This window comes from Haliotis rubra, unplaced genomic scaffold (assembly GCF_003918875.1).
Source record: "Haliotis rubra isolate DU_JTF1 unplaced genomic scaffold, ASM391887v1 Scf484, whole genome shotgun sequence".
Classification (NCBI taxonomy): domain Eukaryota; kingdom Metazoa; phylum Mollusca; class Gastropoda; order Lepetellida; family Haliotidae; genus Haliotis; species Haliotis rubra.
This window is the reverse complement of record NW_025767173.1, coordinates 1,209-145,387: the sequence shown is the minus strand read 5'-3', so window position 1 is coordinate 145,387 and position 144,179 is coordinate 1,209. Positions and strand designations below refer to the sequence as shown.

General features: G+C 39.6%; 9 protein-coding genes across 11 annotated transcripts; 7 read left to right on the top strand and 2 right to left on the bottom strand.

Annotated features, from left to right (window-relative positions):
- The first annotated feature begins 7,077 nt into the window (after positions 1-7,077).
- On the top strand, positions 7,078-28,171 carry LOC124291176. The gene is made up of 5 exons (XM_046728109.1): positions 7,078-7,206; positions 7,596-7,629; positions 26,636-26,752; positions 27,784-28,059; positions 28,146-28,171. The coding sequence occupies exons 1-5, from the start codon at positions 7,150-7,152 to the stop codon at positions 28,169-28,171; spliced, it is 510 nt and encodes a 169-aa protein (XP_046584065.1). The 5' UTR covers positions 7,078-7,149.
- Positions 28,096-29,879, top strand: LOC124291167 (GTPase IMAP family member 4-like). Its single transcript, XM_046728103.1, has 3 exons — positions 28,096-28,501; positions 28,768-28,943; positions 29,122-29,879. The coding sequence occupies exons 1-3, from the start codon at positions 28,182-28,184 to the stop codon at positions 29,790-29,792; spliced, it is 1,167 nt and encodes a 388-aa protein (XP_046584059.1). The 5' UTR covers positions 28,096-28,181; the 3' UTR covers positions 29,793-29,879.
- A 15,961-nt stretch (positions 29,880-45,840) lies between these two features.
- LOC124291163 (heparanase-like) lies at positions 45,841-54,795 on the top strand. Its single transcript, XM_046728096.1, has 10 exons — positions 45,841-46,139; positions 49,820-49,950; positions 50,339-50,512; positions 50,884-51,043; positions 51,451-51,501; positions 52,003-52,200; positions 52,632-52,743; positions 53,375-53,484; positions 53,981-54,124; positions 54,579-54,795. Exons 1-10 carry the CDS (start codon positions 45,955-45,957, stop codon positions 54,757-54,759), a joined length of 1,446 nt encoding a protein of 481 aa, XP_046584052.1. The 5' UTR covers positions 45,841-45,954; the 3' UTR covers positions 54,760-54,795.
- Positions 54,796-57,541: 2,746 nt separating this feature from the next.
- Positions 57,542-110,608, top strand: LOC124291175 (heparanase-like). The gene is made up of 10 exons (XM_046728108.1): positions 57,542-57,729; positions 105,612-105,742; positions 106,152-106,325; positions 106,691-106,850; positions 107,258-107,308; positions 107,826-108,023; positions 108,455-108,566; positions 109,184-109,293; positions 109,776-109,919; positions 110,390-110,608. Exons 1-10 carry the CDS (start codon positions 57,542-57,544, stop codon positions 110,568-110,570), a joined length of 1,449 nt encoding a protein of 482 aa, XP_046584064.1. The 3' UTR covers positions 110,571-110,608.
- On the top strand, positions 58,772-63,096 carry LOC124291169 (hyaluronoglucuronidase-like). The gene is made up of 7 exons (XM_046728106.1): positions 58,772-58,864; positions 59,548-59,598; positions 59,798-59,995; positions 60,337-60,448; positions 60,703-60,812; positions 62,382-62,525; positions 62,864-63,096. The coding sequence occupies exons 3-7, from the start codon at positions 59,853-59,855 to the stop codon at positions 63,042-63,044; spliced, it is 690 nt and encodes a 229-aa protein (XP_046584062.1). The 5' UTR covers positions 58,772-58,864; positions 59,548-59,598; positions 59,798-59,852; the 3' UTR covers positions 63,045-63,096.
- Positions 70,041-141,890, bottom strand: LOC124291165 (toll-like receptor 4). Of its 3 annotated transcripts, XM_046728099.1 has the most exons (3): positions 141,847-141,890; positions 77,848-78,078; positions 70,041-71,355 (listed from the first exon to the last, which is right to left on the bottom strand). In XM_046728099.1, exon 3 carries the CDS (start codon positions 71,348-71,350, stop codon positions 70,097-70,099), a length of 1,254 nt encoding a protein of 417 aa, XP_046584055.1. In that variant the 5' UTR covers positions 71,351-71,355; positions 77,848-78,078; positions 141,847-141,890; the 3' UTR covers positions 70,041-70,096. The 3 variants fall into 3 exon arrangements, with proteins under 3 accessions (XP_046584055.1, XP_046584056.1, XP_046584057.1); XM_046728100.1 differs by lacking the exons at positions 77,848-78,078; positions 141,847-141,890 and adding an exon at positions 133,234-133,372; XM_046728101.1 differs by lacking the exons at positions 77,848-78,078; positions 141,847-141,890 and adding an exon at positions 129,811-129,875.
- LOC124291168 (GTPase IMAP family member 9-like) lies at positions 83,016-84,220 on the top strand. Its single transcript, XM_046728104.1, has 2 exons — positions 83,016-83,173; positions 83,375-84,220. Exons 1-2 carry the CDS (start codon positions 83,080-83,082, stop codon positions 84,004-84,006), a joined length of 726 nt encoding a protein of 241 aa, XP_046584060.1. The 5' UTR covers positions 83,016-83,079; the 3' UTR covers positions 84,007-84,220.
- On the top strand, positions 113,627-118,688 carry LOC124291166 (heparanase-like). Its single transcript, XM_046728102.1, has 9 exons — positions 113,627-113,686; positions 114,105-114,278; positions 114,628-114,787; positions 114,955-115,005; positions 115,205-115,402; positions 115,768-115,879; positions 116,130-116,239; positions 117,974-118,117; positions 118,456-118,688. Exons 1-9 carry the CDS (start codon positions 113,632-113,634, stop codon positions 118,634-118,636), a joined length of 1,185 nt encoding a protein of 394 aa, XP_046584058.1. The 5' UTR covers positions 113,627-113,631; the 3' UTR covers positions 118,637-118,688.
- On the bottom strand, positions 122,431-125,326 carry LOC124291185 (toll-like receptor 4). Its single transcript, XM_046728119.1, is given in 3 exon segments — positions 122,431-123,259; positions 123,261-123,333; positions 124,648-125,326. Coding segments are annotated over 3 exon segments (1,317 nt in total). The 3' UTR covers positions 122,431-122,694.
- Positions 141,891-144,179: the final 2,289 nt, after the last annotated feature.

Genomic DNA, 144,179 nt, shown 5'->3' with positions numbered 1-144,179 from the left:
TAGGTTTGTTTTACGTGCATCGATTTAATAGCATCCTCTGCCAGTACAGTACAAAAGATGCAATATTCAACACAAAAACGATATTAGTACACTTTTATGACAAATGAAACTGGAAGAAGGCCGCAAACTGCATGACTGTTAGTTCGTCATGAGCAGAGGTGACGCATGATAGTTTGTTTTTCACCTGTCTTGACATATTTTCTCCTCTTGGAAGAGTGTTTCTTGCCACCTGCATATTGTTGTGGTCTTGTTTCAGTTGACATCTGGATACATTTGACGAACGTCATAGTCTCACGTTTGAATGAGTTTTTATATTATCCTGTTGAGGCAACTATAGTACTCCTCAAGGTCTTATCGACCCGGTGGTCTGGTGGTGATGGCTCCACTGGACGGTGGACGTCATAATGTTTGTTGCACAAAGTTGTTACAGGGTATTGTCAATGGCGTAGATGAATCTCCTGTCTTCAGTCCCATCATCTTTCAGCAGGACTGATGTTCAACCTCTAGGCCGGGTGGGACAACTTAGGAATGGCCAGCGAGTCCTAACTTGACACACAGAAAGAAGCGAGCTACAAAGACATAATTTATATCATTGGAACGATCTCGAGGAGATGAACCCAAAAAGTTCATGTGCCAGTGCGCTCACGTGTTCATAAGCTCACAAATTGGCCCTGAAAATGCATTTCTGCAGAAATTTCTGGCAGAATTTTTTTTTACCGCAGAAATTCTTTTCCAGCAGAAATTTCTGGCAGAATTTTTTATTTCACTACCAGAATTGTCTTAATTGAAAAAGATTAGACACCATCTTTGCATAATTCAATATGGACTTTCTTCAAATGAAGTTGTTTTCTCCTGTAAACAACTTCAAGTTGGAGAGGAAATGGTTCCCAGAAGTAGATCGCCGCACAAATCTTACAAGGCATATTTTAACATCTTATCAAGACGAAATGAAAATAAATATAATTTGGTGATTTCTTTATACATCGTTTATTCACACTCTGACATGAGTGTCATTGGGCTAAGTTGCAGTCATTTCATCTCTGACATGAGTCCCGTTGTCCCTTTGGTATGGTTTATGTATCTCTATTGTTTGTATGGTCACTCGAACTGTACAATGGAACACTGAATTGTATATGGCAGATGTGTTCTCTTGAAACTACAATGAAGCTATTTTTCAAAAATAATCGAATCAGGATTAGGTGTCTTCCCCTTAAGACGACATTTGGTATTACAGTGAAAATCCTTTGATGTTTCGCCAAGGTAGACTCATGTTGTTTTAATGGATTAGTGAGGTGGGTTATACTATAAACTGAACTTCATTTTCATGATATCAACTCACATTGTAATATGAACATGATATCAACTCACTGGTTGTTGATTTCCAATGATTGACATTGATTGATTTCAACTCACTACTAACTGATTGCCTTTGACACTGATTTTAATTCACTAATTATTTGTTGATATTTACTCACTAATTATTATGGGTATATATCCTGCTTATCCGCAATGCAATGCATCACTTTCGAAATGGCAAATCAGCAGTTAGAGTACAAGTTCATTTCAACTTCACGTGGAGGAAGGTATCTCTGTATAGATGGATACATGTTTAGGGTGAGTCGCAAACGCAATGCTGCATCGCAGATATCATGGATGTGCCTAGATAGGAACTGCACTTAAACTATTTCTACAGTTGAATGATGACATTCAAATGTATATACATAAATTATTTGTTATCGATAAACTGGTCACGGATAAAAATGGGTTCTGATTACAATATTATAATGTTGTGAACTGATACAGGGATGCATGTATATACGTATTGTATAAAACTTGAAATGTTTCACTTCTTCAAATCCTGCATTATTTTGTGAAACGTTTGTGTAATAAGGTAATGCGGGTAAACAACATGTGTTCTAGACAGTAGTAATAAAACGATCCCGACATTTACCATCCTGTGTAAATAAACACAGGAAGTCCGCTTGGCCAATAAACCCTGAATAAACATTCCGTTGATTGGTTTGTGTATTTATTTACTTAGCAGGAAGTCCGCTTGGCCAAGACCGCGTCATCTAGCAGTGAACGCTTATTTACCTTTGATGCGACTAACACCAATCGTAAAGTATAATTGAGCCGATCATGTCAACTCAGTGTCAATGTCACTATGAAAGAAGCGATTTTATTGGATACAGATTGGTTTCTAATGACGCTTTTTCGCCACCGTCTGCTATAAGGGTCGTGATTGGTCAAAATCAGACACGTGACCTAAGGCAGCCAATCATATTACGGCAATGGATACCGTCCTCGTAAACAAAAACTTTTAGATTTAGACAAAAGTTTTGGGTAAAATAATGCTATTCTGAACATATTAAGTAAGAAATCGCTACCTATACGTAAATTATGGAACTTATTCGACTTATCGTGCTAGGCTATGACCTGTGACAAAAATGCTTCATGTATATATTTTCGCATTAAACATCGTGTCCGAGCGTGAAGATTGAGGCGGCGAGCGAGAGCCGAGATGTGTCACTTGCTAGTGACTTGACTTACATTACATGATCGCACAAAAAGATGGAAATAGTAATTTTATATGTACGTTTGACAACTTTTATGAATGTTGTTGTTGATTTTTTTCATTAGTTTATTCAATTTGGATGAAACGGCTGGTTTGTGCACATAGATAGTGCTAAACATAATGTACCATTGCACAAATGAAATGCATAAAGTCAGTATTTTGAAGTCAGTGGTCCAACAAACTATAATGTCTACGTTCTATCGAAAAGGTATCAAAATTTTCTTAGATGAAAATGGTGAATGAAACTTGATGAATACGTTTGGAAAGAGCTACGATATATACCTGCAAAACGCAGAGGTTGTTCGAGATTTTTATACAGTATTGTGGTGTCGATGATAAAGTGAAATTCTTCTCATCCATTGCAGCGACGTTGCAGCTCATCAGATGAGCTGCTGTTCAGTTATCAAGTACTCACAGTAACATGCATCTGTGATTTGCCGACTTAACGAATAGAGATATTTTCGTCTGCCTGAACGGACTTACAGGGTGAACAACGCGTTCTTCTTGGCTAATCTGCACATTACACCATACACACACCATTTTTGAACACCTTTTTTGATGTTCTGTATTTGAAATCGTTTAAATATATTATTAGTCCATTGCGTAAGTGTCCTCGATGGATTTTTTGTGACAACATATATTTGCTTGGACACTGAGCCGATGCCGACCTTTTCCTGTACCACATAAAATCTGCATGGTATGCCGGTTGATATTGTTATTTTAAATCGGCAGACAATGCACACCTGTTGTTGCTGCAGGACAATGAATATTTCCGATACGACATTGTAAGTACTTGGGGTGCATAATATCATATCTGCTTAATATCATATCTGTGTAATACCACAATATAGATGGATAAACTATCAAACTATAGATCGTTTAGAAAAAAAAGTATTTTGATTACATGAAAGAGAATATTTATAAAGTTATAACTTTAAAGATATGAAACTTTATGTGAGGGCCCAATGTATGTTTCATTACAAAGTTCTCTGTTAATGCCTTCCTCAAAATATCATCATCTGGTGAGCTGAGGTGAAATTGGGTTTTACGTCGTGCTTGAAAATATTTCGCTCAAATGACGACGTGCATGCGTGTGTATGTGTATGTGCGGCTTTTTGTACTAGCCCAGACTGAAGCTGGTTTTATAGTGCTAGCCCACTGAGATACTATGCCGCAGTGAAGCTTGAATACCCCACTCAGACACGTTATACTGACTCCGAACCAACCAGTCCTTGTTGTACCCATTAATGCCGAGCGCCAGGCAGGGACCAACAAGTACCATATTTTAACGTCTTTTGGTATGACGCGGTCGGGGATCGAACCCGCGACCTTCCGCTCTCCGGGCGGATGCTCTAACCACTACACCACGGAGGCGGTCAGAGAGAGAGAGAGAGAGAGTGAGAGAGAGGGTAGTTGTGTGATACTGTACAGAGAGAGGTCGGAATTGTCAGTAATCAATGGTCAAACTCATCATCAGTATATATACTGAGTCAAAAATGTTATTTGAAAAATAATGAATAATTTTTCACTGATGATACATGTACGTATCCGAAATGGGATCCCTATCTTTCGACTCTAGAAAAACGTTAGCAAAACCCACTCAAACCCATCAATTCCTCGTTAGTGCCAAATCAGGTTTTGCACGTGCAGTCGATCACGTGATCTTCGCATCGAAGTTTTCTGCAATATGCACGTGTTTGCATTGGCCTCAAGAATTGAAAAAAACACTTTTAAACCACAGTTCTAACGGTACTTGAAATGCCACGATTGTCAAATGTGCAACGTGAACGTGCCGTTGGCGTGTTGCAAGCGGGAAGATCAGTTATTGACGTCGCAAGAGCAATTGGAAGCAGCCGTCGTACTGTGTATGACTTGCGAGGTCGTCTACAACAAACTGGCACCACTTCTGATCGCCCAAGGTCGGGTCGTCCACGTGTGACGTCACGAGCAGAAGACCGTCAAATCGTCCTACGTCATCTACGTGACAGATTTCTGCCGGCTACACGAACCAGGGCTGAGATGTTTAGAGGTCGACTGTCCTTACAGACCATTCGAAATCGGTTGCGGGCTGCCAATCTCCGTTCTCGACGTCCATATCGTGGGCCAATATTGACGCCGTTTCATCAACGTCAACGTCTGCTGTGGGCCCAACGTCACCTCCGATGGACCCAGAGAGATTGGAATCGAGTGGTCTTTAGCGATGAATCCAAGTTTACCCTCGCGGACGGCAGGCATAGAGTCTCGAGACGACGTCGTGAACGGTTTGCCCAATGTTGTGTACAGGAAGTCGACAGATTCGGGGGCGGAAGTTGCATGGTGTGGGGTGCTTTCTGTGGGAACAACCGTTCCGACTTCTGGTCATCCGTGGAAACCTCACAGCTGCTGCTTACCGCGACCAGGTGCTCACCCCTGAACTCGTTCCTTTCATGGCGGATCATGGCCCAGGTCTGCAGTTCCAGCATGATAATGCTCGGCCGCATACCGCGATGTTGACACGAAATTTCCTTCAAAACGCTGGAATCAACGTCATGGACTGGCCATCGAGGTCCCCTGACCTTAATCCAATAGAGCACGTTTGGGATGCACTTGGGGGAAGGCGTCGTGGTCTTAGGAACCAACCTCAGATTTTGCAGGAACCTGGCGCTGCCTTGCAAGAGCAATGGCGCTGAATCCCCAACCAAGTGTTCACAAGCATCAGGCAGTCGATGAGGAGACGGTGTTTGGCAGTGGTGAATGCGCGGGGCGGCCATACACGATATTGAACTGAGAAATTTTGCATTTGTATTCTTGTGACTTGACATTCTGTATACCCATGTTTTGGAACGGCGGTGTAGCCTAATGGAACTGATTATGGCACTGTCAGTGTATCGAGTACATCACACAGATCTCAGCAATGAAATAATAACAATTTAACCATCTTACCATCTCTTGTTCTTTTATAGTGCCCTGAAGAAAGAATGTGAAGTCTCTTTCTTGACTCAGTATATATTCTCCGTCTAATCAGGATAAGTTGAAGGTCCAATTTCAAATTATGGTTATGTAACACTTTTCATTTAGTAGTCTTAATAGTGATTAGTTATTGTATTGTTTTCCAGCTTTGTTCAGATCCTTCCTTTACTGGTAGTATTTAAACTCGTGGTCGAAGATAGTACTGCCGTCTGAACAGTAAATGTTCTGGACGATTTCGCCGTGTCATACCTTCTATTGCAGACAGTAGTTCTTGAACCGTGTCCTCTTTTTCTGAGTTTGAAGATTCATTGTCCAGAAACACACACGGACATTTACTTGCTGTGTTTCTCATGGAGGCTGGCAACTTTTGAATGAATTGATCATGTGACATACCGAATGCAGACAATTCATTTGACCTGGTAAATACAAAAACCAAATAGTTCTCAATATTGACCCCAAACTCCTTGATCATATCAATTACCATATCTGCTGTTGTTTCATCTGTTTGTCCAACTTGTGTTACAAGGAGTATGGCATGAGGAGCATAACTCAAGTGTTCATCCACAGTTTCATCAACAGTTTGTCCTCTCCCGAAAATGTGTGGTGTGTCCAAAACCTCTATGACCTTGTCGTAACGAACACGTGTTCCTTTTTGAAAGTTTCTGGTCACACTGATAGCCCTCGCAGCGGATTCAAACGCTGGTCTTCCAAGTATGGTATTCCCAGTTGAACTTTTGCCGCTTCCAGTTTTACCCACCAGTACAATCCGAACTGTACCTTGCATTTTAGTCTAAAATACAAGACGACACATATCAGATGAGATGCAATTTTACTCGATTCTTGGGAAACATCAAAGATAAACAAAACGTGAAAAACAGATGAAAAAGTCATAATGAATGGTATATGCTTTCACTTATCAGCTTACCAATTACAATTACTAGTTATAATGTATGAACACAGATTAGCACCGTATATTAGATATTTCTAAAGCTAGTAAGTTAATGTTCTTTAAGCATAGCTTGTGATCGTCATATTGAAATAGACGAACCAAAATGAATTTTCCCATAACGGTTTATTACTGGTCCAAGGTATTAGTAATTTGATGACTAGCCTTTGAATTGCTTCCCATGCTACTATAAATCACACAATGTGAAATGTACGTGTTTTCTTTGAAAATAACATAGCGTTCCCGTACCAAATTAATTTTTTTCAACAGATCTGATCTTTTACATGTAGTGAATTACTATAACCCTTTATAAATACAAATTGAAGATGATGATCACTTCGGGCGTTAATTAACTATGTTTGAGTAGTATATCAATGTCTTCCAAGATCAGTTTGGTACCAAATAATATAACATGTACACAAATAAGTATGTCACTGACCCTTGATAGTGTGTGTGAAGTCCCGTGTGAGTTAACAAAATTCTGTCTTCTCAGAGCGCGACTGACTGTAGTTGAGCCTTCTGCTGAGTTTCTATTTATATAAAGCATGATAATGATTGAAGCACAGTCCCCACTCGTTGGTCCGTGTATGCCCATTTAACGTCGTTCAAATTAGAGTAAAGGTATAAACCTGTGACGCTACCTTAGCCACCTAGACTGTTGTTGTACACACACACAGTGATGATGTCAGGGCGAAAACGCACAGGAGCGAGACAGACAAAGTCAACACCCAAACGTGTAAGTTTGAATGGATGGATGAATTTTATGTCAATTGATGTATAAAGTCATGCAATGTTATTACGTTACATGAGCCTACATGAATTGTGTGATACTGTACAGAGAGAGGTCGGAATTGTCAGTAATCAATGGTCAAACTCATCATCAGTATATATACTTAGTCAAAAATGTTATTTGAAAAATAATGAATAATTTTTAATGGCACCGAGCTATGTCACAACCGTAGATTCATCACTAGCAGTGTCTTCATGTATCAGAGTGGTGTCACGCTGTCAGGTGATATGTATTAAGAATGATTCAAAATGTATAAGAGATCAATTGTCATAATACGATTCGTTCACAGAATACGTTTTCATGATTACTAAAATGAGTTCTTTTTTCCCATATAGGCCAAGAAATCTGTTCCAAAAGATCATTTTGCAGGTTGGTGGAATATGCTTTAAACTTTATGTACGATACGAAATGATATTTATACATTGTAATATTATCTCGTGTGACTACACGAACTTTTATAACTTTGTCAATTCATTCAAACGCTAATCTAAAACTTACCACACTGACACAAAGGCAGTCTTTTTGGGTCTTCTGTGAGACTAAAAGCCGGATTTTACTCAACTTACTATACCACACCTCGACTTTGTCAAGATATTTGCTGTTGTTATTCTGCAAATACTTTGACATTGATCAATGTATGGGATACCTCTCATTTTAGGGCAATAGAAGATGTAAAAACAGAATGTGGAAGTAGTCCTTAAGAGTGGCGAACATGTTATTAACCACTTGAAGGTGGGCAATACGGGAGATTACCGCTAAACTATTTATATATATATATATATATATATATATATATATGCATATATGCATGCTCACCAGACCTCAACCCAATCGAGCATGCATGGGATGAACTCAGTCGATTTGTGTACACACGTCACCCAGCACCAGTGGATCTCCCAGGACTCTGCAGAGCTCTAGTAGAGGAATGGAATACGATTCCGCAAGTTTTCATTGTGAACTTGATAAGGAGCATGAGAACAAGAAGCACCTGTGTCTTGGAGGGTACACAAGATATTGAATGTCCGAGCGCTTCATGTTTGTCATTTTCATTTTGGAGGGTTGATCTATACAAGTGACGATTGTTAGTGCTGTTTGAACTTTTTGTCTGTATGTCACGATGTTTCACGTTTGTCAACACATTAAACATTATCATGACGCTTTTAGTTCTATTATTTCTGAGAAACCTTTCTTTAGGTGTGTTATATATAACTTGACCCTTTATTAATAACGCTTAGTGTGTGTGTATGTTGTGATAGTGATAAGTAAACATATGTATAGTATATAATGTATGTTTCTAAACTGTTTTATACATGTTACCACATGGTTTGTTTGCAGAACCATGTGATAACTGTAGACACCATTTGGGGCAAAGTCAGAGTTCTCCTAACGTGAGATGTCTGCATCTCCAGGAGCATAACAAATACAAAGACCATCTTAAAGAACTTTTTTTGAGGCTTATATAATCATGGATCTCTATCGGTAATCCTTAACTTTGAAGGAAAAAAATCTATCCCAGATGTTGATGATGTAATCAGAACTACGAAAACGGTTCTCAAGAAGCATCAATATGAAGTTCAGGGAAAAGAGCTAACTCCCTCATATATAATGTTGATAGATACATCGTGTCCTTTGTGCGCCAAATGCGTCTCAGAAGTCAGAAAAGGTGCTACGGGACAAGTGCTGAGTATGCACATGGACATAGCAGCTGTCAACAGTAAATCACCAAAACAGAAAAAAAGAGAATCCTGAGCTCTATGATGAACGGAGAGCAGTTATGAATCACTTCATGCGAAATGTTTGTGCTCTACAAAACATTTCTGGTGGCGGGAGTATTATTGTACATTTTGTTGGTAAGGACGAGGCCGATCCTGGAACATACATTGGAGGGTTTGATGAGATGGTTAATACAAAACTGAATGGACTTTTACCCCCTGGTGAACTATTTTTTAATAACTTCAAACGGAAACGTTTGGATGTTCATGACTATGTGATACAGTTTGACGTTGCTTCAAGCAACACATTATCCACTGTGGACATGAAGACGAAACTGCCTTTGGATGACTGTTTTCTTGAGCTTGATCTGGCAAGTCTTGGAACTTTCATGAGAGACCTGCCATCAAGAAGTCAGCAGGATAGGAACAAGCCACAACTTCCAACAGGACATACCACGTGTGATGGTCTCCATGAAAGTAGACATGTACAGCTGAAGAAATTTCCTGACGACATTAAAGTTGTCACTGACACAAGCATAGCAGACATAATCTGGGACAAGCTGAAGTTAGGTGAAACCATCAGTGCTTTTGCCAAATTGGAAGAGGGTGGGACCTACTACTGTGGGATAAGTGAAACAGTTAGAGACCTAACACGATACCAGACGAAATTTTCTGATGTATCAGGCATTCCTGTCGCAAATAGACAAGAAAGCAACTTGAAGACCATTCTGAAGGAGAAAATTGAGGGGGAAATGGTTGCAGTGACTGAAAACTTTGATGTTGATGAAGAGAAATTATCAGTCGGCATCGACACAAAAGATCACAAGCAAAAGAGGATTCTTGTTGTAAATGTTCCTGCTTATCCAGGACTTGTATTTTTTGATAAACGTGGACCAGTCTCATATAAATATGATGAGCATGTTGACATTGTGAGACGACTTGAGTTAGTTGAGTGGTGTAAAGCAATAAAAAATATCAAAACATAAAGAATAGTTTTAAACCTCAGATGAAATTTAAATCAGTGGAAACAACACACACATATAGGCACATGGTTGGTAAAGATGAATGTCATGTTTGTCAGCTGTTCAACGAACAGGCTCATCTATAGTAACATCCAATCGTCTTTTGTAGTAAATTATCAATATTGTAAGAATATTTGCATCAGCATGGTTGCAGATTGTCTCCTGTGTCGTGGACTCTAAGGATGGTATTACCACTATACAGAAGGCGAATTAAGACGGATCCTATCAACTATAGGAGCATTTCTCTTTTGAACATATCAGTGACGGTTTCTACGTCTAATTTAGAAAACACACGACTTGGGATCTTGTTTCCTATTCTAAATCGATCATTTGTTTACGCTACAGGCATTGTGCTCAGCAAGCCAAATGTGTCGATGACATTTCACTTTTCTCGTATACGGCTACCTGTTTTAAATAAATATTCTTCGACATGGGGATTGAATGTGATCTTGATCAATGAAATGGAGTTATCGGCCTTGCTGTAGGCAAGACGTGTGTGCAGGAGCTCCCGACCGAAAGCTCGAAAATAGGCATTTTCGCCTAATACCTAAAGTCGACACCAGTCGAACATATAGGTAGCGAATTCGGAACGCGGACGTTTTGAGCGTTATGGGGGTGTCTCTAGGACAATGGAGGATGAAAATTTGACTTTTTCGTCAACCACGAGGCACAAGGCAAGTCGGCCATGTTGCGTCATGTACCCCATTCTCGAAATGGTCTCATAATGTGGATGTAGGCTATCGGCTTATGGCAACATTGTTGGTACTAGGCAGCATATCAGTGCTAACACGTAATATAATGTGCATTAACTTTCTTATCCTATCCGGAGATATTGAAACCAACCCCGGTCCTCTTTTGAAAAACTCTGACGATGGCGAGCTGGCGACCCTTAAAGATGACATTCTACGCGAGCTTCGCTCACTGAAAAGTGACCCGTCCCGCGACATAAGAGATGTAAAAGCCGATACGAGGAAACTTAACATAACTGTTAAAGAAATACAGGAGAACATTGAGGACATAAAATCTCAGCAAAATATTCTGCGTTTGGATTTGGACGCGGTCGCTGAAAGATTGTATAGTGTGGAACGGAGCAGTGACCAGTCAACCTTCGATAAACTCGGAGGGGACATGGACGAAATTCAGGATAGCCTGGAAAGAATGGCACAGTTCAACAGGAAAAACAATATTCTCATTCAAGGGGTGAGTGAATTGCCAGATGAAGCTAATCTTGACTGTAGAAATATTGTCTGTGATATTCTCACCCGCCATGCCACCAGTGATATGCCATTTCATATCCATGACATCATCGATGCTCATCGACTAGGTGCTACTTCTAACAGAAATAATCGCACTAGACCTATATTAGCCAAGTTTTCATCTACTCGGTGTAAAGAGCGTGCCTTACAGTGTCGTGACAAGCTAAAAGCTAATGGGCATGGAATCTCCTGTGACCTCACAATCAAACAGAGGAAAACGTTAGCTGCATTGAAACAACAAAATAAATATGGTTTCTTCAAAAATGGTAAACTAGTGGTGATGGACAGGCGACCTCGTGACTCTCAACCCCGAGAAACATCTGACTCTGTTACTATAGATGAGACAGATAACAGCAACACAAGCAACAGCAGATAAGGGTATGGCCAACCCCAGACACAACGCCTGGATTCTAGGAGCCTCGGTTTACTCAACTGTCTATTCTGGAATATTGCAGGGTTCTGTAATATAATAAAGCTGATGATGTGAACTTTATAACATTTCTCAAGTCTTATGATATCATGGGACTTACGGAAACATGGACATCCGGTTATGATTTTTCGGCGTTATTCACTGACTATAAGTGTTATTGTGTTGATGCAGTTAAAACATCTTGTACAGGACGACTCTCTGGCGGTATAGTGCTTTTTGTTAGGAAATGTTTTTTCTGATCCTTATGTGAATTCTGTGAAAATAATTGACAATGCTATCTTTGTTGTGTTTGACAAGACTGTGTTTAATCTTGACCGGGATATTATCCTCGCTGTTGCTTACATCAATCCTGCTGGTTCTCCGTGGTATAAGACCAAACAGTTTACATGTGGTTTATCTTCTTTTTTTTAATCGCTGTTAAATATTATATGTGACATGTGTGATCCCATTGTCATTATCGGTGGGGACTTTAACGCTAGAACCGGCGAGGAAGCAGTCAACATTGACAACACCATTGCAGATATCTTGGGAGATGACGACATTGACACTTTCTTTCATACAATAAATACAAAAAGACACTCATGCAACAAAATGATTAACCATGCTGGGAGAAAGCTACTTAATTGCTGTGCTTCTCTAAATGTTTCTATACTAAATGGCCGCTGTAGTAGGACGCTGACAATGGAGACTTTACCTTTATAAGCCACTCGGGTAAAAGTGTGATTGATTATGTCATTGGATCACCTGCTGTCTTTTCAATTTGTAAACAATTCGACATTGTATCTAGGTCAGACTGCGACCATCTACCGTTATCGTGTCAGTTTCAGTCACGTGACTGCCACGTTAAGCCCGTGCAGTATCCCGATGCTCATTTGCGGGCCGAGTACCGGTTTGTTTGGGATGAAACCAAAGCTGAAATATTTAGAGAAAGGTTATTGTCCAAGGATAGTATAAACATGTTTGATAATTTTCTTGATGCTGTGTCTGAAAACATTAATGAAGCTGTTGATTTATTGGTAAATGTAATATGTACACCTGCTAATTGTATGAAACGAAGTAATTCTGTAGTCAATACCCAAGACCAACCGTGGTTCGATAGGGAATGTAGTTATTATCGAGCTGAGAGGGAGAGGTTATTAAAAGTATTTAGAAAGAGTAGACTTGATGAGGATTTAAAGAGATTTTTGACGGCTAGAAATAAATTTTCTTCTGTCGTGAGAGAAAAAAACCCCGTTTGTATCAGGACAAGACAGTGAGATTGTTAACAGACAACTTGTTTAATAGTAAAGCGTTTTGGAAGGGTTGTAGTCAAAAGGGCCGAAAGACAAAAGGGCCGAAAAAAAGAGTCAAAAGGGCCGAGGCTAAAAGTCAAATAGGCCAAAATGAAAAGTCAAAAAGGCCGAAAAAAGGGCCGAAAATAAAATAAAATTTAATAAATGATAATTTAATAAATTACGTAGTAAAATAGTATGAATAGTGTTTAGTTTGTTGTTTTTGTATATTTTCAATGGAATTTGAATATGAGACTCAGTGTCATGACTAAGCCGTGTGGGATGTTTGTTTTTGTTGTTGTTGTCGACTCAGTGTCTTAACTAATGAACTCACTTCAATTGACAATATGGTATATAACCTGCCTCCCAGCATACAACATCTCATCTCATCCCATTCGGATCTCATCTCATCCCATTCGAATTGATCTGCGCTTGGGAGCTGGACACGTCTAACGCCCCGCACCGATCGCCATCTCAAACACAGACCACAAAGCTGGCTTCGCCCTATCTATCCTCCTCCTCTCTACCGACAACAGCCAACTGACCACAAATCAATCCAACACATCCTGCCGGTCGCCGCACCGTGTCCCCCGGGGCCTGGAAAACACGCAAGTGTTACTTGTGATACCCTGGCTATCATTGACTTCTAAAAAACATTCGAACTGTAGCTCGCTACTAGATCATACCTTTTTCTTTCATCTCATTTGTATATATGCTTTCTTCTGTTAATTTGTTTGTATTTTCATTTGTATATTGTATATTCTAGTCTCAACCCACAAGCAACACAACCAAATCCAATAAACGCCCGCACAACTCTCCCTCTGAAAGCTCACAATCTAACAAAAAACCATGCGACCAAGCCACCCCACCCAAAGCCCAAGAAACCAAGCTCATACTACTAGCCTTCGCCACCAACACACACACGCCGCTCAATCAGACATACTCCATTAACAAATTCGCCCTTTGCCTCCAACAACACAAAATTCAATACAAATACATAAATAATTGCGGACGAGGCTTTAAAATCACATTCACTGACCAACAATCATTAAAACACACCCTCAAACACACTCTCATAGACGGCAAACAGATTAATTGGCAATATCCACGCTGGCAGACATCTATCCAAGGAGTTATATACATTGACACAAGAGAAACTGAATCAGACATCAAACATTACATTGACATCGCTAACACCATCCCCAACCAACCTAAAATTACAAACTTCAGAGCCATCAATAACAGACAACCCACCACCTACAACCCTAACACACAAACAACCTTTCTCACGTTCGACACCACTACTCTCCCAACCCACATTACATTCGGCGCTCTCACCTACAAAGTACACCCAACACGAAAAAAACCACAACAATGTAAATACTGCTTCTCATATTCACACATATCCGACGCATGCAAACTCCCCATGTTATGTCCCAAATGCGGGTCGGACACACATACAATAGATGAATGTCGCCAACAAAAATATTGCATTCACTGCAACACACCTGGCCACACCGCTACACAAAAACACATGTCCCATTAAACAAAAGCACATACTCAGGCTCAACAAACACATTAAAAACACCGACCTGCCCAAACCAGCACGCCCACTACTCGCATACCACTCCCTCCTCTCAGCTACCTCATCTTCGCCCTACACTTCCTCTACCCCCACTCATCACTCTACTCACCCCCACCTTCACCTAAACCCAGCAAACACTGCCCCTCAACCAACCACCAAACCTACACGCCCTGCCAACCCACCCAAACCACGCCCATCCCAATCCCGCCACAAACCCTCCACCCAAACAACTCCTCCTCCCCACACCCATCCCAACTGCCCCACCCAAACAAACACGCCCCAAAACTGCACCCCCCATCCAAACCCACCAACCCTCCCCACCCCAAACACCTCCCAACTCAAGCCACCAACCCCCTACCCACAAACAAAACTCAAGCCCCCACACTTAATAAAAACCCACCACCAGCCCAAAACCCACACTAACACTCACACCACAAAAACGCAACCAAAACCTAAACAAAATAGTGGAATTTGTCATTATGGCCGCACTAATGGATAAACCCACAGCAAAAAAATTACACACTCTCGCACACAAATCTAAACTGTACCGCAAAAGTCTAGCCAGTCTTCTCATTGCCATCAAAAACCCCTTTTAAACACCAACCACTAAACTACTAAAGCACCAAAACTACCTTCTTCCAAATTCATGCCCCACGCCATGGCATTTATTAATCTCCTATTCCAAATTACACTAACCATGGCACATATACAGTGGAACTGCAACAGTCTCCGAGCGCATGGGCATGAGCTCAAGGCACTCATCGCCCATAACCAAATTGCCCCCGACATTATAGCTCTGCAAGAAACCAGACTATCACCCAAAAACGCCTTCAAAATACCAGGCTACAATTTCATTCGGAAAGATAGACCTCGGCCACATAATTACCCAGGCCCCCCTGGCGGGGATTGGGGGTTGGCATTTACATTGCAGAGAAGTTAAATTATACCATTGTGCAAATTCCCGCAACCAATCTAGAAGTCCTGGCTATCAACACTAAACTAAATAACAAAGAAATCCCAATTATTAACGTTTACAGAAGTCCTACTATCAAAATCACCCCCCAAGATTTGGCAATACTGTCTAAATTCATAGCTCCCAGCACCATTTTACTCGGAGACTTTAACGCACATCACCCACTGTGGGGCACAAGACCCTACACTGATATTAACGGAACCCGCCTCGCCGACTGGCTAGACCAACATAACCTAACTTCCTTAAATGACAATCAACCCACCCGTTACCCCCCTCTCCCACCTCCAAACACCCACAGCCATAGACATCACATTCACTACCCCCAACCTAACACAAGCTTGTATCTGGGAGGTACACACCGACACCTGGGGCAGCGACCACTGCCCCATCAAAATCACCATTACCTCACACATTCCCACCCATGCAACCACCACTCCCACATCCACAGAACCAGATACAACATAAACAAAGCAGACTGGAAAAAATTCACAACATTATGCAAGCAAGTAAATACCTCAGTCATTTACAGCCCCGACATAAACACATTTAACAGCAATCTTACAAACATAATTCTAAATATCACAGACAAATGCATCCCTACTTTTCGGCCCAACCCCGCACAAAAAACAGTCCCGTGGTGGAGCCATGAAATTATAAATGCCAGAAAGGCTAGAAAAAAGGCCCTAAACCAATCAAAAAAGGGACCGTTAAAAATTACATTTAGCTAAACAACTACGTAACAAAACTAAACAAATTATCAAGGCAGCAAAAATCACCCATTGGAGAAATTTCTGTTCTACCCTCAGGCAATCTCATCGAAATCCCCTGACCTTGTGGAATAAATTTAAAGCCATAAAGGGCATTTCCAAAAAAACCATTTCACTTAACTTTCCGGACCAAACCACAAACAAAGACAAAGCAAATGCATTTGCTGCCCACTTCTCGGCTACAAGCAGCTCCACCAACTACCCACCCACCTTCCAAAACACTATTAAAAACAACTCCCCTTACACCCCACAACCTCCCCACACAGACAAACCCATAAATAAAATAATCAACATACATGAACTCAAATCTGCACTCAAAAACAAACAATCAGCCTCAGCCCCAGGTCCAGATACCATCACATACACAATACTAAATAAATTACCTCCCAACATGCTTAACCTCACACTTACCCTCTTCAACAATATCTGGACCACAGGAACTATCCCCAACAGCTGGAAAACAGCCAGAGTGGTACCAATCCTCAAACCAGGGAAACCCAATAACGAGCCTGATTCATACCGCCCCATCTCCCTTACCTCCCACCTCTGTAAAACCCTTGAAACAATTATAAACAACAGGCTCAAACACCTTATTTTAACCAACAACTTACTTAAGGAGGACCAGAGCGGCTTTATTCCAAACGTCAAACTTTAGACCACATTCTACATTTAGAACAAGATGTCAAAGTAGCACAAGCACAGAAACAATACACTATGGCCATTTTTATTGATTTCAGCAAGGCATTCGACATGGTTTGGCATAACGGCCTACTACAAAAACTTCAAAAACATGCCATTCACGGTCGAATACTAAATTTCATTCACTCTTTTCTAAACGAGAGACAAATAACAATCAAATATCACAACACCATCTCGGACCCATACCCCCTAGAAAATGGAACCCCCCAGGGGAGCATATTATCCCCAACTTTATTCAACTTTATGATTAATGACATTTTTCCAGATAAATGGCCAGAAATCACTACAGCCAAATTCGCAGACGATATTTCATTTTGGACTTCCTCCACCTCAGTTAAACAGGCATCACTCAAAATTAAAAAAATGCTAAATTCCATTCAAAATTGGGCCCCAAAATGGGGGTTCCACATCAACGTTAAAAAAACCGTGGGCATATTATTCAAAACACAGCATATGCAAAATTATACCCCCAAACTACACTTAAACAACCAAGAAATTGAATTAAAAAAAGAAGCGAAATTTCTATGAGTAACTTTCGACCACCACATGACATGGACACCCCACATTAATAACTTGGTCAATTCATGTCAAAAAGATCTTAACTTAATGCGAGCCATCAGCGGCACAAACTGGGGTGCCGACAAACATACCCTCATTAATATATATAAAACTCTCATATTATCGAGATTGGACTACGCCGCCCCGGTTCTCCACAACCTCCCCTCCCATAATCTTCAAAAACTTAATTCCATCCAATTTAAAGCCCTTAAACTAGCCCTCTGCGCGAGGAGTGGTACCTCTCTCAACACACTACTTCTACTCACAGGCACCTCTTCAATCACACAAAGAATAAACCAAACCACACTCACTTACTGGGCTGGGGCCCAACACAACCCCATATTTAAATTAATCACAAACAAATATAAAAACATTAAAAAATCTACACTTAAAAAATTCAAATCAAACCCACTTAAAGCATCATGCCTTACCCACTTATACAGTCTGCTACATGCACAACAGCTAAACACCATACAACACACACCTCCCATTACTAGCTACATTCACGACAAACCCCCTCCCATCACAGACATATCCCTTGACACAATCCTTAAACAACTACCTAAAAACACCCGTCAAACCACCATAGCTAATATCACAAACAACTACTTAAATACAAACTACCCCAAACACACACACACATATATACAGATGCATCAGTCAGCACTAACAAACCCACAGGCCTAGGCATACATGTTCAACAAACCCCTCCCATCACAACAAATTTTCACTATACCAACTACACCACAATAAACACTGCCGAACTCACTGCACTACACCTAATACCCTCCCTTCCCCAAACAAACTTCCTCATCCTAACCGACTCACTCAATTCATCAAACAACTTCACAACATGCATTCTAAATCTCGCCCAGACCTCATACACAATATAATGATCCAAACAGACTCACTCACTAGCTCAAACAAAAATATCACATTCACATGGATACCCAGCCACTCAAACATCACAGGAAATGACACCGCCGATACAGCAGCCAAACTCGCCACACCCCATATGTCACCAAACCTCAACTTCCACACATCCAAATCAGAAATAAAAAAACTCATTAAAACAAACATATCAAATACCAACTTTCAACACAACATCAACACAAACAAATCAACCTGGGTCACATCCATTATAAAATCCCCAATAAGAAAAATTCCCACATATTCAAATATCAAAAACATTGACACGGCAATTACCAGACTAATCACAGGCATCACTAACTTAAACTACACACTCTATAAACAAAACAGACATCCAGACGGATTATGCACACACTGCAACACACAGGAAGACATAAACCACATATTCACACACTGCCAGCTGCAACAAACACACATTAGGCAATTACACAACAACATTCCCACGAAATACCACAATAACATACACCTCCTTCTCAACCCGCCCAATATATTCCATGCCATAGCCACCTTCCTTCAAAACTCTAACTTACTCCAAAAAATTTAGAACCTCCCAAACAAACCCTCTCATTACCACTCACTTCTAGCTTATATATTTAGATCAGGCGTCAAAATTCCACTTACCCATACTATCACTCTATCACCAGCACATGCCTACACATTTAGACCTGGGAGTCAATTTCATTCCTCTATAGTGCTCTAAATCCGCTGCGAGGTCCGCGCCCATCCCCTAGCCAATCACAGTCCACTAAAACGTAAACAAAGCAGCCCAACCCCTCTAACGCAAGGTCAATGCCATCCACCCAAGCCAGCTTACCTGCAATCTTCACCGACAGCCACGGCCCCTTACCCACAGCCTACTTCGCTCCCTTACCCCCAACCCCCACCCCCCACCAACTTAACCCATTTTTCTTTCCTTATTAAATCCCCTTATACTAATTATGCAGCCTACCTGCATTCCTATACATGCCCCACTATGCTATACTTCCTTATAATCTCCTTTTCCCCACCCCCACCCCCACCCCCAACATAGGCCCAACATTTTCACCATTACTATCTAGTTATAACTCTATCTCTTAGCACTAATAAATTCAAGTGTATTGCTTTTTCTTTTTCTCTCCCTTTCCCTTCATAATATTGGCTTTTTATTTATTTTTTCTCATGTTTTTAAAGTTTTTCACTTCAAAATCCCACTTAGGTTAATGCCCCATCATTTATATTTTTTTGGGTACGGTGGTTTACTCCTTATTTTAAACCTATTTATTATTATCTTACCTCCCACCTACCCCGTCGGCGACATTGGCTACAGCTAAAAGCCGACGTTAAACCCCAAATCATCATCATCACAACATTCACAACACTAACCATGGCTGTCCATTGTGCGCAGTGCTCTAAGACTATAAGAAGAAATCAGCATGCCTAAGAGTGTGATCAATGTCAGCCATGGACACACAGGATTTGTGGGACAGGGATGACTCGTGTCGGCTACCTAGACTTATGCAGAAGTGGAGAAGAATTTAATTTCTTGTGTCATTTATGCAAGACATCTATTCCTAACTCACTCACTCACTCACTCCAGTTGGATTCTTCAATAGATGCTCCATCCGTTGCTTTCGATGATATTCTTGAAGTTTAGGAAGTGTAAGTATATTTAACGTCATAATGTATAACATATAACTTAATGCCATCAAACAATTATATATATTATATATTTTCAAGTTTATGTATTTTATTAACACAAGTTTCTATTGACATAACAGATCAATGGAGGAGGATATTCTTGCGGAGGAGCGGGAGGTGGAAGATCCTCCATACACGTTGGTATCGGACGGCTCACAGAAATCAAAACCCAAGCTGGTAGGCAGGAATGGATTCACCTACGTAATAAAGGTATTGCTACATCTTAATCCTATTATATCAACCATACTATACCTGGATATGTCTTTATTTTATGTTATTGTTTTTGACGTTATATTAACGTTGTTTTATTACATCTTTCAGGAGGTCACTCAGAATAAGATTTACTACAGATGTAGCAAACGTCCCTGTAAGGCAACTGTTGCCGAGACCAATTCAACAGGAGACAGAGTGCCAGGCAAACATAACCACAGCCACACAGCAGAGGCAGGCAAAACTGTTTCAGTCCAAGTAAGAGCTAAGGTGAGTAGTACTTTCTATTGATTGATTCCTAATTAGGATTAGTTAAATTGTCAATTGAACATCCTTAATTGTTAATTGGTAGATGTTAACGAATTGAATTGATTCTTTATTGGATCAATCAACCTTGTTGTTATAGATGAAGTGACTGCAACGCAAGACCTGTTTAATGTCACCAGCGATATGGAAGATCCAATACTGCCATCCGGGAGCAGAGACAACCCTGAATATTTAGCTCGTATCGCCAACAGGTGTAGAGAAAAACTTCGGCCAAAGAATCCGAAAGATTTGGAATTGGAAGTTGAAAGTCATACGAAGATGCTGGATTTCGAAGCTGCCACATGGAAGGTATTTGATCGACTCCTCCCCGATGTCAAGCTACGCGGCTGTGTTTTCCATCTTACACAAGCCATCTGGCGACATTGCCAGGAACACATTCATTCATTCGTAAAAGCATCATATTCATATAGCCACATTTTTCAAAGTCATCTTCTGATCCTATTCTTGTCTTGAGAGCGTCGTCACAGAAGCTGGTTGATCTCTGTGACTACATGGGAGCGGCAGTGGATGAGTCACTCCATCTTCACAGTGGTCAGTTGGTGTGTATTCAACCAGTCAGTCCGCATTGTGTAAATTATGAATGAATGAACTTGTGTAAATTATGAATGAATGAACTCGTGTAAATTGCCATAATGTTAGTTTTGTTAATTATGTGAACTTGTGTTGATTAAATATATGTATTGTCATTACATGAAAACTTGGCTACATGCTTTATTAATGTTATGCTGATATTATGCTATATGTGTCAATAAATAATGTAAAACCTTTCCAAACTTTTTTTCTGTTCGGCCCATTTGACTTTCACCTCGGCCCATTTGACTTTTGTCATGGCCCTTTTGACTTTCACCTCGGCCCTTATGACTTTTCAAATCGGCCCTTTTGACTAGGCACTTCTCGCCCCTTTTGTCTTTCGGCCCTTTTGACTAGTTCCCTTTTGGAACATATTCAAAAGGTTTTCGGGGACAACCGTAGTTCATCCCAATATATCTTTACAAGAGTGGTTTGACTATTTCTGTAATATGTACATGAACGCTGCTGGGTCGATAGATGGTAATGCAACTTACAATAGCGAATATCAGCACACGGATATTAATGTTACAACAATTCTGGACTCGCCCATTACAGTAGAGGAGGTTACCAAAGCAATAAATACCCTCAAGTACTCTAAATCTGCGGGCGATGATAAGTTAATTGCTGAATTTTTCAAGTTTTCTTCTGATATTCTTGTTCCGTATTAAACAGTTCTATTCAACATGATCTTTGATAATGGTGTGTTTCCTGCTCAGTGGTCGGTTGGTCTTATTGTTCCTATTCATAAAAAGGGAGATCGAGATTCAGTTTCAAATTATAGAGGAATTACTATTCTCATTGTATTTAGCAAAGTTTATATTGCAGTGATTAACGACAGACGAAAAATTTTGGAGTGAAGCTTATGCTAAAATATCCGAGGCACAGGCAGGGTTTAGAACAGGATACTCAACCGTCGACAACATCTTTATTCTTCATTCTATTACACAGAGAATTCTATCAAAAAAAGGGTAAGTTGTATGCTTTCTTCATCGACTTTTCGAAAGCATTTGATTTGGTAAATAGATCGAAATTATCGTTAGTTTTGCAACAGAAAGGATTAACACCCAAGATGTTAACTTGCATCAATCCATCTATAGTTGTGTTAAATCTTGCCTTAAAGTCAATAATTCTTTTTCACAGTTGTTCGACTGTAATATTGGAGTTCGTCAAAGATGTGTCTTGAGTCCCTTCTTGTTCTCCTTTTTTATAAACGATTTAGCTGATCGTATTGAATCGTTGTGTTATCCGGGCATACAGTTACATCCAGAATTAACTCAGTTGTTTCTCCTTCTATTTGCTGATGATGTCACTCTATTCTCTGACGCCATCTATGGGCTACAAAAAACGTATTATGTCCTTGAACAGCATTGCAAGGAATACAAGCTATATGTCAACTTAGATAAATCTAAAATTGTTGTGTTTAGAAATGGTAGCATCCTTACTAAGCACGAAAAATGGTATCTAGGAGGTAAATTAATTGAGTGCGTTTCTTCATATAGATATTTGGGAATAGTATTTTCACAAACATTGTCATGGCATAAACATTTTGAGATATTCTCAATTTAAATATATTTTTGGTGTTGAGCCATATCTCCATTGCATAACTATCAAGAAATTTCGTATTGCCTTAGCGAGGTTCAGGTGTAGTTCACACCAACTGAATATAGGAACTGGTAGATATATAAAGAAACCAAAAAACTCAAGATTGTGTGAAATGTGTTCCTGTAATTTTGTAGAAAATGAGTACCACTTTTTACTGATTTGTACTGTCTATGATGATCTACGTAAACGTTTTATCCCTGTCGATGTTTTCACCCATCCAACCTTGTGTAAATTTAATCGACTGATGAGTAATGCTACTCCTCTTGTTTTAAGAAATCTTGCCATGTTTATCTTTTATGCTAACAATCGTCGTCGCTACAGCTTGAAGGCTGCCAATGTATAACGTTGTACCATGGGCCGATGGCCTACATTTACACGAATAAAGAATTGAAGTAAGCTAGTTTGAAATGGGTGGATAAGATCTCAGTACGAATCACGTACACTGGGTAATGTGAGGGAAAAGACGGAAAATCCCTTTAACATTATATTGGAATTCAATTCCAATCCAATTCCAATCACGGTTAAAAAAGATTTAATCGGAAACTCTTGCCATGCAAGGCAGTAATGAGATCTTTATTGCCTGTGGAATATGTTGGAAGTGCTCCAAAGTTGATGTATGGTTCGGAAGTATGGCGTATGAAATATCAACATGAAATTAGGTACGAGCATGCAATTTGAAACATGTTCTTAGTTTGAATTCTGGACGTCAGCGTATAGATACTCAAATAAGGGTAATTAGGTACTGAACTAAATGTTTGCGAAAGCAATGAATCAGTGAAGCCGATATCATTCCCAGGGTCATGTTATCCTTAAAGTGTTAGGTGAAAATGGTAAAGATAATTAATTGATCGTCTGTGCGAGACACATGCTACTTAATGCTGGTGTTGTGTAAGTGTGATAATACCGAGAGCCTGGTGATAAGAACATGTTTTGTCGGCTTTTAGAAGACATAATTTTAAGATATATATACTGAACCACTAACGAAACGTCGCCTTTCAAAACGAGTTCTTACAAAATGGTGATTATATTTATGACTGTATCGTTTTGTTGACATGTTTTTCATTCCAAATTGACAGTTATTACCAACATCAGCGTGTTTGTTGATAAACAAACATATCGACCGAACGCACCTAAAAGGCAGACGTGGTTAAAGTTTCCCTATGACATTCGTGAAAATGAAAATGTACGTGCATATCGTGACAACGAACCCTTCCAATGAAAGCGAGTCCCAAACTCGCCTGAAATCATTCTTGTTTTGACAAAATCGCCATGGCACGACTTAAGAGAGATCAGCGGAACCAAGTCTTGGGAGGACTGCAAGTTGGCCAGACTGCATCGAGGGTAGCCAATGATTTTAATGTTCATGTTAGGACAATCTACCGACTGCAGGAGTGGTATCAGGTGACTAACAGCATCCAAAACCGTCGAAGCAGTGGGCGACCTTCAGTAACATCAGTAACAAGAACGACAGATTGTGCGTCACCCTCTGCAGGATCGCTTCCCTAGAGCGAGGTACACAGCACGCCAGACAATTGGGGCTCACAACAGACCCATCAGTGCCGATACAGTGTGTAGACGTTTGCACGGAGGAAACTGCTGTTGTCACAGATCATATCGTAGTCGTGTCCTCACCGCTCACACCGGCAAAACCGACTTCAATGGTCAACTCAGCATCGAAATTGGCATTATCGACAATGGAGAACTGTGCTTTTCTCTCATGAAAGCCGGTATTGTGTTTCGACTGTCGATGACGGAGTGAGAGTATGTTGGAGGCGTAGGGAACTGTTTTCCAATGAGTGTATTGTTGAAATAGACTCGTGGTGTGGTCCAAGCATCATAGTGTGGGGTGCAGTCGGTCTGAACCAGATAACTGGCACCGAGTTGTTCCTGAATCTCGGTCCAGGATGAGGAAGTGACGTGACAGCTGCTCGCTATGCTGAACAAGTCATAAGACCCCACGTTGTACCACATTTTGGACGTTCCAGCAAGACAACGCTCGTGCCCACACTGCCAGAGTAACATTGGACTTCCCAAGACAACATGGCATCCAAACCCTACAATAGCCTGCACTAAGTCCGGATTTGAGCCCAGTAGAACACTATTGGGACGAGAATCAAAGAAGACTGAATGACCTCCACCCAAGGCCGACAACTGCTGCGGGACTCGAGCAGGCATTTCACAGAGTATGGACCCAAGTGCCTATGGCTTTCATCAATCAGCTAATTCACTACCCTTTCATCGTTGCCCATACCAGCCACACATAATACTGACTTTGGGGTATCTTAATGGTACCATTTTTGGTGATTTTGTTTGTGTGAACTCTAAATGTGATTCCCGAAAGTGTGTTAACCCGTAATTTGTCACATTTGAACTCAATCCTCCGTTTTGATTGTCAATTAGACTGAATTAAAGTGTGCTTTAAGGAACCGCCATCGGTGCGACATTTCTTTTGTGGTTCAGTATATTTCCCAAAGTGTTGCCACTGTTTGGAGTTGTCTGCATTTTAGTGCATTATTTTGACATAACATGTGTCGTCTGCAGCCCGAATTATGTACTCATGGACAAGCAGTTAGTTAGAGCAACCTATGAATTCAGAATGGAATACCATATGGAATACCAGATTGTTTTTGTATATAAGAAAGATATTCAAAATAGTTTTCTTACCTTATTATAGAAACATTATTGGTAGAGTTAGCAAATGTATTTATCTCCTGTGATATTAATGTACTGCGCTTGATAGCTTTATATCTCTGTACATTATTTAGAATGAGATTGACAAATATGTAACACTCTGACACGTGACCCATATGTTATATCTTACAACTGTACCATGGGCCATGTGGCCTGAATTACAAAGTAAACTTGTAAAGTAAAGTGAAGAGTTAAAGTAAAGTTGTTACATGTTATTCTTCATTTATGACGTCTAGATGTACGCCATTTAGACAAAAAGCCACTCCATTTGGCACCAGTTGAACTCCTGTTTTTGCGAAACTGTTCCTTTATTCACAAGGAAGAGGTTACTTGTGGAGGCGGAAAACACTTCCAAGGGAACAAAATAAAATCAACGTCGATTACCCACGCGCATCATGAGCATGTGTTTATGAATCATTGCAGAAATTACGATGATACCGAGTGCTTGCGGAGAGTTGTCCGTCTCTTGCTTTATCGGTTTGTCAGTTTGTCAAAACCATAAAGAACTGCTACTCTTCAGTTGAGTCAAACAGGATATTTGGTTCCTACGTTTCCCTGGACCCACGACTCCCCATTAGAAAAAAGACAAATTTTTGTATAACACGTATACCTCAAGCCTCGGAACTTCGTTTCCTAAGCGGACCGTGTCCCTGGTGTAGTGGTTAGAGCGTCCGCCCGGAAAGCGGAAGGTCGCGGGTTCGATCCCCGACCGCGTCATACCAAAAGACATTAAAATATGGTACTTGTTGGTCCCTGCCTGGCGCTCGGCATTAATGGGTAGAACAAGGACTGGTCGGCTCGGAGTCAATATAATGTGTCTGAGTGGGGTATTCATGCTTCTCTGCGGCATGGTATCTCAGTGGGCTAGTACTATAAAACCACCTTTGAGTGGGGTATTCATGCTTCACTGCGGCATGGTATCTCAGTGGGCTAGCACTATAAAACCAGCTTAAGTCTGGGCTAGTATAAGCAGCCGCACATACACATACACACGCATGCACGTCGTCATATGAGCCATATATTCTCAAGTACGACGTTAAACCCAATTTCACCTCACCTCACCTCGTTTCCTAAGCATGTTCATGTCAATTTCAGGGTCAGATACAGACAGAGAAAAACGCCAGCTGACATTACCATGCAGTGATCCATTTCCGCCAACTACCTACTACTATGGTGACAGCTTCGATGCTGCTCATGCATATTTTTCACAAGGTATAGAATAACCGACTCCTTACGCATATTCACCGACGCTCTATATCTAATGAAAAAATAATACACTTAAATGATTCATGCATGCATAATCAGTAATTCCAAGATTTAGAAGGGACAGTTAGGTTTAACCAGTTGAAAGTCCCAGAGAAACTGACACATGACAATTCAGGCTAACAAAGGGACCCCTGATGACAAAGGCTATCGCTTTGGATGACGTAATGTTGTACATATCTACATAATGTACCGAAATTGTCACAGTACAAAAGTCTAAGAGTTCAACAACCGCACCCTTGTTTATGATGATTGTAAGGGGAGGTCACCCATTTTGTTCTAGGGAGTGAGTGAGTGAGTGAGTTTAGTTTTACGCCGCACTCAGCAATATTCCAGCTATATGGCGGCGGTCTATATATACTCGAGTCTGGACCAGACAATCCAGTGATCAATAGCATGAGCATCTCACTGCGCAAATGGGACCGATTTCACGTGTCAACCAAGCCAGTGAGCCTGACCACCCGATCCCGTTAGTCGCCTCTTACGACAAGCATGGGTTACTGAAGGTTCATTTTAACCCGGACCTTCACGGGTACTGTTCTAGGGAGGGGTGTGTGGTGGGGTGTCATCAATTTTGTACATGGCATGCAGGGGTCTCTTTTTTCATAAATTTTAGGGTGGTGGGAGTGGTGAGGTCACTCACATTGTACATGCCTCTCCATAATAATCATCATCATCAACACCCCCACACTCCACACCTAAACCATAAGTTATGAACGACCCCTAATGCCACCTTCAGTTCGCGTTATAATTGTTGTCATGCTCTATAACCTCAGGGCCAATGTGTTGAAATACCTACACTAGGGTAGTTTGCAAAATGGTCGTGCTGGAGTTATAGATGATGGAGTGTTGATAGTCTAATCCATATCGACAAATTTAAAGACTGTATGGAAACTGTCAAGGCAGTATAGCACCTGATAATACTTGACTGACATGTATGTGTCTAATACTCTTAACTGCATACTTCTTTACTAACGCAGATCAGGCAATGTTACCACTGAACTTTGTTGGGACTCTCAAGAAGGAACATCCGCATGTGGTGAAACGAGTTGCTGAACTGTTAGCACACAATGGAGGGGGATTTGCTGTATTTGGTCGGTCGCTTGCAACAACCTTAAATTTGCCAAGTAGCAAACCTCCTGATATGTTGCAATGTGACGTAATAATCATTACACGAAAGTGCCTTCCTATTTTTATATCTTTCGCATCTGAGGCATTTGGTTGCATTGAACAGTATAATGCTGAATTGGCTCGCCGCATGAGGGTAATTCTTGGAAAATACCCAGCAGAAAAGTTCAATCTTATCTTTTTGGCCACCGAGGAAAAACTATATCTCAAAAAGAAAAACTTTCACAATACCGTTCATAAGAGAAAGTCTATGGTAATTGAATCGTGCTTTCCTAATCAAAAGTACATGAACGATTCGAAATTTGAAAGACTGAAGACTGCTTTAACAGCCACAGTTGCAAGAACAAGGATCCCAATGCCACCTAAAGGAAAGGAAGTCGGAGCGTTCTGGGTTTTGAAGAAAGAACAGTTGTCAATGTTACTTGACAATATTGATCTGCACCAACCATTAGACGTGCCTGATTCACAACCTGGGAAAGCTGTGTTCATGTTCGAAGCTGCCCAACGACTGGAACGCAGGGGGAAAACACTACTCATCTGTGACAGCATGGAGGAAAAGACCAAACGAAAGTAGGTTTGTATACTAGAGGTAATTTGGTCCATCAGAGCAAATGAATTATTGTAAAGGGCATGAAATATTGAGCTGGTTGTTTTATATATTCTTCAAGAATGGGTTGACTGGGGCTAAGTGATCATACATGATAGGTACTTTGTATATTCAGCAGGTTTAGTGGCTTAGCCTAGTGTTGGGTCTTATGGCTAACGAACATTCTAACACGCAATCTCTGTGTGATGGCATGGTCAGAGATAAGGAGTGTGAATATGCCTACTTTCAGCCATGCCCCAGATGAAGTGACAATCGAGACTATAGAATCTTTCCGCCAGTCTCGTCAGGACTTGACACAGTTTAAACACATCATGGTATCCGCAACACCTCACAAACTGGAGGCAATTCAGGACAAGCTGAAGGCAATTCCTACTCCGATTTGGAGGATCTACGAACGCGATGAAGGTTAGTATCACTGATTATGTCATAACGCGTATTGTAAATTATCGGCTTATGCCTTTTTCATTTCAGTGTTGTGAGTTTATAGCTAAAATATGATCAATTGCATGTTGCCTTCTTCAAAGACAAAATGCAGCTCGCTGATGACTACTCACTGAAATAAATGTTCGCATTTGTGTTTCAGTTCCCACAGAAACCGTGCGTGTTGTGCTCCTGGGCTACGCTAAGACAGGGAAAAGTCTCCTTGCCAATACAATTGCAGGCGAGAAACTGTTCGAAGCTGGATTACTCAAACCTACAACAGTATGTCAAGAGAGACGGGCAAGCGTGGATAACAGGACATTTCAGATAATGGACACACCAGGTTTCTCCTTGCACAACAGACAGAATATTCAGACTACTGTTGAGGAGTTGGTGAGCAGGGCAAGTTCCACTGATGCTGTCTTGCTTGTTGTAAAGGCATCGCCAATGACATATGAAGAGGAACTGCTCTTCAAACATGCCAGCGCAATTGCTAGGAAGCCAATATCACACAAAATAGTGCTTGTGTTCACAACACTAGATGACGATATCACTTTGAAGGGATATCTCAAGAACATTCCCAGTTTCCTGAAAGAATTTCTCCAGTTCTGCTACAACCCTCCCGTGCTTGTCAACATTGGGACACAATCAAAGATGGCGAATGATCAAATACATGACATGCTCAGGGCAATAGGCAAAATACAAAGTACGCATGTGCAAGAGCAACAGATGAGAAGAATACCTCACAAACTGACTGCAGCCATCCGTGAACTAGAGAAACGTTACAGGGACAACTTGACACGGCAAATTCAACAGATGCAAATAATCCTCTGATCGCGTTGTGGGCGTGAATATACAGTCGTTAGACACCAAGTTCCGGGAAATGAAACTTTACACACATTTAGGGGACGCACACTTTTCCGGACCCAGGATATCCGGAAACCTCCCGATCCGACGATTTCTACTTGAAGTGTCGTAGTTTTTTTCCGTAGTTTTTATTTCCATAATGCATGTGTGGCCATAGGCCCAAATACATAATACAATAATAATAATAATATGGGTGATATTATAAACAATCATTTTCGCTTCTTAAAAGCAACATGAATGAATGCCATTAATTTTCTAAGCACAGAGTGTGAAGTTGTTGACATAAGTTTTGAGAACATGTGTACTGATGGGTTCCTGATCACATAACTTGGTAGAATAGCTTTTCTGATGGTGTCAAGGGAAGGGCATATCAAAGTAAAATGATAAAGATCTTCGATTTCATATCGATCACAGTGTGGGCAGATACGTTGCTCACGGGGAATATTTGATATCCGGCCTCTGTCAATCTGTAGACTTGTATGTCCAACTCTTGCAAGAGCAAACTGGCGCGCAAAAGTTCGTAGTGAAGAGTCTAATAAATATTCTTCAGCATCAAGAGTTGTTTTGTATGTTGAGAATGTGTCATATCTTGAGCTGCTGGTTAAAACGTCATGCCACTGTTGAGAACTGATATCTTTTAAACGCTGTTTAAAGTCCTTAACAAAATATTCCGTAACACCAACATCTTGTGAAGCCCAAGCATATCACATTCCAACATTTTGTAGTAGGGTTCTAACGTCGGAACACCATGTATGTCGACCTACATTGTCCAGATTATACAACATGTCATATGCCTTACGTGGTAGTCGATGGGACGGGAGATGAAGGAGTCTGATCCAGTACTTGATGCATTTGACGGCACTATCCACATACAGAGGATGACGTCCACACTCTCCAAGGGCCATAGCATTTGGTGTGTTTGTACCGGTTCCAATGTAGCGTTTACAAGCAAGATATTGAACTCTCTCAATTGCCTCTACTCGTGTGTGTCCCCATATTTCACTTCCGTATAACAGGATGGGCTTTATTTTGGTGTCGAATATTTTGAAATAGGTCTTGAATGGTAACTTTCCATATGCCCACATTATACGTAAGATGTTCACTAAGGAACGTTTGCCGTTAGTTGCAAGGTGAAGGGCGGATTGGCGCAGAGACAAGGATGGTGTTAGCATGATCCCTAGATATTTGTAGCTTGTCACAGGCTCGATCTCTTTGCCGTTGTAAAACCATTTTTCACAACGTCTAAGGATTCCCCCTCTTCTAAAGACGACAACCTTTGTCTTCTGTAGGTTAACTGACAGGCCCCATGTGTCACAGAATGTAGACAGGATGTTGAGCTGTTGCTGGAGACCGTTGACCTTGCCAGACATTAGGATTACGTCGTCAGCAAACAGCAGTAGAAATAGTTCGTATAGATCTGGGTATAGCTGTACTCCGCCTTTGCACTCCTGTAATATCATATCAGCGAGTCCATTTATGAACAGAGAGAAAAGGACCGGACTAAGAACACATCCTTGTTTGAGACCAACTGGACAATCAAAGACTTGCGTGTACGATCCTCCACTACATCTAACAGAAGCTGACACTCGTGAATACATAGATTAAATAATGCGCAGCAATTTCCCACTCAGGTTGATGTTTCGAAGTACGCCCATCAGTTTTGTTCTATTGATAGAATCAAATGCTTTCCTAAAGTCAATTAGAGCAACATATAAGCGACCTTTTCTTTTACTGAGATATTTCTGTACACAGGCAGTTAGTGTGAAGATGTTGTCCGTCGTAGAGTAGCCCTGACGAAATCCTGCTTGTTCTTCACACATCTTGTGATTAATTTCAGTCCACGTCGATAGGCGCTTGTTAAGGATAGATATGAAAACCCTTCCAATTACACTGTTTAAGGTAATTCCCCGGTAGTTATTCGGGTCTTTGAGACAGACGCTTTTATGTATAGGAACAATAATGCCACTTCCCCAGCCGTTGGGGAAAACACCTATATCAAGGATTTTGTTGAAGAGTTTTACTAAGTAAGGCAATATATACTTGAGTGATGATTTTAGTAATTCTGGTATTATATAATCTGGACCAGATGACTTTCCACTCTTTTATTTATTCACAGATTCCATGATTTCTTTAGCTGTAATGGGGACATCAGCAGTATCAACATGGTTACTGTCTATATCACGAATCCCTGCAGTAGTCCTTTCCTGGGTATCACCTGCTGAGAAAAGTTCTTTGAAATGGTCAAACCATTCCTGAGGTGGAATGGGATAATCTGGTCTCACAGTACCATTCATTTTCTTGACCTGCTTCCAAAACGCTTTGCTATCGCATAGAGTTTCTTCCAATAATGATGTCTGTTGAAGTTGGAAAGTTCTGTGCTTGGTTCTGACAGTGGTCTTATATCTGTTACGCAAAACTCTGTATGTATCGAAATGAGACTGGATCTTCGTAGTCCTGTATTTTCGCAATGCTTTTCTGGCCTCAACTTTGTTACGGTGACATTCTCTATCATACCAAGTGTTCTTAAGCCTCTTACAGAAAGGTTTGACTTTCTTCTTAAACATTGATGCATGTTCAAGTATATTTTCTGTGAATAAACCAACAGATTGGTTAATGTTCTTGTCAATTAGATCTGTAGCTTTATCTAGAGCAAATAGAAAATCTTGAGACATAAGGGCTACTTCAAATTGCTCACGTAAGCATTCCTTCCACACATATCTGTAACTGGGTGTATCCTCTGCGCTGGCTGTGTTAGTGTTCGTTGGCAAACCAGACGGTAATGTCACTTTAATTGCTTGGTGTTGCGACTCGACTCTTGACACAACTTCGAAGGACTTGTATATCGAGAACAGGTATGTAGATATCAGACATATCAGACTAGATCCATTGTGGCACAGGTATGTACACACACCGGTACTGGAGTCACTGCCACACCTGCCGTTCATCATGTGGATGTCCAGCGATATACATAAGTTAATCAAACTTCTTCCAAATGGATTAACTGTATGGTCTTCTGACACACGTGGTATATCAAACGGATCTTCATTCTCTCCTGTCATATCATCATCAGTAAAATCGTGCAGATTTCCGGTCCGAGCATTGAGATCGCCACCAAGTATGACCACTGGCTGGGAGGTGCAGTCCTGTAGGACGTCCAGAATATCACTTTCTAATATGGTTATTCCGTTTTTGTCATCACATTTTGCGTAGAAAGTAGAACCTGCTGGGGGTACATAAACACAGCAATATAAAACATCTCTATCAAATGCAAAAAGATCACTTTTAAACAAAATGTGTATACCCAGTTGCGTGTAAAATACACTGGTAATATAAGTACTAAGGCATTTTCGTATCAATAAAAGGATGCCACCGGAGTTACGACCAACACTTGCTGATCGTTTGGCTTTCAAAACCATAGCATCAAAATCTGGAAAATACTGATGGAAATCAGCAGTGTTCATAGTTGACCATGTTTCTATCATACCAAAAATGTCCTGGCTTTTCACAAAGTTAATAAAGTCCTCATCATGAAGTTTATTTTGAATACCGTCTATATTCCAGAACACAAAAGATAGGCATTCTGATTGGGCCTGGCTTGTTTGCTATAAGACAGGCGACTCTCCGTTGCCTGCCTCGCTCGGTATGTAACTGGTCTGTTCTTGACTGACAATCGGGCGTACGTCGCTTCCCTGTTGTACGTGCGGTCTACCGTTACACGTAACGGGAGCAGCACGTGATCGAGTGCGCCGGGCTGGCGGCACGCTGGACACATACAGTTTACCGTTCTTGAAGTAACCTCTCTTGTTTTCGGCCTTCAGCTCCTGCAGCGCACTTCTCTGGTTCACTGTCAGGTCGTTGGACACGCCGATGCCTACACTTTTAAACTGACTTCTGTTTTTGATGATAGCTAGTTTGTCAACCTCATGTAGAAAACGTAAGAGCAGCGGCCTACAACGTCCACTGGATTTTCGTCCAAGTCTGTATGACTTATCTATATCACGAACGTTCCATTCCCTGTCGGGTACAGTATTGCGTAATGTGTCGACAATAAGACTTTTTCTATCACTGTATGATTCATTTTCATTTTCTGCTATGTCGTAGAAAATAACGTTATTTTTTCTTGTATATATATCCATCTTGTCGAGTTCATTTTTAACAGTGCCATTGTTTTTGTTTATTCTGGCTTCAAGATTTGCTTCGATGTCATTAATATGGGTGTCTAGAGCAGTAACGTCCAGTCGTAGCACCTCCTGGTTGCATTTCAGATCTTCGACGTCATTTCCAATATTATTTACAGTTTTGCTTAAAGATTGACATTCACTGCGGATACTTACAACTTCATCTTTTACTTCCTGAATGTCTTTCTTAAATTCACATTTCATATCCTTCATCTCTTGAATCAAACGTGTAATGTCATTACCAATGCTGTCTAAGGTTGCTCGTGGGCCTGGGTTCACTTCCACGTCCCCTGAGAGAAGCAAGAGAGCGTTGATGTTGACGTTTGGAAAGTAGGTCACTGGGTCTGACATGGCTAGTCCGTGTCGGGTGCATGGGCTTGTGGTGAAGGGCCAGGGGTTAAATGCGATGCGGTGTGTAATTTGCACATTTCTGGTGTATGCATATCTCACCTTTACCACACTGTCTGTATGAAGAATGAAGTTTATTGACCACATTACCGTCAGTGTACCGAGGATGCACCGAGGAAGTGAAATACATACTACATAGAATGCTTCATTTATCAGAAAATTTAGTGAATTGTAATTGCCACAACAGTGTAGTTTCTCAGGAACTACAAGTTCCTGTACAGAGTTGTTGCCCTTAGGTTTGTATGTATGATGTTTGGTATTCAAACTATGTGGCTCTAGTCTGTAAACAGGCATTCCAGTGATCGACACCCGTGAAGGTCCGGGTTAGAATGAACCTTCAGCTGGTCGTAAGAGGCGACTAACGGGATCGGGTGGTCAGACTCGCTGGCTTGGTTAACACATGTCATCGGTTCCCAATTGCGCAGATCGGTGCTCATGCTGTTGATCACCGGATTGTCTCGTCCAGACTCGATTATTTACAGACCACCCCCATATCGCTGGAATAGTGCTAAGTGCAGCGTAAAGCTAAACTCACTCACTCACTCCAGTGATCGACATCATGAGCATCGATCTAAAAATATTTGGAAACGATGACGTGTCAAGAAAGACAGCGAGTCTGACCAATCAATCTCGACATGTATGAGTGGCTAAAGACCAATTCTAACCAGGATGTTCAAGGGTGTTATGATCAGGCGTGCGAGAAAACTATTATCGTAGGTTCGAGTCCCGGTTGTCCTGACCCTTGGGTTTCACTGTAAGACCTGCATTATCTGCTATCTCCCCCCACGTCAAGCTGACACGGCGTAATACAACTGGAAATATATTTTAAAGTTTTTAAAAGATAAAAGACAGGCAGACATGAGTCTGATAAACAGTCGTTTTGGCGGTCCTCATACGTCATTATTATTTGTATTACTAATACAAACACTGACCTCAAATGAGCTTTGTATTTCAAAATCAGCATACAGCGACGTATAAATTAACATGGGGAACGGCGATTAAGTTTTATTCGTAGCTATTATGGCAGCTATTATTCACTGAAAACAGACCAAATATGAGGAGTAGGAGAGACTGGCACACATATAACGGTACACTGGTATACACAAAGGGTTATTTTCCTGTAACACATATTAGATTTGTGCTCACATTGATCATAACTGTAATAATGCAAACTTTTGAACTTACGTTGTCATTTCACTTAAGATAGTGTAATGCATGGGGCTCTGGGTTCCGATCTACAAAGCGTTCGTAGCGTTAATTATTAATCATTTCATTCAAGCCAACCACCTACTGCAGTACAATGAAATAAACATACTGTACATTCAGTTTCTCTTTGGAGCCAATGGCGACCAGTTGTATGGTTAAGGAAGGATAACAATGTATGGATGTTCAACTTCTTTATTACAGCGACTTTTCTGTTCTAACGCCGTTATCAAGCAAGTGATGATCAGAATAAGGATGGAAAGGCATATGTACAAGTGTTAAGCATCAACTCATCAACATTCAGTCTCAATCCATTGTCTATACTACAGGCTTCACGGATTATAATCTGATCTTAATTATAATGTAGTTAACTAGCTTCCCGACGCTATTGTAGCCCTAGTTCCCGCTGTAGCATGACTCCCTCACTCTATGTACGACGTATATATTGTTGTCCTTCGTTAGTGCTCCAGCTTCTTAAAGCCTTTGTTCTCTGGCTGGAAGCAGCTTCCCTTGAAAACAAATCCGTCCGGAATCTCTTCTCCTCAACAGTTCACACAACCAATTCAACAATCGGCCAAATCCAAAAACAAAGTTAGGGAATTCTGAAATATAAACAAGAACAGGCCATCAAACACATTTCCGTAAATATGATTATTTTAGTGAGTGTTAATTGATCATATAAAGAATGTTGGTATTATTTGATGCCCTGTCTGATGTCCCGTATTTATGACATTAGGATGAAAACAGCTCACACAGAATTAGTATGATGTTTTTGATTACGATAATATTCTTACAGTAAGGAATGGCACCTAACACTAAAACTACGAAACCGGGAAGAATGTGCATACACGTATACGCACACCGCTGTATGAAATCAGGATGAACGTGCATACACGTATACACACACCTCTGTATGAAACCAATATGAATGTGAATGCACGTATGAACACGCTCCTGTATGAAACCGATATGAATGTGGATGCTCGTACAGACACACTCCTGTATGAAACCCGGAAGAATGTGCATGAGTGTGTACGTTCACCGCTGTATGATATCAAAATGAATGTGCATGCAAGTATACACACACCTCTGTATGAAACCAATATAAAAATACATGCACGTATACACACACTACTGTATGAAACCAATATGAATGTGCATGCACGGATGCACACACTACTATATGAGCCATTATGAATGTGCATTCACGTATACACACACTCCTGTATGAAACCAAAATGAATGTGCATGCACATATACACAGACTCCTGTACGAACCAGGATGAATGTGCATTCACATATACACAGACTCCTGTATGAAACCAAAATGAATGTGCATGCACATATACACAAACTCCTGTACGAACCAGGATGAATGTGCATGCACGCATACACAAACTCCTGCTTAAAACCAGGATGAATATGTATACACATATACACACACTCCTGTATGAAACCGATATGAATGTGCATGCACATATACGCACACTCTTGCATGAAACCAGGATGAATGTGCATGCACGTATACACACAATCTTGTACGTATCCAATATAAATGTGCATGCATGCATACAGCCCCCCCTGTATGAAACCAGGATGAATGTACATGCACATATACACACACTACTGTATGAAACCAATATGAATGTGCATGCACGAAAACACACACCCCTGTATGAAAGCAGGATGAATGTGCATGCAGGTATTCACACACTCATGTATGAAACCAATACGAATGTGAATGCACGTATACGCACACTCCTGCATGGAACCAGCATGAATGTGCATGCACGTATACACACACCCCTCCACGACATAAATATGAATGTGCATGCAGGTATACGCACACTCATGTATAAAAACCAGGATGAATGTGCATGCACATATACACACACAGCTGTAAGAAATCTGTATGAATGTGCATGCACTTATACACACACCTCTGTATGAAACCAGGATGAATGTGCATTCACGTATACACACAGTCCTGTATAAAACCAATATGAATGTGCATGCACGTAAACACACGCTCCTGTATGAAGCCAATATGAATGTGGATGCTTGTAGAGACACACTCCTGTATGAAACCAGGATGAATGTGCATGCACATATACACACACAGCTGTAAGAAATCTGTATGAATGTGCATGCACTTATACACACACCTCTGTATGAAACCAGGATGAATGTGCATTCACGTATACACACAGTCCTGTATAAAACCAATATGAATGTGCATGCACGTAAACACACGCTCCTGTATGAAGCCAATATGAATGTGGATGCTTGTAGAGACACACTCCTGTATGAAACCAGGATGAATGTGCATGCACGTATACACATACACATACTGGTGTACGAAACCAGGATGAATGTGCATGCACATATACTCACTCCTGTATGAAACCAGGATGAATGTGCATGTACGTATACACACACCACTGTATGAAACAAGGATGAATGTGCATGCACGTATACACACACTCCTGCATGAAACCAATATGAATGTACATGCACGTATACACACACTGCTGTATGAAACAAGGATGAATGTGCATGCACGTATACTCACACATCCGTCTGAAACTAGGATGAAGTGAGGTGAGGTGAAATTGGGATTAACGTCGTGCTTAAGAATATTCCGCTCATATGACGATGTGCATGCATGTGTATGTGTATGTGAGGCTGCTTGTACTAGTCCAGACTTAAACTGGTTTTATAGTGCTAGCCCACTGAGATACCATACCGCAGTGAAGCATGAATACCCCACTAGACACATTATAGTGACTCCGAGCCGACCAGTCCTTGTTGTACCCATTAATGCCGAGCGCCAGGCAGGGACCAACAAGTACCATATTTTAACGTCTTTTGGTATGACGCGGTCGGGGATCGAACCCGCGACCTTCCAGTCTCCGGGCGGAGGCTCTTACCACTACACCACGGAGGCGGCCGAAACCAGGATGAATGTGCATGAACGTATACGTGCACCTCTGTATGAAACCAGGAGGAATGTACATGCACGTATACACACACAGCTGTATGAAACCAGGATGACTGTGCATGCACGTATACACACACTCCTGTATGAAACCAGGATGAATGTGCATGCACATGTACACACAGTCCTGTATGAAGCCAATATGAATGTGCATGCAAGTATACACATAATCCTGTATGAAACCAGGATGAATGTGGATGCACGTACACTTACACCTCTGTATGAATCCAATATGAATGTGCATGCACGTACACGCACACCACTGTATGAAACCAGGAGGAATGTGCATGCACGTATACGCATATTGCTTTATGAAACCAGGATGAATGTGCATGCACGTATACACACACTCCTGTATGAAACTAGGAGGAATGTACATGCACGTATCCCCATACCGCTGTATGAAACCAGGATGAACGTGCGTCCACATATACACTCTGCTTGTGAAACCAGGAGGAATGTGCATGCACGCATACACACACTCCTGTATTAAACCAGGATGAATGTGCATGCACGTATACACAGTCTCCTTTATGAAACCAGGGTGAACGTGCATGCATGTATACGCACACCACTGTATGAAATCAGGATGAATGTGCATGCATGTATACGTACACTGCTATATGATACCAGGAGGAATGTGCAAGCACGAATACGCACACCACTCTCTCTCTCTCTCTCTCTCTGTGTGTATATATATATACATACTTGTGTATATAGTATGACCAGAAATTATTGAGAATTTTAGGAATATGTTTAATTGGATTTCTAGTATAAACAACCTTGACCAGCTATCAAGTGCTTGGTTTCATTCAAGAGAGACAACTACGTTAATCCTTTTTCATTAGTTTGTGAAGCGTTTTCCCCCTTTGTTTACTTGCTAGCAGACGACATTTTCAGTGATCCTCAGTATGGATGATTTAGAGAAGAGGAAGTTGATTTTAGAGTATTATAACAAGGACATCAGATCAGCTAAAGTGATTTCAAGTAGAACAGGCATCCGTGTGTCCACTGTTTATTGTGTTTTGAAAACTATTGCAAATGGATATGGCATTGGATATGGCACAAGGGAGGCGCAGGTAGGCCGGGAAAATTGACTGTCGGTGACAGGAGGCGGCTTGGTATTCTTGTTTCTAAAAACAAACGAAGGAGTTTAGAAAACTTAAGGCTGGATATGATTGATTGAGGAACCGTGGCTGTCTGTAAGGAGACAATTAGAACTGAGCTGCATGTAATGGGTTGGCCGAAAAGTCGAGGTATTCCATCACCTATCATGAAACCTGAACAAAAGGAGCGAAGGTTGAACTGGTGCTTACAGCATAGAAATTTTAACTGGGACAATGTGATTTTCTCAGATGAAAGTTCTGTGTGGCTGTTTCCTAATACACTTGAAATTCTGGACCAAACAAACTGAGAAACCTTTGTGTCAGCGCCCAAAGTACAGTCCTAAATTTGAAGTGTGGGGTGGCATATCTGTGTTAGGGGCAACGCCCCTCTGTGTATTTGAAGGGAATATGAACAGTGAGCGGAAAATTTACTTCCATCTGCTCATGTGTTCTATGGAAAGTTTTGGATTTTCCAGCAGAACAACGATCCAAACCATCGTTCAAAGCATTCACAGGCCTGGTTTCGGACCCAAAATATGACATTATTAGATTGGACAAGCTATAGCCCTGACCTAAATCCAATAGAAAATGTTTGGGGACTTATGAAGGAAAATGTCAATAAGAAAAATCTGACAAATATTGCTGAAATGAAAGAAGAGGTGGTCCGATATTGGGACAGCAAGGACCACGACTTTCTAACTTCTTTGATCAGTAGTATGCCCCGCCGCATTGAGCCTGCATTGCTGCCCATGGTGACTTGACAAAATACTAACTGTTCACCTGTCTTTGAATCTGGAGTTATGTTCTGCTAATATTCACATTTAATACGAGAGTAATGAGTGATAAAAAATACAATCTTTAAATTCTCAATAATTTCTGGTTGTGCTGTATATATATATATATATATATATATATATATATTATATATGCATATGCGTGTGTCTGTATACATATATATATTGCGGAAAATTCCAAGAATGGCAAAGAACTTGCCTTACAAGAAATGTTTCAAAATTGTTTAAAATGGTTTAGGTACAGCCTTGATAATTTGCAAGCAAGCGAAGCGTAGTTAAACTTAATTATAACATGCTAAAGAATATTACAAAGGAATGCACGTGCTAAGTAAAAATATGCTGAAGTTGCAAATGACAAGATGGTTTTCGATGGTCTTGAGTGAGTGAGTTTAGTTTTACACCTCTTTTAGCAATGTTTCAGCAATATCACGAGGGGGACACCAGTAATGGGCTTCACACATTGTACCCATGCGGGGAATGGAACCAGGACCTTCGGCGTGTCGAGCGAACGCTTTAACCGGTAGGCTACCCCACGGCCTCCCGAAGTGCTTCAACCGTGTTGTAAACCTTCTTAGTTGTTGTATGTGGCACATCCGAACATTGTAACAGTAATAAGCATATGTGACGTCTTTGTTTAAACGTGCTATGATTATGTAAGGAATGGACAGTTGGTTGTGATTTATTCATTGTCGTTTTACCAGGATATCGATCGACTTACACATCCATTAGATGAGACTATTTTCTGTTCTGATACTCGACTGAAATGACTTAAATGTTAATGTGTCGCCAGTAGGTCTAGAACCAATATCGTGTCATTTGAAGGCGTGTACTTGCTTATCAGGGATTAGAATTACGAATCACCATACTTGTTGTATTTGGTGGTGTGGCAATAAACGAGCTCTAAAGTTTCATTAAACCAATGAGCACTTGCATCCTATGCCAGTTTCTTCGGCTATATGCCGTGCTTAGTAGTAATAGCCCACAAGGTACGTGCATATACAACTACATCATTCTTGAGCAAAACATATTATGATCTGTATATAAAATATTGCAATAAGGCTTATCCCAAATATTTTAAATGTCTATAAGATTAACCATAATTATTAGAACAGATGAATGAAAGTAGTTATTAATTTCGCTTACCTTTTACTTCTTTTACTGCTGTATATAATGCACGCCGTCCCCTGGCACGTGACGGAATCTCCACACATGTGATCACTGCAATGCAACACAGAATCACCACACAGTTGACAGGATTCATACTGAAGGTAAGTTTTCGATCAGTCTGCCCTCAGCGACGTCGGGTACTACTTTTATTACCAGACATGCAAACATGTGTAAATATACATTGAGAGTTTCCAAAGCAGAGAGTTTTAATCTATACAGCTACACAAAAAGCCGGATGGCGAGAGACACCTGGGTATTGTCAGTGCTCAATGAATTTTGAATATATTGAATTTGTCCCCCACTGGGTGTGGATTATTCGGCTGTTCGACCGTGAGTAATACGGGCGTTTTGACATACGTAGAAGTAGAAAGGGAACGAAGCTGGTTCGTTCATATAACGAGACTGTTCATGTCTTTAACGACTAGAGACTGATTTTGTAAAATGTTCCTTCAGCTCTTTTTTTATGAACCGGCTCTCAGGTTATTTTGATATCACGCTTTCTCTCACACTGGGGATACCATGCACCTCCACGTCATAGAGATAAACTGTGTGTCAGAGGTAGTTGTGTTCATATGTGTCTGAGCGTAAAGCCGTATCTATAGGAATCATACACCAAGTCTATATTGTTCCAAACCGGAAACGTTTACAGCATATCTATGCGATACGGATAAGTATGTTCGAGGTAGCTGTGTATACATTTGTACGTGTGTACACATGTACCACCGTTATACATCTGTAGTGAGTGAGTGAGTTAATTACTTTTATGCCACAAGGCAATATTCCAGCTATATGATGGCGGCCTGTTAATAATTGAGTCTGGACCAGACAATCCAGTGATCAACAGCATGAGCATCGATCGACGCAATTGGGATACGATGACATGTGTCAACCAAGCCAGCGAGTCTGACCACCCGATCCCGTTAGTCGCCCCTTACTCTACAACTGTATATGTTAAGCATTAACTATACCAGCTATTTAAACGTAACCAAGCAAGGATGTTCTCTACAGCAATGCCTATCTTCCACTGCAAAATTTTACCAATCCTTCTTTATGGCTCCGAGATATGGGGAAGACTATACAATGAAGCAATTGAAAAGGTCCATACCGCATTCCTTAAACGATTCATATCTGTTGGGAAATTTGCATCAAACAAAGCAATATTGGGTGAAACAGGTCGCTGCAGTGTGTTTGTGTATACCAGCATGAGAGTAGTCAAATACTGGTTGAAACTACTACGACTGGACTCCTTTAGATAACCAAGGCAGAGCTATCTTCTTCTTAAATCTTTAGACGATAATGGAAGACATAACTGGGTGTCGGAGGTTAGATCTCTGCTCTTTTCAACAGGTTTCGCATGGACTTGGTTATCACAACAGGTTGGTGACGAGAAGCTATTTCTCAGCACTTTCAAACAAAGGTTACAGGATATCATTATCCAGGATTTGCATTTGTCTGTTTCTACCTCAAGTTATCTGTCATTATACTCTGGATTTAAAACTGATTTTAACACAGAAACATATATTACCTGTCTCGAAGACAAGTCTTTGGTACGTGCATTCTGTGAATTCAGAATAGCATTGAACAATCTGAAGGTAAATGCATACAGGAAGGAGAAACAACAGTACGACTATAACATCTGCTGTGAACATTGCATGGATCCCGACATCGAAGATGAAGTTCACATATTATTTTCCTGTCCAAAATATTCTGCACTCCGAATGAAATATTTACCTTGGTTAACTTCTGTTGTGCCAAACAATTGTAACTTCATCAAACTTATTTCTTCACAAAATCTCCAACATCAAATTACTATCATTATATTTGAAGCATCTATTTAATGCACGCCGTTCTTAATTATAAGTTTTGTTTAATATATCACATCCACGTGACAAAATAATATGTTCTGGTGTAATTGCACCTTAGGTCATAGGGCCTGTAGTATTGAATAAACGAGTCTGAGTCTGAATCTGTATATGTTAAAGTCAGTTGTGTCCATATGTGTCGGGGTCTACACGTCAACGTGTGCCAGTTTCATACATCTGCGTATGTCAAAAGTACTTGTATACACATGCATCTGTGTATGTGTCGCCTTGACAGCATATATAGGACGAAAAGGCGTGTGATTATAACTCCTTCGTTCGGAACGCATACATAACTGTTTGCATGGATCTTTACGTCAACATAGCTAAGTGGCAGGAAGGTTGCTATTCATCTCTATGAATGTTATTTATAACGCCATTGTGATATATGCGTCAGTATTAAACCAGGAAGTTCGACAACGCCGGGTAATGCATTGACCAATCTGAATAGAGATTATGGGACATCTGAGTTTGTATGTGTGAGTGAACGATAGGATACCTTAATACTGTCACAGTAATCTTCGGGCGTATATTCTGGGCTGAACTTGTGTGTAACATTACATACAGTACAGGCCCTTTAAGAATAGGTTGACGTTCATTGAGCAGTTTGGAATACAGACAGCTTTCAGCAAAAGAACATTTTTCTGGCATAATAAATCACACATTTCATTTACACATGAACTAGCATGATGGATTTCTCAGCTCATGAGCATGGACTTACATACGCCTACATTGCAGTTTCCAGCAATGTACTAACAAAACCTTTAAACAAATACTAGGTCTAATCAGTTTTTGGGGAACATAAAACACAAGTTCGAATTACACATGCTGATATTGACAAATTCCATGGATGTAAATGACAGTAAAGCAATGTCCAGGCAAAAGTTAAAGCAGAAAGTAAATCTCTAATCTGTGGGACCTTTGTTTTATTTTACCATGTTATGTAATGGGTGTGTTGATAACATTAATATCTCAATATTCCGATACCTTCATGGGTAATTGCTGGATGTCTTGTTCAAAGCTGGGAGTAGAATACCTAGACAAGTAGGCAGTATCCCCATGGGTACTATTTGTGTCCTGTTTCGCATATGAATATGATTAAATTGTTTACTCCGTTTTGTTAATCAAAGAAAAGACACGTTGCCAAAAGGTTAAAAACTGAGATGTCCATATGACCTCATTTATTTTGATAAACAATGTCAATATTAAGAAAACCCTTCGATTAATCCGTCAGGTTGGACATCTGAGAAACAACAAGAAAAACATATCAAGTGTCAAATCCTCATTTAATTTATGCATAGACATAGTTATTCCAATCATGGCGTTCCCCTCATATCGAACAACACGCCGTCCATATTTCTCAGTTGCTCTGAAACTTAAAGAACATTACATGTTGTTGAAATTGCATGAAATGCAAACAATGGCATTGTCATCGGACGGCGTGGATCAGTCTTCATTACATCAGTCACTGGCTTTTGCACTGGGTTTTAAATCCACCATCTACGGATAGTGGAGTACGCTTTATGGTCTGCACACATGTAGGTTAATGGTCCTTTATTTTATAGACACATATACATTGATATCTCACACATAGTTACAATATGTACAGCTGGACAGGGTCTCATAATAAATTACACCATGCACTCATTCACAGATACCTCAAAAGTGTCTGGATAGGTACATTTCTAATAGACTGTCATATCCCATATATCGTCAAGGTGCGGAACACATATGATATTATTCTGCAGATCCATGTGTAATAGTTTGTCATGTTACACAGAGGAAAACAGTCACTTCAGGGACATGGACAGGAAACATATCTACGTGAACACTGTCTCTTTTTGAAACATACCATCTTTCCATGTGTCTTTATGGCCAACCCTTAAGACAGATCTGACCATGTCCAGGACAGTTATTTTTGCAAGTGCCATTTTCACTAACCGACCATTGTATTACCTCCCAACTTATTACCTGTATAGGAATTGAAAGGGTCTTGTAGCTTTCATTTCTATTATTCACAAATTTGTCTTGATGTTATCTGTTTAAAGTGCTTGTTTATTCCAATATACAACATGCTATCAGGCTGTATTTTGAAATAAAATCCAAAGGTGCATGGCATGTGTTTAGAAAATAGGTTTCCATTTTAAAGATGACATGGTAATACAAGCAGGAAGTCAAACTTAGCATTAATAAAGCCGATCCTTGAAACTAAGAAACATGATATCTAGGTGGTAGTTAGATAGCAAATAAAACACTAGAAGGCATTGAAATACATATATGCATTAGAATTCATGGAAGTTGTGAAACACACGCATCTGGACTGCCTTATCTATTGCCAAGGCTTGGTAGCACCTGCTATCTTTCGGCACCACAGAAGAAGGGCACTTTACCCTCCTACAACAGGGAAACAGTTAACATGACCATGGATATGTTCTTGTGTTTATTTGGACTGGCTTGGATACAGCCGTTTACTGTGTCCCTGCACACCGAACATATCAGAGTAAAAACTAACCACGTGTTGCATGTGATAGATGACATGTTTGTCGGGGTTAACATTGACAGCGGACGGCTGAGGTACAATCTGAAGTTTCACAATGTAAGGTAGGCATAACATCTGTGCAAACATGTCTGTTCATTCTGTTACATAGATTACGTTACTTGATAGATGGGGTTGTGGGCAGGTCCTGTTGATGGGTGGAAATGATTGAACATATATTTTAGGGTCAATAGAATCCATATTAACAAAATGCGACAAAATGCGATGACTAACATAATTTTTGTCAGTTATATGTGAACTTTAGTGACCTTCTCTACACGCCTACCCTAAAACTTTTGGCGGTCTTTGAAAGAGACTGCTCTACTGAACACTAAAGTTGTGAAATTTAGACACCAAAGGTTAGAACTGATAAAATGTTGCTAGACAAAAAGCGAAAAACCGAAGTCATCATTCTGGTTATAGATCCACATCAATAGGTTATGGATCCACATCGATAGGTTATGGATCCACATTGATAGGTTATGGATCCACATAGATAGGTTATGGATCCATATAGATAGGTTATAGATCCACATAGATAGGTTATGGATCTACATCGATAGGTTATGGATCCACATGGATAGGTTATGGATCCATATAGATAGGTTATGGACCCACATACATAGGTTATAGATCCACATAGATAGATTATGGATCCACATAGATAGGTTATAGATCCACATAGATAGGTTATGGATCTACATAGATAGGTTATGGATCCACATAAATAGGTTATGGATCTACATAGATAGGTTATGGATCCATATAGATAGGTTATAGATCCATATAGATAGTTTATTTATCCACATAGATAGGTTATAGATCAACATAGATAGGTTATGGATCCACATCGATAGGTTATGGATCCACATTGATAGGTTATGGATCCACATAGATAGGTTATGGATCCACATAGATAGGTTATGGATCCACATAGATAGGTTATGGATCCACATAGATAGGTTATGGATCTACATCGATAGGTTATGGATCCACATGGATAGGTTATGGATCCATATAGATAGGTTATGGACCCACATACATAGGTTATAGATCCACATAGATAGATTATGGATCCACATAGATAGGTTATAGATCCACATAGATAGGTTATGGATCTACATAGATAGGTTATGGATCCACATGGATAGGTTATGGATCCATATAGATAGGTTATGGACCCACATACATAGGTTATAGATCCACATAGATAGGTTATAGATCCTCATAGATAGGTTATGGATCTACATCGATAGGTTATGGATCCACATGGATAGGTTATGGATCCATATAGATAGGTTATGGACCCACATACATAGGTTATAGATCCACATAGATAGATTATGGATCCACATAGATAGGTTATAGATCCACATAGATAGGTTATGGATCTACATAGATAGGTTATGGATCCAAATGGATAGGTTATGGATCCATATAGATAGGTTATGGACCCACACACATAGGTTATAGATCCACATAGATAGGTTATAGATCTATATTGATAGGCTATGGATCCATAGAGATACGTTATGGATCGCATAAGGTTATGGATCCATATAGATAGGTTATGGGTCCACATAGATAAGTTATGGATCCATATAGATAGGTTATGGATCCACATAGATAGGTTATGGATCCACATAGATTATGGATCACACAGATAGATTATGGATCCACATACATAGGTTATAGATCCATATAGATAAGTTATTGATCCATATAGATAGGTTATAGATCAACATAGATAGGTTATGGATCCACATAGATAGGTTATGGATTACATAGATAGGTTATGGATCCACATAGATAGGTTATGGATCCACATAGATAGGTTATGGATCCATATAGATAGGTTATAGATCCATATAGATAGGTTATGGATCACATAGATAGATTATGGATCCACATACATAGGTTATAGATCCATATAGATAAGTTATTTATCCATACAGATAGGTTATAGATCAACATAGATAGGTTATGGATCCACATAGATAGGTTATGGATCACATAGACAGGTTATGGATCCACATAGATAGGTTATGGATCCACATAGATAGGTTATGGATCCACATAGATAGGTTATGGATCCACATAGCTAGGTTATGGATCCACATAGATAGGTTATGGATCCAGATAAATAGCTTATAGGTCCAAATAGATAGATTATGGATCTACATCGATAGGTTATGGATCCACATGGATAAGTTATGGATCCATATAGATAGTTTATGGATCTACATACATAGGTTATAGATCCACATAGATAGGTTACAGATCTATATTGATAGGCTATGGATCCATAGAGATACGTTATGGATCACATAAGGTTATGGATCCATATAGATAGGTTATGGATCCACATAGATAGGTTATGGTCCACATAGATAGGTTATGGATCCATATAAATAGGTTATGGATCCACATAGATAGGTTATAGATCCACATAGATAGATTATGGATCACATAGATAGATTATGGATCCACATACATACGTTATAGATCCATATAGATAAGTTATTGATCCACATAGATAGGTTATAGATCAACATAGATAGGTTATGGATCCACATAGATAGGTTATGGATCACATAGATAGGTTATGGATCCACATAGATAGGTTATGGATCCACATAAATAGGTTATGGATCTACATAGATAGGTTATGGATCCATATAGATAGGTTATAGATCCATATAGATAGTTTATTTATCCACATAGATAGGTTATAGATCAACATAGATAGGTTATGGATCCACATAGATAGGTTATGGATCACATAGATAGGTTATGGATTAGGTTATGGATCCACATAGATAGGTTATGGATCCATATAGATACGTTATGGATCCACATAGCTAGGTTATGAATCCACATAGATAGGTTATGGATCCAGATAAATAGCTTATAGGTCCAAATAGATAGGTTATGAATCACATAGATAGGTTATAGATCCAGATAATTAGGTTATAGATCCAAATAGATCGGTTACATATCCACAACAACACAAATACACAAGAATCACTTTCTTTACATAGCTTGAGTTTTCTTTAGAGTGTTTTGTCACAATGAATCTTATGCAAAGATCTAAAAGTGATAGAGATGAGGATGTCCAACTGGTCTCCTCGATTTCTAGTTCACTTTGGTAAATCAGTGGTAAATCCGTGGGAGCCGTGCCAATTAACACTTATCAGAGGGGTACACAAAGGCCGCAGCCTAGACTACCAGTTGTCCAACTTCCATTTTTGTGGAAGTCGCGTTAGCTGAGCGGGTTAGGCGGTTGATTTACGTGGTAAATTACGTGGTAAATTACGAGGAGAATTTCGATTCATGTGTATAATGAAACAGATCAGCCACAAGGGAAAAACACTAAGTACACTGCTTACTAACGAATTCCACTTCCAAATTCAATATAGATATTATGAACAAGGGAACCAGTCATTTCAAATATTGGGTTTTAATTCATGACGTTTGCTTTCATTTTTGGGTCTAGGTTTCCTGAATAGCTAAAACAAATGAAATGTACACAATATTTAAGTGAAGTCATGCTTTTTCTCATTGATTGCCTTTCTGTCCAGCTTTATCATTGACCGCTCAATGATCAAATAGCAAGTTTCACCCCCTCGTTGCTCCAAAACGCTGCAAGTAATTGCTATGTGGGTGTAAACTCCAAATCACTTGAGGACAGTAATTTGACTACCAGTGCATTTTGTTGAGCCTAAAAATATGTTTTTATCAACAGCTCTCCCAAACTGCTGGCCCTTGGAAAAGCTTTAGCACCCGGGTATCTGAGAGTCGGGGGCACATCAGGGGACTACATGGTGTTCGACCCGACTCACGACATTGCTACTGGACAGCAGTTCCAGCTCCGAGGTGATAGCTGGATAGGATAGTTATATCTTCCAAAATGAACAACAATAAACAAATATATACAACTTTAATTCAATCCACTACCGACTACTGTGCTGATACAAACAAGTCCAGATCGGACAATAGTTTGGAATACATGTAGCATCATTCCATAAAACTGGGCCAACGTCTGGAAACCCCGTCTTCCGACCATTACTAGTGAGGACTGTCATATGTCTAGATAGGAACATGACTACGTTCCCAAAATTCAACAATCCTGACATTTGTCGACGGATTTCTTGATTCAAATCCGCCACGCTTCAAAATGCATTGTTTGGTTGGCCTCATTGTTTTAACATATATGAAACCATATAGTTTTAGACAGATGCAAATCCGAAACATATATTTTCAGCAACGACCTGGGATGATCTCAACATGTTTGTTCAAAAGATTGGACTCAAACTGGTGATTGGTCTTAACCTAATGCTCCGTGACGGAACAAAGTGGAACCCATCAAATGCTAAGCTGTTGCTCAAATATTCCTCTGACAAAGGGTATCCTTTTGCCGGGATTGAACTGGGAAATGGTAGGTTTGAAGCCATATATATGTCACATCTATCACAGATAATTTAAAAAAATTGAAATATAGTTGTTTGGAATCCGCACAGAACAGGTCCACAACAAGAAAAAGATACGTAATCAGGCTGGATAATTTCGTTCATACGTGCCACGTATCCTATTTGGGCGTTAAACAATAGACGGTCACATCGTATTATTACTGAATTATCTGCGTCTTTTCACACTAACATTGAATGCAACACCCTTAAAACATTAAGAATGATATGAATATAATTTGTATATTAGTTCCCTTCTCCTTGATGTACCATACTCTGTGTGTAGACAGGATCCCTTGTTATTCGTAATGCATAATTACCGTCGTATGTTTTGTCCATGAAGCACCAAACTTTTATTACCGACAATGGAATACAACTGTCAGTGAAGCGCAACTGGCCAGTGACTTCAAAGAGTTAAAACAAGTCCTCCAAGGAACGGCCTATAAGTCTAGTCTAATCCTCGGACCTGACGTGGCCAGTTATGAAGACAAGTTTTTAAACAAGTATGCATTAAATACACATTTCATACGCTACACTTGGGAGTATGGTGCTGATAGCCCCAGTGCTAGAATGTTGTTTTACAAACTGAACCACCTCTGTGCTTACTATGGTATGTTAGTCTCACCCTTTGTGTCAAATCTAAAGCATTCATTCAATAACTGACATGGGAGCACGAGTGTGTCAATCCCTTGAGTTGCATCCTTGAGGTTTGGATTTACCTTGCCCCAGCTTAAACGCCTGAAACCTGTGTCCCATCTGTCGTTCCTCATTATTCCAAGCGGCGTTAAACCATTCGGTAGCTTTTATCTTTTCACACATCAGATAAACGGTTTCCACAAACACGAATGTGGTAAATGCAAGTGATACCTTCCTCGATACCCTCTTGTCAAATGTGATCATGCAATTCCAGCTTCCTGACCGATGGCGGAGCCAGTGCCGTAGACGTCCTGACCGTCCATCAGTGAGTATCGTCCTTGGGTGGCAGGGTATCAGGGACGTGGACGTCAATGAATCATTCATGTCATTATGGATGATCCAGTAGCATCGGGTCTTGGGGTAGCCAAATTAAAGCATCCGTTCGTCCCGCTGAAGACCCGGGTTTGATTCCCTACTTGGTATAATGTGTGAAGCCCATTTCTAGTGTCCCTCTCTGCGATATTGCTGGAATATTGCTAAAAGCGGCGCAAAACCATACTCACTCCAGCAGCAACCGTGGATTACAGCGAAGACATATTTGCCGAATAATGGATATATAGTAGCAGCGGGATGGTAACTGATGCTTATAGTGGACGCCGAACAGAAATGAGTAGATCACCAATCACTTTGTGTAACACACTTCAATAACAGGAATATATACAAAATAATAAGAGGAACAAAAATAGAAAGGAACGATTGTTTGGCTGGTTGTTGCGTGTACCTTAATACGGTTAGGACGTTTTGTGTTAGATTTTATTCTTTTCAGTTACTACTTTAATGGAAACACAGCGAAACTCGAAGACTTTTCTGACCACTCTATAATGGACCGTCTTATATCCGAAGTTCAAACAGTGGTGGGTATGGTGCGAAGCTATCATGGCCTGGTGGCGTGGCTAGGGGAAACTTCTTCTGGCTATGGAGGCGGCACTCCTGGCATTGGCAATAGATATGTGGCAGGCAATCTGTGAGTATTTTAGCTATTCAAAGGGTGTTTGTTTAACGTTTTCTTTTCAAACAGTTTCATGCTCAGAGTAGATTTGTTTATAAGAAGAGCCTGTAATCAGAAGTAGAAAGCAACGTGGGAACGTCAAGTAGAACGCCTTGAATGAAGGGCCAGCATATGTTGATTTAGAATTCGATTGCTAATAAATATTTCTTAGATGGTGATTACTGATGCGTTCAGTTCTGCAGAAACACCAGGACTATTTTGAAAATATTGGGATTCAACTTTAAGACATTGTTCTGTAAAAGTTTACGCGGGTAGGATATACCATTGATGATGACGTCTTCGGTGTCTGTGCCACAATTATCGTCCAACTGTTTTCTTCTTTTCTATACATGGTTTGTTAAGAAAGGATTATTAATCTAATACTGTGAATTTGTTCAAATTCTTAGGTGGCTTGATAAACTGGGAGTGTCAGCAAAATATGGTATAAAAAGGGTCATGCGTCAGTCATTCTTCGGAGGGCATCACTCACTTCTTGATGACAACAGCGACCCTACTCCCGTGCGTGAACGCATGTTACGTTAATATATTATCATGTCATATTAACAGCTACAAAATGTCATTATGTCGGAGGGGCGTTTAGGTAGCCTAGTGGTTAAAGCGTTCGCTCGTCACGCCGAAGACTCGGGTTCGATTCCCCACATACATACAATGTGTGAATCCCATTTCTGGTCTTCCCCACCGTGATATTGCTGGAATATTGCTAAAAGCGGCGTAAAACCATATTCACTCACTCACTTACTCATTATGACGGAATTCCATATCATGATAGGTGAACAGTACCTTGTGCTTATAGGCCGTATGTAGTGACCAAGGCCTTCGAGGTAGTCTCTCATGGATCATCCTGTTTCGACCATCGCGACATCAACTACATTCGTTTTGTTTGTTTGTGCTGTATGTTGTTGCTACACCCAGCGATATACCAGCTGTATGAAATGTAGTAAATTACCGAATCTGGACCAGACTATCCAGTGACTGACATGATGAACATCGATCAGCACTATTGGACTACGATAACATGTGTCAGCCATGTCAGCGAGGCTGACCACCCGATCTAATGATTTGCCTCTTACGACAAGCATGGGTTGCACTAAACAATATCGTGTAATGACACCATGATTTCATTTACCAGGACTATTGGTTGACGCTTCTTTACAAGAGACTTGTTGGCAACAAAGTATTTGATGTTCCATCCTCATCGGACAACATCCGACTATATGCCCATTGTACGAAGCTTAACAAGTGAGTTCACAATATAAACTGTATTCACAACCTGGTCAACATTTCCCAACAATGCACACTGCACAACAGTTTGGTCATAGATTACCATTAATCACCTTGAGAAAGCATTTTATCAAAGTCCAAATATACACACAGTCATTGCAATTTGAATCATTTTAGAGCTATGCCAGGTACTGGCAGAACAACAGCTGAGTGTCCGTGATTTTCAGGAAGGAATGTTTTGGTCTGATTGGTACGTATCATAAATATCGAATTCGACTTAAGACGTTACAGAGATGTAATGCCTATATGTGAGATTCCCGTGGGTGGCATCTGGATCTTTGCATAGCTAGCAACTATGTGACGTCATCAAAACAAATGACGTCACTTAAATCATTATGACATCATGCCCTTACAAGTCATTCATATGATATTTTCAAAAATGAATGAATTGACTAGGTTTCAAGGAAAGTAATACTAATAATCCTACATATTGACATCACTTTTCATGTTTCAGCGTATATAACTACAAGCCTGGAAGCATCACAGTGTATGCCCTCAACTTGAATAAAGACCCCGTACTCCTGACTATATCGGATCTGAACATCAATAGCATGGACAGATTCTGGCTGACTCCGGAGGGAGGAAACCTTACGTCAACGTTTGTATATCATATGTTTTCTTTCAACTCTAGAGCTTATGGACTGTGTCCGTGTTGCAAAGCCATCAACAACCGGTTTAAATAATGAGGATAAAGTTGAGAGGCATTTGCCTCAAAAGCAACTCTTGACGCAAGAATCTGTAAAATGACCTACGACAAACTTTCTTCTTTGATGGACATTTTAGAAGTTGAGTTGATAAAGAATGATGACAATTGTTATAGATATACAACTTTTTTATTCTGTGAAGGGTGAAGTTTCGACATAGATGCCGTTGTCAAGCAAGTGATGACAACGACAACGCCTTTCACAGAATAAAAGAAGTTGTATATCCATAACAATTGTCATCATTCTACGACAAACTTGTTCACACATGCTATAGTTGCAGGACATCTGTTGGATCCACAGATGATCAAGAAGAATAAGCAGACCAACCAGGTTTTATATTCTTTCCAGAAAAGTCCAACTCAATGGCAACACTCTGGAACTTGTCAATAACCAAATACCACACATGATGCCAAGATCTGTTGGAAGTGGGACAATGAAAGTACCCGGAAACTCATTCGGCTTCATCGTCATCCCTGACGCCAACATCGCGGCATGTCAATCACAAGGCCACGGTACCATTGTCGGATAGCCATCTGAAAATTGTAATAAAATGTTTACAAACTGCCATGATGGTTGTCTTTTGGAATGTAGACGCGTTAGGTGGCCTTTGAAATATCTTAATTTTGATAACATCCTCTATTACTAACTTCTATTTACAAGTTTCAGTTAATCTACATGTTTCCCCGAGTGGAATTAGACAGGAAACACAACACAGGGTTATTTAATTATACAGTTATATTCATCCCTGAAACGACTTCACACTGTGCAAATACAACAGTATGTGTTTGAATAAATGGTTGGAAGGTTTAGAAGGTTCTTAAGTTCATATAATATGGAATAAACTGCTCCAAAAGGAGGCTTTCTTATGCTCTCACACTGTAGCATGGTACGAACCGATCTTAGGGTTACACGTTTTAAGTTTAAAATCACCTCTTTACAAGATATGTGGAATAGAGTTACTTTTGCATCCTTAGACCAGGAAGATCATGGCTATGCGACAGTTAAGCTGTTGCCTAAATGATTCTTCAACTCAACCCCCTGCACCAACGCGTCTTATCACCAGTAAAGCTCCACATCGTCAACACATATTTAACATTTGTTTATACATTGAACGCCTTGTTCGAATTCACTCCCAACGAAGGCAAGGGCTGACGTTTGAAAGTATATTACCACGTACTTTTACTTCGCTACCGTGTGTTCGGTGCTCATTGAATACATGGCTAAAGTGTGGTGATTAAGTGATCTTCAGGTAACATTTGTAGATCATTCAGTTGGACAAAAAAACAACAACAATAAAAAACACAAAAAGAACCCTGACTGATGGACAGCGTTGCAACACGAACATATTTAGATCTCCAGATTTGTTACAGACTGCCATCTCATGACGGTACTGCTGGGATGGGTCAGGCAAGAAAGACTTTCATTCGACGCAGATGGTCTGAGTGAGGGACAGAAACTACATGCTTCCTTTTTGGGGCGAACACCTGGTGTCATTACGGATTTTCAGTGATCCGTTCCTATATGTTCACCTTGATTTTGCATTATAGGCATACTTGTTTCGGAGAATAATCGAGACTTTGCATGTTGTAATCATCAATTTAGGCCAGCTAGACTGACATGAAGACAGGAGACGGTTATACATATCATTAGTGAATTGCCGCTTCTCCAAACATCTTTGGAAATGTGTGTTATTTATTGATGTACAATGAACAAATCTTAATACATCAATCCCGTCCTGAGAAACAGCACACACAATAACAAATCAGTTTGAAATGCTTGGATAAGTTGCATGCTCATTGAATACATGGCTAAAGTGTGGTGATTAAGTGATCTTCAGGTAACATTTGTAGATCATTCAGTTGGACAAAAAAACAACAACAATAAAAAACACAAAAAGAACCCTGACTGATGGACAGCGTTGCAACACGAACATATTTAGATCTCCAGATTTGTTACAGACTGCCATCTCATGACGGTACTGCTGGGATGGGTCAGGCAAGAAAGACTTTCATTCGACGCAGATGGTCTGAGTGAGGGACAGAAACTACATGCTTCCTTTTTGGGGCGAACACCTGGTGTCATTACGGATTTTCAGTGATCCGTTCCTATATGTTCACCTTGATTTTGCATTATAGGCATACTTGTTTCGGAGAATAATCGAGACTTTGCATGTTGTAATCATCAATTTAGGCCAGCTAGACTGACATGAAGACAGGAGACGGTTATACATATCATTAGTGAATTGCCGCTTCTCCAAACATCTTTGGAAATGTGTGTTATTTATTGATGTACAATGAACAAATCTTAATACATCAATCCCGTCCTGAGAAACAGCACACACAATAACAAATCAGTTTGAAATGCTTGGATAAGTTGCATGCTTACTGCACTCGCAGAATGAGAATTTGGTACTACAGTGTGTACAATATTGACGATACATCCCATACATCCGATACATCCCCTTTGGTGTCATGTAGGGTTACTTTGACTAAAAGTAGAAGTACGATTTACTGCATAACGATTTACGAATAATACTTGTCTGGCGTTTGCATGTGTCGTCAGTATGTAGTCAAATTAATTACAAACTAGCCTGCAAACAGCATGTAGCTATGGAAGAGGGAGCAATATGGTTCTTACAGCATTTACAGTCTACTGTTGTAGCAAGGACTTGCATCTAGAACACACAAGCTTATTAATGTTACTTTTACAAAATTAAGTGAGACAACAGAACACAAACACGCAAAAGGAATGTGCAAACTAACTGGTTAAAAGCTGTGACGAAATATTTGGTAGGCGTTTAAATAGTGCTAAAGGAGAATCCACTAGTGGTCGATTGTGACCCAGTGCAAGCTGAGTTCATGTGTTCTGTATATTCGACAATGGGCTTTGTCGACTCGACACAAGCTTGCATGGGAGAATATTTTCGATCGTCCAGGAAAGTTTTATTTGCAGATTTTGCACTGTTAGACTCAGCGTCATCACTTTTCAAAGTGTTTAAACTCACCTACAACATAAATGTAAAGTGTATCTTTGTCATATTAAGGATAGGTCGTGTGTCTACATATTTCCAAATGTTATCGGGACTTGATTTTTCTCAGTTTCACATTTACGTAATAAAACTAAGATAAGATACCAAAACAGATACACACAAGCCCAGTTCTTGACCAAAAGTCTAGGCATAATCTTAATCATCTCAATCATACATGTGGCTCCATCTTCTTATCAATTGTCAGGTCTTGGTGGCACCTGCTGTTTGCCCAAACCGAAGTGAACATAGGAGGTATATATCTCAAAATGAAGTAACGGTGAAAATGTTCGCGGATATCATGATCTTGTGTTTATTTGGACTGGCTTTGATACAGCCGTTTACTGTGTCCCTACACACCGAACATATCAGGGTGAAAACTAACCACGTGTTGCAGGTGATAGATGACATGTTTGTTGGCGTCACCATCGCCGGCAGTCAACTGAGGTCTAATCTGAAGTATCACAATGTCAGGTAATAAAACATCGGGGCAAATATGTCTGATTGGTTTGTTACTTGGTTGACGGATTTGTTTGCAAATCGAGGTTCCGGATGAAAATATACATTTATATCCACAAATAAATGCCATGAACACTTTCCACAGTAGAAGTCTGGATTGTATCATGAACATTATGAAATAGAGATGATACCAGGTCGGGTGCATTCTGGTCCATCAGCGGCACTTGTCAAAAAACGGTGCGAAGTAAAGTCAGTTATTCGTCTGTGAACATATGGTGCAAGTATAAATAGGGAATACCATAAGACGTTTAGACAGCTTTACCGGGGCCTTTTAACCTGGACAAAACACATTGTGAATAAAACGTCTTGTGACGTTCTTTGTAATCTTGGTAAGAATAGCCTGTAGGGACTACATTCATCCAGGGAATATAGCTTGATTATTACCATGGTTCAAGAAGCACACAAAACGTGTTTGTTTTAACAGTTCTCCCAAACTGCTGACTCTGGGAAAAGCTGTAGCTCCAGGGCATCTGAGAATCGGTGGCTCGTCACTGGACTACATGGTGTTTGACCCGACCCACAACATTGCTACTGGAGACCAGTTCCAGCTCCCAGGTGAAAGCTATAAAACATTGTTCCATCCTTCTAGCAAACACCTTCACCAATGAGTCCCCTTTTGAAAGACAGATTTCATGTTTCTGTGTTCACATAATCTTGTTTAAAGTGTTTTATATTCAAGATATACAACTGTAAGAATGTATTATTTGATGTCAGATCGTGACAGCAAAATAACATTGTTGCATCTTTCTAGAACAAACCTTCCCCAGAAAGACCTTGAATCTACATGTACGTTTTGAATGATGAATTTCCATATTTCTGAGTTCACGAAATCCAAGTGTGATTTGTCTCTACATTCAAGATATACAACTGAAAGAATGTATTATCTGATGCCTGATCTAGAAACACTTATTTTCAGCAAACACCTGGGATGATCTTAACATGTTTGTTCACAAGATTGGCTTCAAACTGGTGATTGGTCTCAACCTGGTACTCCGCAACGTAACGAGGTGGAATCCATCAAATGCAAAGCTGCTGCTCAAATATTCCTCTGACAAAGGATATCCTTTTGCAGGGATTGAACTGGGAAATGGTAGGTTTCAGGGGCATTTACAACACATAAAAAGTTATTCTTGCTGGGGATGTCCTGAGGAGGAGGTCCCGAACAACCTTAACTTGTATGAGGTGACTGAATGGATCGGTAGTCAGGTTGGTTAATTTTCCGTTTTTAAAGGACCACTGGAATCCAACCGCCTGGAGATTGTGAATACTTTCATCCCGCATGCACACAGGGTGATCTTTTCACATTATCGTGAAGAACGAGAGCAGATTTTCATCACTAATATTACATTTTGAACTTCGCATTGTTATTTATTCCATGATAAATTGATACCGTTACCAGATATTTATATCGTGCTTGCTGAATTTATTTTAATTGTACCTATTTTTCATGAAGAACCAAACTTGTATTTCCGACATCGGAACATTACAATCAGTGATGCTCAGGTGGCAAGTGACTTCAAGGACCTAAAACAAGTCCTCCAAAGAACGGCCTATAAGTCTAGTCTCATCCTTGGACCTGACATAGCCGGTTATAAAGACAAGTTCATTAAAAAGTATGTACAAAATAGAAATTGCATCAATTCACATCAAAAGTGTGAAAAGTACAAAATCATATTAAAACCACTTAAAAGCGTAAAAGTTTCATACACAAGAGAATCCATTTCCACAAACGTTTCGTCCCTACTACCTGTGAAAAGTGACCGTTCCTTCCAGCTTCCTGTCCTTGGGTGGAGCCAGTGTCATAGACGTCTTGACCATCCATCAGTGAGTACCTTCCTTCAGGGTGGGGAAGTATCAGGGCCTACAATGAGTATGTCAGTAGCAATACTCCAGTAATATCACGGAGGGGAACACCAGAAATAGGTTTTAAACATCGTATCCGTGTGGTGACTTGAACCCGGTTCTCCATTTGTTTAAGTGATTGTTGTGTATACAGTAACACAGTTAAAAATTCCTGTTTCAGTTACTACTTTGATGGACACACCGCCAAACTCCAAGATTTTTCTGACTATACAATAATGGACCGTATTATACCTGAACTACAGTCAGTGATGAATACAGTCCGAAGCTATCATGGTCTGGTGGCGTGGCTAGGGGAGACTTCTTCTGGCTATGGGGGCGGCACTCCTGGTATAGACGATAGATATGTGGCAGGCAATCTGTGAGTATTATAGTTATCCAAAGGATTTTGGTTTGAAGTTTTCTATAAGAAGGGTCAGTGAGAAACATTGAATACAGCAGAATAACGTCAACCAGAGCACTTCCGAGGGAGCGCCAGTATACGTTGATGTTGATGACAATTGACAAAACATGCTTGCTAGATGATAATAGGGGGTACATTTGGGAAAACTGGAATCACTTGTATGTTCAAGCATACATGTTTATGGTGTACCATTGCTGATGTCTTAGTATCTGTGCAGCAAAATAATATTCCAGTTTCCTATGTGTCTTAAGAAAGGATGTGTACATGTACGGATATATGATGATGATTCTTATTTTTAGGTGGCTTGATAAACTAGGTGTATCAGCAAAATATGGTTTTAAAAGGGTCCTCCGCCAGTCACTCTTCGGAGGGCATTACTCGCTTACTGACAGCAACAACGACCCTACTCCTGTATGTATTCTTAAGTAATGTCAAAATGTACTATGTCATATTAACGATTAACAATGTAGTTTTGGCCGACTGCAAAGTCTCTTGACAAGGATCGTTGAAGACCTTTAAAAAACTTATTATTATGGAATATTTCGACAATCACTACTTTAACAGCTATTTTCAATGTCCTGTTAGAACAGCTTGAATTGGCACAGAACAACACAGAAGTCAATCCTGTTTTTCTTATAGAGGAACACAATAATTTCTTCTCACAGGACTATTGGTTGACGCTTCTTTACAAGAGACTTGTTGGCAACAAAGTATTTGATGTTCCATCTTCATCTACCAGCATCCGACTGTATGCCCACTGTACGAAGCTTAACAAGTGAGTTGTTAAACCATATACTTTTACAAAACTTGTAAAGCGTATACTCGAAAACATTCACCTTTATCATACTTAAACATATCTTTTAGAATGAAAAGAACGACGTCCACAATGGGCATGAATGGAACGTTGTTTGGCTTCTCGAAAAAAACTCAACTCACAAAACATTTAATTTAAATCCAAATACAATTCGGTTTTCCAGCAAGAAACGATGAAACAATAAATAGGATTATCATTCTCTATCGTATCCATACATGTTTCGAACGAAGACACCCAACATTCCAAAATATTGCAGGTAGAGTTCTGGTCATCTAGACATTTCATCTAATTGTGTGAATGTTGCATATGCTATACATATATGAATTACCAACATTGTAAGAACATTATATCAAAGTCATAATATGCACACACTGAATTTGAAAAATAATGTTTGCCATAATTAAACCCAATACTGTAGCCGAAGTAAAGAACATCATCTCAGGGTGCAGGGTGTTTTCTGAGCCGAATGCTTTGCTCTGTACGTTTCACAGCGGTTTTTCCCTTTACACCAAACGGAATTTGTTGCCGAGGATAGTTAAGACTGCATTTTTCTTTCGCACTGACGTCCTATATTTAATTCAACTGAAGTTCCCGAGAATATTGGGGATAAATAGCATATTTTAGTATGCAGAGTCAACTACAAAACATTAAACGTGCCCCCTTAATGTGTTGCAAAGCAAATCTGTTCCGAAACACTTTTCTTTACTGACATTCATTCGAATCTCTGTACTTCTACATAGGAGTCGCAATTCAAACTTATCTAACTGTATTTTGCGTTTCATCAACAACTTGATTATCTGGTCTGTTTACATGCCTCTGTTGCATGGCTGGAGTACTGTTGTGCCGCGTCAGGCAGAACATATATATATTAGACAAAAATAGTTAGGGATATATTTAAATTTTGAAATTATAAAATATGATCCGTTTATTTATTGACACACCGATAAAATATCAATCATAAAAATACCAATATCCCTAACTTATTTTGTCCAGTATACTTCCATTTTCAGGCGAACACCCGGTGTCCCTACTGTTTTTTCATTGATCCATTCCTATTATTTTCACAGCTGTCTTTCCATTTACACATGAAAATGTTGATTAGTTTTTCCTTCTGCACTAATCTTCTGTAGCTGCCGTATTGGCATATGTCATGAATATATCATCGCGGTTCAAAGGGTCACAAAGATGAATTACAATGTAATGTTTCATGTAGCAGTCTCGTGGCTGCCATCTGAATAAGCATAGTAGCTATACACACGTGACATTAATCCAACATTATGACGCCATTGTGTCCTCACAGGTCGGTCAAAGCAATTCGAGGATATTTTCACAAACAATAAATTTTCACGACATCTGTTTTGACATAACTGGTTCATTTTGGTTTGTTTTACTAAAAACAAATGATATCACTTGACATCATGTCCTCACAAGTCAATTGTATGATATTTAAAAAAAATGAAATGACTCTAGTAGGTTTAGTAATAATCCTACATATTGACATATGTTATGACATCACTTTTGATGTTTCAGCGTATATAACTACAAGCCTGGAAGCATCACAGTGTATGCCCTCAACTTGAATAAAGACCCCGTACTCCTGACTATATCGGATCTGAACATCAATAGCATGGACAGATTCTGGCTGACTCCGGAGGGAGGAGACCTTACGTCAACGTTTGTATAACATGATATGTTTTCTGTCAACTCTTTAGTGAGTGAGTGAGTGAGTATGGTTTAACGCCGCATTTAGCAATATTCCAGCAATACCACTGCGGGGTACACCAGAAATGGGCTTCACACATCGTGTCCATGTGGGGATTCGAACCCGGGTCTTCGGCGTGACGAGCGGACGCCTTAACCACTAGGCTACCCCACTGCCCCGTCAACTCTTGAGCTTAAGGACTGTGTCCGTGTTTCAGTTATCACTGTGTCGTAAGTCGGTTCATAAATAATTGGTTCAAATTATGAGGATAACTTTGAGAGACATTTGCCAGTTTTCATTTTCTTTCCAGAAAAGTCCAACTCAATGGCAAAACACTGGAACTTGTCAATAACCAAATACCACACATGATGCCAAGATCTTTGGGAAGTGGGACGATGAAAGTACCCGGAAACTCCTTCGGCTTCATCGTCATCCCTGACGCCAACATCGCGGCATGCCAATCACAAGGCCACGGTACCATTATCGGATAACTGAACCAGCATTATTTCCCTATTACGTTTAAATAAATTATTTACAAAGGCTCTTTAACGTTTGTGTTTTGGGACTTAGTCTTGTTACTCATCCTTGATATGAAGTTCCCACAAGCAAGTCACCCAGAGGGTTTGTACAAGTAATGATGGTTAGATCTTCAGGAAGAGTAATGATTAGAGTGTTTCCTGGGTGAACAGTATCAAACGTTATGGACATTGCTGTTTCATGTCATTGTCGAACTGATTTTACGTCTCAGGCTGTGGGATCCGTATTTATTAAGATACGTCTGGTGGCCGCACACTAACATGACACTCGGAATTGATTGTTTGTTTTTGTATTGTGCTTGCCCTCCCCCTTACTAACGTCGGTTTGATGATAACAGCCCAGCCAGATACCAGGTCGCAGTTTAACGTGAATACTCCACTCAGATATATACTGAGTCAAAAAAGAAACTTCACATTCTTTCTTCAGGGCACTATAAAAGAAAACAAGAGATGGTAAGATGGTTAAATTGTTATTATTAAATTGCTGAGATCTGTGTGATGTACTCGATACACTGACAGTGCCATAATCAGTTCCATTAGGCTACACCGCCGTTCCAAAACATGGGTGTGCAGAATGTCAAGTCATAAGAATAAAAACGCGAAATTTATCAGTTCAATATCGTGTATGGCCGCCCCGCGCATTCACCTCTGCCAAACACCGTCTCCTCATCGACTGCCTGATGCTTGTGAACAGGTGGTTTGGGATTCTGCACCATTGCTCTTGCAAGGCAGCGCCAAGTTCCTGCAAATTCTGAGGTTGGTTCCTAAGACCACGAAGCCTTCTCCCAAGTGCATCCCAAACGTGCTCTATTGGATTAAGGTCAGGGGACCTCGATGGCCAATCCATGACGTTGATTCCAGCGTTTTGAAGGAAATTTCGTGTCAACATCGCGGTATGCGGCCAAGCATTATCATGCTGGAAATGTAGACCTGGGCCATGAGCCGCCATGAAAGGAACGAGTTCAGGGGTGAGCACCTGGTCGCGGTAAGCAGCAGCTGTGAGGTTTCCACGGATGACCAGAAGTCGGGAACGGTTGTTCCCACAGAAAGCACCCCACACCATGCAACTTCCGCCCCCGAATCTGTCGACTTCCTGTACACAAAATTGGGCATACCGTTCACGACGTCGTCTCCGTCCGCGAAGCTGAGGGTAAACCAGGATTCATCGCTACAGAAGACTCGATTCCAGTCTCTCTGGGTCCATCGGAGGTGACGTTGGGCCCACAGCAGACGTTGACGTTGATGAAATGTCGTCAATATTGGCCCACGATATGGACGTCGAGAATGGAGATTGGGAGTCCGCAACCGATTTCGAATGGTCTGTGAGGACAGTCGACCTCTAAACATCTCAGCCCTGGTTCGTGTAGCCGGCAGAAATCTATCACGTAGGTGGCGTAGGACGATTTGACGGTCTTCTGCTCGAGACGTCACACGTGGACGACCCGACCTTGGGCGATCAGAAGTGATGCCAGTTTGTTGTAGACGACCTTGCAAGTCATTCACAGTACGACGGCTGCATCCCATTGCTCTGGCGACGTCAATAACTGATCTTCCCGCTTGCCACATGCCAACGGCACGTTCACGTTGCACATTTGACAATCGTGGCATTTCAAGTACCGTTAGAACTGTGGTTTAAAAGTGTTTTTTTCAGTTCTTGAGGCCAATGCAAACACGAAATGACGAAAACTTCGATGCGAAGATCACGTGATCGACTGCACGTGCAAAACCTGATTTGGCACTAACATCATAGCACGACGAATGGATGGGTTTGATTGAGGTTTGCTAACGTTTTTCTAGAGTCGAAAGATAGGGATCCCATTTCTGATACATAGATGTATCATCAGAAATAAATGATTCATTATTTTTCAAATTACATTTTGTGAAGTTTCTTTTTTGACTCAGTATAGTATGGTCTCCCAGCCAACAGGTCCTCATCCCGTCATGCCGAATGGTAGGCGAGGGGAAGCAACAAGTAACATTTGTGAGCGTCATTGATGTGGTGTGGCGAGGAACGGAACCGCACACATTCTAGTTTGCAGCTGAAGTACAACTTGGTTTAACGTCGTCTCCATAAGTTAGCATGTTTGATTGTGTGCGTGCGTGCGTGCGTGCGTGCGTGTGCCCGCGTGAGTGCGTGCGTGCTCGATCAGTAAATGTTTCTATTTTTCTTATAGCCGAGCACCTGGAAGAATAGCAACAAGTACCACCTGTATCTATTATAACAATTGGTGTCCTTTTAACATGATGCATATTTTTGTTGATCAAATTATTTACTTACATGATGTAGATATTATTAGGTATTTGGTTCTTAGGGGTTGCCCATATAAATAAAAACATGAACGTTGATTATCGAGGTCAGTCCGGTTACTATAAATACATCACAATATATTGTCACCTACTTTGAGAGTCTACTCCCTGAGTCAGACAATGGAAGTGTACATTGATGCAACGTATCAAAAGTTCCTTGCCCAGTAAATCTCATATACATAATTGTCAAGCAAAGCAATGCAACCATGAGTTGAAAAGTTTATTAAATAAAAACGCCCGTATAAACCGTATATACGGTGAACTACAGAAGAAAGAGTCAAACACTGAATAGTGACAGTATAAGAGCATACTATGCACTGTTGATGATAACAGTAAGCTACAGAAATATATGGAAGGTATTATGAAACTACAAAACTAAATCTTGGCATAAAGTGGTTATAACTGTGGCAGTATTATCAGAATGTTTGCAGTTAGTGATATTATCATTCTAAATGCATGAACACAGGAGACTGGGTGAGCAATAGTGATGGAGGTGATGTTTTAAGAAGTGGACATTTCTTTCCTTTTGGAAGAGTTGATGGAAGAAGGGGAGATGGTTATGAGAAAAAAGGTTCATAGAGTGTCAAAGTGTAATATACAAAAGATCAAATTTTGAAACAGACATGTTGAAACAGTAACAATGACTTGCATCATGAAGCGAAATGTGAATTTGAATGTTACTATGCAGCATTAGGTAATATGTACGAAAAGGCCTAAAGTTTAAAGAGGTTCACTGTTCAAGGATAACCACTTCTTGCTTATTATCTACAGTGCAGTCTGTCAAACTCGGACCCTGTCTTTCTCGGATTGCTGTATAAACAGGACTAAACTCACGGTCCCGACGTAATCCTTCTTTGTTGTCATAATAAAAATGTTTTGTATCTCGGACTCTCATTATGTCGGATTTCGGACCAAAGTGTCGGCCCGATAAGGTAGTTACACGTAAAAACATTGCTATATAATTTGGACTGAGCAGGAAGTCCGCTTGGCCAATAAACCAAGCGTAGTATGGTTTCGCCGTACTCATTTCCGGGGTTGTTTAGCTGGCGTGAATACAACCAGCCAACAATATCAACGTAGTGATAGAAGTAAGAGACATGATTCAGCATCATTGATCATCGGAAATTCATAAAAACTAATCCAACAAAATAATAGGCAAGTTTGCAAAGGAATTGCTTTTTGTATTAACTCCGACTGTTTTCGTCCATTGATTCATACGTTTGTTTACAAAGGTAATCGAGAACGATGCATTTTGCTCACATAATACAAGCCACACATAATTAGTTACAGGTTTCACATAATATTGTATGTCCTTGTAATAGATAGATTTTGAGCATTTTGTTTCATCTTCTGCAAATGATGGCCAAATAAAGGATATAAATCATTCGTCAAAACCCATATGTACACAATCAATGTAACCGAATACTGTTCGTAGAAGCTTATCGTAACTGTATGTATATTCCCATGGTGATGATCTGGAAACTCTTATCAGTGATAAATGGGGGCATGGGTATTTCACTGCAGCTAAAACTATGACAATATTACCAACAGCTTTTATAATCTTTCAATGCAAGTTTTCGACAAACCAAAATGGTACTACCTATTAGTGATACTAAAAGGAACCAAATACTTCCCCGCCATCAGTCACGTTGTAGGGTTAATCAGGTGATACCACATAAACAGGAAACATAACAAAAAGTCACGAAACACGAGTGTCTAACACTTGACTGATATGCAGCCGTTGTCCTTCCTGGTATTACTTTCGAATGCTTCCTTTCATTGATTCCTACGTTTATTTACAAAATTAATCAAGATTATTTTATGACTTAGTTACATTCATTGACACAAAATTATTCACATAGTACAAGCAATACATAATCAGTTACCAGTTTCTCATAATATTGAATGTCCTTGTTGTAGATAGATTTACACAAAATTTTGTCGGCATCTTGTGCAAAGGGATGGCCATATAATGGATATAAATCATTCGTTAGAAAACCCATATATACAAATCAATTTAGACGGATACTGTTCGGAGAAGCTATCGCAACTGAATGTTATTCCTCTTGCTATAATATGGAAAGCATTATGAATGAAAAAGGATAATTCACAAATATTATCACAACTTTATAAATCTTCAAATACTTAAGTAACTTGAATTTGCACATTATCCTCAGTGCCATGAACTAGTCCGAAATAAAAAATTGTAGCTGACCAGTTACTTACATATGTGTTCATTTGATAGATTTAACTAAAATACAAATACACAATGCATGACTGTTTCTGTTTTACATACACTTGTTAACTAACACAATAATATAAAGCATGCAGTGACATTACAATTCGAACTATATAACATGTTACATGGGATAGGTGTTGACATGAACTGTAAGGACTTGCTACCCTATCCCTGTTCATTCACTGAAGTCACGATGTGGCTGAAATATTGCCAAAGTGACTTTATATTTTAACTCACTCACTCACTCATTCACTGAAAACAACGAGCATGAAAAGAGATTATCTAAAGAGGATCTGGGATATATTTTCATTCGTGAAAAGCATATATGTACAAAGGTGAGCTAGATTGACAGTTGAAATACCTATGGAACAATTTTGTCAGTTTTGTAAGAAATCCAGTCAGGTAGATGGACTGAACTAGCTAACTAAACATTTGAGTCTCAAACTTTCTTATGTTACAGTGTCACGTGTGCTGATTAAACGTCGCCGCTTGTTAATCCACGGAGATGAAATTAGTCATTTGTAGACGGCTGAAGCCGGCGATAATCCTGTTTGGCCCAACATGTCATTCCTGCTATCATAAGCAAGCACTCTGCATCAACACAATCACAACCTGACCCTCACCAAGCAGCTCGCCAAGCTGTATGCAATCGTGACGAGAATTTCAAATTTGTATTCATACGGACTTCCCCTCCTTGGAGGACACTTGAGTATGGATGTAACTTTGTTGATAATTCTTTAACAACCTTCGATTATTATGCATAGTTTAAAACAGGTTCCCATTCCCCACAGACAAGTTGTGTCTCGTAATAAGTGTTTCCACTTTGCGAATTTAGCATGTTACGCATTTTGATCCTCGATGTCTCCTACACTTCCGATCACCATTCGTGGGAAGTATGAGTGAATCATGTTCAAGTTCAATGAATAGAACGGTATATATGTCATGTGAGCTGCACATGTTTGCCTGTATTGCTGACAATCCGATCAAGTCTCTTGCTTTTAATATCCAAGAAACTGATGTCAGCTGGACTGATCACACTTAATCTCATTATACAAAAGCATCTAACGTCAGATACATCAGTCTTAAAAGCTGATTGCAGCTTTGATTTTCGTCCAAAACTCTTCTTTGTCATTTTCTTGTGTAGGATACTTAATATACGTATCATACTCAATCATGTCCCGTATATCTCTACTGAGGATTCTATTGTCCGGTATATCGGTATACCACAACACACATAGGACATCTCTTCCAGTGTGGATGCTCTCCAACTTGGCCATGTGAACTTCATAGTCACACCAGGAGCTCTTTGCAAAGCTAGGTGACAAAACAGCAATGGTCTTCCTGCTTGACTGTATAGCATTAATGATGTTGGCGGTGATGGCTTCACCAACCATGAAGTCACGGTCATGGATGCATAACCTCAAGCCGTAGGTTCTCTCTAGAACAGCCCGCATTTCTTCAATGACGAAACCTCTGTCTGCCTCAGCATAGGAAACAAAGGCATCATAAGTAAAATGGTCTTCTTCTTGTCCAAGTCTTTGATACCCCCTGTACTTCCGTCTTGTGGTGTAGTACAGATAGCGTAGCTTCCATCGATATCGGTACACCATACCAGCTCCAAATATCAACATGGAAAGCAGTATTCCTACTACTGCTGTAGACAGAAGGGGAATAACTATTTTGCAACGTACTTGGAGCTTCGCTTTAACATTTTCTATATCTACAAATGAAATTGTTTCCCTGTCTGATAAGGTGCATTTTGTGTTGCCAGGATCTTCAATGGAAATAAACGGCCTTGTAATCCATTCCAATGACTCCAGTGTCGAACAATCACATTTCAAGATGTTACCCTTGATGCTCAGATGAAAAGTGTCGTTTCTATTACTCATGATATAGTCAATTTGATTTGTCAGGTGTGTTGGAAGGCCTTCATACCTGTTTCCGGAGATGTCTAAGGTATGGAGGTGCGGCATGTGCCTAATTTCAATGTTCCAGGAGGACATCATGTTCCAGCTTAAATCAATAACCTCAAGTCTGGTAAGTCTTCTAAATATCAATGACGGCAGTTCCCGAATAAGATTGTGTGAGATTCGTATGACTTCCAAGTTAGTTTGGTTGCCAAATATCTGCCCATTTGTGTCCGCTAGAAGGGACACTGATAGGTAATTTCGACTTATATTTAAGACTTTTAGTCCATCAGCATACATAAAAAAACTGTGAGATACATATTTACAGTAATTGTCTGACAGATCTAAATATTCAATTGTTTGAATTTCATGTATTGGGCCTATCCAGTTTGTAAAGATATTGTGTGAAATGTCAACAGTTTTAAATTGGTTTGCTTGAAAGTTGAGCTCAACAATGTCATAGTTCAATTTGCTGTTGCTAATATTTCCATAGGTTGCATTTGGAGGTAGTGGTATCTTATAAGGAGGACGTAAGATACTGGTTTGGTTATATTTTACATCAAAATAGGGACTATTATGATGGTTACGGTACGAAAGGCTATGGCTGCAATGTGCCTCAAATTGTTCACAGGCATGGATGCTGTTATATGAATATTGAACCACTGGCTGGGGATCAAATGAGGGCAGCGGCTTGGGGGAGAGGAATGTGCCTCTAACTGCATCAACTTGATTGAAGGGGATATTAGATGAATACTGGTTATAACAGAAATTTTCCGCAGATTTGTCAGTCTATCGAGACTCAGGAGATAGGTTCCAAATGTCACTCTATTGTGATTCATGGATATTATTTCCACTGTTTTCATGTGACCGATGCATTCCTGGTCTATGAGTTCCAATCTATTTGCATCAATATGAATCTCTTTTAAATTAAGATCAGTGAAGTATCTCGTATTGTGTTTCTTTAGGTGAACCCCTATGGCAAATGTTGTCACTATTCTGTTGACCTTTAAAACGCTTAGAGAAGAATTTCGAAGTCCATATATAGCTTCACCCATGCGATCAAACCCTAGATACTGATTGTCAGATATATCGAGTGTATCAATATGCCTTAATGGCCAGAATGCACTTGCTTCAATAAAGTTGATTCTACATTTGCTTATGTCCAGGTTCCTGACAGATGGGGTGTAGAGAAATGATGTATTCAACAGGGTTTGAACTGAGCAGTGGCCCCTTTTGCCTGATAACGACAGCGTAGTAAGATTCTTCAGTTTCGAAAATCCAGTCCCAAACGAGGCATTCCGAACACCGTCAATGAAAAGTCTCTGAAGAGCAGTAAGATCACCAAGCGGTTTATCCGGGTATACTGAATCTGCGATCTTGTTGTTGTTTGCAATGTTCAGCGTAAGCAATTTTTTCTGCTCTCTAAATATGCCCTCTGGATATGCTGATTCGTTAAGTTGGAGATGGTTTCCATTGAGGTTCAAATGTAGCAGATTTGTAGCTCCTGCAAAAGTGTGCACATGCAATCTTTTCAGTTGATTGAAAGACAGATCAAGATGTTCCAAAGCAGAGAACCATTGAAACGAGCCACCTGGCAGATGCTTAATACTGTTGTGAGACAAACACAGGTATGATACTGAATTTGGAATCTGTTTGGGGATGTTAGATAGATGTTTGTCCTTACAATTGGCGATCAACTTTCCATTGGGTGTGACCCTACATACACAAGGCTTACAGGAGATGTCCAATTGTTTCCCTAGAGTCAGAGAAAGGCAGGCAAGGAGCAGGCACAGGACGCACAGCAACATCTTATCTGAAAGCATGAAACAAATGCTGAAATTACCAAAATAGTCCTATGATTGTTTCGTTTGTAACCTGCGAAGCTTTATTGAGGGTGTATACTTATATGTCATTTATCAAGGTACCCTCCAGACTGAAGTTCACAGCGTGGAGAACATTTCGACTAAGGTCTTCAGTAAGGGTTGTGACCTCCTGTAGCGTATCTTACAGCCACGCAACGTCTCCTCATGGATCTTAGGACTCTGTCACACTTCTGCGTATCCTAATTCCTTATGACTTGCGCATTAACATTTCTTTCATACGCAGTCTTACGCACAATAACCACCTCATATTCACCTCAATCGTTTTGTGTAAGTTTGTTCATTCCATACACGGCAATACGCTGATCTCCAGGCACGAGCTATGAACCGCGTATGTTGGACGTACACATGCGTACTTGCAGCGCGGATACAACGAATCAGTACCGTTTGTCCTGCGATCGGGCAGCGCATTGTACTTATTTATAAAGTATGACAAACGCACAGATAGCGTACTTGTCGAACATCCATGGTATACTCGACATTTGGTATAAATATTATGGCTTGGGCGGGCCATGATGACAAAAGGTTGATGTTCATGCTATAGAATCTGCACTGGTAACGAAAATAGCGGGAAACAGACGCACTTTTTGAAGCCGCCGTAAGTACGTCATCCTCACCCTAAGACTTAAAATTGTTTGTCGTGAGCCATTAAAGGCTCTTGCAACAGCGACCACAGACTGGCCAGTGTCAAGCCTCCCCATAACATGTTGACTTTCTTGATTTGAAAGGCGTGCAATTTCCGAAGAAAGATTAAAATAAAACGTTTAATTTGTTTTCCAGCTGACATTCAATGTGCCTGTTCAGCTGAAGCAAATATGCACCAGGTGACCTCAAGAATTTGCTTTTTCACATGTGCAGTCCGTGTTTTTCATCTTCATAGACGACAAAGTCAAGGTTTGCGCGTGAACTTTCAATTTCACGAAATTAAAGCATTCCCACTGTTTAAAACTATTTAATATACTTGTAAACTTATTTGATTGAACAGAAAAAGAGAAATATCGAAATGTATCATTATCTTACTATTCCACATGTTACATACTTTGTAAACATTGATTCATTGCAAGATTATGCTGCGTTTTGAAATACTGTCACGCCTGTTCGGTGAGGTAACAGAAAACTGGCTTCACCCAATATATCTTCATGGGTCTTTGAGGTCTTCTAAATGAGTGAACGTTAAATCCACCACTTCACGTTTTGTGAAACTAGGATATCATCTAGTATACTAGATACTCCTTTGAGAACGGACTGTGACCTATACTTACTGTCTTAGAAACCAGATAAATAGTAGAATCTTCTTTGTAAAGATATACAAGAATACATGTGTTTGAGAAGCACTGATTGCCCCTTAATGCATTGATTTACAAGCAGAAGGAGTGAGTGAGTTTAGTCTTACGCCGCTGTTAGCAGTATGTTTCATAAGTACACAAGGAAGACTTCCAACGCTGACTGACTCGTGACATTTAACAGTTGACCTTCCTCCTCAAGCCAGCTTTGCTTGTCCGGTTAGCCCTAAATATAGATAAACCGGGAATTATCTCTCGAACAACTTCAAGTGTCGCATGAAGTGTTGTAGTGTCTGAAGCGTTGCTCTTGTCACGTTACAGCGACACAATTCGTTCTGTTATCGTAAAACAAGAGTGGAGTCGATTCCCACTACATGTTGAGTATGTGTTTGTGAATTATCAAGTAATGACATCCGGCATTTCCTGTTGCACAGTTGACTCCTACCAGAAACATGGAATACATATCTGAAGAATATTATCATTGAAATTAACATATGGTGCATGTCAAAATAATCGTTTCCATCGGATATCTTACATGACGCTCTTGCGTCGAACGTGGAAACGTTCCCTACATATGCACATACAACTTTTTGAAAGCTTTTCCGAGAAAGATACATGCAACTAATTGTACGCTGTTGAAGTAATTCATTTATAAACTAAACTGTTCCCACTCATGAAAGCCCTTTACTGAATGCCTCAATGAACCTCTACCAAATAGATCCGTGAAGATTCGGGCTAGAATTGATGCTTTTCGTAAGAGGCGATTAACGGGATCGGGTGGTCAGGCTCACTGACTTAGTTGACACATGTCATGGTATCCCAAATGCGTAGATCAGTGCTCATGCTGTTGATCACTGGACTGTCTGGTCCAGGCACGATTATTTACAAACATCTGCAATGAAGCTGGATTATTGCTGTTATTGCGGCGTTAAGGGGTTAACCCCCTGGATGCCACAGGGACATATATGTCCTTTCCCTTCAACCCTCAATTTGAAGTCCAATAAAAATCAAAATATCCCACGCACACAAATACACTTCACAGTTTCGAATTCTGCGGGAAATTTCCTGTTTCTTGATACCATCCACTATTATTTTAGACAAAGCTCAAGTGCTGAAAATGACCTTACAAAATAGGCTTCATCGAAAATGGCGACATTTTTGACACAGTATGAAATCGCGATTCACAGCGTTATTTGCTGTATGTTTTGAAATGTGAAAATCGGATAATTACTGTTAGTATTGAATTTCAAAAATAACATATTTATGATCACTGATATCAGTTTTACATGATTTCGCTAATTATAATTCTGAAACGTTGCCGATGAATCTAGAATCGGTTGGGATGTTTTCGAAAATGCACTTACACGAACCCCGTAGAGCGCTTTCCGCAATCACGTTTCGCGAAGGCCGGTATTGAGACGCCTATTACATCACGTATATTTCATAATCAGCTTCGAAAAATGCATCACTGAATTCCCCATACATTTTAGAATCAAATTGCAAATGGTCTGTTTCACCAATAATAACTGTCTAGATAAAATGAGACGAAACATATTGGGTGTGAAAACGAACGCTGTGCTTGAAAGACTGCGTTAGTCTGAAATGTAGACAAAGACAAATTCCTATTTTACACTGCGTAGCATTTTCTGAAATTTTTCAACATTCATCCGTCTATTCATTACTTGCAATGGCTCAATACCTTTAGAATATACATGGAAAGAGTATCGTAGCAAGAAATAGGAAATTATAAATAGATACAATGCAATGATTTGATAATTCATAAAAAATTGTCAAAGTTTCCGTGCAGCGTGACGCCATGACTGACGCCAAATCACGCCGAACGACAACGGTAATTATCTGCATTTCTGTCCTTTTCTCTTACTTATAGTGAAAACGATAAAAACATATAACAATACACAGATAGTCAGAATCATTCTGATTACTTACATCTCATATTTATGTACAAACGATCCCTAAATCAGTGGAAGGGTCCTCACAAAATCCTGTGTACCCTTGTAAGCAAAGCCGCCATTTTGTAAGAAATCGGTCAGCGGTAGTGATGTCATACGTCAACATTGTTGTACATATTAGGCAATTTCTTTGAGGTGAAGGTCGGTTGAACAAGAGTGAACACAATCGCCATATCCTTCCGATTACACTGTCATTATTATGATGTATATTTTGCGGATATTTCGGATACTTTTTCATGAAACTGACTTCAGTATCTACATTTAGCCTTGTTCAATATCATATCATACAGGCATATAGGGCTTACGGTGTTTTATTCTTTGAAAGTTTTTGATTGTTTGAATCATATTTACATAAGAAATTGACATATTTATAAACCTTTACACAAGTGTTAGAAGATCAAACGTAGCCATAACTGCAATTACTTTAGTTCTTATGATGTACAATATTCAATTTATTTGGACTAATATTGCAATTTCATATGAACAGGTTAATGAACGGTGATATAATTCAACCTTATATGCAAAACTGATAATATTAATGACAATGATTTATATATGGTATGAAATGTACATGCACACATATTTAAAGGAATTGTCTTGTTCATTACATAATTGTGTGTCGTTTTATAGACAAAAGAATGATGCATATAGATCGGCAAGGTGCGCGTTTCTTGGCAACGTTTTATGATTCTCTATCATTGTTTTCGATAATATATTCAATTCATATTCGATTAAATAATATTGTGATGACAGGATATCAAACTCTAACTACTTATAGGAAAATTGTTGAAAAATATATATACCATCTCATGTGTTAATTCGCACAAATCTTATATCCATATTCTAATATATAGTTCCATATATAAAAAGCTATCTTTATGCATCTGTCATTGCATACGTATGAAGAGAAATAGCTTCATAATCATAAACAAACAAAAATCTTATCCCAAACAAAATTTTCGGGTGTTGTGAAATATTATTTTTATTTACGTTAAATTGATGCCAAACAGGTGCGCGTGTTGGTCACAATAAGATACGCTGTCAAACTGTCTAATTGTTGATATATTCAGGACTCTATTTAAAAGAAAATCATTCATTTTATGTTTTGTCTAAAGGGTGTTAAATTCTGACATAGAAGTCTAGACCTTTTATACAATTAATGGAAATTAAGTGAGATATATACTAATCTGAATACCAATGTCGTCGTTTTCCAACGTCGCAAAATGCACAAAACAAGCGATGACGTCAACTAAAATGTTGTATTATTTTCAACAATTTCGTTACATTTGAAGATATGGCTAGTATTCTGGTAATAACGATGCAAAATTAGTCAAATTACATCTACACAAACAGGAGAATATTTGAATCTAAGAACTAACTTATATATCGGATAGGGCCATTCAAATCGCTATTACGTGCTTTCACATGTAATACGTTGTCATCTTTTCTTATAAATTGTGAAACTACCAAAGCGCATCCGTTCACATTGGGGAACTTTGAATTGGAATAGTGAGGTTCACCATGAATATAAAATAACGAAAATATAGCGTCCGTATCAGCACCACATTTTCGCCAAGTGATCTGAGTTACATTGACCTAGTGTTACGCATAACGGAGTTATGCCCCCTTATAATTATACGTGTATGACCTCTCTGTCGCCGTTTGACGTCATAGAAGAAAATACATTTTTGACATTTACTGCGGGTCATTTTTAGTGTTGAGCGTATAACGTTATGCACAAGCAGATAAACCCAATTCATATACACTTATGTCGTTCAGATATCAGGCTGTATTTTCTTCGCTCACACTTTCCGTAAACATGCCCCATTAAAAAATTCGTAGCACAGTGCTTTTATCGGTGCGCGATAAAAAGCGGAGAAATTTACTGTTTTTTAACGCATAACAAAAATTTGGACAACATTTAGCAGGTCTATTTCTCAAACCGCCAAGGTAGCTGCACTTATATTTATACCAACGGATAGGAAATTTAATATTCTACATTTCTGTGTAATTTTATAGCCTTACGTAGATCCAGGACCACGCGAGAGCAATTCTCGCACAACGTTCACTTTTCAAAGCGTATGAAAATGTGCGCCTGAAAAAAAACTCGGCAGCCAGGGGGTTAAGAAAACACAACAACCAACCAACATCGACCAAATAGACAAATAGTCCAGAACCGACACTGCCGTTCCATGACCGTTTCAACTAAGTCATCAAGCAATACATGCAATCAAATCAGTCGATTCGTGTGACAAGCACAGGCTGATGGGAACGAAGTCTAAAGCGGAACACCTGTAACTGACATGTCGTCTTCAAACAGCCCTTAGAGTTTTGTCAAAATAGATGAAAATGTCATCTGCATGAAGTTACCATTTTGTTCAATGATCAACTTTGTTGTAGGTGGTGAATTTGTTAATATTTTTGTCAGTTCATCATAAACATATTGGGGCGGGCTAGTGGTTAAAGCGTTCCCTCGTCACGCCTAATACCCGGGTTCGATTCCCCACAAGTGAAGCTCATTTGTGGTGTCCCCCGCCGTGATATTGCTGGAATATTGCTAAAAGCGGCGTAAAACCATACTCACTCACCCACTCATAAATATACTACCCATCAAAAGTTAAGACTCACTTAAAGCACTCACTATATGCTATGCATATATGTGTGGTTACATCGAAGATGAATTTCTCCACTAACTTTGTGGAACCAACTGCAAACTTTATGCAGATGAATTGCACGAGGATCATGCATCAAATTGCTAAAAAGCATGTGCAATTATCGTGCATGTGAACAGCTGTGTTGTGGTATAATTTTTGTTTTTTAAATCGCCAATTTTCACTCAGTTTCATCATTTTTTTAACCCATGACAATAATCTATGTTCAACGTTACGAATCTGTTTTACAATACATCAGTTCACGTGTAAACAGTACCTTTAAACGGTATGGAATTTTTTGCAAAATCTATTTTAGAAGAGTTGACTTAAATAAGTGGCTACATTTACACTAGTGAGTCTAAACTTTTGATGGGTAGTATATTAACACTCATATTCACACAAAATAAATGATTTCTTAATAGAAATATATGGATTCATCAATACAACTGCGCCAATGGCTCGTTTGAGTTTGTCATGTAGAATAAACAATTCAAATTGAGGAATTCAAAATACATTCTCACCTGCAGCGTTTTTACACCTAGTCAACAGCGGGCATACTCATGTGTCGTTAGGATAGCGAGAGCACTGCATCTGCTGGAGACTTATCGTAATGTGACTCCTATTAGAGGATACATCAGATGACATCCCACATCCGTTCACAGAACACAGGTCTTAAGGGTCATTCACATTTGAAGCATTGTAGTTGAAACTGAGAACTGGGTTTTCCCAGTCATCTCGTCTGAGCTTTTCTCCTGTGTAAATTTGCTAAGCGGAGTGAAGATTAATGATGAGTAGGAACAGACAGAAATCACCTCTATTATATTCAGGTTTTGGCGTCTAGTTTGGTATATATTATCTGTGCACATCACTTGATTGCCACGAATGTGTTCAGGTATATGATACTGTTAACACATGCATCATCAGCTGTTTCATTGTAATCTATCCTCGGTGCTTTATCTAATCATCTATCAGACTTGAGTCAACACAGAGAATCCAACGGTAGATGCTATGATCAACATCATCGGGTTACACTACCACAATCCGAAATATCATCAATCCGCAGCAATCAGTTTGAACACAGAATAGTATTTATCATCCAAAACTGGCTCCCACAGTACTTAGATATCGCTTGTGTGAGATCAATGCTGTGATGTAATAAAGCTGATGACGTCACAATAATATGACCTCACTGAGATCACTGCTCAAAAAGCCGAATGGCAGTTTTGTGTTCAGATAAATTCATTCTTTTACTGATAACTGATGAAAAAGATTTGGGATGATTAACAGAATTTCACTCACGTGTATTCTGATATCAAATATATACACTCGTTAATTTAATTAAATCTATAAAGTCCTAGAGGCTGTTGAGGTTGGATACTTGGCAGATGTGTCCTGGGGTGTATCATTTGGTAACCGCTGTATGCGTAGATATTATACGACATAATGTTATCTGATATAACCACCACCACCATGATGAATAAATAAGAAATCTTATGAATTTAGATTTATTAGACGCATTACAGTATCCTTATATTTATCTTATTCTACATCACATGAAAGTGTTGATTTTCTGTAAGTGATTCCTCGGTATAACTTATGTCAGAAATGTAAAACGAAATACGAACGAATCGGGTCTCATAACATATGTTATATTTGGGATTGCACTTTCGCAGTAAAGTACACATTGTAGTACTTTTGTTGGGTTGAATCCCATGCGGGATTCGAACCCACACCCTCAGTGCCAGGCACCTAATCGCCAGCATACAAAGTCTGTCGTCCAACGCAGCCACCGCTGCTTCCGCGAGAATCGGGTCTTGTCCGGGACGTAGTAAATTCAATAAGACGAGAGTATGTAGAGACTCCACCTCATATACATGTATATAGTCTGGTCTTATTGAATATGATATACTACGACCTAGATCTCGAGCGAAACTGGACGTACATGGATCTTTAGGCAGACTTCATGCACAGATCATACGTCAACTGTTCACAGTTCTTGAGCCAACTGTAGGTACACACATCTTGAGCCAGAGGAACCAAGTCTTGGGACGGGGCTCACAACAGACCCATCAGTGCCGATACAGTGCGTAGACGTTTATCACATATCATATCGTTGTCGTGTCCTCATCACTCACACCGTCAAAACCGACTTCAATGGGCAACTCAACATCGAAATTGGCGTTATCGACAATGGAGAACTTTGCTTTTCTCTCATGAAAGCCGGTATTGTGTTTCGACTGTCGATGACAGAGTGAGAGTATGATGACGGCGTGGGAAACCGTTTTCCAATGAGTGTATTGTTGAAAGAGACTCTTGGTGTAGACCAAGCATCATAGTGTGGGGTGCAGTCGGTCTGAACCCGATAACTGGCACCGAGTTGTTCCAGAATCTCGGTCCAGGATGATGAAGTGACGTGACAGCTGCTCGCTATAAGACCCCACTTTGTACCACATTTTGGACGTTCCAGCAAGACAACGCTCGTGCCCACACTGCCAGAGTAACATTGGACTTGCCAAGACAACATGGCATCCAAACCCTACAATAGCCTGCACTCACTCCGGATTTGAGCCCATTAGAACTCCATTGGGACGAGATTCAAAGAAGACTGAATGACCTCCACCCAAGGCCGACAACTGCTGCTGGATTCGAGCAGGCATTTCCCAGAGTATGGACCCAAATGCCTATTGCTTTCATCAATCAGCTAATTCACTACCCTTTCATCGTTGCCCATACCGGCCACACATAATACTGACTTTGGGGTATCTTAATGGTACCATTTTTGGTGATTTTGTTTTTGTGAACTCTAAATGTCATTCCCGAAAGTGTGTTAACCCGTAATTTGTCACGTTTGAACTCAATCCTCCGTTTTGATTGTTAATTAGACTGAATGAAAGTGTGTGTTTTAAGGAACCGCCATCGGTGCGACATTTCTTTTGTGGTTCAGTATATTTCCCAAAGTGTTGCCACTGTTTGGAGTTGTCTGCATTTTAGTGCATTATTTTGACATAACATGTCGTCTGCAGCCCGAATTATGTACTCATGGACAAACGGTTAGTTAGAGCAACTTATGAATTCAGAATGGAATACCATATGGAATACCAGATCTTTTTTGTATATAAGAAATATATTCAAAATAGTTTTCTTGCCTTATTATAGAAACATTATTGGTAGAGTTAGCAAATGTATTTATCTCCTGTGATGTTAATGTACTGCGCTGATAGCTTTATATCTATGTACATTATTTAGAATGAGATTGACAAATATGTAACACTCTGACACGTGACCCATATGTTATATCTTACAACTGTACCATGGGTCATGTGGCCAGAATTACGAAGTAAAGTTAATAGATTGAATAAAACACACGTCGAGAGCGTGAATATTTCTTCTTTCCGGCTACATTAAATAAAGTGAAGAGTTAGAGTAAAGTTGTTACATGTTATTCTTCATTTATGACGTCTAGGTTACATTATGGGGTAAGCCATTTAGACAAGAAGCCACCCCATTTGGCACCAGTTGAACTCCAGTTCTTGCAAAACTGTTTCTTTATGCACATGAAAAAGGTTACTGAAAACACTTCCAAGGTCACAAATTATCGTTCATAAAATCAACGTCAAATACCCACGCGCATCATGAGCATGTGTTTATGAATCATTGCAGAAATTACGATGATACCGAGTGCTTTCGGAGAGTTGTACGTATCTTGCTTTATCGGTTTGTCAGTTTGTCAAAACCCTAAAGAACTGCTACTCTTCAATTGAGTCAAACATAGGATATTTGGTTCCTCCGTTTCCCTGGACCCAAAACTCCCCATCAGAAAGAAGACAAATTTTTGTATAACACGTTTACCTCAAGCCTCGCAACTTCGTTTTGTAAGCATGTTCATGTCAATTTCAGGGTCAGATACAGACAGAGACATACACCAGCTGACATTACCATGCAGTGATCCATTTCCGCCAACTACTTACTACTATGGTGACAGTTTCGATGCTGCTCATGCATATTTTCCACAAGGTATAGAATAACCGACTCCTTACGCATATTCACCGATGCTCTATCTCTAATAAAAAAATAATACACTTCAATGATTCATGCATGCATAATCAGTAATTCCAAGATTTAGAAGGGATAGTTTAGGTTTAACCAGTTAAAAGTCGCAGAGAAACTGACACATGACAATTCAGGCTAACAAGGGACCCCTGATGACAAAGGCTATCGCTTTGGATGACGTAATGTTGTACATGTCTACATAATGTACCGAAATCGTCACAGTCCAGAAGTCTAAGAATTCAACAGTCTAAAAGTTCTTTATCGCGCCGTGCACAGCCACATCCTTGTTCATGATGATTGTAAGGAGAGGCGGTCTATATATAATCGAGTCTGGACCAGACAATCCAGTGATCAACAGCATGAGCATCGCACTGCGCAAATGGGACCGATTACATGTGTCAAGGAGCCTGACCACCCGATCCTGTTAGTCGCCTTTTTACGACAAGCATGGGTTACTGAAGGTTAATTTTAACCCGAACCGTCACGGGTATTGTTCTAGGGAGGGGTGTGTGGTGGGGTGTCATCATTTTTGTACATGACATGCAGGGAGACTTTTTTGTTCATAAAATTTAGGGTGGTGGGGGTGGTGGGGTCACTCACATTGTACATGCCTCACCATAATCATCATCATCATCATCCTCTCCCACACTCCACACCCAGGCCATAAATTATGAACAACCCCTAATGCCACCTTTAGTTCGCGTTATAATTGTTGTCATGCTCTATAACCCCAGGACAAACGTGTTGGAATACCTACACTAGGGTAGTTTATAGAATGATCGTGCTGGAGTTATAGATGATGGAGTGTTGATAGTCTAATCCATATCGACAAATTTAAAGACTCTGTATGGAAACTGTCAAAACAGTATAGCATTGATCAGTATAATGCTGAATTGGCTCGCCGCATGAGGGTAATTCTTGGAAAATACACAGCAGAAAAGTTCAATCTTATCTTTTTGGCCACCGAGGAAAAACTATATCTCAAAAAGAAAAACTTTCACAATACCGTTCATAAGAGAAAGTCTATGGTAATTGAATCGTGCTTTCCTAATCAAAAGTACATGAACGATTCGAAATTTGAAAGACTGAAGACTGCTTTAACAGCCGCAGTTGCAAGAACAAGGATCCCAATGTCATCTAAAGAAAGTGAAGTAGGAGCGTTCTGGGTTTTGGAGAAAGAACAGTTGTCAATGTTACTTGACAATATTGATCTGCACCAACCATCAGACGTGTCTGAATCACAACCTGGGAAAACTGTGTTCATGTTCGAAGCTGCCCACCGACTGGAACGCAGCGGAAAAACACTACTTATCTGTGACAGCATGGAGGAAAACACTAAAAGAAAGTAGGTTTGTATACTAGAGGTAATTTGCTCCATCAGAGAAAAAGTGAATTATTGTAATGGGCATGACATATTGAGCTGGTTGTTTTACATATAGCTTCGTTCTTCAAGAATGGGTTGACTGGGGCTAAGCGATCATACATGCTAGGTACTTTGTATATTCAATAGGTTTAGTGGCTTAGCCTAGTGTTGGGTCTTATAGCTAACGAACATTCTAACACGCAATCTCTGTGTGATGGGATGGTCAGAGATAAGGAGTGTGAATATGCCTATTTTCAGCCATGCTCACGATGAAGTGACAATCGAGACTATAGAATCTTTCCGCCAGTCTCGTCAGGACTTGACACAGTTTAGGCACATCATGGTATCCGCCACAGCTCACAAACTGGAGGCAATTGAGGACAAGCTGAAGGCAATTCCTACTCCGATATGGAGGATCTACGAACGCGATGAAGGTTAGTATCACAGATTATGTCATACCTGTGAAAACAATTGTATCATAACGCGTATTCTAAATTATTGGCTGATGCCTTTTTCATTTCAGTGTTGTGAGTTTATAGCTAAAATATTATCATTTGCATGTTGCCTTCTTCAAAGTCAAAATGCAGCTCGCTGATGACTACTCACTGAAATAAATGTTCGCATTTGTGTTTCAGTTCCCACAGAAACCGTGCGTGTTGTGCTCCTGGGCTACGCTAAGACAGGGAAAAATCTCCTTGCCAATACAATTGCAGGCGAGAAACTGTTCGAAGCTGGATTACTCAAACCTACAACAGTATGTCAAGAGAAACGGGCAAGCGTGGATAACATGACATTTCAGATAATGGACACACCAGGTTTTTCCTTGCACAACAGACAGAACATTCAGACTACTGTTGAGGAGTTGGTGAGCAGGGCAAGCTCCACTGATGCTTTCTTGCTTGTTGTAAAGGCATCGCCAATAACATATGAAGAGGACCTGCTCTTCAAACATGCCAGCGCAATTGCTAGGAAGACAATATCACACAAGATAGTGGTTGTGTTCACAACACTAGATGACGATATCACTTTGAAGGGATATCTCAAGAACATTCCCAGTTTCCTGAAAGAATTTCTCCAGTTCTGCCAGATGGCGAATGATCAAATACAAGACCTGTTGAGGGCAACAGCCAAGATACAAAGTACGCATGTGCAAGAGCAACAGATGAGAAGAATACCTCACAAACTGACTGCAGCCATCCGTGAACTAGAGAAACGTTACAGGGACAACTTGACACGGCAAATTCAACAGATGCAAATAATCCTCTGATCGCGTTGTGGGCGTGAATATACAGTCGTTAGGCACCAACTTCCGGGAAATGGAACTTTACACACATTTAGAGGACGCACACTTTTCCGGACCAAGGATATCCGGAAACCTCGCCTATCCGACGATTTCTACTTGAAGTGGAATACATACTACATAGAATGCTTCATTTATCAGAAAATTTAGTGAATTGTAATTGCCAAGGTTGCCAAATACACAGTGTGGAATATGCTTGTTTTGCAATTTTGCATCTAGCAACATTTTTTAATTTTTTTATGAAAACTGTTCATCGTATATCTCGACTTTTGTTCTTAACATATTGTAATAGTTTAATTGAAATATTCAATATTGTTTACATAAATGGTTACGTGAACGTAATTACATTATGGTCATTCTTATTTCAAATATATACAGTAAATAATCCAACTAAAATAACATTTTCATTTCTGATATAATAATTGTTTCTTATATATTTTATTCCGACCATCCCATCAGCTTTCCGTGTGTTATATTATTTAGTATTTGTATTACCAATTCACCGGTAGACTGAACGAAAACATATGGGCAGTTTATAGCCATTTTTGTTTTTGTTTGCGAGATAACACGCGGTAATCTTTGCCCTTGTATATACAGAAATCCCAGGTAGGACAGGAAATGCAACTAAAACTGATATGTCATCACGGTTGCTGATGTTTTGTGTCAAGTTGTACATTATTATGGACCGAGGTCGTTGTCAGCCGCTCGTTCACCTGACTTCGCAGAAGGGACGCTACTCTGAGCATCAGATATTGGCACCATAAGCGTATATGGCCTAGAAAGCCATGAAAGCTATCTTTACCCACTCTTATTGAGGTTTGGGAAAGGGGCGAGTGGTGACGATTGCAAGGACCAGTGTTAAATGTTTCTATTTTGTTCACTTTGTCACATCAGTATTATTGTGCCTCGACGATGCAATAATCTGGATTTTGACTCATACGATCAATATTGAAGTTCACTCGTTTTTTACAATCATGCCTGGCTGAATAAATGAAACGATAAAGTCACTTATGTCGAACGATTAATAGTTCACTATTTATTAGCCTTGGTTCTGTTATGTTTAATGAGATTAACACGCTTGGAATGAACTTCCATGAAAAATTGATTTTGAAAGAGGTATATTTGGGCACAACCATTCGTCACCATTCGCCCCTTTCCGTAAACTCCAGGAATACTCGTGCCCTCTCGATGCTGTGTTGTGTGTGAAAATATGACAAACAAATCAGAACGCGCGGAATGATTGCATGTACTTTGATATAAGTAATCTCAAGTACTTAAATCGTTTTTGGCATTGTATGAATGTTTAAAAAAACTATCAAAAATTATGTATCTCCATGTTTAAAGTACACAGGATATACCTAACAGAATTCTCTTGGCTCATGTGGTTACTTTTATTTATAAGGATAATGCCATGGACAGTGAGGTATACAAAAATACGCACGTGCGTTTGTTTACATAACGGCTTTCTAATTGTGTGTATTTCTGACGATCTTGCGGGTATGTTTTGGAGATTTTACGTGCGCTTTTCAAACATTTTTAGAAAATAATAATTATAATTCACTTCAAGTTTCAAAGCAATAATATTACATCTGTTAATAACAAATCAACTTTAATCTTTATAATTGGGCTCTAACGTCCATGGTCCCCAGTACGATGATCTACTTTCAGTTGTTGGCGATCTATAGCCAGTGTTTTCATACTGTATTGTCAAAAAATGCTATTTGTTTTAACTTAACATGCTAGTTTTGTTGTTTAGGTGTTTTATTGTACTTTGGCGACATGTTTTATCATATACACATATTCTTTATCAACGTCAAAATTGTTTTCTTCACGATATGGATGAAACTCTGCCGATGTGACATTAAATCTTAATTCACTCACTCTTGTTTAACGTAGTTCTGATGTTCATGTGCCAGTTTGAAGTCCTTCCAGAGGGGCACGCGTCGATATTCGGCTTGTGTCGGAATAATACGAGTTGGTCACGGTTGGGCACAACTAATGTTTTGGCTGAAGGCTGATATATGTACACGTCGAGTTTGACCCCCAGAGTTCATTCTACTTAAATACAGAAATATGCATTGATACCATATCTGTGATGCTTTAAAGAGTGGGATGTTTCTGGATTGGGAATAAATTGTCACTACAGTCATACTTGGACCACAGAACAAGCAAGAGAAAAGGATTCAGCCATGTATTGTCTAGCATTAATGTAGTAAAGTTGCTTGAACTGACACCAGGTAATGGAAAATCTCGTGAGCGGTTGTACGTGTACAAAGAAGACAATGATCACCATCGTTTCATCAGCAAATTACCGTGAAGATCCGGGTTAGAATTGATCTTCAGCAACCATGCTGATTAGTTTCAAGACGTGTAAAAGGTGACCCAGTCATCTCAGGAACTACAAGTTCCTGTACAGAGTTGTTTCCCTTAGGTTTGTATGTTTGATGTTTGATATTCAAACTATGTGTCTCTAGTCTGTAAACAGACGATCCAGTGATCGACACCCGTGAAGATCCGAGTTAGAATGAACCTTCAGTAACCCATGCTGGTCGTAAGAGGCGACTAACGGGATCGGGTGGTCAGACTCGCTGACATCGTTAACACATGTCATAGGTTCCCAATTGCGCAGATCGGTGCTCATATTGTTGATCACTGGATTGTCTCGTTCAGACTCGATTATTTACAGACCACCCCCCATATCACTGGAATAGTGCTGAGTGCGGCGTAAAACTAAACTCACTCACTCACTCCAGTGATCGACATCATGAGAATCAATCTAAAAATAATTGGAAACGATGACGTGTCAAGAAAGACAGCGAATCTGACCAGTCAATCTCATGACATGTATGAGTGGCTAAAGACCAATTCTAACCCGGATTTTCAAGGGTGTTATGATCGGGCGTGCGAGAAAACTATTATCTTTGGTTCGAGTCCCTGTTGTCCTGACCGCTGGGTTTCACTGTAAGACCTGCATTATCTGCTATCTCCTCCCACGTCATTCTGACACGGCGTAATACAACTGGAAAAATATTTTTAAAGTTTTTAAAAGATAAAAGACAGGCAGACATGACTCTGATAAACAGTCGTTTTGGCGGTCCTCATACGTCATTATTATTTGTATTACTTATACAAACACTGACCTCAAATGAGGTTTGTATTTCAAAATCAGCATACAGCGACGTACAAATTAACATGGGGAACGGCGATTAAGTTTTATTCGTAGCTATTATGGCAGCTATTAATCACTGAAAACAGACCAAATATGGTGAGTAGGAGAGACTGGCACACATATAACGGTACACTGGTATATACAAAGGGTTATTTTCCTGTGACAAATATTAGATTTGTGCTCACATTGATCATAACTGTAATAATGGAAACCTTTGAACTACGTTGTCAGTTCACTTAAGATATTGTAATGCATGGGGCTCTGGGTTCCGATCTACAAAGCGTTCGTAGCGTTAATTATTAATCATTTCATTCAAGCCAACCACCTACTGTAGTACAATGAAATAAACATACTGTACATTCAGTTTCTCTTTGGAGCCGATGGTGACCAGTTGTATGGTTAAGGAAGGATAACAATGTATGGATGTTCAACTTCTTTATTACAGCGACTTTTCTGTTGTAACGCCGTTATCAAGCAAGTGATGATCAGAATAAGGATGGAAAGGCATATGTACAAGTGTTAAGCATCAACTCATCAACATTCAGTCTCAATCCATTGTCTATACTACAGGCTTCACGGACTATAATCTGATCTTAAACATAACGTAGTTAACTAGCTTCCCCACGCTATTGTAGCCCTAGTTCCCACTGTAACATGACTCCCTCGCTCTATGTACGACGTATATATTGTTGTCCTTCGTTAGTGCTCCAGTTTCTTAAAGCCTCTAAAGGATGTCAGTTCTCTGGCTGGAAGCAGCTTCTCTTGAAAACATAAATCCATCTAGAATCTCTTCTCCTCAACATGTCACACAACCAATTCAACAACCGGATACTTCCAAGTATAGGGTATACTGAAATATCAACAAGAACAGGCCATCAAACACATTTCTGTAAATATGTTTACTATATGTATTTAAATGAGTGTTAATTGATCATATAAAGAATGTTGGTATTATTTGATACCCTGTCTGATGTCCTGTATTTATGACATTATGATGAAAACAAGCTCGCACAGAATTAGTATGATGTTTTTGATTACGATAAAATTCTTACACTAAGGAATGGCACCTAATACCAAAACAACGAAACCGGGAAGAATGTGCATACACGTATACGCACACCGCTGTATATAATCAGGATGCACGTGCATACACGTATACACACACTACTGTATGGAACCATTATGAATGTGCATGCACGAATACGCACACTGCTGTATGAAACAAAGAAGAATGTGCATGCCTGTATACGTTCACCGCTGTATGACATCAATATGAATGTGCATGCACGTATACACACACAGCTGTATGAAACCATTATAAATGTGCATGCACGCATACACACACTACTGTATGAAACCAATATGAATGTGCATGCACGTATACACACACTACTGTATGAAACCATTATGAATGTGCATGCACACATACACACACTCCTGTACGAAACCAGGATGAATGTGCATGCACGTATACTCATACTCCTGTATGAAACCAATATGAATGTGCTACACGCATACACACATACCTGTATGAATCCAATATAAATGTGCATGCACATATACACACACTCCTGTATGAAACCAGGATAAAAGTGCATGAACGTATAAACACATTCTTATATGAAAACAGGATGAATGTGTATGCACGTAAACACACACCCCTGCACGACATAAATATGAATGTGCATGCAGGTATACACACACAGCTGTATGAAACCAATATGAATGTGCATGCACGTATACACAAAATCGTTTATGAAACCAGGATGAATGTGCATGCACATATACACACTCAGCTGCATGAAACCAATATGAATGTGCATGCACGTATGCACACGCTCATGTATGAAAGCAATATGAATGTAGATGCTCGTATAGACACACTCCTGTATGAAACCACGATGAATGTGCATGCACGTATACGCACACCGCTGTATGAAACCAGGAAGAATGCGCATACATGTATACGTGCACCGCTGTAAGAAATCAATATGAATGTGCATGCACGTATTTGCACACCGCTGTATGAAACCAGGAAGAATGTGCATGTCTGTATACGTTCACCGCTGTATGAAACCATTATGAATGTGCATGCACGTATACACACACTACTGTATGAAACCTGGATGAATGTGCATGCACGTATACACACACTCCTGTATGAAACCAATATGAATGCACATGCACATACAAACACACTCCTGTATGAAACCAATATATGTGCATGCACGTATACGCACACCGCTGTATGAAACCAATATGAACGTGCATGCACGTATACACACCCCCCCCCCTGTATGAAACCAGGATGAATGTGCATGCACGTATACTCACGTCTCTGTATGAAACCAGGATGAATGTGCATGCACGTATACGCACACCACTCTGTGTGTGTGTGTGTGTGTGTGTGTGTGTGTGTGTATATATATATGTATATATATTGCATAGATAAATATAAACAGAATGCCTCTTTCTCCAACATGTTTCGTTCTTTACTCTTCAGGGAGATTGTAGCGGTTACAGTATGACGTCATTACATATATATTGTTACGTCATAATAGGGACAACATTCTAGCGCGACAAGGTCACAGCTTGCAATGGTTTAACATTGGTTTGTACTTGTCTATGAAGTAGTGTTCTTTTAAAATTCGTTTTACTTTGTCCGAATTTTAAACTTGATAAAAAGGAAATATTGTAAATTTAATATCGTTTCCTTTCGCACAGACATCTAGATGTTCACTCAGTGGGACACATCGGGTTTCAGGACACTTTATTTGTTGTTTGTGGACACGAACCCGGGCTCTAAAATTTCCTGATTGACCAATATACTGTTCATTACAGCCTGTGCATGTTATGACATATATTATGTTTTTGCAAGAGCAGTCAAAATTCTGTTTTACATAGAATTCTCCGTGTCTCGTGAAAGTTACAGAGTGTCCTTCAACAATATGTCGACACGTTCCACAGTTACCTCTGTTGCATCTAGACACAGTAGGATTTGGTAAATTCTGTTTCTTTACAATAAATTTGGCTTTTGTTAGTATCTTTTTTAAGATTCTGATTTTGTCTTTTGCTATTTATTATTTTTCTAGATTTCAGCATTGATTTCAGTTTATCATCTTGTTCTAAGAATTTACATCTATCGGGTACTCCCATTAAAGTAGTTAAGAAGGCTAAATTTGTGGGTATCATATTTGACCATCATCTTACGTTTTTACCTCATATTAAATATCTTAAGGCAAAATGTCTGAAGGCATTAGATATATTAAAGTCGTCTCCAATGCTAAGTGGGGAGGTGATCAGTCGACCCTCCTTCACTTGTACACAGCACTAATTCGTTCCAAACTTGATTATGGTTCGATCGTGTATGGTGGAACCTGCAAAAGTAACTTAAATCTATTAGATTCTGTCCACTACCAAGGTCTAAGACTTTGTCTTGGATCCTTTAAAACCTCTCCCATTGATAGTCTATATGTTGAGGCCGATGAGCCATCTTTAACACTTCGCCGTATCAAATTGTCTTTACAATATGTCACAAAGTTATCTTCTAATGAATCCAATCCTGCTCACAACTGCGTTTTTCACCCTCTTTATGAGGATTTGTACAATAAAAAAACTGCCCTTGTTCCACCTCTTGGGATACGAATCCAACAATATATTTCTGCTGCCGGCATTGAGTTGGAGAATATATCTCCTTCCCGTCTTCTTTCTTCTCCTCCTTGGCAATTGGTTAAGCCACACGTTGACCTAACATTAACTATATTTAAAAAATTAGAAACAAATGACTTACAGTATAAGCAAGAATTTAGTCAACTACGAAATAAATATAATACATACAAATCCTTATTTACGGATGGGTCAAAGGATGGTGGCGCAGTGGCATGTGCCACTGTCATTGGATCCCGAACAATATCTTCTAGAATACCGGATAACAGCTCTATATTTACCGTAGAAGCAAACGCCATCTTGACAGCTCTGAAATATATTCAAAGACATCCTAAACATAAACAATATATAATATTTTCTGACTCTCTTTCTTGCCTTCAGGCTATTAAAAATCTATCTTGCAAACGTCCTTTTTTAATTGAAATAATCGAATTATATAATGAACTTGCTACTGGCCAATGCGACATCGTCTTCTGTTGGTTGCCCAGCCACGTTGGCATTTCTGGGAACACAATGGCTGATCTTGTTGCCAAGGCGGCACTCAACAAATCTGTGACACCACTTCTTATTCCATATTCTGATTATAAAGCTTGCATTAGAACTTACATCCGTGATCTGATGCAGAAGAAGTGGGACACCCCAAGTAGGTATTAATAAATTACATGAAATAAAACCCTATATTGGTTATACCTACTTGGGTTGTCAGTCCAGATTTGAAGAGGTCATCATGCGACGATGTCGTATTGGCCACACTAGATACACGCATGCGTACCTATTGAAAAGTGAGGATCCTCCGTTTTGTATCCCTTGTGATGAGAAAACCACGGTCAAGCATGTCCTGCTTGACTGTGTTGAATTCTCCATCATAAGGGATAAATACTTCAACGTGAAAACAGTTAAGGATCTTTTTACTACTGTTAATTCTCATTTAATTATTGGATATTTAAAACAAATTGATTTAATGAATGAATTTTGAATAATATGCTGTGTACATATCTGTATTTTAATTATTGGTAGATTTGATTAGTAACTTAGATTGTTGGTGGCTGTACCCTCAAAGGGGGGTTGAAGTAGCGTAAAATTATTGTCCTCCTGAGAGGGTACGTAAGTCCCAAAACATTTCTAGTGCATTTAAGTATACCAGGTGTTTTAATCGTAGTGTTTTTGTCATTTTAATGTATGGCTAATTCTCGGTATAAACGCCAACAGCTGAACGGATGGTGTAAATCCAGCTAGGGTCCATGCAGGTAGCAAAAGTAATATAAGTCCCCATGGCTCCTATTATGGTGATCTACCTTCAGTTGTTGGCGATCTATAGCCCATTTTTACATTGTATTGTCTTCTTTCATTGGAATATTTTAGCTTTGTATGCTAGTTGTATATTCATATCTGTGATTGTCTAGTATTTTTACTGTCCTTCGTCGGCAGGTTTTTATAGTATCTATATATATATTCTATTTCTTAATGTCAAATGTTCTCGTCACGATATGGCTGAAATATTGCCGATGTGACGTTAAATAATAACTCACTCACTCACTTGTTCTAAGATGCACATATTTGTTTTTATGTTCTGGAAAACATTTGGGTTCAACGGATTATAATTAGATACAAAAGCAATTACTTTTTCCTCATTGGTTTGTTTCATCGTTCCTGTCAAAAGATCGTCTCTATATATTCCGCCTTCAACAAGAGATTTTGGATATTCCCGTAATAGTAAAACCGTCCTAAGTTCATTTAGTCTTTGATTGCGGGTGTCTTGGTTTAAAACTATTGTACATATTCTTCGTGCCAGGTTATATGGAAGACTTCTTTTGGTGTGGCTCGGATGACAAGGGAGATTTGAAACTCCGACCTATAATTGCAGGCCCAGCGTGTGCTACACATAGACTAAGTAATTTCATTGATATTTTATTGAAACCAATCTCATCAAATGTTAAAAGTTTTACTCGTGACACCATGCATTTCCTTTCCTCTTTACCACAAAATGTTAATGAAACAAGCAAACTTGTAACTTTTGATGTAAAAAAATTGTATTCAAATATCCCACATAGCCTAGGAATTAAAGCGTTGGATTATTGGTTAAACCGTTGTGAAGAACACATACCTAAGCGAATTTCAAAGTCATTCATTTTGGAAAGCGTTGAATTCATCTTAAAAAACAATATTTTCTTTTTCGACGATAAGTACTATAAACAGATTTAAGGAACAGCCATGGGAACCAAAATGGCGCCGACTTATGCGACGCTTGTCTTAGGACATCTGGAGGAAAGGTTCAAGCATAAAATCAGTCAAATTCTTGGAGAGGATGTTGCCCATTATTTCATGGAAAACTAGAAAAGATTTCTAGACGACTGCTTCGTAATTTGGCCATATTCTGAGGAGAAACTAAATACATTTTACGAACTATTAAATAGCATGGACGAAAATCTTGTTTTCACTATGGAGGCAGATGAAACTAAAACAGCTTTCTTAGATACAATGGTCATCAAATCGGGACGGAAATTGGACACAGATATCTTCTACAAACCTACAGATACGAAACAATATTTAAACTTCAAATCTTGTCATCCGAGCCACACCAAAAGAAGTCTTCCATATAACCTGGCACGAAGAATATGTACAATAGTTTCAAACCAAGACACCCGCAATCAAAGACTAAATGAACTTAGGACGGTTTTACTATTACGGGAATATCCAAAATCTCTTGTTGAAGGCGGAATATATAAAGAGTTACAGCTTAATTGAGACGATCTTTTGACAAGAACGATGAAACAAACCAATGAGGAAAAAGTAATTGCTTTTGTATCTACTTATAATCCGTTGAACCCAAATGTTTTCCAGAACATAAAAACAAATATGTGCATCTTAGAACAAGATGAAAAACTGAAATCAATGCTGAAATCTAGAAAAATAATAAATAGCAAAAGACAAAATCAGAATCTTAAAAAAGATACTAACAAAAGCCAAATTTATTTTAAAGAAACAGAATTTATCAAATCCTACTGTGTCTAGATGCAACAGAGGTAACTGTGGAACGTGTCGACATATTGTTGAAGGACACTCTGTAACTTTCACGAGACACGGAGAATTCTATAATGTACACAGAATTTTGACTGCTCTTGCAAAAACATAATATATGTCATAACATGCACAGGCTGTAATGAACAGTATATTGGTTAATCAGAAAATTTTAGAGCCCGGGTTCGTGTCCACAAACAACAAATAAAGTGTCCTGAAACCCGATGTATCCCACTGAGTGAACATCTAGATGTCTGTGCGAATGGCAACTATATTAAATTTACAATATTTCCTTTTTATCAAGTTTAAAATTCGGACAAAGTAAAACGTATTTTAAAAGAACACTACTTCATAGACAAGTACAAACCAATGTTAAACCATTGCAAGTTGTGACCTTGTCGCGCTAGAATGTTGTCCCTATCATGACGTCACAATATATATGTAATGACGTCATACTGTAACCGCTACAATCTCCCTGAAGAGTAAAGAACGAAACATGTTGGAGAAAGAGGCATTCTGTTTTTATTTATCTATGCAATATTTATGACTGAACACCTGTACTACTTTGGACATTTTGTGTATGTATATATATATATACACATACATATGTATATAGTATGACCAGAAATTATTGAGAATTTTAGGAATATGTTTAATTGGATTTGTAGTATAAACAACCTTGACCAGCTATCAAGTGCTTAGTTTCATTCAAGAGAGACAACGCCGTTAATCCTTTTTATTAGTTTGTGAAGAGTTATCCCCCTTTGTTTACCTGCTAGCAGACGACATTTTCAGTGATCCTCAGTATGGATGATTTAGAGAAGAGGAAGTTGATTTTAGAGTTTTATAACAAGGACAAAAGATCACCTTGATTTCAAGTAGAACAGGCTTTCCTTTGTCCACTGTTTATCGTGTTTTGAAAAGTATTGCAAATGGATATGGCATTGAGCATTGAGGCGCAGGTAGGCCCAGAAATTGACTGTCGGTTACAGGAGGCAGTTTTTAAAAACAAACGAAGGAGTTTAGAAAACTAAAGGCTGGATATGATTGATTGAGGAACCGTGGCTGTCTGTAAGGAGACAATTAGAAATTGTTGAATTTTCCAGCAGGACAACGACCCAAAACATCTTTCAAAGCATTCACAGGCCTGGTTTCGGACCCAAAATATGACATTATTAGATTGGCCAACCTATCGCCCTGACCTAAACCCAATAGAAAATGTTTGGGGACTTATGAAGGAAAGTGTCAATAAGAAAAAGCTGACAAATATTGCTGAAATGAAAGAAGAGGTGGTCCGATATTGGGACAGCATGGACCACGACTTTTTAACTTCTTCGATGAGTAGTATGCCCCGCCGCATTGAAGCCTGCATTGCTGCCCATGGTGACTTGACAAAAACACTAACTGTTCACCTGTCTTTGAATCTGGAGTTATGTTCTGGTAATATTCACATTTAATACGTGAGCAATGAGTGAAAAAAAATACAATCTTTAAATTCTCAGTAATTTCTGGTTGTACTGTATATATATATATATATATATATATATATATATATATATACACATATGTGTGTGTGTGTGTGTGTGTGTATTGCGGAAAATTCCACAAGGATGGCAAAGAACTTGTTTTACAAATGATGTTTCAAAATTGTTTAAAATGGTGTAGGTACAGCCTTGATAATTTGCAAGCAAGCGTAGTTAAACTTAATTATAACATGCTAAAGAATATTACAAAGGAATGCACGTGCTAAGTAAAAATGAATTTGCAAATGACAAGATGGTTTTCGATGGTCTTGAGCGAGTGAGTTTAGTTTTACATCTCTTTTAGCAATGTTTCAGCAATATCACGGTGTGCGACACCAGTAATGGGCTTCACACATTGTACCCATGCGGGGAATGTAACCAGGACCTTCGGCGTGTCGAGCGAACGCTTTAACCGGTAGGCAATACCACGGCCTCCCGAAGTGCTTGAACCGTGTTGTAAACCTTCTAAGTTGTTGTATGTGGCACATCCGAACATTGTTACAGTAATAAGCATATATGACGTCTTTGTTTAAACGTGCTATGATTATGTAAGGAATGGACAGTTGGTTGTGATTTATTCATTGTCGTTTTACCAGGATATCGATAGACTTACACATCCATTAGATGAGACTTTTTTCTGTTCTGATACTCGACTGAAATGACTTAAATGTTAATGTGTCGCCAGTAGGTCTAGAACCAATATCGTGTCATTTGAAGGCGTGTACTCGCTTATCAGGGATTAGAATTACGAATCACCATACTTGTTGTATTTGGTTGTGTGGCACAATAAACGAGTTTCACTGAACCAAAGAGCACTTGCATCCTATGCCAGTTTCTTCGGCTATATGCCGTGCTTAGTAGTAATAGCCCACAAGGTACGTGCATATACAACTACATCATTCTTGAGATAAACATGTTATGATCTATATATAAAATATTGCAATAAGGCTTATCCCAAATATTTTAAATGTCTATAAGGTTAACCATAATATTATTAGAACAGATGAATGAAAGTCTGCCCTCAGCGACGTCGGGTACTACTTTTATTACCAGACATGCAAACATGTGTAAATATCCATTGAGAGTTTCCAAAGCAGAGAGTTTTAATATATACAGCTACACAAAAAGCCGGATGGCGAGAGACACCTGGGTATTGTCAGTGCTCAATGAATTTTGAATATATTGAATTTGTCCCCCACTGGGTGTGGATTATTCGGCTGCTCGTCCATGAGTAATACGGGCGTTTTGACATGCGTAGAAGTAGAAAAGGAACGAAGCTGCTTCGTTCATATAACGAGACTGTACATGTCTTTAAAGACTAGAGACTGATTTTGTAAAATGTGCCTTCAGCTCTTTTTTAATGAACCGGCTGTCAGGTTACTTTGATATCACGCTTTCTCTCACACTGGGGATACCATGCACCTCCTCGTCATAGAGATAAATTGTGTGTCAGAGGTAGTTGTGTTCATATGTGTCTCAGCGTAAAGCTGTATCTATAGGAATCATACACCAAGTCTATATTGTTCCAAACCGGAAACGTTTACATCATATCTATGAGATACGGATAAGTATGTTCGAGGTAGCTGTGTATACATTTGTACGCGTGTACACATGTACCACCGTTATACATCTGTAGTGAGTGAGTGAGTGAGTTAATTAGTTTTATGCCACACAGCTATATTCCAGCTATATGATGGCGGCCTGTTAATAATTGAGTCTGGATCAGACAATCCAGTGATCAGCAGCATGAGCATCGATCTACGCAACTGGGATATGATGACATGTGTCAACCAAGCCAGCGAGTCTGACCACCCGACCCCGTTAGTCGCCCCTTACTCTCACAACTGTAGATGTTAAGCATTTAGGCCAGTATACCAGCTATTTAAACGTAACCAAGCATTGACGTTCTCTACAGTAATGCCTATCTTCCACTGCTAAATTTTACCATCCTTCTTTATGGCTCCGAGATATGGGGAACACTATACAATGAAACAATTGAAAAGGTCTATACCGCATTCCTTAAACGATTCATATCTGTTGGGAAATTTGCATCAAACAAAGCAATATTGGGTGAAACAGGTCGCTGCAGTGTGTTTGTGTATACCAGAATGAGAGTAGTCAAATACTGGTTGAAACTACTACGAATGGACTCCTTTAGATATCCAAGGCAGAGCTATCTTCTTCTTAAATCTTTAGACAATAATGGAAGACATAACTGGGTGTCGGACGTTAGATCTCTGCTCTTTTCAGCAGGTATTTTATCAGCACTTTCAAACAAAGGTTACAGGATATCTTTATCCAGGATTGGCATCTGTCTATTTCTACCTCAAGTTATCTGTCATTATACTCTGGATTTAAAACTGATTTTAACACAGAAACATATATTACCTGTCTCCAAGACAAGTCTTTGGTACTTGCATTCTGTGAACAGTACGACTATAACATCTGCTGTGAACATTGCATGGATCCCAACATCGAAGATGAAGTTCACATACTATTTTCCTGTCCAAAATACTCTGCACTCCGAATGAAATATTTACCTTGGTTAACCATCGTTTTGTCAAACAAATGTAACTTCTTCAAACTTTATTCTTCACAAAATCCACAAACAATCAAATTACTATCATTATATCTGAAGCATCTATTTAATGCACGCCGTTCTTAATTATAAGTTTTGTTTATTATATCACATCCACGTGACAAAATAATATGTTCTGGTGTAATTGTACCTTAGGTATTGAATAAACGAGTCTGAATCTGTATACGTTAAAGTCAGTTGTGTACATATGTGTCGGGGTCTACACGTGAACGTGTGCCAGTTTAATACATCTGCGTATGACAAAAGTACTTGTATACATATGCATCTTTGTATGTGTCCCCTTGACAGCATATAGAGGACGAAAAGGCTTGTGATTATAACCTTCGTTCGGAACGCATACAAAACTGTTTGCATGGATCTTTTCGTCTCGACATAGCTTAGTGGCAGGAAGGTTGTTATTCATCTCTATGAATGTTATTTATAACGCCAGCGTGATATATGCGTCAGTATTAAACCAGGAAGTTCGACAACGCCGGGTAATGCATTGACACAGTAATCTTCGGGCGTATATTCTGGGGTGAACGTGTGTAACATTACATACAGTACAGGCCCTTTATGAATAGGTTGACGGTCATTTAGCAGTTTGGAATACACACAGCTTTCTGCAAAAGAACATTGCGGTTTCCAGCAATGTTCTAACAAAACCTTCAAACAAATACTAGGTCTAATCAGATTTTTGGGGAACATAAAAGACAAAATCGAATTACACATGCTGATATTGACAAAGTCCATGGATGTTCTTGACAGTAAAGCAATGTCCAGGCAAAAGTGAAAGGAGAAAGTAAATATCTAATCTGTGGGACCTTTGTTTATTTTACCATGTTATGTAATTGGTGTGTTGATAACATTAGTATCTCAATATTCAGATACCGTGATGGGTAATTGCTGGATGTCTTGTTCAAAGCTGGGAGTAGAATACCTAGACAAGAAGGCAGTATCCCCATGGGTACTATTTGTGTCCTGTTTCGCATAGGAATATGATTATATTGTTTACTCCGTTTTGTTAATCAAAGAAAAGGCACGTTGCCAAAAGGTGAAAGACTGAAATGTCCATACGACCTCATATATTTTGATAAACAATGCCAATATTAAGGAAAATCTTCGACTAATCCGTCAGGTTGGACATCTGAGAAACAACAGGAAAAACATATCAAGTGTCAAATCCTCATTTAATTTATGCATAGACATAGTTATTCCAATCATGGCGTTCCCCTCATATCGAACAACACGCCGTCCATATTTCTCAGTTGCTTGGAAACATTACATGTTGTTCAAATTGTATGAAAGGCAAACAATGGCATTGTCAACGGACGGCGTGGATCAGTCTTCATTACATCAGTCACTAGCTTTTGCCACATGTAGGATAATGGTCCTTTATTTTATAGACACATGTACATTGATATCTCACACACAGGTACAATATGTACAGCTGGACAGGGTCTCATAATAAATTACACCAAGCACTCATTCACAGATACCTCAAAAGTGTCTGGATAGGTACATTTCTAATAGACTGTCATATCCCATATATCGTCAAGGTGCGGAACACATATGATATTATTCTGCAGATCCTTGTGTAATAGTTTGTCATGTAACACAGAGGAAAACAGTCACTTCAGGGACATGGACAGGAAACATATCTACGTGAACACTGTCTCTTTCTGAAACATACCATCTTTCCATGTGTCTTTATGGCCAACCCTTAAGACAGATCTGACCATGTCCAGGACAGTTATTTTTGCAGGTGCCCTTTTCACTAACCGATCATTGTATTTCCTCCCAACTTATTACCTGTATAGAAATTGAAAGGGTTTTGTAGCTTTCATTTCTATTATTCGTAAATTTGTCTTGATCTTATCTGTTTAAAGTGCTTGTTTATTCCAATATACAACATGCTATCAGGCTGAATTTTAAAATAGAATCCAAAGGTGCATGACATGTGTTTAGAAATTAGGTTTTTTATTTTAAAGATGACATGTTAATACAGGCAGGAAGTCAAACTTAGCATTAATAAAGCCGATCCTTTAAACTAAGAGACATGATATCTAGGTGGTAGTTAAATAGCAAATCAAACACTAGAAGGCACTGATATACATATATGCATTAGAATTCATGCAAGTTGTGAAACACACGCATCTGGACTGCCTTATCTATTGCCAAGGCTTGGTAGCACCTGCTATCTTTCGGCACCACAGAGCAAGAGTACTTTACCCTCCTACAACAGGGAAACAGTTAACATGACCATGGATATGTTCTTCTTGTATTTATTTGGACTGGCTTGGATACAGCCGTTTACTGTGTCCCTGCAAACCGAACATATCAGAGTAAAAACTAACCACGTGTTGCATGTGATAGATGACATGTTTGTCGGTGTTAACATTGACAGCGGACGGCTGAGGTACAATCTGAAGTTTCATAATGTAAGGTAGGCATAACATCTGTGCAAACATGTCTGTTCATTTTGTTACATAGATTACGTTACTTGATAGATGGGGTTGTGGGCAAGTCCTGTTGATAGGTGGAAATGATTGAACATATATTTTAGGGTCAATAGAATCCATATTAATATAATGCGACAAAATGCGATGACTAACATAATTTTTGTCAGTTATATGTGAAATGTTTTGACCTTCTCTACACGCCTACCCTAAAATCTTTGGCGGTCTTTGAACTCTATTTTGATAGAGACTGCTTTACTGAACACTAAAGTTGTGAAATTTAGACACCAAAGGTTAGAACTGTTAAGATATTGCTAGACAAAAAGGGAAAAACCGAAGTCATCATTCTGGTTATAGATCCACATAGATAGGTTATGGATCACATAGATAGGTTATGGATCCACATCGATAAGTTATAGATCCATATAGATAGGTTATGGATCCACATCGGTAGGTTATGGATCCACATAGATAGGTTATAAATTCATATAGATAGGTTATGGATGACATAGATAGGTAATGGATGACATAGATAGGTTATGGATCCATATAGATAGGTTATGGATCCACATAGATAGGTTATGAAGATCCACATAGATAGGTCATGGATCCACATAGATAGGTTATAGAACACTGAGATAGGTTATGGATCACATAGATCGGTTATAGAACACATAGATGGGTTATGGATACACAGAGATCGGTAATAGATTCACATAGATAGGCTACGGATCCATATAGATAGGTTATGGATCCATAAAGATAGGTTACAGATCGAGATACATAGGTTATGGATCCACATAGATAGGTTATGGATCACATAGATAGGTTATAGAACACATAGATAGGTTATGGATACACAGAGATCGGTAATAGATTCACATAGATAGGTTATGGATCCATAAAGATAGGTTACAGATCCACATAGATAGGTTATGGATCCACATAAATAGGTTATGGATCACATAGATAGGTTATGGATCCACATAGGTTATGGATCCACATAGATAGGTTACAAGTTCATAAAGATAGGTTATGGATTCCATAGATAGGTTATGGATCAAATAGATAGGTTATGGATCACATAGATAGGTTATAGAACACATAGATGGGTTATGGATACACAGAGATCGGTAATAGATTCACATAGATAGGCTATGGATCCATATAGATAGGTTATGGATCCATAAAGATAGGTTACAGATCGAGATACATAGGTTATGGATCCACATAGATAGGTTATGGATCACATAGATAGGTTATAGAACACATAGATAGGTTATGGATACACAGAGATCGGTAATAGATTCACATAGATAGGTTATGGATCCATAAAGATAGGTTACAGATCCACATAGATAGGTTATGGATCCACATAAATAGGTTATGGATCACATAGATAGGTTATGGATCCACATAGGTTATGGATCCACATAGATAGGTTGCAAGTTCATAAAGATAGGTTATGGATTCCATAGATAGGTTATGGATCAAATAGATAGGTTATGGAACCATACAGATAGGTTATGGATCGACAAACATAGACTATGGATCCATATAGATAGGTAATTGATCCATATCGATAGGTTATGGATCACATAGATAGGTTATGGATCACATAGATAGGTTATGGATCCACATAGATAGGTTATGAAGATCCACATAGATAGGTCATGGATCCACATAGATAGGTTATAGAACACTGAGATAGGTTATGGATCACATAGATCGGTTATAGAACACATAGATGGGTTATGGATACACAGAGATCGGTAATAGATTCACATAGATAGGCTATGGATCCATATAGATAGGTTATGGATCCATAAAGATAGGTTACAGATCGAGATACATAGGTTATGGATCCACATAGATAGGTTATGGATCACATAGATAGGTTATAGAACACATAGATAGGTTATGGATACACAGAGATCGGTAATAGATTCACATAGATAGGTTATGGATCCATAAAGATAGGTTACAGATCCACATAGATAGGTTATGGATCCACATAAATAGGTTATGGATCACATAGATAGGTTATGGATCCACATAGGTTATGGATCCACATAGATAGGTTACAAGTTCATAAAGATAGGTTATGGATTCCATAGATAGGTTATGGATCAAATAGATAGGTTATGGATCACATAGATAGGTTATAGAACACATAGATGGGTTATGGATACACAGAGATCGGTAATAGATTCACATAGATAGGCTATGGATCCATATAGATAGGTTATGGATCCATAAAGATAGGTTACAGATCGAGATACATAGGTTATGGATCCACATAGATAGGTTATGGATCACATAGATAGGTTATAGAACACATAGATAGGTTATGGATACACAGAGATCGGTAATAGATTCACATAGATAGGTTATGGATCCATAAAGATAGGTTACAGATCCACATAGATAGGTTATGGATCCACATAAATAGGTTATGGATCACATAGATAGGTTATGGATCCACATAGGTTATGGATCCACATAGATAGGTTGCAAGTTCATAAAGATAGGTTATGGATTCCATAGATAGGTTATGGATCAAATAGATAGGTTATGGAACCATACAGATAGGTTATGGATCGACATACATAGACTATGGATCCATATAGATAGGTAATTGATCCATATCGATAGGTTATGGATCACATAGATAGGTTATGGATCACATAGATAGGTTATGGATCACATAGATAGGTTATGGATCACATAGATAGGTTATGGATCGACATACATAGACTATGGATCCATATCGATAGGTCATGGATTCATATAGATAGGTTATGGATCACATAGATAGGTCATGGTTCCAGATAGATAGCTTAGAGGTCCAAATAGATAGGTTATGGATCCACATCGATAGGTTATGGATCCACATAGATAGGTTATGGATCCAGATAAATAGCTTAGAGGTCCAAATAGATAGGTTATGAATCACATAGATATGTTTTGGATCCACATCGATAGGTTATGGATCCATATAGATAGATTATGGATCACATAGATAGGTCATGGATCAAACAGATAGGTTATGAATCCACATAGATAGGTTATGGATCCACATCGATAGGTTATGGATCCACATAGATAGGTTATAAATTCATATAGATAGGTTATGGATGACATAGATAGGTAATGGATGACATAGATAGGTTATGGATCCATATAGATAGGTTATGGATCCACATAGATAGGTTATGAAGATCCACATAGATAGGTCATGGATCCACATAGATAGGTTATAGAACACTGAGATAGGTTATGGATCACATAGATAGGTTATAGATCACATAGATAGGTTATAGAACACATAGATAGGTTATGGATCCATAAAGATAGGTTACAGATCCACATAGATAGGTTATGGATCCACATAAATAGGTTATGGATCACATAGATAGGTTATGGATCCACATAGATAGGTTATGGATCCACATAGATAGGTTATAGAACACATAGATGGGTTATGGATACACAGAGATCGGTAAAAGATTCACATAGATAGGCTATGGATCCATATAGATAGGTTATGGATCCATAAAGATAGGTTACAGATCGAGATACATAGGTTATGGATCCACATAGATAGGTTATGGATCACATAGATAGGTTATAGAACACATAGATAGGTTATGGATACACAGAGATCGGTAATAGATTCACATAGATAGGTTATGGATCCATAAAGATAGGTTACAGATCCACATAGATAGGTTATGGATCCACATAAATAGGTTATGGATCACATAGATAGGTTATGGATCACACACATAGGTTATGGATCCACATAGATAGGTTACAAGTTCATGAAGATAGGTTATGGATTCCATAGATAGGTTATGGATCAAATAGATAGGTTATGGATCACATAGATAGGTTATGGATCGACATACATAGACTATGGATCCATATAGATAGGTAATTGATCCATATCGATAGGTTATGGATCACATAGATAGGTTATGGATCACATAGATAGGTTATGGATCGACATACATAGACTATGGATTCATATAGATAGGTTATGGATCACATAGATAGGTCATGGATCCAGATAGATAGCTTAGAGGTCCAAATAGATAGGTTATGGATCCACATCGATAGGTTATGGATCCACATAGATAGGTTATGGATCCAGATAAATAGCTTAGAGGTCCAAATAGATAGTTTATGAATCACATAGATATGTTTTGGATCCACATCGATAGGTTATGGATCCATATAGATACATTATGGATCACAAAGATAGGTCATGGATCAAACAGATAGGTTATGAATCCACATAGATAGGTTATGGATCAACATGGATAGGTTATGGATCCAGATAAATAGCTTAGAGGTCCAAATAGATAGGTTATGAATCACATAGATAGGTTATGGATCAAGATAAATAGGTTATAGATCGAAATAGATCGGTTACATATCCACAGCAAAACAAATACACAAGAATCACTTTCTTTACATAGCTTGAGTCTTATTTAGAGTGTTTTGTCACAAAGAATCTTATGCAAAGATCTAAATGTGATAGAGATGAGGATGTCCAACTGGTCTCCTCGATTTCTAGTTCACTTTGGTAAATCAGTGGTAAATCCGTTGGAGCCGGGCCAATTAACACAAAGCCCGCAGCCTAGACTACCAGTTGTACAACTTCCATTTTTGTGGAAGTCGCGTTAGCTGAGCGGGTTAGGCGGTTGATTTACGTGATAAATTACGAGGAGAATTTCGATTGATGTGTATAATGAAACAGAACAGCCAGAAGGGAAAAACACGAAGTACACTGCTTACTAACGAATTCCAATTCCAAATTCAATATAGATATTATGAACAAATGAACCAGTCATTTCAAAGATTGGATTTTAATTCATGACGTTTGCTTTCATTTTTGGGTCTAGGTTTCCTGAACAGCTAAAACAAATAAAATGTACACAATATTTAAGTCAAGCCATGTTTTTTCTCATTGATTGCCTTTCTGTCCAGCTTTATCATTGACCGCTCAATGATCATATAGCAAGTTACACCCACTCGTTGCTCGAAAACGCTGCAAGTAATTGCTATGTAGGTGTAAACTCCAAATCACTTGAGGACTGTAATTTGACTACCAGTGCATTTTGTTGAGCCTAACAATATGTTTTTATCAACAGCTCTCCCAAACTGCTGGCCCTTGGAAAGGCTTTAGCACCCGGGTATCTGAGAGTCGGGGGCACATCAGGGGACTACATGGTGTTCGACCCGACTCACGACATCGCTACTGGACAGCAGTTCCAGCTCCGAGGTGATAGCTGGACAGGATAGTTATATCTTCCAAAATGAACAACAATAAACAAATATAAACAACTTTACTTCAATCCACTACCGACTACTGTGCTGATACAAACGAGTCCAGATCGGACAATAGTTTGGAATACATGTAGTATCATTCCATAAAACTGTCAATGCTGTTGCATTAACTGGGCCAACGTCTGGAAACCCCGTCTTCCGACCATTACTAGTGAGGACTGTCATATGTCTAGATAGGAACGTGACTACGCTCCCAAAATTCAATCATCCTGATATTTGTCGACGGATTTGTTTATTCAAATCCGCCACGCTTCAAAATGCATTGTTTGGTTGGCCTGATTGTTATAACATATATGAAACCATATAGTTTTAGACACATGCAAATCCGAAAAATATATTTTCAGCAACGACCTGGGATGATCTCAACATGTTTGTTCAAAAGATTGGACTCAAACTGGTGATTGGTCTTAACCTAATGCTCCGTGACGGAACAAAGTGGAACCCATCAAATGCTAAGCTGTTGCTCAAATATTCCTCTGACAAAGGGTATCCTTTTGCCGGGATTGAACTGGGAAATGGTAGGTTTGAAGCCATATATATGTCACATCTATCACAGATAATTTAAAAAAATGTAAATATAGTTGTTTGGAATCCGCACAGAACGGGTCCACAACAACAAAATGATACGTAATCAGGCTGGATAATTTCTTTCATACGTGCCACGTATCCTATTTGGGCGTTAAACAATAGACGGTCACATCGTATTATTACTGAATTATCTGCGTCTTTTCATACTAACATTGAATGCAACACCCTTAAAACATTAAGAATGATATGAATATAATATTAATTCCCTTCTCCTTGATGTACCATACTGTGTGTGTAGACAGGATCCCTTGTTATTCGTAATGCATAATTACCTTCGTATGTTTTGTCCATGAAGCACCAAACTTTTATTACCGACAATGGAATACAACTGTCAGTGAAGCGCAACTGGCAAGTGACTTCAAAGAGTTGAAACAAGTCCTCCAAGGAACGGCCTATAAGTCTAGTCTAATCCTCGGACCTGACGTGGCCAGTTATGAAGACAAGTTTTTAAACAAGTATGCATTAAATACACATTTCATACGCTACACTTGGGAATATGGTGCTTAGAGACCCAGTGCTAGAATGTTGTTTTACAAACTGAACCACCTCTGTGCTTACTTTGGTATGTTAGTCTCACCCTTTGTGTCAAATCTAAAGCATTCATTCAATAACTGACATGGGAGCACGAGTGTGTCAATCCCTTTAGTTGCATCCTTGAGGTTTGGATTTACCTTGCCCGAGCTCAAACGCCTGAAACCTGTGTCCCATCTGTCGTTCCTCATTATTCCAAGCGGCGTTAAACCATTCGGTAGCTTTTATCTTTTCACACATCAGATAAACGGTTTCCACAAACACGAATGTGGTAAATGCAAGTGATACCTTCCTCGATACCCTCTTGTCAAATGTGATCATGCAATTCCAGCTTCCTGACCGATGGCGGAGCCAGTGCCATAGACGTCCTGACCGTCCATCAGTGAGTATCGTCCTTGGGTATCAGGGCATCAGGGACGTGGACGTCAATGAATCATTCATGTCATTATGGATGATCCAGTAGCATCGGGTCTTGGGGTAGCCAAATTAAAGCATCCGTTCGTCCCGCTGAAGACCCTGGTTTGATTCCCTACATGGTACAATGTGTGAAGCCTATTTCTAGTGTCCCTCGCCGTGATACTGCTGGAATATTGCTTAAAGCGGCGCAAAACCATACTCACTCCAGCAGCAACCGTGGATTACAGCGAAGACATATTTGCCTAATAATGGATATACAGCAGCAGCGGGATGGTAACTGATGCTTATAGTGGACGCCGAGTGGGAGGATGACTTTAACGAAATGAGTAGATCACCAGCCACTTTGTGTAACACACTTCAATAACAGGAATGTATACAAAATTATAAGAGGAAGAAAAATAGAAAGGAACGTTTGTTTGGCTGATTGTTGCGTGTACCTTAATACGGTTAGCACGTTTTGTGTTCGATTTTATTCTTTTCAGTTACTACTTTAATGGAAACACAGCGAAACTCGAAGACTTTTCTGACCACTCTATAATGGACCGTCTTATATCCGAAGTTCAAACAGTGGTGGGTATGGTGCGAAGCTATCACGGCCTGGTGGCGTGGCTAGGGGAAACTTCTTCTGGCTATGGGGGCGGCACTCCTGGCATAGGCAATAGATATGTGGCAGGCAATCTGTGAGTATTTTAGCTATTCAAAGGGTGTTTGTTTAACGTTTTCTTTTCAAACAGTTTCATGCTCTGAGTAGATTTCTTTATATGAAGAGCCTGTAATCAGAAGTAGAAAGCAATGTGGGAACGTCAAGCAGAACGCCTTGAATGAAGGGCCAGCATATGTTGATTTAGAATTCGATTGCTAATAAATGTTTCTTAGATGGTGATTACTGATGCGTTTAGTTCTGTAGAAACACCAGGACTGTGTTGAAAATATTGGGATTCAACTGTAAGACATTGTTCTGTAAAAGTTTACACGGGTAGGATATACCATTGATGATGACGTCTTCAGTGTCTGTGGCACAATTATCGTCCAACTGTTTTCTTCTTTTCTATACATGGTTTGTTAAGAAAGGATTATTAATATAATACTGTGATTTTGTTCAAAATCTTAGGTGGCTTGATAAACTGGGAGTGTCAGCAAAATATGGTATAAAAAGGGTCATGCGCCAGTCATTCTTCGGAGGGCATCACTCACTTCTTGATGAAAACAGCGACCCTACTCCTGTACGTGAACGCATGTTACGTTAATATATGATCATGTCATATCAACAGCTACAAAATGTCATTATGTCGGAGGGGCGGTTAGGTAGCCCAGTGGTTAAAACGTTCGCTCGTCACGCCGAAGCCACATACGTACAATGTGTGAATCCCATTTCCTGTGTTCCCCACCGTGATATTGCTGGAATATTGCTAAAAGCGGCGTAAAATGATACTCACTCACTCACTTACTCATTATGTCGGAATTCCATATCATGATAGGTGAACAGTACCTTGTGCTTATAGGCCGTATGTAGTGACCAAGGCCTTCGAGGTAGTCTCTTGTGGATCATCCTGTTTCGACCATCGCGACATCAACCACATTCGTTTTGTTTGTTTGTGCTGTATGTTGTTGCTACACCCAGCGATATACCAGCTGCATGAACTGTAGTATATTACCGAATCTGGACCAGACTATCCAGTGACTGACATGATGAACATCGATCAGCACTATTGGAATACGATTACATGTGTCAGCCAAGTCAGCGAGGCTGACCACAACCGATCTAATCATTTGCCTCTTACGACAAGCATGGGTTGCACTAAACAATAGCGTGTAATGACACCATGATTTCATTTACCAGGACTATTGGTTGACGCTTCTTTACAAGAGACTTGTTGGCAACAAAGTATTTGATGTTCCATCCTCATCGGACAACATCCGACTGTATGCCCACTGTACGAAGCTTAACAAGTGAGTTCACAACAACTGTATTCACAACTTGGTCAACATTTCCCAACAATGCAGACTACACAACAGTTTGATCATAGACTACCATTAATCACCTTGAAAAAGCATTTTATCAAAGTCCAAAATATACACACAATCATTGCAATTTGAATTTAGAGCTATGCCAGGTACTGGCAGAACAACATCTGAGTGTCCGTGATTTTCAGGAAGGAATGTTTTGGTCTTATTGGTACGTGTCATGAATATCGAATTCGACTTAAGACGTTACAGAGATGTAATGCCTATATGTGAGATTCCCGTGGGTGGCATCTGCATCTTTGCATAGCTAGCAGCTGTGTGACGTCATCAAATGACGTGACTTAAATCATTATGACGTCATGCCCTTACAAGTCATTCATATGATATTTTCAAAAATGAATGAAGGAAAGTAATACTAATAATCCTACATGTTGACATCTGTAATGACATCACTTTTCATGTTTCAGCGTATACAACTACAAGCCTGGAAGCATCACAGTGTATGCCCTCAACTTGAATAAAGACCCCGTACTCCTGACTATATCGGATCTGAACATCAATAGCATGGACAGATTCTGGCTGACTCCAGAGGGAGGAAACCTTACGTCAACGTTTGTATATCATATGTTTTCTTTCAACTCTAGAGCTTATGGACTGTGTCCGTGTTGCAATAATCACAGTGGCAAAGCCATCAACAACCGGTTTAAAAAATGAGGATAAAGTTGAGAGGCATTTGCCTCAAAAGCAGCTCTTGACGCAGGAATCTGTAAAATGACCTACGACAAACTTTCTTCTTTGATGGACATTTTAGAAGTTGAGTTGATGAAGAATGATGACAATTTTTATGGATATACAACATTTTTTATTCTGTGAAGGGTGAAGTGTCGACATAAATGCCGTTGTCAAGCAAGTGATGACAACGACAACGCCTTTCACAGAATAAAAGAAGTTGTACATCCATAACAATCGTCATCATTCTACGACAAACTCGTTCACACATGCTATAGTTGCAGGACATCTGTTGGATCCACAGATGATCAAGAAGAATAAGCAGACCAACCAGGTTTTATATTCTTTCCAGGAAAGTCCAACTCAATGGCAACACTCTGGAACTTGTCAATAACCAAATACCACACATGATGCCAAGATCTTTGGGAAGTGGGACGATGAAAGTACCCGGAAACTCATTCGGCTTCATCGTCATCCCTGACTATAACATCGCGGCATGTCAATCACAAGGCCACGGTACCATTGTCGGATAGCCATCTGAAAATTGTAATAAAATGTTTACAAACCGCCATGATGGTTGTCTTTTGGAATGTAAACGTGTTAGGTGGCCTTTGAAATATCTTAATTGTGATAACATCCTCTATTACTAACTTCTATTTACAAGTTTCAGTTAATCTACATGTTTCTCAGAGTGAAATATGACAGGAAACACAACACAGGGTTATTTAATTATGCAGTTATATTCATCCCTGAAACGACTTCACACTGTGCAAATAAAACAGTATGTGTTTGAATAAATGGTTGGAAGGTTTAGAAGGTTCTTAAGTTCATATAATATGGAATAAACTGCTCCAAAGGAGGGTTGCCCATGCTCTCACACTGTAGTGCGGTACGAACCGATCTTAGGGTTACACGTTTTAATTTTGAAATCCCCTCTTTACAAGATTTATGGAATATAGTTACTTTTGCATCCTTAGACCAGGATGATCATGGCTATGCGACAGTTAAGCTGTTGCCTAAATGTTTTTTCAACTCAACTCCCTGCACCAACGCGTCTTATCACCAGTAAAGCTCCACATCGTCAACACATATTTATAATTTGCCTACGAAGGCAAGGACTGACGTTTGAATGTATATTACCACGTACGTTTACTTCGCTACTGTGTGTACGGTGCCCATGGAATACATGGCCAAAGTGTGGTGATTAAGTGATCTTCAGGTAACATTTGTAGATCATTAAGTTGGACAAAAATACAACAACAAAAAAACCTGACTGATTGACAGCGTTGCAACACGAACATATTTAGAATTCCAGATTTGTTACAGACTGCCATCTCATGACGGTACTGCTGGGATGGGTCAGGCAAGAAAGACTTTCATTCGACGCAGATGGTCTGAGTGAGGGACAGAAACTACATGCTTCCTTTTTGGGGCGAACACCTGGTGTCATTACGGATTTTCAGTGATCCGTTCATATATGTTCACCTTGATTTTGCATTATTGGCAAATTTGTTTCAGAGAATAATCGAGACTTTGCATGTTGTAATCATCAATTTAGGTCAGCTAGACTGACATGAAGACAGGAGACGGTTATACATATCATGAGTGAATTTTCGCTTCTCAAAACATCTTTGGAAATATGTGTTATTTATTGATGTACAATGAACAATTCCTAATACATCAATCCCGTCCTGAGAAACAGCACACGCAATAACAAATCAGTTTGAAATGCTTGGATACATTGCATGCTTACTGCACTCGCAGAATGAGAATGAGGTACTACAGTGTGTAAAATATTGACGATACATCCCATACATCCGATACATCACCTTTGGTGTCATGTAGGGTTACTTTGACCAAAAGTAGAAGTACGATTTACTGCATGTTGGAAGCCCGCAGGTTTCTGAATAATACTTGTTTGGCCTTTGAATGTGTCGTCAGTATGTAGTCAAATTAATTACAAAATAGCCTGCAAACAGCATGTAGCTATGGAAGAGGGAGCAATATGGTTCTTACAGCATTTACAGTCTACTGTTGTAGAAAGGACTGGCATCTAGAACACACAAGCTTATTAATGTTACTTTTACAAAATTAAGTGAGACAACAGAACACAAACACGCAAAAGCAATGTGCAAACTAACTGGTTAAAAGCTGTGACGAAATATTTGGTAGGCGTTTAAATAGTGCTAAAGGAGAATCCACTTGTGGTCGATTGTGACCCAGTGCAAACTGAATTCATGTCCTCTGTATATTCGACAATGGGCTTTGTCGACTCGACACAAGCTTGCATGGGAGAATATTTTCGATCGTCCAGGAAAGTTTTATTTGCAGATTTTGCACTGTTAGACTCAGCGTCATCACTTCACAAAGTGTTTAAACTCACCTACATCATAAATGTAAAGTGTATCTTCGTCATATTAAGGATAGGTTGTGTGTCTATATATTTCCAAATGTTATCGGGACTTGATTTTTCTCAGTTTCACATTTACGTAATAACACTAAGATAAGATACCAAAACAGATACACACAAGCCCAGTTCTTGACGAAAAGTCTAGGCATAATCTTACATGTGGCTACATTTTCTTATCAATTGTCAGGTCTTGGTGGCACCTGCTGTTTGCCCAAACCGAAGTCAACATAGGAGGTGTATATATCCAAATGAAATAACAGTGAAAATGTTCCCGGATATCATGATCTTGTGTTTATTTGGACTGGCTCGGATCCTGCCGTTTACTGTGTCCCTACACACCGAACATATCAGGGTGAAAACTAACCACGTGTTGCAGGTGATAGATGACATGTTTGTTGGCGTCACCATCGCCGGCAGTCAACTGAGGTCCAATCTGAAGTATCACAATGTCAGGTAATAAAACATCGGGGCAAATATGTCTGATTGGTTTGTTACTTGGTTGACGGATTTGTGTGCAAATCGAGGTTCCGGATGAAAATATACATTTAAATCCACAAATAAATGTCATGAACACTGTCCACAGTGGAAGTCTGGAGTGTATCATGAACATTATGAAATAGAGATGATACCAGGTCGGGTGCATTCTGGTCCATCAGCGGCACTTGTCAAAAAACGGTGCGAAGTAAAGTCTGTTATTCGTCTGTGAACATATGGTGCAAGTACTGACTGACTGAGTTTGGTTTTACGCCGCTTTTAGCAATATTCCAGCAACATCACGGCGGAGGACACCAGAAATGGGCTTCACACATTGTACCCATGTAGGGATTCGAACCCGGGTCTTCGGCGTGACGAGCCAACGCTTTAACCACTAGGCTACCCCACCGCCCCTATGGTGCAAGTATAAATAGGCAATACCATATGACGTTTTGACAGCTTTACCGGGGCCTTATAACCTGGACAATCACATTGTGAATAAAGATTCTTGTGACGTTCTTTGTAATCTTGGTAAAAATAGCCTGTTCGATTGTAGGGACTACATTCAACCAGGGAATATAACATGATTATTACCATGGTTCAAGAAGCACACAAAACGTGTTTGTTTTAACAGTTCTCCCAAACTGCTGACTCTGGGAAAAGCTTTAGCTCCAGGGTATCTGAGAATCGGTGGCTCGGCACTGGACTACATGGTGTTTGACCCGACCCACAACATTGCTACTGGAGACCAGTTCCAGCTCCCAGGTGATAGCTATAAAACATTGTTCCATCCTTCTAGCAAACACCTTCACCAAAAGGTCTCCCTATGAGTCCCCTTTTGACTGACGGATTTCATGTTTCTGTGTTCACATAATCTTGTTTAAACTGTCATAATTCAAGATGCCTCCAAGTGTGATTTGACTATATATTCAACATATACAACTGGAAGAATGTATTATTTTATGTCAGATCGTTGCATCTTTCTAGAAAAAACCATCCCCAGAAAGACGTTGAATCTACATGTACGTTTTGATTGAAGAATATCCATATTTCTGAGTTCACGTAATCTTATGCAAACTGTCATGATTGAAGATGCTTCCAAGTGTGATTTGACTCTACATTCAAGATATACAACTGAAAGAATGTATTATTTGATGCCTGATCTAGAAACACTTATTTTCAGCAAACACCTGGGATGATCTTAACATGTTTGTTCACAAGATTGGCTTCAAACTGGTGATTGGTCTCAACCTGGTGCTCCGCAACGGAACGAGGTGGAACCCATCAAATGCAAAGCTGCTGCTCAAATATTCCTCTGACAAAGGATATCCTTTTGCAGGGATTGAACTGGGAAATGGTAGGTTTCAGAGGCATTTACCACACATAAAAGTTATTCTTGCTGGGGATGTCTTGAGGAGGAGGTCCCGAACAACCTGTACTTGTATGAGGTGACTGAATGGATCGGTAGTCAGGCTGGTTAATTTGTGATTTTACCGGACCACTGGAATCTAACCGCCTGGACATTATGAATACTTTCATCCCGCATGCATCGTTTCACATTATCGTGAAGAACAAGAGATTGTCATCACTATTATTACATTTTGATCTTCGCATTGTTATTTATTCCATGATAAATTGATACCGTTGCCAGATTTTTATATCGTGCTTGCTGAAATTTATTTTAATTGTACCTATTTTTCATGAAGAACCAAACTTGTATTTCCGACATCGGAACATTACAATCAGTGATGCTCAGGTGGCAAGTGACTTCAAGGAGCTGAAACAAGTCCTCCAAGGAACGGCCTATAAGTCTAGTCTCATCCTTGGACCTGACATAGCCGGTTATAAAGACAAGGTCATTAAAAAGTATGTACAAAATAGAAATTGCATCAATTCACATCAAGCTGTCACGCTGTGAAAAGTACAAAATCGTATTAAAACCACTTAAATGCGTAAAAGTTTCACACACAAGAGAATCCATTTCCACAAACGTTTCGTCCCTACTACCTGTGAAAAGAGACCGTTCCTTCCAGCTTCCTGTCCTTGGGTGGAGCCAGTGTCATAGACGTCTTGACCATCCATCAGTGAGTACCTTCCTTCAGGGTGGGGAAGTATCAGGGCCTACAATGAGTATGTCAGTAGCAATACTCCAGTAATATCACGGAGGGGAACACCAGAAATTGGTTTTAAACATCGTATCCGTGTGGTGACTTGAACCCGGTTCTCCATTTGTTTAAGTGATTGTTGTGTATACAGTAACACAGTTAAAAAGTCCTGTTTCAGTTACTACTTTGATGGACACACCGCCAAACTCGAAGACTTTTCTGACTATACAATAATGGACCGTCTTATACCTGAACTACGGTCAGTGATGAACACAGTCCGAAGCTATCATGGTCTGGTGGCGTGGCTAGGGGAGACTTCTTCTGGCTATGGGGGCGGCACTCCTGGTATAGGCGATAGATATGTGGCAGGCAATCTGTGAGTATTTTAGCTTTCCAAAGAATTTTGGTTTGAAGTTTTCTGTAAGACGGGTCAGTAAGAAACATTGAATACAGCAGAATTATGTCAACCAGAGCACTTCCGATGGAGCGCCAGTATACGTTGATGTTGATGCCAATTGATAAAACATGCTTGCTAGAAGGAGATGCAGGGGTACATTTGGGAAAATTTGCTAGATGGAGATAGGGGGGTACATTTGGGAAAATTGGAATCAATTGTATGTTCAAGCATACGTGTTTATGGTGTACCATTGCTGATGTCTTAGCATAATATTCCAGTTTCCTATGTGTCTTAAGAAAGGATGTGTACATGTACGGATATATGATGATTATTCTTATTTTTAGGTGGCTTGATAAACTAGGTGTATCAGCAAAATATGGTTTTAAAAGGGTCCTCCGCCAGTCACTCTTTGGAGGGCACTACTCGCTTACTGACAGCAACAACGACCCTACTCCTGTATGTATTCTTAAGTAATGTCAAAATGTACTATGTCATATTAACGATTAACAATGTAGTTTTGGCCGACTGCAATATGAACTCTCTTGACAAGGATCGTTGAAGACCTTTAAAATCTTATTATTATGGAAGAATCACTACTTTAACAGCTATTTTCAATGTCCTGTTAGGACAGCTTGAATTGGCACAGAACAACACAGAAGTCAATACTGTTTTTCTTATAGAGGAACACAATAATTTCTTCTCACAGGACTATTGGTTGACGCTTCTTTACAAGAGACTTGTTGGCAACAAAGTATTTGATGTTCCATCTTCATCTACTAGCATCCGACTGTATGCCCACTGTACGAAGCTTAACAAGTGGGTTGTTAAACCATATACCTTTACAAAACTTGTAAAGCGTATACTCGAAAACATTCACCTTTATCATACATAAACATATCTTTTAGAATGAAAAGAACGACGTCCACAATGGCCATGAATGGAAAGTTGTTTGGCTGCTCGAAAAAAACTCAACTCACAAAACATTTAATTTAAATCCAAATGCAATTCGGTTTTCCAGCAAGAAACGATGAAACAATAAATAGGATTATCATTCTCTATCGTATCCATACATGTTTCGAACGAAGACACACCCAACATTCCAAAATATTGCAGGTAGCGTTCTGGTCATCTAGACATTTCATCTAATTGTGTGAATGTTGCATATGCTATACATATATGACTGACTGACTGACTGACTGAGTTTAGTTTTACGCCGCTTTTAGCAATATTCCAGCAATATCACGGCGGGGGTCACCAGAAATGGGCTTAACACATTGTGCCCATGTGGGGAATCGAACCCGGGTCTTCGGCGTGACGAGCCAACGCTTTAACCACTAGGCTACCCCACCGCCCCTATACATGAATTACCAATATTGTAAGAACATTATATCAAAGTCATAACATGCACACACTGAATTTGAAAAATAATGTTTGCCATAATTACGCCCAATACTGTAGCCGAAGTACAGAACATCATCTCAGGGTGCAGGATGTTTTCTGAGCCGAATGCTCTGCTCTGTACGTTTCACAGCGGTTTTTCCCTTTACACTAAACGGAATTTGTTGCTGAGGATAGTTAAGACTGCATTTTTCTTCCGCACTGACGTCCTATATTTAGTTCAACTGAAGTTCCCGAGAATATTGGGGATAAATAGCATATTTTAGTATGCAGAGTCAACTACAAACATTAAACGTGCCCCCTTAATGTGTTGCAAAGCAAATCTATTCCGAAACACTTTTCGTTACTTACACGGTTTCGAATCTCTGTACTTATTATTATCTAACTGTCTTTTGCGTTCCATCAACAACTTGATTATCTGGTCTGTTTACACGCCTCTGTTGCACGGCTGGAGTACTGTTCTGCAGAACATATAGGCAGAACATATATATACTAGACAAAAATAGTTAGGGATATATTTCAATTTTGAAATTATAAATAATGATCCATTTATTCATTGACACACCGATAAAATATCAATCATAAAATACCAATATCCCTAACTTATTTTATCCAGTATACTTCCATTTTCAGGCGAACACCCGGTGTCTTTACTGTTTTTCATTGATCCATTCATATTATTTGTACAGCTATCTTTCCATTTACACATGAATATGTTGATTAGTTTTTTATTCTGCACTAATCTTCTGTAGTTGCCGTATCGGCATATGTCAAGAATATATAATCGCGGTTCAAAGGTCACAAAAATGTATTACAATGTTATGTTTCATGTGGCAGCCCCGTGGCCGCCATCTGAATTTCAACATAGTAACTATACGCACGTGACATTAATCAAACATTATGACGCCATTGTGTCCTCACAGGTCGGCCAAGGCAATTCGAGGATATTTTCACATTCATTGAATTTCACGACATCTGTTTTGACATCACTGGTTCATTTTGGTTTGTTTTACTGAAAACAAATAATATCACTTGACATCATGTCCTCACAAGTCAATCGTATGATATTTAAAAAAAATGAAATGACTCTAGTAGGTTTAGTAATAATCCTACATATTGACATATGTTATGCCATCACTTTTGGTGTTTCAGCGTATATAACTACAAGCCTGGAAGCATCACAGTGTATGCCCTCAACTTGAATAAAGACCCCATACTCCTAACTATATCGGATCTGAACATCAATAGCATGGACAGATTCTGGCTGACTCCGGAGGGAGGAGACCTTACGTCAACGTTTGTATAACATAATATGTTTTCTGTCAACTCTTGAGTGAGTGAGTGAGTAAGTATGGTTTTACGCCGCATTTAGAAATATTCCAGCAATACCACGGCGGGGTACACCAGAAATGGGCTTCACACATTGTGCCCATGTGGGGATTCGAACACGGGTCTTCGGCGTGACGAGCGGACGCCTTAACCACTAGGCTACCCCACTGCCCTGTCAACTCTTGAGCTTAAGGACTTTGTCCGTGTTTCAGTTATCACTGTGTCGTAAGTCGGTTCATAAATAATTGGTTCAAATTATGAGGATAACTTTGAGAGACATTTGCCAGTTTTCATTTTCTTTCCAGAAAAGTCCAACTCAATGGCAACACTCTGGAACTTGTCAATAACCAAATACCACACATGATGCCAAGATCTTTGGGAAGTGGGACCATGAAAGTACCCGGAAACTCATTTGGCTTCATCGTCATCCCTGACGCCAACATTGCGGCATGTCAATCACAAGGCCACGGTACCATTATCGGATAACTGAACCAGCATTATTTTCCTATTACGTTTAAATAAATTATTTACAAAGGCTCTTTAACGTTTGTGTTTTGGGACTTAGTCTTGTTACTCATCCTTGATATGAAGTTCCCACAAGCAGGTCACCCAGTGGGTTTGTACAAGTAATGATGGTTAGATCTTCAGGAAGAGTAATGATTAGCGTGTTTCCTGGGTGAACAGTATCAAACGTTATGGACATTGCTGTTTCATGTCATTGTCGAACTGATTTTACGTCTCAGGCTGTGGGATCCGTATTTATTAAGATACGTCTGGTGGCCGCATACTAACATGACACTCGGAATTGATTGTTTGTTTTGTGTATTGTGCTTGCCCTCCCCATTACTAACGACGGTTTGATGATACCAGCCCAGCCAGATACCAGGTCGCAGTTTAACGTGAATATTCCACTCAGATATAGTAATGTCTCCCAGCCAGCATGTCCTCATTCCGTCATGCCGAATGCTAGGCAGGGAAGCAACAAGTACCATTTGTGAACGTCATTGATGTGGCGTGGTGAGGAACCGAACCGCACACATTCTAGTTTGCAGCTGAAGTACAACTTGGTTTAACGTCGCCTTCATAAGTTAGCATGTTTTATTGTTTGATTGTGTGTGTGTGTGCGTGTGTGCGTGTGTGCGTGCGTGCGTGCGTGCGTGCGTGTGTGTGCCCGCATGAGTGCGTGCGTGCTCGATCAGTAAATGTTTCTATTTTTCTTAGAGCCGAGCACCCGTACCACCGTAGCAACAAGTACCATCTGTATCTATTACAACAATTGGTGTCCTTTTAACATGATGGATTTTTTTGTGGATCAGATTATTTACTTACATGATATAGATATTATTAGGTATTTAGTTTTTAGTGATTGCCCATGTAAATAACAACATGAACGTTGATTATAAAGGTCATTCCGGTTACTATTAACACATCACAATATATTGTCACCTACTTTGAGAGTCTACTTCCTGACACAGACAATACAAGTGTACATTGGTGCAACGCATCAGAAGTTCCCTGCCCAGTAAATCTCATATACAACATTGTCAAGCAAAGCAATGTAACCATGAGTTGTTAAAAGTTTATCAACAAATAAAAACGCCCGTATAAAACCGTATATACAGTGAACTACAGAAGAAAGAGTGAAACACTGAATAGTGACAGTATAAGAGCATACTATGCATTGTCGATGATAACAGTAAGCTACAGAAATATATGGAAGGTAATATGAAACTACAAAACTGAATCTTGGCATAAAGTGGTTATAACTGTGGCAGTATTATCAGGATGTTTGCAGTTAGTGATATTATCATTCTAAATGCATCAACACAGGAGACTGGATGAGCAATAGTGATGGAAGTGATGTTTTAAGAAGTGGACATTTCTTTCCTTTTGGGCGAGTTGATGGAAGAAAGGGAGATGGTTATGAGAAAAAAGGTTCATAAATGTGTCACAGTGTAATATACAAAAGATCAAATTTTGAAACAGACATGTTGAAACAGAAGCAATGACTTGCATCATGAAGCGAAATGTGAATTTGAATGTTACTATGCAGCACTAGGTAATATGTACGAAAAGGCCTAAAGTGTAAAGAGGTTCACTGTTAAAGGATAACAACTTCTTGCTCAATATCTATGTAGTATGGTTTCGCCGTACTCATTTCCGGGGTTGTTTAGCTGGCGTGAATACAACCAGCCAACAATATCAACGTAGTGATAGAAGTAAGAGACTGAAAAGTTGTTTCTATATCAACTGAACTATATGAGAGCATTTAAAATACAGGACATGATTCAGCATCATTGATCATCGGACATTCATAAAAAAACTTATCCAACAAAAATAATAGGCAAGTTTGCAAAAGGAATTGCTTTTTGTATTAACTTCGACTGTTTTCGTTCATTGATTCATACGTTTGTTTACAAAGGTAATCGAGAACTGATGCATTTTGCTCACATAATACAAGCCACACATAATTAGTTACAGGTTTCACATAATATTGAATGTCCTTGTAATAGATATATTTTGATCATTTTGTTTCATCTTCTGCAAATGATGGCCAAATAAAGGTCGATATAAATTATTCGACAAAACCCACATGTACACAATCCATGTAACCGAATACTGTTCGTAGAAGCTTATCTTAACCGTATGTATATTCCCACGGTGATGATCTGGAAACTCTTATGAGTGATAAATGGGTATTTTACTGCACCTAAAAATATGACAATATTACCAACAGCTTTTAAAATCTTTCAATGCAAGTTTTCGACAAACCAAAATGGTACTATCTATTAGTGATACTTAAAGGAACCAAATACTTCCCCGCCATCAGTCACATGGTAGGGTTAATCAGGTAATACCACATAAACAGGAAACATAACAAACAGTCACGAAACACAAGTCGAACACTTGACTGATATGCAGCCGTTGTCCTTCCTGGTACTACTTTCGAATGCTTCCTTTCATTGATTCCTACGTTTATTTACAAAATTTATCAAGAATAGATTATTTTATTACTTAGTTACATTCATTGACACAAACTTACTCACATATACAAGCAATACATAATCAGTTACCAGTTTCTCATAATATTGAATGTCCTTGTTGTAGATAGATTTACACAAAATTTTGTCGCATTTTGTGCAAAGGGATGGCCATTTAATGGATATAAATCATTCGTTAGAAAACCCATATACAAATCAATTTAGACGGATACTGTTCGTAGAAGCTTATCGCAACTGAATGTTATTTCTATTGCTATAATATGGAAAGCATTACGAATGAAAAAGGATAATTTACACTTCTGAAAATATTACTACAAAATCACAAACTACAAACTTTTAAAATCTTCAAATACTTAAGTAACTTGAATATGCACATTATCCTCAGTGCCATGAACTATTCCGAAATAAAAATGGTAGCTGACCAGTTACTTACATATGTGTTCATCTGATAGATTTAACTAAAATACAAATACACAATACATGAGTGTTTCTGTTTTATATACAATTGTTAACTAGCACAATGATATAAAGCATGCAGTGACATTACAATTCGAACTATATAACATGTTACATGGGAGAGGTGTTGACATGAACTGTAACAACTTGTTTCCCTATCTCTGTTCATTCACTGAAGTCACGATATTTCTGAAATATTGCCAAAGTGACTTTAAATTTTAACTCACTCACTCACTCATTCACTGAAAACAACGTGCATGAAAAGAGATTATCTAAAACGTATCTGGGATATATGTTCATTCGTGAAAAGCATATATGTACAAAAGTGAGCTAGATTGACAGTAACGTGCGGATGCTGTTGAAATACCTATGGAACAATTTGGTCAGTTTTGTAAGAAATCCAGTCGGGTAGATGGGCTGACCTAGCTAACTAAACATTTGAGTCTCAAACTTTCTTATGTTACAGTGTCACGTGTGCTGATTAAACGTCGCCGCTTGTTAATCCACGGATATGAAATTAGTCATTTGTAGACGGCTGAAGCCGGCGATAATCCTGTTTGGCCCAACATGTCATTCCTGCTATCATAAGCAAGCACTCTGCATCAATACAATCACAACCTGACCCCCACCAAGCAGCTCGCCAAGCTGTATGCAATCGTGACGAGAATTTCAAATTTGTATTCATACGGACTTCCCCTCCTTTGAGGACACTTGGGTATGGATGTAACTTTGTTGATACTTCTTGAACAACCTTCGATTGTTATACATAGTATAAACAGGTTCCCATTCCACACAGGCAAGCTGTGTCTCGTAATGAGTGTTTCCACTTTGCTAATTTAGAATGTTACGCATTTTGATCCTCGATGTCTCCTACACTTCCGATCACCATTCGTGGGAAGTATGAGTGAATCATGTTCAAGTTCAATGAGTAGAACGGTATATATGTCATGTGAGCTGCACATGTTTGCCTGTATTGCTGACAATCCGATCAAGTCTTTGCTTTTAATATCCAAGAAACTGATGCCAGCTGGACTGATCACACTAAATCTCATTATACAAAAGCATCTAACGTCAGATGCATCAGTCTTAAAAGCTGATTGCAGCTTTGACTTTCGTCCAAAACTCTTCTTTGTCATTTTCTTGTGTAGGATACTTAATATACGTGTCATACTCAATCATGTCCCGAATATCTCTACTGAGGATTCTATTGTCCGGTATATCGGTATACCACAACACACATAGGACATCTCTTCCAGTGTGGATGCTCTCCAACTTGGCCATGTGAACTTCATAGTCACACCAGGAGCTCTTTGCAAAGCTAGGTGACAAAACAGCAATGGTCTTCCTGCTTGACTGAATAGCATTGATGATGTTGGCGGTAATGGCTTCACCAACCATGAAGTCACGGTCGTGGATGCACAACCTCAAGCCGTGGGTTCTCTCTAGAACAGCCCGCATTTCTTCAATGACGAAACCTCTGTCTGCCTCAGCATAGGAAACAAAGGCATCATAAGTAAAATGGTCTTCTTCTTGTCCAAGTCTTTGATACCCCCTGTACTTCCGTCTTGTGGTGTAGTACAGATAGCGTAGCTTCCATCGATATCGGTACACCATACCAGCTCCAAATATCAACATGGAAAGCAGTATTCCTACTACTGCTGTAGACAGGAGGGGGAATAACTATTTTGCAACGTACTTGGAGCTTCGCTTTAACATTTTCTATATCTACAAATGAAATGGTTTCCCCATCTGATAAGGTGCATTTTGTGTTGCCAGGATCTTCAATGGAAATAAACGGCCTTGTAATCCATTCTAATGACTCCAGTGTCGAACAATCACATTTCAAGATGTTACCCTTGATGCTGAGATGAAAAGTGTCGTTTCTATTACTCATGATATAGTCAATTTGATTTGTCAGGCGTGTTGGAATGCCTTCATACCTGTTTCTGGAGATGTCTAAGGTATGGAGGTGCGGCATGTGCCTAATTTCAATGTTCCAGGAGGCCATCATGTTCCAGCCTAAATCAATAACCTCAAGTCTGGTAAGTCCTCTAAATATCAATGACGGCAGTTCCCGAATAAGATTGTGTGAGATTCGTATGACTTCCAAGTTTGTTTGGTTGCCAAATATCTGCCCATTTGTGTCCGCTAGAAGGGACACTGATAGGTAATTTCGACTTATATTTAAGACTTTTAGTCCATCAGCATACATAAAAAATCTGTGAGATACATATTTACAGTAATTGTCTGAGAGATCTAAATATTCAACTGTTTGACTTTCATGTATTGGACCTATCCAGTTTGTAAAGACATTGTTTGAAATGTCAATAGTTTTAAGTTGGTTTGTATGAAAGTTGAGCTCAACAATATCATAGTTCAATTTGCTGTTGCTAACATTTACATAGGTTGCATTTGGAGGTAGTGGTATCTTAAAATGAGGACCTAAGATACTGGTTTGGTTATATTTTACATCATAATAGGGACTATTATGATGGTTACGGTACGAAAGGCTATGGCTGCAATCTGCCTCACATTGTTCACAGGCATGGATGCTGTTATGTGAATATTGAACCATTGGCTGGGGATCAGATGAGGGCAGCGGATTGGGGGAGAGGATTGTGCCTCTAACTGCATCAACTTGATTGAAGGGGATATTAGATGAATACTGGTTATAAGCATACATTTTCCGCAGATTTGTCAGTCTATCGGCACTCAGGAGATAGGATCCGAATGTCACTCTATTGTGATTCATGGATATTATTTCCACTGTTTTCATCTGACCGATGCATTCCTGGTCTATGAGTTCCAACCTATTTGCATCAATATGAATCTCTTTTAAATTAAGATCACTGAAATATCTCGTATTGTGTTTCTTTAGGTGAACCCCAATGGCAAATGTTGTCACTATTCTGTTGATCTTTAAAACTCTTAGAGAAGAATTTCGAAGTCCATATATAGCTTCACCCATGCGATCAAACCCTAGATATTGATTGTCAGATATATCGAGTGTATCAATATGCCTTAATGGCCAGAATGCACTTGCTTCAATATAGTTGATTCTACATTTGCTTATGTCCAGGTTCCTGACAGATGGGGTGTAGAGAAATGATGTATTCAACAGGGTTTGAACTGAGCAGTGGCCCCTTTTGCCTGATAACGACAGCGTAGTAAGATTCTTCAGTTTCGAAAATCCAGTCCCAAACGAGGCATTCCGAACACCGTCAATGAAAAGTCTCTGAAGAGCAGTAAGATCACCAAGCGCTTTATCTGGGTATACTGAATCTGCGATCTTGTTGTTTGCGATGTTCAGCGTAAGCAATTTTTTCTGCTCTCTAAATATGCCCTCTGGATATGCTGATTCGTTAAGTTGGAGATGGTTTCCTTTGAGGTTCAAATGTAGCAGATTTGTAGCTCCTGCAAAAGTGTGTACATGCAATCTTTTCAGTTGATTGAAAGACAGATCAAGATGTTCCAAAGCAGAGAACCGTCGGAACGAGCCAACTGGCAGATGCTTAATACTGTTTTGAGACAAACACAGGTATGATACTGAATTTGGGATCTGCTTGGGGATGTTAGATAGATGTTTGCCCTTACAATTGGCGATCAACTTTCCATTGGGTGTGACCCTACATACACAAGGCTTACAGGAGATGTCCAATTGTTTCCCTTGAGTCAGAGAAAGGCAGGCAAGGAGCAGGCACATGACGCACAGCAACATCTTATCTGAAATCATGAAACAAATGCTGAAATTAGCAAAATAGTCGTATGATTGTATCGTTTGTAACCTGGGAAGCTTTATTGAAGGAGTAGACTTATTTACGTCATTTGTCAAGGTACCCTCCAGACTGAAGTTCACAGCGTGGAGAACATTTCGACTAAGGTCTTCATTAAGGGTTGTGACCACCTCTAGCGTATCTTACAGCCACACAACGTCTCCTCATGGATCTTAGGACTCTGTCACACTTCTGTGTATCCTAATTCCTTATGACTTGCGCATTGACATTTCTTTCATACGCAGTCTTACTCACAATACCCACTTCATATTCATCTCAATCGTTTTGTGTATTTCCTACACGGCAATACGCTGATCTCCAGGCACGAGCTCTGAACCGCATATATTGGACGTATACATGCATACTTGCAGAGCGGATACAAGGAATCAGTACCGTTTGTCCTGAGATCGGGCAGCGCATTGTACTTATTTATAAAGTATGACAAACGCACAGATAGAGTATTATCCGAACATCCATGGTATACTCGAGATGTGGTATAAATATGATGGCTTGGGCGGGCCATGATGACAAAAGGTTGATGTTCACGCTATAGAATCTGCACTGGTAACGAAAATAGCGGGAAACAGCAGCGCATTTTTAAGCCGCCTTGAATACCCTTGGCATTCGCCGTAAGTGTGTCATCCTCATCCTAAGACTTAAAATTGTTTGTCGTGAGCCATTAAAGCAACAGCGACCACAGACTGGCCAGTATCAAGCCTCCCCATAACATGTTGACTTTCTTGATTTGAAAGGCGTGGCATTTCCGAAGAAAGATTAAAATAAAACGTTTAATTTGTTTTCCAGCTCACATTCAATGTGCGTGTTCAGTTGAAGCAAACATGCACCAGGTGACCTCTTGAATTTGCTTTTTCACATGTGCAGTCCGTGTTTTTCATCTTCATAGACGACAAAGTCAAGGTTTGCTCGTGAACTTACAATTTCACGAAATTAAAGCATTCCCACTGTTTACAACTATTTAATATACTTGTAAACTTATTTGATTGAACAGAAAAAGAGAAATATCGAAATGTATCATTGTCAAGTTTTCAATTTTGCTGGTTATCTTACTATTCCACATGTTATATACTTTGTAAACATTGATTCATTGTAAGATTATGCTGCGTTTTGAAATACTGTCACGCCTGTTCGGTGAGGTAACAGAAAACTGGCTTCACACAATATATCTACATGGGTCTTTGAGGTCTTCTAAATGAGTGAACGTTAAATCCACCACTTCACGTTTTGTGAAACTAGGATATCATCAAGTATACTAGATACTCCTTTGAGAACGGACTGTGACCTATACTTACTGTCTTAGAAACCAGATAAATAGTAGAATCTTCTTTGTAAAGATATACAAGAATACATGTCTTTGAGAAGTACTGATGGCCCCTTAATGCATTGATTTACAAGCAGAAGGAGTGAGTGAGTTTAGTTTTACGCCGCTGTGAGCCATATTCCAGCAGTATCACGGCGGGGGACACCAGAAATGGATTTCACACATTGTACCCAACAAACAGAAGGAAAAGTCTATGTTTCATAAGTACACAAGGAAGACTTCAACTGACTAATTCGTGACATGTAACAGTTGACCTTCCTCCTCAAGCCAGCTTTGCTTGTCCAGTTAGCCCTAAATATAGATAAACCAGGAATTATCTCTCGAGCAACTTCTGAAGCGTTGCTCTTGTCACGTTACAGCGACACTATTCGCTCTGTTATCGTTAAACATGTCCGACCAGAGTGGAGTCGATTCCCACTACATGTTGAGTATGTGTTTGTGAATTATCAAGTAATGACACCCGGTGTTCCCGAAACATGTTCGCACTTCCTGTTGCACAGTTGACTCCTACCAGAAACGCATGCAATGCATATCTGAAGAATATTATCATTAACATTAACATATGGTGCATGTCAAAATAATGGTTTCCATCGGACCTCTTACATGTCACTCTTGTGTCGAATGGGAAAACGTCCCCTACATATGCACATACAACTTTTTTGAAAGCTTTCCCGAGAAATTTACATGTAACTAATTGTACGCTGTTGACGTAATTCATTTATAAACTAAACTGTCCACTCATGCAAGCCCTTTACTGAATGCTCATTGGACATCTACCAAATAACAAAGATCCGTGAAGATTCGGGCTAGAATTGATCTTCAGCAACCCATGCTTTTTGTAAGAGGCGACTAACGGGATCGTGTGGTCAGGCTCACATGTCATAGAATCCCAAATGCGTAGATCAGTGCTCATGATGTTGATCACTGGACTGTCTTGTCCAGACTCGATTTTTTTACAAACAGCTGCAATGAAGCTGGATTATTGCTGTTATTGCGGCGTTAAAGAATAAGCAACAACCAACCATCGACCAAATAGACAAATAGACAAATAGTCAAGAACCGACGCTGGCTTTCCATGACCGTTCCAACTAAGTCATCAAGCAATACATGCAATCAAATCAGTCGATTCGTGTGACAAGCGCAGGCTGCTGGGGATGTAACTGACATCTTGTCTTAAAACGGCCCTTAGATTTTTGTCAAAATAGATGAAAATGTCATCTGCACTAAGTTACCATTTTGTTGAATGATCAACTTTGTTGTAGGTGGTGAATTTGTTAATATTTTTGTCAGTACATCATAAACATATTGGGGCGGTGGGGTGGCCTAGTGGTTAAAGCGTTCGCTCGTAACGCCTAAGACCCGGGAGTAGTATGGGACTAAGGGTATGAGGACACCCAACTGCATGTAATCTTCCATAAAGATTTGGTAGCCTCCTTAATTTAATAAATACATAACAAATAAATTAATTCGTAATTATAATGTTGAATAAATAACAGAAATATTGAATAAACAATACCAACTACCAGTCATCACTTCTCCTCTGAAATTGTGAACTAGCAACGCTTACTTTTATAGATTTCCAGTAGGTAGTCTTAGAAACGTCTGGGTATTTATGGGAACAGGGCGTGCGTCTGACATCAGCAGCTGTCCAAACGACAATGAAACGACCCCCGCGATGACACTGTATTTATTTGGCAGGCGCGGACGTCGGAGAGAACAACCAATTAAAACGATTGAAAATCGATTATAGCTCATCTGCACTCATTATTTGTGTTTTCATTAATCATTGTCTATTCATTTCTGGTCTATATTCACGTCTTATCTCCTATTATGTTTTAGATAACAAACACCATCTCCTCGTTCTTACGAGTTTTGGATGGAATTAATTGTTGATTAATAATTAATTGTTGAATTTAGGGTTTGTCATCGAAATGACACTACAAAATGTCAGTGCATAAAACGTAATTCAAAAAATGCTAATACAACTATCAATAAATGTATTGCTTTATTTACACGTGTAAATGACTGTAAAACTTGGCGGTTACGTTTTATAATCATGATTTGCATTATAGTTGTGTCAAACGATATGAAAGGTTGGCTCACTAACACACTGACCTAGTTACAAGTCTATTATGTATAGCGAGACGAGTGGACAAAGTAAGACTGTCTTAAACACAAGCCACTGCAACACGAAATATATTGTTGGATACAAGTGGATGGTGTAAAACTATGTATAACCTGTGACTGTGTTCTGTTCAGCAGGGAGTACTTATGGATGACGCCTGTTACGAATCCGTACGAGAGTGAGGACCGTGTTTACATGGCAAGGCCTGTTTACGAGACCATGTGAAAAAATGTGACTGTTGATCTCATGGAATATTTAGAATATACCATCCTGTATGTCGATCACATGGATTATATGGAATATGCTATACTTTGGATACATGATAATTAGCAGGTGGGAAACAGTTTGAAATTGTAAGCCAACATGTATATAAAGGCTTATGTTATGATGTGATGTATCGTGAAAGTAGCATCTGTTGCTACTTAGATTTACAGGCTTATTAAATATTGTGTATAGAAGTTGTATATTGTCGTTGTTTATTTCGCCTAATAAGTTTACATTCATATGCGTTGGTCCCATTATACAAACGGACGACTTTTTCATCATGGCGTCGGCCCACGCTATAAAGGACGCGAGCTATGACCTAGTTTCACGCATGGGCGGGAGGGGGGATTCCCCCTCGTGACGTCAGCCTAATGGGTAGCCTCTCGCATTCAGGGAGGCTACCAAATCTCTATGGAAGATAACATGCAGTTGGGTGTCCTCATACCCTTAGTTTGCCTACTACTCCCGGGTTCGATTCCCCACAAGTGAAGCTCATTTGTGGTGTCCCCCGCCGTGATATTGCTGGAATATTGCTAAAAGCGGCGTAAACTCATAAACATATTAACACTCACATTCACACAAAATAAATGATTTCTTAATAGAAATATATGGATTCATCAATACAACTGCGCCAATGGCTCGTTTGAGTTTGTCATGTAGAATAAATAATTCAAATTGTGGAATTCAAACTACATTCTCACCTGCAGCGTTTCTACACCTAGTCAACAGCGGGCATACTCATGTGTCGTTAGGATGGCGAGAGCACTGCATCTACTGGAGACTTATCGTAACGTGACTCCTATTAGAGGATACATCAGATGACATCCCACATTCGTTCACGGAAAACAGGTCTTGTGGGTTATTCACATTTGAAGCATTGTAGTTGAAACTGAGAACTGGGTTTTCCCAGTCATGTCTTCTGAGCTTTTCTCCTGTGTAAATTTGCTAAGCGGAGTGAAGATTAATGATGAGTAGGAATAGACAGAAATCACTTCTATTATATTCAGGTTTTGGCGTCTAGTTTAATATATATTATCTGTGCACATCACTTGATTGCCACGAATGTGTTCAGGTATATGATACTGTTAACACATGCATCAGCAGCTGTTTCATTGTAATCTATCCTCGGTGCTTAATCTTAACATCTATCAGACTTGAGTCTACACAGAGAATTAAACGGTAGATGCTATGATCAACATCATCGGGTTACACTACCACAATCAGAAATATCATCGATCCGCAGCAATCAGTTTGAACACAGAATAGTATCTATCTTCCAAAACTGGCTCCCGCAGTACTTAGATATCGCTTGTGTGAGATCAATGCTGTGATGTAATAAAGCTGATGACGTCACAATATTATGACCTCACTGAGATCACTGCTCAAGAAGCCTAATGGCAGTTTTGTGTTCAGATAAATTCATTCTTTTACTGATAACTGATGAAGAATGAATTGGGATGATAAACAGAATTTCACTCACGTGTCTTCTGATATCAAATATATACACTCGTTAATTAAATTTAATCTATAAGGTCCTATAGGCTGTTGAGGTTGGATACTTGGCAGATGTGTCCTGGGGTGTATCCTTTGGTAACCGGTGTATGCGTAGATATTATACGACATAATGTTATCTGATATAATCACCACCACTGTGATAAATAAATAAGAAATCTTATGAATTAAGATTTATTAGACGCATTACAGTATCCTTATATTTATCTTCATCACATGAAAGTGTTGATTTTCAGTAAGTGATTCCTCGGAATAACTTATGTCAGAAATTTAAAACGAAATACGGACGAATCGGGTCTCATAACATAGGTTATATTTGGGATTGCATTTTCTCAGTAAAGTACACATTGTAGTACTTTCGTTGGGTTGAATCCCATGCGGGATTCGAACCCACACCCTCAGTGCCAGGCACCTAATCGCCAGCATACAAAATCAGTCGTCCAACGCATTCAGCCACCGCGGCTTCCGCGAGAATCGGGTCTTGTCTGGGACGTAGTATATTCAAAAAGACGAGAGTATGTAGAGACTCCACCTCATATACATGTATATAGTCTAGTCTTATTGAATATGATATACTACGTCCTAGATCTCGAGCGAAACTGGACGTACATAGATCTTTAGGCAGACATCTTGAGCCAACTGTAGGTACACACATCTTGAGCCAACTGTAGGTACACACATCTTGGGCCAACTGTAGGTACACACAACTTGAGCCAACTGTAGGTACACACATCTTGAGCCAACTGTAGGTACACACAACTTGAGCCAACTGTAGGTACATACATCTTGAGCCAACTGTAGGTACACATATATTGAGCCAACTGTAGGTACACATATCTTGAGCCAACTGTACGTACACACATCTTGAGCCAACTGTACGTACATACAACTTGAGCCAACTGTCATACATACACCTTAAGCCAGGTGTACGTACATACAACTTGAGCCAACTGGCATACATACATCTTGAGCCAACTGTACGTACATACAACTTGAGCCAACTGTCATACATACACCTTAAGCCAGGTGTACGTACATACAACTTGAGTCAACTGTCATACATACATCTTGAGCCAACTGTACGAACATACAACTTGAGCCAACTGTCATACATACACCTTAAGCCAGGTGTACGTACATACAACTTGAGCCAACTGTCATACATACAGCTTGAGTCAACTGTAGGTACACACAACTTGAGCCAACTGTCATACATACACCTTAAGTCAGGTGTATGTACATAAAACTTGAACCAACTGTCATACATACAGCTTGAGTCAACTGTAGGTACACACAACTTGAGCCAACTGTCATACATACACCTTAAGTCAGGTGTACGTACATACAACTTGAGCCAACTGTCATACATACACCTTAAGCCAGGTGTACGTACATACAACTTGAACCAACTGTCATACATACACCTTAAGCCAGGTGTACGTACATACAACTTGAGCCAACTGCCATACATACACCTTAAGCCAGGTGTACGTACATACAACTTGAGCCAACTGTCATACATACACCTTAAGCCAGGTGTACGTACATACAACTTGAGCCAACTGTCATACATACACCTTAAGCCAGGTGTACGTACATACAACTTGATCCAACTGTCATACATACACCTTAAGCCAGGTGTACGTACATACAACTTGAGCCAACTGCCATACATACACCTTAAGCCAGGTGTACGTACATACAACTTGAGCCAACTGTCATACATACATCTTGAGCCAACTGTACGTAAATACAACTTGAGCCAACTGTCATACATACACCTTAAGCCAGGTGTACGTACATACAACTTGAGCCAACTGCCATACATACACCTTAAGCCAACTGTAGGTACACACATCTTGAGCCAACTGGCATACATACACCTTAAGTCAGGTGTACGTACATACAACTCGATCCAACTGTCATACATACACCTTAAGACAGGTGTACGTACATACAACTTGAGCCAACTGTCAGACATACATCTTAAGCCCACAGTTCATACACAGATCATAAACCAACTGTGCCAACATCTGGAACAACTGTCCAAACATTGACCATGGTCCCATTGTGCAAACGCAGGTCTGGAGACCGTACAAACACGGATATGGACACAGTAATTCACATCATAATCTGAAGTCAACAGTAGAAACCCAAGTGCCAACAGTATGAGGTTTTAGCAATGTAAGCACGTCACTGTGTCAAACAGTACAAACACGTATATATTCCTAACTGTATACACACGAGTCATGGGTCCAACAGTAGAAATGCAGATCTGTATAAATACTGGTGCAAGTGGTGAATTAAAAATCGTATACACGAGAAATACATTTTCAACAAAATGCACGGGGATAAATGCAAACTGCTTGGTATATTTTCTTGACTTTATAAATAACCTATATAATGAAGAAAGTGTATGCAATGTTTCAATAACTTGTACAACATGATGTGTCCGTTTTCGTCTGTCGCAACATGGAGAGATGTCATCGAACATTTCGGAAAATAACACGGGGTTAAGGTACTATCTGAGAGGAGCTTCACTAGAAAATTGACAGTCTCCCCCCATCTCCCCCTATCTTACATGTTTTCGTTCTAAATAACAGATGACTCACCATTAATGCATCTATATCATCATCAGGACAAAAAGCTTGTCGACAGCCTGTGTGTATGTAAAACCTTGACGTCATTTCAAAATGGAGGTTAGGATCGTTACATTCGCTGAACCATGGCGAAGCGAACAATGTTCCCAAGCTTCCTCGAGAAGATGAGTAATATATCTCACCAGTCTGAAAATAGCCCCACATCATGCTCACATAAACTGAAGGCACGACACTTTCAACTTCCTTGTGCGTTACAACGAGTCAAGGGTATTTATAACCAGACATCGCATCTCACCGACACAGCGCAAATCAAGTCTAAATCGTTATTTGAATGTCTGCTTGGTGTTTTAAATAGCTGATTGAAACATAGAGTTTGCTGTACCACAATTTGAGTGTGATAAGATCTAGACACAGTGCAGGTAAAATTGAAGCCTTGCGCCCAGGTTGTACTGAATGATAGGTCCATGTATAGTAATTCTATCCTTTCCAGAGACAAGTCTAGATAAGGCCACTGAGGACGCCCGTCTGGTATTTATATTTTTGTAGAAAGCATCGCTGAACTCTTTCCATATAACGAAAATATTTCACATCTACACATATATCTTAAGGACGTGAGATCACGTCCAGTCATCTACAACCATTGCATACGACCAGGGTGCCGTTCCACTAACCGATCTTATCTAAGATCAATCTTAGCAAGTTACGCCAATTTTACAATCGTCTTAGCTAAAAGTTACACCCGTTCCACTAACCGATCTTAGGCCGATCGTAGCCGGTCCCGATCTTACGATCCGATCCAAGCTTAGATCGAGACTCTTTCGTGCGAGAGATAGAGGAATGCGAGGCACTAGTTATCTCCCTTTGCGTAGTCTAGCAAATGATGGAAGTAGTTTACGAACCAACTGAGTGAGTGAGTGAGTTTAGATTTACGCCGCACTCAGCAATAGTCCAGCTATATGGCGGCGGTCTGTAAATAATCTAGGTAAGATGCATAGCGTTCACTAACATGAGCGTTCATGTTAGTGAACGCTATGTATCTTATCTATAAATAATCGAGTCTGGACCAGACAATACAGTGATCAACAGCATGAGCATCGATCTGCGCATTTGGGAACCGATGACATGTGTCAACCAAGTCAGCGAGCCTGACCACCCGATCCCGTTAGTGGCCTCTTACGACAACTGACTGACTGACTGAGTTTGGTTTTACGCCGCTTTTAGCAATATTCCAGCAACATCACGGCGGGGGACAACAGAAATGGGCTTCACACATTGTACCCATGTGGGGATTCGAACCCGGGTCTTCGGCGTGACGAGCCAACGCTTTAACCACTAGGCTACCCCACCGCTCCCCCTCTTACGACAAGCATGGGTTATTGAAGTTCAATATTCTAACCTGGTCCTTCATGGGTATTTACCCAACCAAGTGTACACGTGGAGAAAAAACCTAGAGCAAAATGTTAGGGTAGTGAGCACCTTGGTTTCAGGTGCAAGTGCGTGTGAACGCTGGGTATCAGGCATAATATAATAATAATAAATGCATATTTTTAGTGCGCCTATTTCACATCCTGGGGCATGTTCAAAGCGCTATGTACAGATAATTTACACGAGAGTATTTACAGCCGAGATTATAAGTAATATACTGAGAACAGGTTTTAAGTCTGAACTTTAAAAATGTCAACTGTGTCAGAGCTTTTAATATGTGCCTCAACCTTGTCAATCAGAAAAAAAGGCTATAACGTATCTAGAATCTGTCAGTGGTCTTGAATAACACGCGGCCTGCTAAAAGTTACACCCGTTCCACTAACCGATCTTAGGCCGATCGTAGCCGGTCCCGATCTTACGATCCGATCCAAGCTTAGATCGAGACTCTTTCGTGCGAGAGATAGAGGAATGCGAGGCACTAGTTATCTCCCTTTGCGTAGTCTAGCAAATGATGGAAGTAGTTTACGAACCAACTGAGTGAGTGAGTGAGTTTAGATTTACGCCGCACTCAGCAATAGTCCAGCTATATGGCGGCGGTCTGTAAATAATCTAGGTAAGATGCATAGCGTTCACTAACATGAGCGTTCATGTTAGTGAACGCTATGTATCTTATCTATAAATAATCGAGTCTGGACCAGACAATACAGTGATCAACAGCATGAGCATCGATCTGCGCATTTGGGAACCGATGACATGTGTCAACCAAGTCAGCGAGCCTGACCACCCGATCCCGTTAGTGGCCTCTTACGACAACTGACTGACTGACTGAGTTTGGTTTTACGCCGCTTTTAGCAATATTCCAGCAACATCACGGCGGGGGACAACAGAAATGGGCTTCACACATTGTACCCATGTGGGGATTCGAACCCGGGTCTTCGGCGTGACGAGCCAACGCTTTAACCACTAGGCTACCCCCACCGCTCCCCTCTTACGACAAGCATGGGTTATTGAAGTTCAATATTCTAACCTGGTCCTTCATGGGTATTTACCCAACCAAGTGTACACGTGGAGAAAAAACCTAGAGCAAAATGTTAGGGTAGTGAGCACCTTGGTTTCAGGTGCAAGTGCGTGTGAACGCTGGGTATCAGGCATAATATAATAATAATAAATGCATATTTTTAGTGCGCCTATTTCACATCCTGGGGCATGTTCAAAGCGCTATGTACAGATAATTTACACGAGAGTATTTACAGCCGAGATTATAAGTAATATACTGAGAACAGGTTTTAAGTCTGAACTTTAAAAATGTCAACTGTGTCAGAGCTTTTAATATGTGCCTCAACCTTGTCAATCAGAAAAAAAGGCTATAACGTATCTAGAATCTGTCAGTGGTCTTGAATAACACGCGGCCTGCCTTTAGAATCCCCCGACAAATATGCGCAGTGAAATCAAACATATTTGTATCTTTTTGCTTCAGAACATTGTTAACTTCACGGATGTCCCTATTCTTAACCATGACGTTGCAATATTGTTGTACAAATGTGTTACACCGACTCGCTCGGTTGTGTTCCCATGACGACAGTGGTCAGACTGGCCTGACATTTGTAAGGCTTCAGTGCAGTGTTTGTTTACATCACAGAAATATACAAAATCATTTCATGGGGATTTTAGGGACGCTCACGGTGAAATGCTCGCTCTTATTTTTCACATAGAATAGGAAAGCCACCATTTTGGTTTCTCTACGATTGATTTTAGCTATCCTAAGTTGGTCATGAGCAACTTAGACTTTGAATCTTAACTTCTTAACGTCACACTAAGATTGGGATTTTAGGGGTTTACGATTGGCATAGGCCTAAGATCGGTTAGTGGAACGGCACCCCATCTTTCCAGCTGTAGCCTCTGAATTCGATGGACGTTTATTCGATTACGTCGGATTTTTTACAGTGTTTCCATACGAGGGACGGGATAACTCGTCTACTCATACTAAACATATTTCACAGTTTTCTAGCCGTGTATCCTCGTTCTTCGAATGCAATTCATGTACTTTGTGACAGGATTTTCTTGATTATCTCCCTTGGTCAAAACTACGTGCTGTAAGATCTTGACATTCGGTCACCATACAGCGTTAAATGGCTGGTCGTGGAAAATCGTATCAGACTGCAAGCCAAGCTCTATCTGCCATTTGTGATGATGCGAGTAGCTGTTACGACGTTTGACGTTTGATTGTTAGCAATGTTCTTTGACTTTGACTGTTCTTATAGTTGTTACCACAGGTAACACTCTCGTTTCATTCTTTGGATGTCATGACCCTATAATTCTAAGTGATGACATAAATCTACTAAATTGTGGTTGTTCTTTCACCGTAGTGTAGTCACTGGATTGAAAGAAATTGTCACAATTACCACACTGATGTGTAAGGTCAATTAAGTTTCTCCTTTTTGAGAAAAACCTGCATTTTCAATGTTTCTGTGCTAAAGACGACCTATTCTTTTCTCTTTCAGTCTGAAATAGTTAAATGAAAGTGAATACAGATGTTTAGAAAACAATTCAGTTCATATGGATTTTGATGTTATGTTAGTCATAAATGGTCCATGTCAACCGTTGCGACCATGGAGTCGTGATATCACGTCCCTCGTATGTAAGTGTCATGTTGCTAAACATAGTCTCGTATTGAAGGGTTGTGAGCCCTCAGACGTGCTATCCCGTCCTTCGAATGGAAAGAGTTAAATTATTATTTCCTAAGAAACTTTGCCATTCTACTAAAATTGCATAATGGGACTCGAAACTTTCTCAAGTGCGTTCTGGGGCCGAGCTAGCATACCTAAACACAGCCAACGATCTATATCGCTGGTTATTGTGAGCTATTGTATTCCTTTCGTGAAGGTTAGCAGACCGAAGCAAATGCAGGTGGCTTCTTGTGTAACACGTTGTGTCATGTTACCGCTACCGACGTGAACTTACGGCCTGCATGGAGCTTGGGGCTTGACAAGGCGTGTCCGGGAGACAAACATGGCGGATAACAGCGCAGGGCCACAGACACAGGGGTTTCAATATGCTGGGGAAAACCTGTATAAGAGATGACTGGCATCTTGCAATGTTCGTTCTTATGTAATCACATTTAGTTAAGCACAAGTCTTTAAAGAACCTAGAGCTGTTTCACTGATAAGCGATATAGATGCGCCATGTTGTGGGGGGATAGGGGAAGGTTGGCTTAGACTGTTGTAGTCTTTTGTCATATAATCTTGTGGATATATTTTTGTACTAATGAATCTTCATTTTCGTTTGTAAATTTGAATTACATGGGGCAGTTTCACTGTTATCATACGAATTCAGATCATCGATATAACAAAATCCTAAGTTAACCCTCTTGGCCAGAATCCCTTGTTTTGATTTTGTCAGTCCATGCAGACGAAATTCCGAATCATATGCATGAAGCTGGAAGGGAGCATAGCTTGTGTCCATGGGAATTCTGACTTCCTGCCTAAATGTGTTATCCCCAAATTTTGGTATCAATGAGGAGGTCCAGCATTTCACATTATCTATTTTAACATAACGTGCTTGGTAACGAAAGCCTAAAAAATCAAGAAATGATTTTTTCCCTTTATGTGTTTGTCGTTGGGGATAGTTGATTCATCAGATGTTAAACATCCTGAAATTACGAACATTCAAGCCTTTGCATCAAAACCCGATGCATGGTGTAGACAGTTTCTTTTCTGAATTAAAAAAGCATGCCTTATATGTGGCACTCTTTTGTATTTATCAGAAAATTCATATTGTGATGCTTCAAATAATGGCTAGGTTGCTTGAGGTCTTGTCTGAGGTGGGAACTATTTAAGTGTGGCAGCAAGACCTTCGATGATCACTTGGAGAGACGGAATTCCAATTCTGTTTCCTCTTTTTCAGTTTGTGTGTTTTCAAATGACAACATAAAGCATTGACTTAACCCAGTCCAAAACATAGTCTCCAAGTTCATCGTCTCTCACAAATGGGCTGCTTTATTGTCTCGATCTTCACGGTGATTAATGCCACGTTCGCGATTTGTGCCCTTACATGGCGATGTGTGTGTGTGTGTGTGTGTGTGTGTGTGTGTGTGCGTGTGTGTGTGTGTGCGTGTTTGCATGTATGGTTATGTGTATGTGTGTGTCTTCATGCAATGCCATTTCTATAGTGCTCTCCCACTCAGATACCATGTCGTAATTTAACATACCCCACTCAGGCACAATTTATTGGCTCCTAGCCGACCAGTCCCTTTTCCATAACAAAATGACCACAGCATCAATCTTACAATGTTTTAGTTCCGGGATCAATATACCAATCCTTTGCTCTCCTTGTAGCAATATATCATTTAGTTCACAGAGGAGATGTGGAAGAAACTATACACGCAAAGCTACAACTGATATGTTCAAGCAGGAAAGGATATTTGCAACTACCCATGAGTTAACTCTGTTTTAAACATTGTTTTCGTTGCATCACAGTTTGCAACGAATGAGAGCAGCACAATCGGGATTCATCTGGAATTTGAACCTATGATCATGGCTTCCTGACAAGACAATGAGACGAATAGTATTGCCTATGATCCACATGTCCACCTGCTAACCCACGTTATAGTCAGTTTATAGACAGCGTTTAATGTACATGTACTAGGTCAAGCAGTGATTTGCCATTCTGAAGATCTTGCATTAATGGTTAATAAATCTGTTTATTTCACAACTTCAACGCCAGAGAATATCCATGACATAATAAATGTTAAAGGCAAAATAATGACATTATACATGTTCATGTATCAGGATGTGGTGTAACTATGCACACTGCCATATCAGGTTAACTCAGATGTGCCACCCTACACGTTAAATTTCGGACTGTACTGATACAAAGGTTTTTCAGTTTGTTTGGTCCAGAATTTCAGTGTATTAGGAAACAGCCACACAGAACTTTCATCTGAGAAAATCACATTGTCCCAGTTAAAATGTCTATGCTGTAAGCACCAGTTCAACCTTCGCTCTTTTTGTTCAGGTTTCATGATCGGTGATTGAATTCCTCGACTTTTCTGCCAACCCATTGCATGCAGCTCAGTTCTAATTGTCGTCTTACAGACAGCCACAGTTCCTCAATCAATCATATCCAGGCTTAAGTTTTCTAAACTCCTTCGTTTGTTTTTAGAAACAAGAATACCAAGCCGCCTCCTGTCACCGGCAGTCAATTTTCTGGGCCTACCTGCTCAATGCCATATCCATTTGCAATATTTTCAAAACAAGATAAAACAGTGGACAAAGGGATGCCTGTTCTACTTGAAATCACTTTAGCTGATCTGATGTCCTTGTTATAATACTCTAAAATCAACCTCCACTTCTCTAAATCATCCATACTGAGGATCACTGAAAATGTCGTCTGCTAGCAAGTAAACAAAGGGGGATAACTCTTCACAAACTAATGAAAAAGGATTAACGGAGTTGTCTCTCTTGAATGAAACCAAGCACTTGATAGCTGGTCAAGGTTGTTTATACTAGAAATCCAATTAAACATCTTCCTAAAATTCTCAATAATTTCTGGTCATACTATATATGTCTGCCCGTTCTCTCCGCTTCCAGAATCAAGATCTTCTCTCAGTTCCCCAAACACTTTGGCCATAGGTCATTCAAATTTGCAGCACCAACCCTGTGGAACAGTCTTAAAAGCATTCAATTCGGGACACAAAACCTTCCTCTTCTAAAAAGACTACAACCTACAACTGCGAAGTATTCTCATGGTCATTTTGACGAACTGTCATATCTTCCTCATCAACTCTAGTGACTCTTGTTGTATGTAGCGCTTTCAGCATGCTCTGGATGGACTATGGCGCACAAGAAATATCCATTTATTATTATTATTCCTGGGGAGGTAACATCAATATGTACGTCAGTGTACGCCGTGATTCTTCACTTGAGTTACGATCATTACAAAAGGTTTCTTAGTCTATATATGGAGTACGCTTGTCGCTGTCGTTTTAGCCATCGATATTCGCTGTTTACTATTCATGTACAAGTGCCTGATTAGTGTGGGGGGCTGTTTTGTTTCTATTGGATGGCTTTGATTGATTGTTGATTGGAAAAAGATACGAGTAAAACAATTTCGCCAGAAAAATGTGGGTAGAATTTCATGTATGCCACCAAATGTGACATACATGAAAGTCTGTGTTTCAATCCACCTGTCGTGAAAAAAGGTGATATGACCTAACATAATCTCTTACATTAACCCTAGACACTCCGAGGGCTAAAACATTCCATTGTGGATAAATGTGTCAGTGTCCTAACCAAATAGGTTTTGAATCTCCAATACACAACAAAAGTAGTTTGTGGACGGCATTGACGAAATATACATATATACAATAAAGTAGTTTGTGGACGGCATTGACGAAAGATATATATAAACTCAGTGGGTCGAGCTACGGTTGTCTCAATATAAAAGTTAGGGTCACAATGTATTCGTTGTTTATTCATTATTATTGTATCCTGTGTCGATTTTGGGATAAGTCGAAATATTAACATAGGTCCCTATTAACGTAGACACTACGGGCTTCTGGACAATACTTTTACATTTATAGAAGATTATGTTTTAAAAACTATGTTACCAATACAAACCTGATGATCAGGTGTTATAATTTCATGGATGAGAGCATCGCGATGCACAAATTGACATATCTTGTTTGTAAACCTGATCTAAAAATCAAGCTTCACTTGTACACGCATTTGCCATGTTAGTCTCTGCAAATGATTAGGTTGACTGGCTAACTAAGAATACTTTGGACGACATCAAGACGTGACGAGCACAATACTAACCTTCCTTTGCTTTCACCCAGGCATTACTAGACTTTCAATGTTCAGTCACTTCCTGATACATGCTCTGAAGCAGAACAGCTCAAAGCAATACAGCAACAAAGGCATCGTCTTTTGAATGCGATGTTCAGGGATTGTACTGAAATGATAATTGCGTCACGCTAAATTGATAATTCCAACGTCTCCAACACACTGATACATATAATTACCACCCAGTCTCTTTGTAGTTCTTCGGTGTTCTTTGATTCTGGTTAGTGAACACAATATACGTTTTAGTGTTGAACCTCGACAGGCTACCAGAGTGTCAGCTACACCGTAAGTTTACTAATGACGTTACTCCCAACTCATTGACATATATATATATATATCAACTGGAGAGAAATCTTACCTTTCCTGCTAACACTGTTTCCTTCCCAGACGTCCGTATCTTCATTATAATAGTGGCACAATACCACGCAGCGCAGAATCGTCACGTGGTTGATTGGATAAAGTTACTAAGTATGCTATACATCATTCGACCCACATGGACGTCGGGTATCGCTTTAAGGGAAGCAGTCATGCGTAAGATATAACGACAGCCTGGTTGGACAAAGGCAAGGGTAATTGCAACACAAAAGAAAATTATTCTCCTGAACAAACTGTGTAACGATAACGTTACGTACCCATATACCAACAAATAGAGTTAACGTATAGTCCCGTATTATCAGGGCTCACAGCAGAATAAGCAAATATATTTGTTAACAGTAAACGTATTATAACGGCTCATCAGCCTAAGTTCCTGAATTAGGAAAAATTTAACGCGTAATAAAGGCTCACTTGCCAACTCTCTACTCATACAAATACAGGCTGACCTGACATGGGATGATCCATTCACACGAGCATCACACGTCAAGTCAGAAGTACAATCTGGAAAGTAGAAAAGATATTATTTGTGTGAAAGGCAAACAATTATAAACTTTGTAATGATAGTAACACCGCCATGCATGATGATAAACGAGAGAGGAGACCTACTGTCACGGCCCCCTTATATATACACCTAATTCACCAGGAGTGATTACCTTCCTTACCATTGCATACCACTACGGAGTAAGTAGATATTCACAATGCATTCAACTGAGAGAAACATCATTATTTTCCTGGCACACAACCATGCAATGATAACATTACTTTATCTTACCTTTCATGTGAAAATACTTTAATTTCATTGGTCAATGAGGCTTTTTAACAGTTTCATTATGTCACCTTCCCAGGAGGGTGACAACTCGAAAAATATTACCCGCTGCCACGGTAACCGCCAAACCTCCGCCGAGAAGCTGTATCGCTGATTAATCGTATGACGTCATAATATGACGCATGTAGTGTCCGGAGTTCGAAAGCCGTTCGATTAGTTGTTTTCGATGTTCACTATATACACCTTTTATTTTTACCGACTTTTACTGTTTTATTTAAACTATCTTTTATACATTAAGTCGTTTTGTATCACCAAAACTTAAACATAATTAACCATTTTGATAGCAGTGTTGTTTGTCAGAATATGTTTCACTGATTTAAAAAGATCCAGTCGAGAGGCAGACGCCATTTTGCTGACATGTCATATAGTCGGTAGCGATATTTCTTAAAATAAAATCAGAAAGACTTTGCAAAAATACATCCCTATCTAAAACAAAATTTGCAGCAAAAACGTTAGTTAACATTTGCCTACCTGATAAATGGTATATTTGTTCCCGCTTTAGAATGGAAAATTCATAAGAACGGTCAGTATAGGAAACACTGAATTCATGCCAGCATACTCATTCATCATGTCCCGCTGCAGAGTTAAAAAATAGATGTCAAAACCTGAACCACCTAGAAATCCGCTCTCCGTTATGGCTCCCCGCAAGGCCGTCACCGCTGGAGATCTATGTTCGCACAATATTCTGAAAAGAAACTTCTGGCCATAATCCACAGTCCCAAATGGTGAAACAATGTTCCGAACTTCGCCCGTGGCATGCATAAAGAAGCATTCGAACAATTTCAGCCGTATTTCAGATGAGTGCTGGTGTGCACATGCAGCACTTTCACTCACTTCGTTTATGTATGCGCGGGATGGTTTTAAGGGTTGCACGTACGTGAGATCATGATCGACACTCGCCGGTCATATAAATCAACAGCCTTTGATGAGTTGGCAGGTCGTAGATCGATCAGAAAAGGATCTATTCTTCGATTCTGCAGGGTTCAGATTCGACAGTCAGTCGGGCATTTTCCACCGTCACTTCAAATTTCAATCTCTCAAAAATGTAAACACCGGTTCGCTGTCCGCCATTTCAAGCCGTTATGCCGTCAACAATTACTGCCAAGAAAATAAGTATCAGACGATTCCATTATAGTGTGGCCAGGGTGTAGAGTAACACGGCGCTGGTTTCCGTATTGTGAAGTTGGGATTATTTTAAACCAAGTCTTAGGGTATCACATTATTGACATTGAATAAATTCTAGTTTGTTTTCTTTTGGACAGAATATTTTGAAGCGGCAGTGTTAAACAAAATGCGAACGGTACTTACCACTCTTCACAGACGAGTTCAAATCGCCACTGTCCCATGCCGACTACGTAGCGGTCTTCCGCAGAACGAAGAAGTTCGATTTCAAATCGGTTATGGTAGAATGGACAAACATACTGTGTTTGAAAAGTCTCAGCAAGTCTCCGGCTCGGGTGACAGGCTAGCAAAGAGGTGTACATCAGACC

Excerpts from the sequence above, each read along its gene's own strand:
- LOC124291176 (XM_046728109.1), top strand. The coding sequence starts at position 7,150 with ATGATGTCAGGGCGAAAACGCACAGGAGCGAGACAGACAAAGTCAACA. Across the intron at positions 26,753-27,783 it reads TCATGCATATTTTTCACAAG|ATCAGGCAATGTTACCACTG; the intron begins GTATAGAATAAC and ends TTACTAACGCAG. Across the intron at positions 28,060-28,145 it reads TAATGCTGAATTGGCTCGCC|AAAAACTTTCACAATACCGT; the intron begins GCATGAGGGTAA and ends TATCTCAAAAAG.
- LOC124291167 (XM_046728103.1), top strand. The coding sequence starts at position 28,182 with ATGGTAATTGAATCGTGCTTTCCTAATCAAAAGTACATGAACGATTCG. Across the intron at positions 28,502-28,767 it reads GAGGAAAAGACCAAACGAAA|CCATGCCCCAGATGAAGTGA; the intron begins GTAGGTTTGTAT and ends GCCTACTTTCAG. Across the intron at positions 28,944-29,121 it reads GATCTACGAACGCGATGAAG|TTCCCACAGAAACCGTGCGT; the intron begins GTTAGTATCACT and ends TTTGTGTTTCAG.
- LOC124291163 (XM_046728096.1), top strand. The coding sequence starts at position 45,955 with ATGACCATGGATATGTTCTTGTGTTTATTTGGACTGGCTTGGATACAG. Across the intron at positions 50,513-50,883 it reads CGGGATTGAACTGGGAAATG|CACCAAACTTTTATTACCGA; the intron begins GTAGGTTTGAAG and ends TTGTCCATGAAG. Across the intron at positions 52,201-52,631 it reads AGATATGTGGCAGGCAATCT|GTGGCTTGATAAACTGGGAG; the intron begins GTGAGTATTTTA and ends TCAAATTCTTAG.
- LOC124291175 (XM_046728108.1), top strand. The coding sequence starts at position 57,542 with ATGTTCGCGGATATCATGATCTTGTGTTTATTTGGACTGGCTTTGATA. Across the intron at positions 105,743-106,151 it reads ACAGCAGTTCCAGCTCCGAG|CAACGACCTGGGATGATCTC; the intron begins GTGATAGCTGGA and ends ATATATTTTCAG. Across the intron at positions 107,309-107,825 it reads GACGTCCTGACCGTCCATCA|TTACTACTTTAATGGAAACA; the intron begins GTGAGTATCGTC and ends TATTCTTTTCAG.
- LOC124291169 (XM_046728106.1), top strand. The coding sequence starts at position 59,853 with ATGGACCGTATTATACCTGAACTACAGTCAGTGATGAATACAGTCCGA. Across the intron at positions 60,813-62,381 it reads CACTGTACGAAGCTTAACAA|CGTATATAACTACAAGCCTG; the intron begins GTGAGTTGTTAA and ends TTGATGTTTCAG. Across the intron at positions 62,526-62,863 it reads GGAGGAGACCTTACGTCAAC|AAAAGTCCAACTCAATGGCA; the intron begins GTTTGTATAACA and ends TTTTCTTTCCAG.
- LOC124291165 (XM_046728099.1), bottom strand. The coding sequence starts at position 71,350 with ATGTTGCTGTGCGTCCTGTGCCTGCTCCTTGCCTGCCTTTCTCTGACT.
- LOC124291168 (XM_046728104.1), top strand. The coding sequence starts at position 83,080 with ATGGTATCCGCCACAGCTCACAAACTGGAGGCAATTGAGGACAAGCTG. Across the intron at positions 83,174-83,374 it reads GATCTACGAACGCGATGAAG|TTCCCACAGAAACCGTGCGT; the intron begins GTTAGTATCACA and ends TTTGTGTTTCAG.
- LOC124291166 (XM_046728102.1), top strand. The coding sequence starts at position 113,632 with ATGGTGTTTGACCCGACCCACAACATTGCTACTGGAGACCAGTTCCAG. Across the intron at positions 113,687-114,104 it reads AGACCAGTTCCAGCTCCCAG|CAAACACCTGGGATGATCTT; the intron begins GTGATAGCTATA and ends ACTTATTTTCAG. Across the intron at positions 114,279-114,627 it reads AGGGATTGAACTGGGAAATG|AACCAAACTTGTATTTCCGA; the intron begins GTAGGTTTCAGA and ends TTTTTCATGAAG.